The sequence below is a fragment of the Lacerta agilis genome, chromosome 12, assembly GCF_009819535.1.
Source record: "Lacerta agilis isolate rLacAgi1 chromosome 12, rLacAgi1.pri, whole genome shotgun sequence".
NCBI classification, from domain to species: domain Eukaryota; kingdom Metazoa; phylum Chordata; class Lepidosauria; order Squamata; family Lacertidae; genus Lacerta; species Lacerta agilis.
The window spans coordinates 56,295,167-56,406,610 of record NC_046323.1 but is presented as its reverse complement, the minus strand read 5'-3'; the positions used below and the strand labels follow the sequence as shown (position 1 = coordinate 56,406,610).

General features: G+C 51.8%; 6 protein-coding genes across 8 annotated transcripts; 4 read left to right on the top strand and 2 right to left on the bottom strand.

Moving 5' to 3' along the window:
• Nucleotides 1–3,363: 3,363 nt before the first annotated feature.
• Nucleotides 3,364–17,451, bottom strand: LOC117055934 (protein HEG homolog 1-like). Of its 2 annotated transcripts, none has more exons than XM_033165893.1 (12): nt 17,269–17,451; nt 16,307–16,426; nt 15,539–15,664; nt 12,888–12,974; nt 12,469–12,527; nt 10,960–11,126; nt 9,819–9,947; nt 9,406–9,448; nt 7,730–7,767; nt 7,380–7,458; nt 5,629–5,788; nt 3,364–3,610 (listed from the first exon to the last, which is right to left on the bottom strand). In XM_033165893.1, exons 1-12 carry the CDS (start codon nt 17,431–17,433, stop codon nt 3,455–3,457), a joined length of 1,329 nt encoding a protein of 442 aa, XP_033021784.1. In that variant the 5' UTR covers nt 17,434–17,451; the 3' UTR covers nt 3,364–3,454. The 2 variants fall into 2 exon arrangements, with proteins under 2 accessions (XP_033021784.1, XP_033021785.1); XM_033165894.1 differs by having other exon boundaries at nt 12,888–12,979; nt 17,269–17,417.
• Nucleotides 17,452–18,486: 1,035 nt separating this feature from the next.
• LOC117055487 lies at nt 18,487–36,404 on the top strand. The gene is made up of 17 exons (XM_033165022.1): nt 18,487–18,577; nt 21,337–21,443; nt 21,711–21,865; nt 21,936–22,129; nt 22,256–22,387; nt 22,767–23,295; nt 24,650–24,751; nt 25,299–25,377; nt 25,516–25,727; nt 27,280–27,522; nt 28,020–28,118; nt 30,186–30,379; nt 30,919–31,093; nt 32,181–32,340; nt 34,727–34,880; nt 35,079–35,190; nt 35,907–36,404. Exons 1-17 carry the CDS (start codon nt 18,566–18,568, stop codon nt 36,083–36,085), a joined length of 2,838 nt encoding a protein of 945 aa, XP_033020913.1. The 5' UTR covers nt 18,487–18,565; the 3' UTR covers nt 36,086–36,404.
• A 2,688-nt stretch (nt 36,405–39,092) lies between these two features.
• On the top strand, nt 39,093–60,583 carry ASIC3 (acid sensing ion channel subunit 3). Of its 2 annotated transcripts, XM_033165458.1 has the most exons (11): nt 39,093–39,710; nt 50,419–50,569; nt 54,611–54,738; nt 55,027–55,177; nt 55,727–55,783; nt 55,891–56,044; nt 56,834–56,925; nt 57,021–57,100; nt 58,377–58,448; nt 58,929–58,984; nt 60,462–60,583. In XM_033165458.1, the coding sequence occupies exons 1-11, from the start codon at nt 39,156–39,158 to the stop codon at nt 60,538–60,540; spliced, it is 1,575 nt and encodes a 524-aa protein (XP_033021349.1). In that variant the 5' UTR covers nt 39,093–39,155; the 3' UTR covers nt 60,541–60,583. The 2 variants fall into 2 exon arrangements, with proteins under 2 accessions (XP_033021349.1, XP_033021350.1); XM_033165459.1 differs by lacking the exon at nt 58,929–58,984.
• A 1,622-nt stretch (nt 60,584–62,205) lies between these two features.
• CDK5 (cyclin dependent kinase 5) lies at nt 62,206–70,825 on the bottom strand. Its single transcript, XM_033165843.1, has 12 exons — nt 70,692–70,825; nt 70,135–70,223; nt 69,081–69,148; nt 67,637–67,697; nt 67,221–67,277; nt 66,981–67,076; nt 66,273–66,347; nt 65,092–65,188; nt 64,929–64,998; nt 63,135–63,195; nt 62,946–63,026; nt 62,206–62,572 (listed from the first exon to the last, which is right to left on the bottom strand). The coding sequence occupies exons 1-12, from the start codon at nt 70,726–70,728 to the stop codon at nt 62,486–62,488; spliced, it is 879 nt and encodes a 292-aa protein (XP_033021734.1). The 5' UTR covers nt 70,729–70,825; the 3' UTR covers nt 62,206–62,485.
• Nucleotides 70,826–75,554: 4,729 nt separating this feature from the next.
• On the top strand, nt 75,555–78,844 carry LOC117055486 (zinc finger protein 24-like). The gene is made up of 5 exons (XM_033165020.1): nt 75,555–75,583; nt 75,774–75,855; nt 77,473–77,954; nt 78,133–78,190; nt 78,474–78,844. The coding sequence occupies exons 2-5, from the start codon at nt 75,780–75,782 to the stop codon at nt 78,842–78,844; spliced, it is 987 nt and encodes a 328-aa protein (XP_033020911.1). The 5' UTR covers nt 75,555–75,583; nt 75,774–75,779.
• Nucleotides 78,845–79,271: 427 nt separating this feature from the next.
• On the top strand, nt 79,272–83,108 carry LOC117055911 (zinc finger protein OZF-like). The gene is made up of 2 exons (XM_033165852.1): nt 79,272–79,397; nt 81,210–83,108. Exons 1-2 carry the CDS (start codon nt 79,364–79,366, stop codon nt 82,715–82,717), a joined length of 1,542 nt encoding a protein of 513 aa, XP_033021743.1. The 5' UTR covers nt 79,272–79,363; the 3' UTR covers nt 82,718–83,108.
• The last annotated feature ends 28,336 nt before the right edge of the window (nt 83,109–111,444 follow it).

Genomic DNA, 111,444 nt, shown 5'->3' with positions numbered 1-111,444 from the left:
CTTGGAAGACAGTTGGTCTTTCCATCACTCCTTTCTGTCGGCTTCTTGGATCCTGGTCTCCGCTTCCTTGAGGAAGGACTTCTGGCAAGACATGGGCCGCACCTCACAGCAGTTGGCAAGAATCTCGAGAACCTGATCAGGAGAGCTTTAAACTAGAACTTGAGCTTACAGAGAGGGAACTTAGATTGAAACCAGTGGAAGAAGTAAGGAGCCCAATTACAGATTGGTTACACTGTACCATCAAATATATGATACTGTACGTTTAAATTAGATTTTAAAAATGAGTTTCTGGATCAAAGCTCACAGTCTGAAAGAGAATTATTATGGAATAAGGATAAAGAAGAAGAAGAGTTTGGATTTGATATCCCACTTTATCACTACCCGAAGGAGTCTCAAAGCGGTTCACATTCTCCTTTCCCTTCCTCCCCCACAACAAATACTCTGTGAGGTGAGTGGGGCTGAGAGATTTCAAAGAAGTGTGACTAGCCCAAGGTCACCCAGCAGCTGCATGTGGGGGAGCGGAGACGCGAACGCGGTTCACCAGATTACCAGTCTACCACTCTTAACCACTACACCACAAATGTATAACTTATTATTACAATGGGAAAAGAAAGATGAGTTAGTCCAAGTTTCAATAACCCACTGGGCAATGGATATAGGACATAACATAGACCTAAACCTTTGGGGGGAACTCTGGAAAAATGATTTGAAATTTACCGCATGTTATACTTTGAAAGAGAATTATATGCAAATGATGCCTAGATGGTATTTAACTCTGAGTAGGTTGGTTAAGATGTACAAAGTAGAATCAGATCTGTGTCAGAAATGCAGAGAAATGGAAGGAACATTTCTTCACATGTGGTGGACATGTAAAATGGTTAAAGACTATTGGGAAATCTACAATGAGTTAAAAAAATATTTAAAACATTCCCCCTCAAAAAAACCCTGAGGCCTTTTTGGTAGGAATAGTACACTCTGAAGTTCCCAGTTGTCAGAAAAAAATATTTATGTACGCAACCATGGCGGCTCAAATTTTGCAAGCCCAAAGATGGAAAATGAGTGAGAACCCCAGTAAGGAAGATTGATAGAATTTGTGGAAGCAGCGTTTTAATTTATAGAATAAGAGAGCAAGAAGAATCTTTATTCAAAGAGGAGTGGATTCTTTTTTGCTGAATATTTAGAAAACAACTGTGTACAACTGAAAACGCTAGTAGCATTTAGATAAATTCAGCAGTATGGTAAATATTTCATGGATGTAAAATGGAGAAACAATTAGGTTGAGTATAGCAAAATATGCAGGGATGATAAGTAAAATGAACCATGAATGTCAGGAGTACGTGCAGGAGCCGGGCCCACCGACGCCGGCTCCCTCGGCCAGTAAAGCGAGATGAGCACGCAACCCCAGAGTCATCCGCGAACTGGACCTAATGGTCAGGTGTCTCTTTACCTTTACATATAGAAAATTAGTATCTCAGCAATACAGGAAACCTCAGCTGTTTACAGTTTTATACTCTGCAGACCTGGAGTCAGCGGGAGTCTTTTCACAAGATGCATTGACCACGTTGGGCTAAGGGCTGGGCGGTCTTGGGGGAAGGTGGTCTGAGGGATATGTGAGCATCTTCTGGGAGTTGCAATTAATGGATGTGTGTCCAAACCACTGAACCTGCAGGAGGAGGGAAGGGGAGAGTCCTGCCAGCCCCTTGGTCCTCTGATCTTAAGTTGCTATGATGAGGCTGGATGCACATCTCGTGTGTTGGGGTGTGTTGCGGGATAGCATCAATACAACACACCTGCCACTTATACTGTCTCCACATTACAACATCCTTATCTCCTCTTCCCAGCGTCCAAAGAATGCCGTTTAATCATTCTGTGAACGTCCCTGGTGATAAATTAATAAAGCTAATGCAGAGATTAATGGATATGAACTTGGATTATCAGAGCAGATTGGAGCAAGATAGGTCTGAAGGAGAAAAAGTTCATCTGATTTGACTTAGCTGAAATCTCTGGATTGACAAAATACAATTTTCACCGGCTCCTGAAGTTGGGAGGGGCCCCCAGAGGTCATCTGGTCCAACTCCTTAAAATACAGGAGACCCACAGCCACTAAAGCACACAACACAAACACACACCAGGAATTGAAGGAAGGCTCTTCAAGGAGAAGCTTTCCTAGATAGGCAGGATAAATGAGATGAATACAAAGACTCTACACAACGTTACATATTTCTTTCTAGCCAATCATGTATAAACTGATTTAATGCATGATTGCAAAGTAATAAACTTTATCTCTGAACCTTTTAAAAAAAGCAATGTTCTAATCCTGCATTGAACAAAGGAGGACTGGATGTTCCAAACGCAATTGCCACACTTCCAGGTTAATTGCCTGCAAAATCTAGTGACAATAACCCCTGGAACATGAAGCAAATGGAGGCAGGTTCCCCTCCCAGCAGAATGGATTTGGCCAGAAAAACAAGGCTGCCATTTCACATACCCTAATGCAGTCCAAAAATCTTTCCGTATCTCCAGGTCAAAAGCCATTTACAAGAGAGGGAAAGGGGTTGTAAAGTTTTTGTATACTGGCAAAGCAAACGTTTATTTAAGTGTACCCATTTTACAGAAAAGGGTTGTTTAAAACACGGGTGGTTCTGTAAGAATAAACAGCAAAGAGGATTTCTGTTAAAAAAATTCCAGCAGTTCTTCAGATCCCTGTTTTCCCAGGGCCAAAAAACAGCTGTGGAAGTCTCCCCCCCCCTGCATTTTTTTGGGGGGGTCCTATAAGGCCAATTGCTCCTGGGCAACCTGGCGACCGAGTTATAAGGAGCAGGAAGTTGCGTATTTCTTGATACAGCTATTTGGGGCTTTTTGGAAAGGGAAGATCGGCCTCAAACCCTGCAATTGGAAGTGGAAGAGCAATCTCTGTGTCTGGCCTTTTCCTCCTGCCATTTGCTCCCCCCCCAACCCCACACCCCAAAATCCACTTTTCCTCTTTTATGGTTTGCCCCACAGAGATGAGGAAAGCAGGTTTGGGGTGAACCGGAGAGGACAAGCAGGAAGGGCAAAGCAGCCTCTGCCCCAAGGCCATTTCTTAACCTCAGCTTCCAAGGCTGTTTCATGGGTTGTTGTTGTTTCTTAAACCACCCCACCCCAGAACAAACTGTCCAGGGCAAGGAGAACGCAGCTGCCCCATAACTCAAAGCCCTGACGTTCATCCAGACTGAAGCCTCGAACCCTCAGCTCAGGCCCCTCGGCCACTTTGTGGGTCCTGTGGCAGCCAAACCCTCGTGGGCAATAAATCCTTGGCAGCCGAAAGCCTGAATGCAGCCTGGGCACCTGATGCGGGCGCCCCCTTGTCCGGGGAGACCTTGCCAGGGATTTTCCTTGAGCTGTGGAGACACCATGGAAGGGAAGATCCAGGAGCAGGTTGCTGGGGGACAGAGAGGGGACCCCACCTCCTTCTTCAGAAATAGCTCCTCCTCTCCTTCTCCTCGGTGGCGTCGCTGACAAAGATGAGGTTGTGGCAGCCGCCCAGCGGCTGTGGGGGGGAGGGTGGGGAGCTGGAGGACCCCAGGAATGTCTTCAGCCGGGGGGCATTTGCAGGGCGCTGCCCCACGTCCTGCAAGGCACAAGAGGAATGGGGCTCAGGGGGCGGGACAGGCAGCGCCCCACATCTCCTGTCAAGGGTCCCACCTGCACAGCCACAGAGACAGGCTGGACTAAACTAAGGATTTGGGGGGTGGAGGGGGGACACCCCTTTGGACCCTCCAGGGGAACTTGACTTCCTTCAACTCTAACCTGTAACATGGCCCACAGGCAGAGAGACAATGGAGTGTGCCTCTGGGGGTGAAGGGAAACAGCGGCACGAACAGCCCCAGAGTGAACTCTCTGGAGCGCAAGCCTGGGCAGGGTGCCTGGGGGTCCTGGGCTGCCCAGATTGCAAGGCCCCCCCCCCTTGGCCTGGCTGACGGGGTCCAAAAGAAAGCAGACGAAGGCGCTGGGCACCAGCTTGGCTGCAGGAGTTGCCGAGGCGCCACCCAACCGCCTTTGGGACTTTGCTCCGGCTTTGTGGAGGGTTCACCGCTGAGCCTTTTATTTTCCTGAAAGTGTCCCACAAGGCAGCGGAGGTTTCGGGGTCAGAGCTTCCTTCCCCTAGATGGGCTCCCTTCCCACCTGCCCCTCACTTGCAGAAACCCCCTTCTTGAGCTTAGGGCCCTCTCTTGGCCTCTAGTCTCCCTCCGCCAGAGCCTGTCTTCACACGCAGGCCAAGTCTGAGACCCATCCCCTGGTTCAGCCATTCTGGGATTCTCACCTGCTGGCAGCTTCCGGGAGCCACAGGTAACAACAGAGTGCAGGAGGGAGGTGGGCAAACTGGTCCAGAAGGAGCAGCGTGTGTCCCCCCCCCCATCAGAGGCATGGCCCTCTCCTAAACACCCCATTCGCCCCAGGGATCCAGGGATGATGGTGGTGGAAATTGGGGTCCAGTCATCAGAAGACCAGAGGGTCCCCATCCTTAGCCTGGACCATCCCATGAGTTCAAACAAATAAATAAATAAATAAATAAATAAATAAATAAATAAATTATTTTATTTATCCACCATGGGAGCAGGGCCAGGGCAGGAGAGTGCTAGAGTCCTGTCTAGTAGAGTTGCATGGAATCAGTTCCAATCTGTTACCTCCGAGGATGTGGACAGGCTGCTTGGATGAGTGAAACCAGCCACCTGTCTCCTTGATCCTTGCCCATTCTGGCTAATAAAAGCAAGCCGGGAAGGGCTGGGCAATAGGCTCTGTGGGGTGGTGAATGCTTCCCTCTGTGAGGGAAGTAGGTTAATGACTGATGTTTTAATGTACTTTTAATCTCCTGTTGGAAGCCGTCCAGAGTGGCTGGGAAAACCCAGCCAGATGGGTGGGGTATAATTTATTATATTATATTATATTATATTATATTATATTATATTATATTATATTATATTATATTATATTATAATTTATACCCCATCCATCTGGCTGGGTTTCCCCAGTCAATCTGGGTGATTCCCAACAGACCATTAAAAACAGAATAAATATCAAACATTAAAAACCTCCTGATACAGGGCTGCCTTCAGATGTCTTTGGAAAGTCAGATAGTTGTTTATTTCCTTGACATCTGATGGGAGGGCGTTCCACAGGGCGGGCGCCACCACCGAGAAGGCCCTCTGCCTGGTTCCCTGTAACCTCGCTTCTCACAGGGAGGGAACCTCCAGAAGGCCCTCGGAGCTGGACCTCAGTGTGTGGGCTGAACGATGGGGGTGGAGATGCTCCTTCAGGTCTACTGGGCCTTTGAGGCTGTTTAGGGCTTTCAGGGTCAACACCAACACTTTGAATTGTGCTCCCTTCAAAATGAAGGGAGGGGGTCTTGGACTGGCTGCTGGCTGCCCCCATCCCTGCTTGACCAGCTTCTTCACTGCTCAACCCCCCCCCCTTAGCAGTGGGCATCTCCCCTCTCGGGCACAGAGGTGGGCATGCGGGGAGGGGAGTGTTGCTGCCTTGCCCCCTTCTTTGGCCTTCTTGTAGAAACCAAGGCAAGGATGACTGCAAGGCGCCCCTTGGCTGAGTTACACAGAGACAGACCCCCCCGGCCCCCCAGCCAATGCTCACCGGGCCCCAGAGGGACAGTCGGTCCCCTCTCCTCATCTCGGCCTCCTCCAGGGTCCACGGAGGCCTCACGCGGGGCAGGCTCAAGGTGGAGGAGGCGTGCAGGGGAAGCTGGGGGGCGTCGGGGGTCTCCTTGAGGTCCTCCTTGGGGGGCCGGGCTCTTCTGTGGGGAGGGGAGAAAGAGAGGGGGAGGAGAAGGAAGGAGAGGTCAAAGGAAGAGGGAGAGAGGAAAAGGAAGAGTAAATGTATTATAATTTGGCATTGTTATAATGAGGCTATTATCAGACTATAATTGAAAACTAATAAATAATATTATCAAGAAAGGCTCCTGGCCAGCTCAGTCTCCCCCAGTTGCTCACTAGGCAAGAGGTGGGTCTTTCCTCCCCACCCCCCAAAAAAGGCACGTTGCACCCTGATGCTACCAGTGAGAGCTGGACCATCAAGAAGGCTGATCGCCAAAGAATTGATGCTTTTGAATTCTGGTGCTGGAGGAGACACTTGAGAGTCCCATGGACTGCAAGAAGATCAAACCTATCCATTCTGAAGGAAATCAGCCCTGAGTGCTCACTAGAAGGACAGATCCTGAAGTTGAGGCTCTAGTACTTTGGCCACCTCATGAGAAGGGAAGACTCCCTGGAAAAGACCCTGATGTTGGGAAAGATGGAGGGCACAAGGAGAAGGGGACGACAGAGGATGAGATGGTTGGACAGTGTTCTCGAAGCTACTAACATGAGAGAGGCAGTGAAAGACAGGAGGGCCTGGTGTGCTCTGGTCCATGGGGTCACGAAGAGTCGGACACGACTGAACAACTGAACAACGACAACAAGGGGCCAGCAATGTGCCCTGAGGGCCCCCCCCCAAGGCAAGGAGGAGAGTTGTGTTCTTCTGCATGAGGGGAAAGAGCATCCAATGAAGGAATCAGAGACGAGGAGAGTTAAGAACATAAGACAATGGGGTGGTAAAAGCTTGCTGGGAAATGATATATAATGAGTTGGGGAAAATGTTTAAGATGATTTTTGTCCAAAAACCAGAGGCTTTTTTTTTGTTAGGCATTATAGGTGCAGAACTACCAACAGAAAATAATAGACCGTTTATGTGTTCAGCAACGGCAGCAAGGATGCTTCTAGCCCAGAGATGGAAAGAAGGAGAAGGACTGACCAGAGAAGATGGAATCTGGAGAGATGGTGAGACTGACGGGAAAGATCAGAAACCAGGAAGACCAAGTATTCTTAAAAGACTGGAATAACTTTCTAACATTTTTGAGAGATCACTGTAAACAGCTGAAATCACTGGCAGGAATGCATTCACACTTGTAACGGAACGTGGATTTTGGATACTATGATTATATAACAGACAGATTACAGTAAAAGATGCAGGAATAAAATTTAGAATTGGAACCCATGGAGGGAAGGAAGGAGGTCTCAAGGTTCAAAAGGACCCTTTTCTTTTTTAATGTACAAAAATGTTATGTTTATGGTGTATAATCTTTGTGTAAAACTAATAATTTTTTTTCTTAAAAAAAAGAGCACAAGACAAGCCTGGCTTCAGGATCAGGCCCCTCAAGTCCACCCTCCTCTTCTCACAAGGGCCAACCAGATGTCCATTAAGGGAAACCTTCAAGCAGGATTCGCACTCAGAACCAACCGCCTCCCCTCCTGTGGCTTCCAGGGAGAGCAAGAGGCATCCTGGCCTGTATCCAGAGAGCGGGATTCTTCCTGGGGAGGCCGGGAGGGAGACGCACACCCCCCTCTTACCTGGAAAGAGACCCAGCGATGAGCAGCAGCAGCAGGAGACCAGCAAGGCCAGAGACGACCACCAAGGCCAGCAGGAAGGCTGGGGGGGGGGAGGCAGAGAGGAGTCAGCCCCAGGGGGAACCAAGCGGGCCCAATTACCCCCCCCCCAAGGGCAGGCACTCCCCACAGAGGAGCCACTGGTTGGCCATGGGGGGGGGAACAGGATGCTGGCCAAGGTGGGTCCCTCTGGCCTGATCCGGCTGCTGCAGCCCCCCCCATGCCCCTTTGCCCAGGTGGGATTAAGGAGCTGTGGGGGAAATGGGCACCAACTTGCCCCATGAGAGCAGTGGGGCAGGGAGGGAGGCACTTACGCTCCTGGCAGCCAGCACCACCGAACCCAAACGGACACCTGGGAGAGAAAACAGGATGGAAGGTTAAAGCAGGTAGGATCATAGAATGGTGGAGTTGGAAGGGACCCCCGAGGGTCCTCTAGTCCAGCCCCCTGCAATGCAGAAATCTCATCTAAAGAAGTTTATAAAATTAGGAATGGCATGGAGAAGGCAGAGAGAGGAGTCAGTCTCTCTCATATCACAGGAACTCGGGGTTCAAATGGATAAAATAAAAGTCCTTCATGCAATGCAGAGTTAAACTGTGGAACTCCCTGCCATGGGAGGCAGTGTTAGCCCCCAACCTGGATGGCTTGAAAAGAGGATGAGGCACATTCATGGAGGACGAGAAGCAGAGGTTGGATGGCCGCCTCTCATGCGTGATCTAGTTGAGATTCCTGCATTGCAGGGGGTTGGACTAGATGGCCCTTGGGGGTCCCTTCCACCGGGACAATGCTGTGATTCTGTGAGAGGGCGATGGATGGCTACGAGCTTGTGGGTTTCCCTTGGGGGCATCTGGGCGGCCCCCGTGAGAAGAGGAGGCTGGAGCAGGTGGGGCCCCTTTGGCCTGATCTCATGGCCTCAAGGTCCCCTTCAGCTGCTGGCTCAGGGGAAGGAGGAGGCTGGAGAAGACCCTGCACTTTCTGCCCAGACCCTGGAGCCCACCTGGTCCTGGTCAGGGATGGAGGAGGAGGAGAAGAAGAAGGAGGAGGAGGGAGGAGGTCAGAAATGGAAGCAGCTGCAAAAGGCACTTCCTGGTAGCCACCCCACCCCAAGAGCCAAGAGGAACAGAAAGCAGGGAGGTGGAGTTTGCCCCCCAGGGCAGGTCCAGCCAGGAGCCGCCTCAGCAGAGCAGATAGAGAGGGGCCATAAAATGTTGCATAACCCCAAAGAGAGCCAGAAACCTCCAAGGTCGTCTCAAAGGGAGCCTTTCGCAGCCTGCAGGGACTATTCTGCGCCGGAATCCCCGAGGAATTCTGCACATGGCCAGAGACCCCTTCTGCACATGGCACTTCTGCACATGGCCAGAGCACCCCCAGACCACCTTCGCAATGCACCCCTGTTCCCGCCGAGGGAAGCATCTGGAAGGGGCCCAGACATTGTCCTGGGGCAGGAGGGTGGGTGTGTTTGTGTCCTGCCAGGGGCGTTTTGGGGCAGCCTTTGCAGTCCTGCAGGCAGGCAGAGGCAACACCCCCACTCCTGGGGGGGCTTCCTTTGCCCCATGGCCAAGAGGGACAAGGGCTGCCTCTCATGCCTCCTGCAAAATGGGAGGTCTGCCCAAGTAGCTTGTTTTTCCTTCTTTTAATAATTTCAATGTGTGTGGGGGGGGGGCATTTTCCGCACCGGGTACCACCTGACCTTGCTACGCCACTGCTCGCTGTTGGGTTGTTTTTTATGGGGGAGGGAGGTAACAGCCACAAGAAGCAAGGGGGGGGTCTGGGGAGGGGGCCGCTGCGCTCAGGCCCTGCTGGGGGGCTCCCTGGAGGCAATCGGTTTGCCATTGCAAGGAAGAAGCAGGATGCCGGACTCAAGGGGCTGTCTTCGTGCCCGGTCCAGCAGCTGCTGCAGGGGTCTCTTTTAGAGGGAGATGGAAGGAGGTCCGTTTCCCCCCCCCCCCGCAAATTGCCACAGGGGCACCCCCCACTCCCAGGGAAACTCACCTGGTGCAGGTGCCGTTCTGCAGCCAAAATCCACTGCCGCATTCTTTGGGGCGCAGGAGGGAGAGGAGAGAGAACAAGCATGAATCACAGGAGGGAAGAGTTGGGAGGGACCCCCAGGGGTCATCCATCCCAACCCCCTGCAACGCACAGATCTTAGCTGCAGAATCCCAGACAAGGGTGTTCTCCGACCTGACCGCCAAGCGGAATTGACGTGCCCCCCAAGTGATGCTCTGCCCCACAACTCCCCCTCCCACCCCACCTCTGACCAGAGGTCTCCTCTGCCTCCCTCAAGCCATGCATCACCCAGGGATTTGGGGTGGGGTGGGGTGCTGCCGCTCCCATCAGACTGGGAGCCTGGAAACCCCTTGGAGGGCCGGCCCAGCCTTCCTCCCCCCCCCCCAGTGGAGCCACACCTGTGCAGGTGCGATCGGCTGGGTGCGCCTGGAAGTGGCCGGGCCGGCAGCTGCATCGGACGAGGCCGTCTTGGAAGGAGCAGCTGGTGGAGAGGGCCTCGCAGACGTCAAAGAGGCAGAGACTCAGGTCTGTGGAGAGAGAGCGAGGCAGGACAGCCGGGTCTGAGCAGAGGCTGCAGGATCCGGCCCAAAGGGGCCCAGCGAGACCAGCCTCCTGGGGGAGATCCGCAAGCACAAGAGCGACTCTCCTCTCCAACTGTGGAGGCAGAGCAGAGCCATCCTGGCTAGGAGCCACCGATAGCCCTCTCCTCCCAGTTGGTGGCCATCCCTGTCTCATGAGGCAGGGAGTTCCACAGTTCAACTCTGCTGCCCCAGACTTTCAGCACTACGAGCGAGAAAAGCTTCTCCCTCTTGGGTTTCTCCGTGTTACAAATTATTTCTCTGAATTTTACGAATTATAACTCAGATCATGGCGTGTCTCTTACTAGCCTTTCCGCCAAACTGAAAGTCCCCAAAGTCAGGCCCTTCTGCAAACCTTTTCCAACTCCGCAATGTCCTTTTCTAAAGGAGGGCAGCCCAGTCGCAGAGATGACCCCCCCCCCTTCCCAGCAGTCTGCAGCAGCTAGACTGGGGACTGGGAGCGGCCGCCGAGACCATATTACACCGGTCCTGAAAGACCTACATTGGCTCCCAGTACGTTTCTGAGCACAATTCAAAGTGTTGGTGCTGACCTTTAGAGCCCTAAATGGCCTTAGCCCAGTAGACCTGAAGGAGCGTCTCCACCCCCATCGTTCTGCCAGGACACTGAGGTCCAGCGCCAAGGGCCTTCTGGAGGTTCCCTCCCTGCAAGGGCCTTCTTGGTGGTGGCCCCCGCCCTGTGGAACGCCCTCCCATCAGATGTCAAGGAAATAAGCAACTATCTGACTTTTAGAAGACATCTGAAGGCAGCCCTGCTTAGGGAAGTTTTTGATGTTTGAAGTTTTATTCTGTTTTTAGTGTTCTGTTGGAAGCCACCCAGAGTGGCTGGGGAATAAATAATAATAATTATTAGGATCCACAATTGGGGGGGTGCAGACCCCTTGGCCTGCCAGACCCGGGCCTTTTCCCTGGGACCCTCCCCCCCCGGCTCCCTTCCACTCACTCTGGTAGGGGCCTGTCTGGCGCAGGAGAGTGCATGCAGGGTCCCCCACGTGGCTGCTCTCGTGGCACTGCGCCCAGAACGTGGCCACGGCCTCTGCCACCTGCCGGCTGGTGACTGGCGCCCGAGCGGAGAAATGGTGGAATAGGGTCACTTCTGAGCTGGGCCACCTGAGGAGCAATAGGTGAGGTGGGGTCAGGGGGGGGGGGGCGTCCGCCTGCCCCAGCTCCAACCTCCCCATTCCCTTCCTTCCCCCTCCATCACCTGCCTTCACTGGGGGGAACAGCCGCCCTCCAAACCAGCCTGCCTTACAGGGCTGTCGCCAGGAAGCTGGGGGGGGGCAACAATCTGGGACTGCCAGCTCCCCTGGTCTTATTTCTTTCTTTACTTGTTTCTTAAAATTGATCCACTGCTTGATTGGAGAAAAAAAACCCAAACTCAAAACGGGAAAATTGCAGCCACACTTTAAAAACATACAAAAATTAGAATACTAAAACAAATTAAAGCCACCTCAACGTTCTAGGCATCCGAGTGGGCCTGTCAAAACAAGGATGTTTATAGCAGGCGCTGGAAAGACTACGGGGAAGGCGACTGCTTGATGTCAAGTGGCAGGGAGTTCCCCAGGGCAGGCGCTGACACACAACATGATTGCGTTCTTGCAAATGTGGAAAATGGGCATGATGTGGCACCCGGAGCAGATCCAATCGGTCAAGGGGGCGCATGTGGGGTAAGTGGGGTGAGAGAGACTCCGTTTACCATGGGGGGGGGGAGTTGGTTCACCTGCACTGCCCCACCTCCAGCCCCAGGAGCCTTCCGGAGGGTCTCTCTGCCACTTGCATCCTGGCTATTGGGTATCTTAATGCGCTGAAAAAAGTAGAATATCATGGGCCGTGGGGCGGGGAGGGTGGGAACCAACTTGGCAGCACTTAGTTTATCTTCTGGTCGCTATTCCATTAATGTTGTTAATACTGTTTTATAGAGTATAAATGTTATATTGATTTGTTCATCATATGATACTGATAGGGCTGTGTGATGTTTAGCTTATTTTTTAGTCGTCGCTTTGTTAGCAGCGATTTATAGACTGCAAGTGTTTCTCTTGCCGATTTGTTGATTATCCTATATGATTCCTGCTGGATCGGTGATGCTCCCCCATGGCATTGCTAATTATTGTTTGTAAGCTGCTTTGGGATTCATCTGAAAGGAAAATGGCACAGAAATATAATTTAAAAAAAGTAAACTGGTTATTTGACAGTGCAGGTTTTGGAGGTTTTTAGGCAGAGGTTGGATGGCCCTCTGTTAGGGATGCTTTCGTTGTGAATTCCTGCATTGCAGGGGGTTGGACTAGAGGACCTCTTGGGGTCCCAACTCCATCATTCTATGATACCAGTCTCCCCTTGATCCCCCACACAGTGGCAAGCAGGCATATGGATGGGCACCTCATTTTAGCTGGGGGGGAGGAACCCAACCCCAAGCACCTTGACCCCCCCCCCAAATGCAACCCCCCTCACTTACTTCAGGTCTCGGGCAGAAGAGCCCAGGTAGCCATCGAGGTGCCCCAGGATGTGCTGGAACTGGGGAGAAAAAGCACAATGGGTGGGTGGGGGTGTACATTGGGGGGTTCTCACCATGCCCCCCCCCCAGTCCCAGACCACTGCTCTCAGCAAGGGGGCTACTGCCATGGACTGGCTCCCCCCTCTTCCTTCCTCTGCGCTAAAGAGGAAAGCCCCCCCCCCACCGAATGGCTTAAAAAACAATGAATCCTATGAAACAGATGAATAATCCAGGACTTGGTGGGGAGGGCTGAGGGCAGAGGGAGAATCCCCAAAAGCCGCTGGCCACGGAGGCCGGAGTGGGGGACGGGACAAGGAGCTGGCTGCTGCAAAGGGGGGCCCATAAAGCCTTCAGCCAATTGGGGAGGGGGTGTCCCTTACCGAGCTCTGGATCTGGAGGGTGACCCACGGCAGCTGAGACCAGTCGGGGCTTCCCGGATCCCACAGCGAGAGCCGGCCGGGGAAGGCCTTGACTTGGCAAGAGAGAGAGGGGGGGGGGCAGAAGTGGGATCAGAACCAGGCAGGGCCGGGGGGGGGGAGAGAAGCCAGAGCACATTGTTAAACTGCGGAACTCCCTGCCACAGGAGGCAGCACCGCCCCCAACCTAGATGGCTTCAGCAGAAGGGCAGACCAAGTCGTGGAGGCGGCTCTCGGTGGCTCCGCTCTGCCCTCCCCGGTCGGATCCCGGTTGCTGGAAACCCCAGGAGGAGAGGGGGCTGCTCTCGCCCTCGGATCCCGCTGGCGGGTTTCCCATCATGGGCATCTGGTTAGCTACTGGGAGAACAGGATGTTGGCCGAGATGGGCCAGATCCTGCAGGCTCTCCTTATGCTGCCTTTTCTTTTCTTTTTAAAATTATTTTTATTACAATTTTCCAACAAAATTTACCATAATCAATACTAAAAACAAACAAACACAAATTGCATTTTACATTTCTATTCCCCCCCCCCCGGCTTCCCCCCAACTTCCCTTTCTGGTTTATCACTTATTCATTTCTTCTGCATGTAATTTTCTATACCTTGTATATTGAAATGGAAATCCTACCTTATTGACATATTCTTAACATTTTACCCTCATATTTATATTTTCTGTTTATATTTGTTAATTGTAAGTGTCTTAATCAAATCCTGCAAGTGAGTTCATTTCAGTACATTGTTTCTGTATATGCAGCACATATACTAAAATTGGAATAAACAAAATCGAAAATTCTTTCTAGTAGCACCTTAGAGACCAACTGAGTTTGTTCCTGGTATGAGCTTTCGTGTGCATGCACACTTCTTCAGATAAATGACTAAGCAACAACCATGTTATGATTTATACACCTGCAATGCAGAAATCTCTAATAATAATGATAATAATGCAAAATAGAAAATTCTTTCCAGTAGCACCTTAGAGACCAACTGAGTTTGTTCCTGGTATGAGCTTTCGTGTGCATGCACACTTCTTCAGATAAATGACTAAGCAACAACCATGTTATGATTTATACACCTGCAATGCAGAAATCTCTAATAATAATGATAATAATGCAAAATAGAAAATTCTTTCCAGTAGCACCTTAGAGACCAACTGAGTTTGTTCCTGGTATGAGCTTTCGTGTGCATGCACACTTCTTGTATGACACGAAAGCTCATACCAAGAACAAACTCAGTTGGTCTCTAAGGTGCTACTGGAAAGAATTTTCGATTTTGTTTTGACTATGGCAGACCAACACGGCTACCCACCTGTAACTAAAATTGGAATGATACAGAGAAAATGGTTGTTGTTGTTGTTTAGTTGTTTAGTCGTGTCCGACTCTTCATGACCCCATGGACCAGAGCACGCCAGGCCCTCCTGTCTTCCACTGCCTCTTTCATGTTGATAGCTTCAAGAACACTGTCCAACCTCTGTCGCCCCCTTCTCCTTGTGCCCTCCATCCAGGAGGGGGAGCCCATTGGAGGCAGAGGAAACAGGAGGGGGGAGCTTCTGCAGCCCCACAAGAGAGAGGAAAAGCAGTTTCTCCAAACTTCACTTTCCCCCATCCGGAAAAGGAGAGGACCACCATCGCCCTCTAGAGGACAGGTGAGGCCATCGCTCTCCCCTCCATCTCAGGCCACAGGCCTGTCATTCAGTTGTCCTCCCTGATGCTCCCGATTTTTCATAGAATCCTAGAACGGAGAAGTTGGAAGGGACCCCAATGGTCATCTAGTCCAACCCCCTGCAAGGCAGGAATCTCAGCTAAAGCATCCCTGACTGACAGGCATCCAACTTCTGCTTAAAAACTTCCAACGAAAGAGACTCTGTTCCAGAGGTCCCTACAGGACACTATTTCTTTGCCTTTTACATTTAAACCCACCCGCCCTCCCAAAGGAAACCAGGGCGGGAAGCAGCAAGTGATAAAAGAGTAAAATATCTTATGGTTTTTTTTGGGGGGGGGGGCCTAGATGATCCTTGGGAGCCTTTGACAAAACAAAATCGAAAATTCTTTCTAGTAGCACCTTAGAGACCAACTGAGTTTGTTCCTGGTATGAGCTTTCGTGTGCATGCACACTTCTTCAGATACGACTCTACAATTTTTCTTCAGATACGACTCTTCAGATACGACTCTTTCCAACTCTACAATTCTGTGAGTGTAAACAGCAAGGCCCACATTCAGCCTTCAGCTTTAGCTGTGATTCCTGCCTCATCTAGGGGGTTGGACTAGATGACTCTTGGAGGTCCCTCCCAACTCTAATTCCGGTTCTATGATCCCAAAGACCCCCTTGGCTTTCTGTGACTTTAATTCACCCCTGGACTTGAGCAGCAGGAAGGGGCTCGCTCCTTGGGCCGGTCACAATCTCTCAGCCTAGCCTACCTCGCAGGGTTGTTGTGGGGATCATGAAGCAGTCACCTTGAGCTCTTTGGAGAAGAAAAAGGTGGGATATAAAGGCAATCAATCAATCAATCAATCAAGGAGGGCCCTTGCTCTGCTATTCCTCGGTAAGGGTGCTCAGAAAGGCCAACCCACTCACCCCCATACACACAATTCGAACCCCGAACCCAAGCTCTGCCCCCTTACCTGGCACACAGCCCAGGGTGGGGCTGAGGTGGTAGCCCAGCCCACAGCGGCAGAAGTTGCGCCCGGCCTGCTCCTCGCAGCTGCTCCAAGGGGGGCAATCCTCCTCTCCCCTGCAGGTGGGGGGCTCTGCGGGGAACACAGAGAGTCAGAAGACAGGAAGACCCCACCATGGGAAAGGGAATTTCAAACGCTGGAGAGCCTTTGCTCTTCCAGGCGTTGCTGAACTACAACTCCCGCTGCTGCCACCGTCCTTTGCCATTGGCTGTGCTTGCTGGGGCTGATGGGAGTTGTAGTTCGGGAACAGGGGAAGGGCCAAAGGTTCCCCTCACCTGCGTTAGGTTTCATCCAAACAAAGGGGGGCATCTTTGCTGGAGGAGGCAGAGAGAGGATGTGAGAGCCACCTTCAAATTTTTGCTTTCTGCTGCTCTAGAAGGGAGGACTCGAACCCATGGCTTCAAATGGCAAGAAATGAGATTCCGACTAAACCTTAGGAATAACTAAGAGCTGTTTGACAGCGGAGCAGATTGTTGGCTCTCCTTCCTTGGAAGTTTTAAAGTGGAGATTGGATGGCCCTTGGGGGTCTCTTCCGACATTCTAGCATTCTGTGTTTTGGACTGAATCTCCCAGCATGGAGGCAGGAGGCAGGGGCTGATGGGAGTTGTAGTGTGAAACGACGGCACGGCACCCAGGCTGGGGGGGGGGGTTCCCTCTAACTGCACCCCAAGTCTCACTTTCCGGGGGGGGGGGCAAAGAACTGCTCAACTTTACCCTGCTCTCCTGGGGCACCAGCCCCACTGCTGGCCGTTGACCCGGGGAGTGGTGTGGTCCATGTCGGAGGGCTGGGGCTGGGGGGGTCCGATCCTGCTGACCAGTTGGCTGTACTGGGCTCTGAAAGAGATGGAAGTTCGTTGGCAACGGCTCTGCGACACCCAGGCGTGCGGGGGCTCCCTGGCACCCTTGGCAAGGAGGTGTATCCATGCCCCTACCAGGCTTTGGCAAGCTGGCAGCACTAAGTCCATCCATTCTGCCAATTTCCTTTAAGTAATTGGCTTTAGCTGGACTCTGAATAATTGCGACCATTTCAAATTTCATGGCGTTATTGTGCATCACGGGGGGTTGGACTAGATGACCCTTGGGTCTCCTTCCAGGGCTACAGTCGTGTGATTATCCCCCTTCGCGGGTTATGCAATCTGCTATTTGGAATAGTGCTTTTTATAGGGCAGTGGGCACAGGGGATGAGTGGGTGGAGCTGAGGGGGCGGCCGCCCAAAAAAGCTTAGGAACAGCTGACGTAGATCCCGATTGCATAACTCGCACTCGGTTCCTCAGAGGTAATGCTCAAAAGCTGGAACCTATCCAGAGAGAAAGAAAAAGAGAAGGGGGGGGGGGGAGAGAGAGAGACCACCTCCCTGGAGGGACTTTCAGGCTGTGGAGGATTTCAAATCCCAAACCAGGAATCCTAAAACCTGGAATCCTACAGGAATTAATGCAGATTAAAGTGCACTGTTTGCCTTTCCATCCCAGAGGCACAAGTGAGCTCTTCCCTTCTCCCCAGTGGATCAGGTCCAGACCAGAGTGGCAGGATAGGGGCCCCCCAGGGGTTGCAGCTTCTGCCCCCTAGCAGGCAGGCAGGCAGGCAAGGCAGGCTGCCCTCCTGAACGAGCCCCCGAAGCCACCCCCGGGAGAGGCTGCAGGATGAGGCCCAGGCTCCCTTCCTCCGGGGCCACTTACCTGCCCGCGGCCCCCAGGCGGCCCCCAGTCCGACTCCCACCTGCAAGGCGGCCACGACCCAGCAGAGGCCCCCCCACATCCTCCTGGCCCGGGATCCGTGGGGCGAAGAAGGGCCACTTGGGGGGCGGGAGGAGGAGGTCGCTGACCCCCACACCTGGCACTCATTAACGCGGCCAGGGCGCCTCCTCCAATCCCCGGAGGGGGAGGAGATTTAAGGGGGGGGGTTGAGTCTCGTGGGCGGCTGCTTGGAGGAGGGTCGCCCGCCCAAGGGATTTCGCGGACCCTTTGCATGGAATTGCAGAGGTGGAAGGGAGGGACCCCGGGTCATCTAGTCCAACCCCAGGCCAGGCAGGAATAGGCAGCTGCCCCAGGGCCGTTTTTAGGTTTGATGAGGCCCTCAGCTCCTTAAGGTAATGCAGTGCCCTTGATATGTCCAGCTGTCCTTTGTCAGCAACAAATTATGGTCGCTGGTTTTTGTATTGAATAGATGCTCGATGGTCATTTATGGACCTAATATGTATCTGAAGCCATTTGCACACAACCAATAGGAGCCTACACAACACAAAACACTCTTGCTGTAGGTCGGTTTTATTTGTTTTTTATCTTATGTTTTGGAAATGTACATCCAGGTTTTGTACCCCTTTAAATTTTGGGGGGGCCCAAGAGAGTGGGGCTCTAAGCTATAGCCTGTTTAGCTTATATGTAAATCCGGCACTTGCTGCCCCGTATGGAGATTGAACGGGGGCTCTCACTCCCGGAGCTTCCTCGAATTGCAGAGGTGGAAGGGACCCTCCCCTGGTCATCTAGTCCAGCCCGCCTGCAAGGCAGGAAGGAGCCACAGATGAAGGCGGGCTCTGGGTGCGGATTCTGACGTGCACCGGGGAGAGAGCGAGAGAGAGAATGAGAGAGAAGGGCGGAGCGCGGGTTGCGGGAGGGAGGCGCTGCCCCCTCCCCGACTACCACTAGGCATGCTGGCTCTTTCTCTCCGCCCCCTTGGCAGGCAGGCCCTCCCTCCCCTCTGGCACCTGCCCCCTCCCCCTCCGCAGGGGAGCCGGAAGTGTCGGGCGCCCGTCCGGAGAACCCCTCGCTGCTGCTCCCTCGAGCCCCTGGGGCGGGGCCGGGAAGGAGAGGGAGGAGCCTCGCGCCCTTTGACCTCCCGCGGCTCGGCCAATCGTGAGGCCTCGCATCGCCGCCGCCGCCGCCGTAGCAGCAGCAGCAGCAGCAGCAGCAGCAGCAGTCGCTTCCGCCTCGGCGCTCGGGAAGGGGAGGGGCGCCTCCTTCTGGACCCCCCGGAGAGATGGACCCCCCGGTGAGAGGGGGAGGGGAGGGGGAGGGGAGGGGGAGCCCCCAAGGGTCGGAGACCCCCCATGCTCCGTCCCGGAGTGGCGTCTCTCTTCGGGGCCCGAGAGACCGGGGGAAGGGGGGGGGAGAGAAGGACCCCCCAGGAGACTCGGCGGGGGGCGGGGGGCGGCATTGCTGGGGAGGTCAAGCCACCCCCTGCCCGGCCAGGGTCCCCTGCCTGTGGCTGGACCTGCCGAGCAGTAACAGGGTAGGTGGGTGGGGTAGAAATTATGCATTTGTTTGTTTGTTTGTTTATTTATTTATTTATTTATTTAATGTTCCACCCCTGGCAGAACGGTCCAGATTGCGCGCCCCCCCCCCCAGCCAAGGCAACTGAGCTCTTCTTTCCGCTTCTCCTCCAACCCCCACCCCATGCAACTCACCCTCTAATTAAAGCCTCTTCTTATGAGGCAATATTTTTATTTATAGACCTATTTATGGACATATTTCTAAGCCGATTTTGCACGCGCCCCACTGGCCTGCACCCCTGGCAGGGGCCCACCCCACCCCCCCAGCTGCGGCCCTGTGGCTGTGCCGGATTTAGTATAAGCTAAACAAGCTATAGCTTAGGGCTCACCCAAAATTTTTTCACTATTAATAAACATCTCCATTGTATTTCAGTTCAAGAATTACTTCAATAAAATGCATATTTTGTTATGTGCAAATGGCTTTAGATACCTGTTAGGTCCATAAGTTACCATATAGCATCTATTCAACACAAAAAGCGACCATTTGTTGTTGGCAAAGGACAGCTGGACATAGAAAGGGCCCCATTACCTTCAGGAGCTGAGGGCCGCATCAAACCTAAATCCGGCCCTGCCCTGTGGACATATGCCAGGCCGCCTCTGCCCAAAGGAATCCAGATCTGCCCCCCCCCGGGGCTCCCTCTTGCCCCAGGGCTCCTGCCCTGGCAGACACTGGCTGGCCAGGTGCCCCACTGGGAGAGCAGGGGGCAGGATCTCATTCCCAGCGAGGGGCCTCAGGAAGCCCCCCATGGGAGGGTCCTGCGCAGCGGACCCCCCCCCTTGCCCTCCCCCACGGATGTCTGTGTCAGTTTGTATTTCTTGGTGCAGAAAGGGTTGATCTGATGTGTAGAGATCTTTTCCTATTCTACTTCCCATACTTTAACGTGCATAAGACTAGAGTTGTTGGGTTTTTTTTTACTTTAAAATAAGTTTAAAAGTCTCAGGGCATCTTACACACGGATAGTACATATGCCCATTTTCTAAATTTGGGGTTCCCACAGAAAAAATAGTAATTCAAGAGGGTGCTGGAAGCTTCTCTGTTTGAAAGAAGCAGGCAGAAGGTGCCTGATGTTTGGATTAATACTTCTGGGAAGCTGAGCACAGCTGCCTGAAACTGCTTCTCTTATCTCTTCTTCCTCAAGGTCCTGCTGACGATTATTATTGTCTGGCCAGGAGGAGTCTGGGCTCTCACTCTCCCTTTCTCTTTCTTTGTTCTGATGTTCTGTACAGAGTATGCTTAGTGTTAAGGTTTAGTCTATTGTCAGTTTGTAAGTTCTTGTAAGTTAGTTTAAGTGAAGTCTGCTGCAACTGGATTCCTGAATGTTTTGGTTTTGTGACCATTATGCTCATTTGCCTTCAGTAGCAGTAAAGCTCTGCTGGAGTTGCCTCTGGTCTATTTTGGGGGACTCTGCTACATGTTTAATTTTTTTCCTCCCCAGGAGAAGCTGGGGCAACAGGGTCTCCTCCTCTTTTAAAGGCCCCCCCATGGCCACCATCCCTGCTTCCTGCAGGTGGGAGTTCCACCATTTAACTTGCATGAAGAAGCCCTTTCTTTTCTCTGTCCTGAATCTTCCAACTCTCAACTTTGTGGGATGCCCACAACTTCTAGTAATAAGAGAGAGGGGAGAAAAAAAACATGGTTCTGTGTCCATCTTCTCTGTGCCGTGCGTCATTTTACCAATTTTATCTCCCTTAGCGGGTTGTGCAAACCGCTACTCTGAATATTGCTTTTTTACATGGTGGGGGCACTGGGGAGGGATTTATGGGACTCCACTGAATTAAGGCTTTCAGGGGTCCCATGACATTCGGGTCTTCCTATATTATTATCATATTGTTTTATAATGTATATAAAACAGAGATAACAAAGTTGCACATAACTTAAAATAACAATATCACAAGTACAGAGTGACTGTATCAGATCAGCAAATAGAGTTCCAGGTTTGCCAGGCTGGAAAATGATGGTTCCCTTGTATATGTCCTGAAAGAGTCCCAAATCATATAAAAAGTGTCTGAAGGTTCTAGGCCTTGTCGAAATCTCAAATTACAAGTGTGTTTTTTCATGATAAAAAGCTCTATTCCAGAATCCATAGTGATTGGAACCAAGCATCCAGTGTAAGACTTTGGGCTGTTTGAGTTGAGTTACTCTGTAATCTCAATTTTGTACAGCAATAGTTTTCTAAGCAACATTTATCATTTCTGTTGAAATTAAATCCCAAAAGTCTTGTAACAACTGACAATTCCCACCATAAATAAAGAGGATGACACAAAAACATGGAAGAGAGGGATATCAAAGCCCCAGCCGTGGGGCCTGTGCTCTGCTGCCACAGCTGGAGGCAAAACCCTCTCTGAATCCCAGTTTCTGGAAACCGCAGGAGGGGAGAGAGTTGCTCTTGTGCCTGGATCCTGCTGAGAGAAGAGGAGGCTGAGCTAGAGGAAATGTCTTCTTTTCCCCATGTTCCTCTGACCTCTCTCTGCCCCACAGACCTTGGGGGACCTGCTCCTGACCCTTTATGAGATGGGCTTCACCGAGCGGCAGGTGCGCGATGCCCTCCACGCCGGCTGCCTCAGCGCCCCGGAGGCTGCCAATTGGTGAGTGGCTAGATGACTCGGGGGGGGGGTCCCCTCCAGCCCCCTCCCCAAACCCAGCCAGTGCCTCACTGCAACAACCCTGCCCCCTTCAGCAAGCGCTGTGCTGGGGACCTGCCCTGGGGGGAGACAGTTCTGCCGGCTGCGCTCCCAGCGGTGCTCCTCCTTCTACCCGGCAGAGGCCTGAATCAGCCCTGAAATCTGTGGCAGCGCAGATGCTGGTGCTTCTCCTGCTTGACGGCCTCGTCGTCTCCTCCTCTCTTTCCCCAGGTTGCTGCAGGAGAGGGCGGAAGAGCCGCCGCAGCAGAGCGAACCTCCCAGAGCGCCGAAGGACCGCAGGGCGATGGACGCCTTCAACCCCCCCAGGAGGGTCCAGGAGGCCTCGTCGGGGCCACCGGCTGCCAGCCTGGGCTGCCCAACACCGGGTAAAGAAGGGGCTCCCTGTCTACCGCCTCTTTCCCCCCCAGGGAGGCAGCCGGGGGGGGGGACTGTGAGGCCGCCTGCTGCTCCTGGTGCACCGCCCCGTTTGGGGTGGGCTTCCCAGCATGCTCTTTGCTCTCCCCCCAGGCGCCAGGGTGGAGGTGGCCACAAAGGACCCCCCCGGGAGAGCGGGCAGCCAGGCTTTTGCTGAGCAGCAGCGGGAGCAGCTGGCGGAGGAGCTGAGGGCCGAGAGGAGGACCAAGCGGCGGGTGAGCCAGCCTCTCCGGGGGGGGGGGGGCGGGCGGGGGGGCGCCCCCAGGTGGAGGGTCCTCCTTGCGCTGTTTCTGGGGAGGAACCTGCCCTGCCTTCCCTCCTGACGGCTCCCTTCCTCCCAGGAGCACGAGTTGGCCCTGCAGAGAATCGCAGACGACCGGCGGCGCATCCAGGGCAAGGCCCAGCTGGGGCAGGAGGCTCCCCCCTCGGAGAAGAGAGCGCAGCCCCCCAGCGACGGGCAGTGCCTGCTTAGGGTGAGAGGAGGAGCAGCAGCCGCAGGCTCCCTCGGGGCCAGGAAGGGAAGCCCCGAAATCCAGTGCCAATCTCTGGCTGCACCGGGGGGGGGGGATTGCAAGTCTTTGGTGGGGGGCTTGATTCAGGGAGGGAGGGTGTTTGCCTGCTGCTTGCCGGCCACTCTTCCTGCATTGCAAGGGGTTGGGCTAGATGAGCCTTGGGGGTCCCTTCCAACTCTACACTTCTGCAATTCTTGGCTGGAGGGGGGGGAGGTCATTTTGGCCTGAGGAGTGTAAGAGCTGGGCCAGATCCCAAGCTCTCAGGGTGGCCAGCTGGATGCTCATTTGGGGCCGCCCACAATCAACACCCAGCGTACCCCTGCCCCTCTTCTCCCCACAGATCCGCCTCCCCTCGGGGGACTCCGTGTGCCAGAGCTTCCCGTCCGCCTCCCCCCTGGAGGCCGTCCGCCTCCGCCTCCTGGAGCTTCACCCGCAGCTGCCGCCCTCCTTCTCCCTCCTGCAGGGATTCCCCAAGCGCCACTTTGGGCCGGCCGACCTGCCCCGCTCCCTGGGGGACCTGGGCCTGGCCCCCAGCGCCACCCTCTGCGTGGGGGGGCCCCCGGCACCCGAGGCCCCAGCCTCTGAGGGGGTTGCGGGGCCTGAGTCCCCACCGCAGACCCCGCATGACGAGGAGGAGGAGGAGGAGGAGGAGGAGGAGGAAGAAGAGGACGACGAGGACGAAGAGCAGGAGGAGGAGGAGGAGGGGATGGCAGGGCCTGGCCTCCCGATCCCAGAGGGGAGAGGCCTCTTTGCTCAGGGTGCCAACCTGCCTTCGGTCCTCCGCTCTCCGGCGCAGAGGGTGACTCCGGGGGACTTTGCGGGGTTGCACGGCCACGGGGAGCTGGCCTTCCCTCAGCCCCACCGCTGGGGTGAGTATTCAGGAATGGGCCTTTTGCTGTCGGACAGACACTCTTGCCTCCAAGCTGCTCTGCGTTGTGTCCGCCCACTGAGCTGCGCTCCCCTGGGTGTCGGCCAGGGAGCCCCTGACCCCCAGCCCTCCCTCCCTGGGGACACCGTGGGGGGGCTGCACCTGCCAAGCAGGGCCTCGCGTCACTCAGCCCCAGCCCTTGTCCCCCTAGGAATGAACATGGTTCTAGCCCTCTGGACTCTGAATCCAGGTCAGGGGATGTAGATGCCTTTGGCCAAGTCAGAAGATGAGTCCGTCAGGCTCAATACTGACCGCAGCAGGGGGGGGGGGTCCTCTCCCAGCAGGGGGTTGAACTTGGCATCTTCTGCATGCCAGGCAGGTCTCTGCCCCCCATGTATATTTGGGGTTCCTCCTTGGAGCTCCCTCCACCCTAGCTCCAGTTCCCTGGTGTGCCTGCCTTCGCTGCAGCCGCCTTGGGCTCCTATCAGGGTGGATTGCATTGGATTTAAATCACAGTTTAAATCACTAGTCAGCATTAGACTTGATTTCAATCTTTTTTTTTACAGAAAGACTCATTCTTGCTGGTATAATCTTAATATTTACAACCAGATGAAGGTTTCATTTTTGAAATAATAAATTTTCAGAGTAGTTTTTACAGTTATATAAAAAAATTACTGAATTGGTTATACTATTAGAAATACATACCGGTAGACTGATAATCTTGAAATTTTTGTGAGGTTTAATATGATAACTGCTTATTTTTGGACAACTTTTCTGCTGTACTTTATTGGAAGGAGAAAAATAATCATTTCCTTAATAACAATAACTTAAATAGAAAACTATCTTTAGAAATATTGTTCCTCCAGAAGCATTTTATTTTAAAAATCTGATTTAAATTTTTTAAAATCTGATTTTTTTAAAAAAAAAAATAATTTTAAATTTTTATCCACCCTGGCTCCTATTAATTCCCTGCAGACACACCTCTTGGGGTGGGCAGACTATAAATCTCCGCAAGGAACCCCTGCCCAGGCCAGATCAGAGCTGCCTTTGACTCCTTGCCAGGATGTGTGCCCCCCCCCCCGGACTGTGCCAGGTGGTGTAGTGGATAGAGTGTTGGGCAAGGACCTGGGTTCGAATCCCCACTCAGCCATGATGTTGGCTGGGTGACCTTGGGGGCCACTCCCTGCCTGTCAGCTTAGCCTGCCTTGCAGGGGTGTCGTTGTGGGGTTTAAGTGAAGAGGAGAACGGCCGTATGCGCCCCCTGAAGGCCCTTGGAGAAAAGGAAGGGGGAGTGGAGAGGCCACCAGAAGCCGAAACGAAAGGCTGTCTCTCTCTCTCTCTCTGTCCCCCCGCAGGGAGGGGCCACAGGATGGATGTGGAGGAGCCCATGGAGCAGGAGTCTTCGGCGTCCCTGAGGGAAGGAGAGGCTTCCGGGGGCCGGGGGCCGCCTCTGCCAGGTCAGCACAAGGGGCAGGAAGGGGGGAGGCCAGTGCCAGGAAGGAGGAGGGTCCAAGATCTGGCCTGCCTGGGTCACTCTAGAAATGGGAGGGACCCCTGAGGGTCATCCATCCCAACCCCCCTCAAGGCAGGAATCTGCTTAGAAACCTCCGAGGAAGTAGAGGCGGCAGTGCGCCCTCCCCTCTGCCCCCAATTACGGCCGAGCAGAGCCCTGCCCAGCATTTCATAAATGAACTTCATTAAAATGGGGGGAGTGTGAATGGGGGGGGGCTCCTAGACGCTTCCTTGAGTATCAGCACTGCAAACGAAAACCTGGCTGGTGGGGGCGAGGAAGCCGAGAGCCCCGGACGAGGGGGTGCCCTGATTTGTGGGGAAAGTGGGTCTACTCTTGAGGAGGGAGATCCCTCGCTGAAGGTCGGGAGGCACTTCCCGGCCTGGAGAGCAGAAAGAAGGGCAGGGCGAAAGCCAGAAGGGTGGGGTGGGGTGGGGTGGGGGCGAGGAAAGAACCTTGATCCTAAGTTGGGGGGGTCTTCTTTCCGTTTGAAGGTTCCGTGTCTTTTGGGGAGCGCGCTCAGGGCCTCTCGGGGTCTCGGCACCAGTGGCCGGCAGAGGGCAACCTGCTGAGGTAGGGGCCTCGACCAACCTGGGCTATTTGGGGGCGCTTGTTTTGCAGGGTCGGCTGGGAACGTGGAAGGGGGGCGGGGAGCAAAGTGAATGGGGGGCGCCTGGGTGTCTTCATCGTCTGCCTCTTTCTGCCCCCCAGGACGGCCGACGACGGGAGCCGAGCCGAAGCGCCCTCCCTCCCTCTGGCTGTGGCCCAGGCGGCTGAGTTGCGCCTGCAGCGGGTGAATGCGCAGGGCCCAGAAGGCGAGGAGAAGGCCTCTCCCGCCGCCACGTCCCCCCCAGGCCGCCCGGCCCCCGCAGTGCCGCCGCTCTTCCAGCTGTCCCTGCGAGGGGCCACGGCCCTCCTCACAGGTAGACACACACCCACCCACACACCCCGGCTCTGCGCATGTCAGCCGCTGGTTTCTCACCCCAACTTCCTCCTTCCTGCTGCTTCTTCTCCTTCTTCTTCCTTTGATTCATATACTGCCCTTAACCCAAAGGTCCCAGGGCCATGCGCAACATTCAGAGCATGATTGACGCAACCTAATGCAGAGCTAAGCCCCTGCAAGACGGGGGTCTCTGGCCACAGAGGATTTAATGGCCAGAAGTCTGGGGGAAGAGGAACGGGCCTGGAGGGGTCTCATGAAGCCTCTCTGGGGAGAGCAGGGCACATGCGTTTCTCTTCAAAGGCAAGGGACCAGGAGGAAAAGTCCCGGGAAACCTCAGCTGCTTGAAGCATCTTCACTGGCTGCCCATCTCCTCCCCCCCAAAGTCCTCGTAAGGGTTTACAAAGCCCTAAAGAACTTGGGTCTAGGGCACCTCAGGGACCCCCTGAACCCTTAGAATATGGCAGCTGCGTCACAGAGATTGGTCGGTCCTTCTCCGGGGCTTTAGTGTCCTGTGGAACTCTCTGCCACTGGAGATCCAGTGGGTGCCTTCCGTGCCAACTTTCAAACACCTGCTGGAAACGTTTCAGTTAAGAAGACGTTCTTCCACAGTAGTTAATGGAGGCTTGCTTTTAACTCCCTTGCTTTCAACATTTTATTATGCTCTTAGTCTGTGATGTTGTTGTTGTTGTTCTGTAGTTCTAAACCACTCTGACATACATCCAGGACTCAGCAGGATACAAATATTTTTATAAATAAGTTAACCAGCTCAAAGCGCTGCAACCGGACTGCCGACTGAGGCTGGTCAAAGAGAGCTTCAGCCGCTGTGCTGGCTACCAGTCTGTTTCCGGACACAATTCAGAGGGCCGCAAAAGCCCTCTCTGGCTTCGGTCTAGGCCATGGGGTCGGGGGCCGGATGCGGCCCAATCACCTTCTCGGTCCGGGTATCAGCGTGTTTTTACATGAGTAGAATGTGTGGTTTTATTTAAAATGCATCTCTGGGTGATTTGTTCATTTCCACCCCCTTCAAAATATAGTCCAGCCCCCCACAAGGTCTGAGGGACAGTGGACTGGCCCCCTGCTGAAAGTTTCCTGTCTGGAAGACGATCTTCCCCAGAAGAACCCCCCTGGCTCTCTGGGTCCCCCCACCTCCCAGGTCCCTTGGTGGGGGGGGGGAGGCAGGAGAGGGCCTTTCCGGTGGGCGCTGCTCCCAGGCAACTTTGGAACTCCCTGCCTGGAGAGGCCAGACAGGCTCCCTCCTCGCTGTCCTGCTTTTCCTGACTTTTTCCAAAAGGAAAATGGCTTTCCAATGGTGCTGTGCTCTTTTTACTCTCTGCCGTTTAATAGATTTCCTGTTTTTGCTTGGTTAGAATTCAATTAGTTTCTGACAATGATCTTACACATTTTTGGCTTCACCTGCACTTTCCCCCGGTGTGGTTTTCCTTTGGGTGAGCTGCCTGGGCTCCCCGCTCGGGGGGGGGGAGGCGGGATCCGAACTCAGGACTCCAACGTTGGCTGCCGCTTTGTCCCCGCAGCGCCCAGCAAGCAGTACTGCAGCAGCCTGGCCTCGCTGACGCCGGTGCTGGCCGAGCACCTCCTGGGGCACCTGGTGCGTCAGGGCCTCCTGAGCCCCCGCAGCCTCAAGCTCTTCTTCGGCTGCCCCCTCCAGAAGCTGCGCCTCGACTGCTACCCCTACGCCACCAACCAGCTCCTGCGCCAACTGCGGGCCTTTCCCAGCCTCCGCCACCTCAGCCTCCTCTCCTGCTCTGTCATCACCGGTGAGCGGGGCGGGAACAGGACAGGCGGGAGGGGCCCCCGGGGGTCATCCAGCCCAGCCCCCCGCAATGCAGGAATCCCAGCTAGAGAAGCATAGAATTGTGGAGCTGGAAGGGCCGCCCAGAGGTCATCCAGTCCAGCCCCCCCGCAACACAGGAATCCCAGCTAAAGAAGCATAGAATTGTGGAGCTGGAAGGGGTCCCCAGGGGTCATCCAGCCCAGCCCCCCGCAATGCAGGGTCTCAGCTAAAGAAGCATGGAATTGTGGAGCTGGAAGGGTCCCCCAGAGGTCATCCAGTCCAACCCCTGCTGATGTTGAATCAGGGCTGAAGCCTTGCTGACCGGGGGGGGGGGGCAGAGAGGGTCTGCCAGAGGCAGTGGGTGGGGCAGGAGGCTGCTCCACGGGACCTGAGAGCTGAGCTGTGGGAGGGGGGTGGGTTCTGCGCTCTCAGCCCCCTGAGCTGACCCTCTCCCCCCCCATTTCTCTCCCCCCCCCCCAGACCAGGGCGTCTCTGTGGTCCAGCACCTGCCCCGCCTGCAGCACCTCAACCTCTCGGCCTGCGTGAAGCTCACCGACAACTGCCTGCAGTTTCTGAAGGGTACGTCACGGACGCCCCCCCCCTCCAATGCTCTTTTGGCTTCTTCCTCTCCACCTGCAGGATCAGGCCCATGGCCCACCTAGTCTAACCTCCTCCCCCACCCTACAGCCCCCAGCAGTGGGGATTCAGAAGCATCGCGGCCTCTGACTGCGGAGGCAGAGACGAGCCCCACTGGCTGGGAGGCACACAGAGCCCTGGGCCTCTCCATGAATTTATATATTTCTAAAAAATAATATTATTTATTAGTTTTCAATTACAGTCCAATAATAGCCTCATTATAACAATGCCAAATTACAGTGCAATTACTAATACCCATCATTCAGATACCAAGTTTTACATTTTAGGTGCCCCCCCCCCCCCGTGTGCCAGAATTGATGGTTTGATGATTTACTTTATTTCTGCGTTCCAAAATTGTTGTAATTTCAATTAGACTCCGGTCTAGATAACAACTGCAATATCAACAACTTCCCTTCGTATTGACACATTAAATGATTTATAAAATTGCAAGTAAGGCACTCAAACTATATTCTTATTCCTCCTAGTCTTTCCCTGATATTTCTTCCTGTCCTTGTAAAATGTTATGTCTATATTTTCCCAGCTGTTGCTGTTCTCCTTCATGCTTTGGGCGGAGCTCATATCCCATTGTAGAGTCAGAAATTCTCCATCGCTCCGTCCGGGGCTTCATTGTTCTGCAACTTGAACAGCAACTGCAAAAATCACTCTGTCCAATAAATGGCCTTGTAGAGGCTGCTTTCCCTCTCCGACTGGGAAGGAGAGTGACTGTCGAACTGCAGATGACGCAGCAATGGACCTTATCAGTTCCTTGGCAAGTTTGCAGACTCCTTTCATCCTTCCGTCCGACTGAAGATAAATGAGCAGTTCTAAATTCCAACTCCATAGATAATAAAGGACGGGGAAGAGGCAGCTCCAAGTTTCCATCATAAACCTTTTGCAAAATAGAGCTTCCCTCCCTCTTTCCTTTTCTTTTTTACACACACAGTTCCATGTGTTGTTATATTCCATACCTTCAATTCCGTTTCATCCCTCCTCACCTGTACATGTATAATTTGAGCTAGCATTCATCTCCATGAATTTATCTCGGCCTCTTCAAATGCCACCCAAGTTCTTGGCTACCCCAGCCTCTTGTGGGAGGGAGTTCCACAGTTTAACTCTGCCCTGCGAGAAGGAGCTTTTAGCTCTCCCCGTGAAAGGAGGGGCCATTTATTTTGCATTTGCATTTATTTATTAAATTTGTACGCTGCCCTAGACCCATAGATCTCAGGGCAGTTCGCAGCATAAAATTACAATTATTAACTTGCTGATCATAGAATAAGTTTTGGGCTTTAATTGTAACGTTTAGCTTATTTTTCAGTTGTCGCTTTTCAGGCAGTGTTTTATAAAATGAAATTCTTTCACTGATGAATATATGATTTAAGCTGCATTTGTGACACTCTATTACACTTTGTTGTGCCGTTATTATTACTGATTCTTTGCAAGCGGCTGTGGGAATAATTTGAATGAGAAACGACAGAGAAATCTATGTTGTGAACCACCCTGAGATCTGTGGAGTATAGGACGGTATACAAATTTAATACAATAAATAAATAGGGTTCCCCCCCAAAAAAAAATATTTTATTAAGAATATTACAGTGTGTTAAATAAGGGGGGAGGGGAGAATACCGAAAAACATTTTAAAAGGCAAAAGAAAGTAACAATGTGACAAAATATAATTAAGGTGACAGAACTATAATCTGGTATCCTTATAAATATAATTATAAATAAATTATATATGTAAATGGTTGAAGTTATTGCATACGTTGATTCATGGGTCACTTTGTTTTTCATAAATACGTTCCAAATCTCATTAAATTTGACCATACGGTAATCTTTGAAAGCGATCCGTTCCTGGATTGCAAGAGTTGCCACGTAACTCTGGTCCGTGTTGCTGGGTTTTCTGTGCCCGGCAAAAAGATTGGCATGGATGCAAGGAAGGACAAGGATCTGGTCCCCTTTGATCAATGGAGAAATGAATGGAAAGGTGATGGATCTGGCCCGCTCTCCCCCCAGGGCTCCCCCAGCTGTCTCACCTGGCGCTGGACCAGACGCGAGTGACGGACCGGGGCCTGGGCGAGTTCCTGCTCTCGGCGCCACCCTCCCTCGCCCACCTGAGCCTCAACCAGACCGGCGTCACGGATGCCACCCTCAGCCTTCTGCCCCAGTGCGCCCCCCAGCTCTGCACCCTCAGCATCAAGCAGACGGGCGTAAGTGGCCTCCCACAGCCTGGAAAAGGGCCTTCTCGGGGGGGGGGGGGCACAGCCAGCTGGCACCCAGGGGGTGGTGGGGGTCCTCTGTTGTTTGATGGGGGGGCTTTCCCAACCACGCCAGTGTGGTGTAGACTAGAGCGTTGGGCCCAGGAGACCTGGATTCGAATCCTCCCTTCCATGACGTTCGCAGGGAGAACTTGGAAGCCGGTGGCTGCCTCTCAGCCTAGCCCACCTCGCAGGGCTGTTGGGAGGGGTTAAAGGAGAACCACACACGCCGCCACTAGCTATTTTAAATGTTTTTTGGGGGGGGTATGGGTTGTTGTTTTATTTTTATTCGGCATTTTGTGGTTTTATGTCTTGATTTTATTTTGCGAACCGCCCTGAGACTCCCTGGTTTAGGGCAGTATATAAATTCAGTAAATAATAATAATAATAATAATAATAATAATAATAATAATAATAATAATAATAATAATAATAATAATAACAACAACAACAACAACAACACAACTGGCCGCGCTGTGTTGCCTCCGCAGGTGGTGGACGTTTCAGCCCTGCGGCGCTTGGAGTCTCTGCAGACGCTCCACCTGGACGGCACCCCGGTGAGCGAGGCCTCCCTGCGGGTGCTGTCCTCGCACCCGGCACTCTGCACCCTGACGCTCTCAGGGGTCCAGTCGGTCGACGGCAACACGGCCCTGGAGCTGGTCTCAGGTACGGGGCGGGGGCTGTGCCCATCGGGCATTTGGGAAAGGGCCCCTTCGTCTCTTCGCCAGCGGGTGCCGTCCCACCCGGGGAAGCGCGCCCGAGACAGTTTGCCGGCGGAGGCCGGAGAGACGATTCTGGCACCAGGAGGGGGAGGGCGGCAGGGGGCGGTGTTGCTGTGGGCACACGGAAGACGCCCCCTTGCCAACAGTTCCCCCCACAACGGCTTCCTCAGTGGGCAGCGAGGGCACATTAGAATCACCGGCTTCTAGAATTGGAAGGGTCCCCCAAAGGTCATCTAGACCAACCCGGAATGAAATGCAGGACAGGAAGTGGGAGCGCTGAGCAGGACGTGTGCCTTAGTATTGGCACTGGCTTATAATTGGAATTATTACTGTTAACGTTCTGCTCACCCTGAGGTTCCAGGCTGCAACAATTTAAAATGCAGTCAGACCTCCGTTGTCGAACGCAATCCGTTCCCAAAGCCCGTTCGGCTTCCAAAAGGTTCGACAACCGAGGCGCGGCTTCCGACTGGTTGCAAGAGCTTCCTGCACTCAAGCAGAAGCCGCGTCTGACGTTCGGCTTCTGAAAAACGCTCAAAAACCGCAGCGTTTGCTTCCAGGTTTTCGGCGTTCGGGAGCCGAAAGGTTCGGAAACAGAGCCGAGGTTTGACTGTGCAAGACTGAAAAAGAACGTTAAGCCACCTTAGCAGTCATAAATGTGGGTTGGGACCTGGAAATCTGCCTCTCTGAGCCCAGCCCCAGTCTGTGGGCTGTGACCCCAAGCTCCCCTGCAGCCCACCTTTCAGGCACTCGCCTGGGGCGAGCAGCTGTGTCCTCCAGGCGAGCAGCTGTGCCGAAAAGGACCCTGTGCTATAGATGCTGCGAACAGTGTCAGGAGCGGCCCCTGGCACCCGCTCAGGTTTTGGCTTCCCTGGCCACCTTGCCCAGGAGTCTGTGTTGGAGTGGTGGCCCCCACGTCCCCGAGGCTCCCTATTTGGGGGTGAGCTGTGCTGGGGTTCCCCAAAGGGCTTCCTCTGCCCGACTGGCTTGGAGGCACTTCCACGTGGCAACCCACCCCCTGGGGGCTCTTGCAGGTCTGCCCGCCCTCGCTCAGCTGGCCTTGCCCAGCCGCCACACGGTCACTGACGCCGGCCTGCCCTCCCTCTGCCGCCTGGCGGGGCTCCTGGAGCTGGACCTGACGGACTACAGCCACATCACCGACAAGGGGCTGCAGCACCTGTCCCGGCTGAGCAGGTGAGGAATGGGCGCACGGACTCTGCTCTCCAGCCCCCAAACCCCCATGCATAGCGGGGGGGGGGGGGTCACCTGCCACGAGGCAGCAGCAGCAGCAGCAGCGGTCCAAGCTGTTGGGTTGGGGATAGATGCTGGGAGAAATCTACCAATTTCTTTGGGAGTTCAGCAGAGTGCATCCCTTTGCAGCTTAAAAAGGGATGCTTTGATAGGCTAGTGTTAGCCATTAATAATAATGAGATTATCATCATTATTATATTTGAAATTTCTTCAATGATGAATATATGATTTAAGCTGCATTTGTGACGCTCTATTGCGCTCTGTTGTGCTGTAATTATTACTGATTCTTTGCAAGCCGCTGTAGGAGTAATTTGAATGAGAAACGGCAGAGAAATCTACAATGTGAACTGCCCTGAGATTTGTGAGGTATAGGATGGTATACTTATTAATTTAAATTAAATTTTAAATTAAATTAATAGGTTTTTTAAAAAAATATGTATAATTTTATTAAGAATATTACATTGAGTTAAATAAGAGAAAAAAAGAAAAAGAATACCTAAAAACATTTTAATAGGGAAAGGAAAGTAACAACATGACAATAAAATATAATTAAGTTGACGGAACTATAATTCAGTATCATTATAAGTAAAATTATTTTTAAAAAATATAGTATGTATGTAAACGGTTGAACTTATTGTTTCCCTCAAGTACCGGTATATGTTGATTCATGGGTCACTATGGTTTTGATAAATACATTACAGTGGTGCCCCACTAGACGAATGCCTCACTAGACGAAAAACCCGCTAGACGAAGGCATTCGTCTAGCGGAAGGCTGCCCCGCTAGATGAAAAAGTCTATGGGGCTGCCTCGCAAGACGAAAAATTTTCGTCTTTTTTTTTCCGTTTTGCGGAGCGCGGCTGCCATTGTCGCTCTGCAAGACAAACTCGCTAGACGAAAATTTTCGCAGAACGAATTCTTTTCGTCTAGCGGGGCACCACTGTATTATCTTTGACCCCTGCCCATCTGGGTTGCCCCAGCCACTCTGGGCGGCTCCCAATATATATAAAAACATAATTAAACCTTTAAAAGCTGCCTTCAGATTGTATAAACAAAATAAGAAAATTCCTTCCAGTAGCACCTTAGAGACCAACTAAGTTTGTTATTGGCGTGAGCTTTCATGTGCATGCACACTTCTTCAGATACTAATAAGTTCAACCGTTTACATACATATTATAATTTTTTCCTTCCTATTGGAAGGGTTTTTTTATTTTGTTTCGGCTACGGAAGACCAACATGGCTACCTACCTGTATTCAGATTGTATATTCAAGTTTAGTTATCCAGGATGCTTCAAGGGAAACTGGATTCTAGTGGTATTTCCTCATCCCCCCCCCCTAAAAATACAATCACACACAAAAAAGTCTTGTAAAAGGTAATAATAAAATGTACTTGGCATGCTTGTTGAAGAGCAGCAGCTACAGCACCTTTGTTCTGGTGGGCTTAAAATGGTAATTCAGCTACAAAAAGACCTCCTTAAGTCTGGCTTAAGATGGGACCTGAGCATTTTAATGTATTTTTAATTTCTTGTTGGAAGCTGCCCAGAGTGGCTGGGGAAACCCACCCAGATGGGAGGGGTATAAGTCGTCGTTATTATTATTATTATTATTATTATTATTATTATTATTCTTATAGCTCACTTAGCAGACGTTCTCACGTTTCTGGCTTGCCGGAGGGGACTTTGCTTGCTCCAAACAGCTGCAGCCTCTGAGGAGCCCCAGTAGCAGAGTCCCCATGCCCCTATTATTATTATTATTATTGATTATCATCATCATGTTGGCACACTCTTCCGAGAACAGGACTTTAGTTCCTTGCCTCTTGGGGGGGGGGGGTTGGGGCGTGACTTGGCACTTTTGCAAATGCGCGAGCGCCGAAACCCAGAATTAACCCGTTCTGGTACTTCCGGGTTCGGCGCGAGCGCAACCCACGAAAACATAACCCGCAGCGTTCACGAGGTATGATTGTAATAATAATTTATTATTTATACCCCGCTTCCAACAAAATATTAAAATACAATAGTCCTTCAGATATTAAAAGCTTCCCTAACCAGGGCTGCCTTCCGATGTCTTCTAAAAGTCAGATAGTTGTTAATTGCTGATGGGAGGGCGTTCCATCCACAGGGTGGGTGCCACCACCGAGAAGGGCCACTGCCTGGTTCCCTGTAGCTTCGCTTCTCGCAGGGAGCGAACTGCCAGAAGGCCCTCAGCGCTGGACCTCAGTGTCCGGGCTGCGGGGTCCAGAGGCCGTCTTTGGCCACTAGACTGCGGGGTCCCATGGCCCAATCTGAGGTTCTTCTGCGGTCCTTGCATGTGTCTCCCCCCCCCCCCCCCGCAGGCTGCGCCGCCTGTCTCTCTGCAACACGCTGGCCACGGACCTTGGCCTGCCGCATATCCAGGGCCTGCCGCATCTGGAGGAGCTGTGCTTGGATCGCCTGAACGTCTCCAGCACAGGGGTGGCGCGGTGCATCATCACTCTGCCCCACCTGCAGGTATGGCCGGGAAGGGAACAGCGCCAAGGGGGGGGGGGCTCAGCCAGTTCTGCCCTTGGGGGAGTGGCAGGTGCTGGCAAAGGACTCCTTCCTCCTCCAAGCTCCTCTCTTCGGGCGGCTGCAGAGCCAGAGAGAGAGGGGGGCAGGCATGGGGGCCCCAGGGGACCTGCCCCCCTTTATCATCTCCCCCCCCCCCAGGTGCTGAGTCTTGCCAGCACGCCCGTCGGAGACACCGTGGCCCGCCTGGGCATCTCCCGCTGCAAGCAGCTGCTCAAGGTGAACCTGAGCCGCACCCGCCTGACGGACCGAGGTGAGTCCTGGCCCCCCGATGCTTTTCTGGCCCCCAGCCCCACCTGGCCAGAAGCAGCACCCAGAGCAGCAGTTTGCACGGCCCGCTGAGAGAGATGAAATACGGCAATGTTCGAAACCGCAACGGTTGAGTGCACATTCACTCAAAATGAGATTAAAGCCGTTTAGTTCCGTTAATTAATTTGGCAAAGGAGATGGACTTGATCCGGAGATACTGGCTCTCCAGAGCCTTGCCGCCCTTGGCATCTCCAGAGCTCTCCCGCCCACCGGGGTTGGCACTGCCCACTTTGGGGGGTGCCGCTCTGGAACAGCTTGGTGGGGGGCTGGCCTGGGGTGCCAGCTGCCCGCACAGAGAGTATGGTGGGAAGCAGAGGACACCCCCCCCCATTCTTTGTGTGGGGGTGCAGAAAGTAGAATCAGAATGATAAGAGATGGAAAGGACCCCCAAGGGTCATCCAGCCCAACCCCTGACAGCTCTGCTGAAAAACCTCCAACGAAGCAGAGCCCACATTGCGGGGGTGGGCTAGATGACTCTTGGGATCCCTTCCAACTTCACCATTCTGTGATTCCAAGGGAGCCCTTCCCTCCGCCAAATGGCTCTTTCTGCCGGAAAGCCCTCCCTGAGGGGCACAGGCCAGGGCACGGTGGGGAGTTTGCTGGGGGAAGAGCCTGTCCCGCCCAGCTCCTGCCCAGCTGCCTCTTGCCCCCTCCCTGCAGGGCTCCGCTTCCTGCGCCAGGTGCCCCTGCTGCAGCTCAACCTGGACGGCTCCGGCGTGACCTCCGAGGGGGTGGCCGCCCTCCTGGCCGCCTGCCCCGCCCTCGGCAGCGTCCGTGCCAGCCACCTGCGCACCTTGCCCTCGGAGGACGTCTCGGACGAAGGAGAAGGACCCAGCTAGGCCAGCAAGGCCTCCTCTCCCCAGCCCCTCCCTCGACGCATGGCGCACTTTCTTCTCCCCCCACTTCTCTTCCTGCGTCTCTGAGGGTTTGGCGCGGTCGGGCTCCTTGCAGGACTGGACTTTCCACGAGGGGTCGGGTGCCTCGGAGTCCCCCACGTCCTCAACGCCCTCGTCATCACCGCACCAGGTCCGTTGGGAAGCCTGCCTCTGCGGACGAAGCTTGTCCTTCACTCGTCTTCCATTCTCCAGCCTGACTTCTTGTTTCCCTCACCTGTAGCTGCACGATGGGTGTTTCTTTCCTTTTTTAAAAGAAGAAGAAGAAATCCATTTTGAAAGCCCAGGCTCTTAATTCCCTGGGGGACGCAGAGGAGGAGGAGGGAAGGGGGAGCAGAGGCCCTGGTCCCTGGGGTGGAGGAGGCAGGGGACCACCCCTTTGTGAAATGCCTGATGCAAACGGGTGCAGTGTCTCCCAGTCCTTCCCCACCCCCAGCAGAGGAGTCCTGGGGGGGGGGGCGGGGGGGCAAATGGTACACGGAACTCCTGAAAAAACTTCTCTGCATCTTGTGCCTTAACAATTTCCAATAAAAAACATTGACGGGTCCTCCTGATTGTGTTGCCTGTGAATGGTTTGCTGGCTTGGATCAGGGTGGGGAGCCTCCAGAGACCCTCCAAATGCTCCCCATCACCCCATTGGCCGTGCTGGGAGCCCCAAACCCCTTGGGATGGTGCCCAGTTGACAGTGCCAGGGTTGCCCCTCTTCCACTGTGGGGCTTTTGGAGTAGGGCCAGACTGCCTTCCTCCTCCTCCTCTTCTCCACACCTCAGGCTATTCTGAAATCTTTCTGATCCCACATTCCCTGTCCCCTAAAATATGGATGCCAGTTTACATAGTTAACCAGTGGAATTCCCTGCCACAGGATGGCACCATGGCTACCAGTTTAGATGGCGTTAAAAGATTGGGCAAATCTTCGGGGGAGCAGGCTGCAAGTACTATGGCTGCCTCCAGGATGAGAGGTGCCGTCCCTCTGAAGGCCATTTACCCTCCAGTGGGGCAAGGGGGGCATTAATTGCCCTTCCAAGGAGGCATTGGGCCAGCCATGAGGAGCAGGAGGGGGCTGAGCCAGCAAGGTGGCTCTTAGGTTCTGCAAAGGTTGCGGAAGTGAGAAAGCGAAATTCGCACTCAGTCCACACTCCTGGAGGGAGGGCAGAGTGATTTCCTCCACCCCTCCCTTTGCGTGGCCTGTCCAGGCTTCCCAAGGTGCCCCGTCCTGCTGTTGCTGGTGCCTCTTCTCCCCCTTGTGGAGGCAGGCAGGCTGGCACCCGCTTCTTCCTGGGCCACCTGTTGCGGGGGGGGGGAGGGATCTGAGGTGAGAGGCCCATGTAACGGAAGTTGCCCCCAGTTCCAGTCACCACACAGAGGCAGCCTAATGTCCAAAATAGTAGCCTGCTTCAGCATTGCCACTCTGGACAGTCATATATGCATACAGCTCGTAGGCTTTCTAGATACAGTGGGTGGCGTTCGACAGGGACTCCACCCCCCAGAAACACCCACTTCTCCCTGGGTGGCGAAACTGGGTATTCATTTCATGTTGTTGTTGTTCAGTCGTTCAGTCGTGTCCGACTCTTTGTGACCCCATGGACCAGAGCACGCCAGGCACGCCTATCCTTCACTGCCTCCCGCAGTTTGGCCAAACTCATGTTGGTTGCTTCAAGAACACTGTCCAACCATCTCATCCTCTGTCGTCCCCTTCTCCTTGTGCCCTCCATCTTTCCCAACATCAGGGTCTTTTCCAGGGAGTCTTCTCTTCTCATGAGGTGGCCAAAGTTCATAGGATCGTAGAATCGTGGAGTTGGAAGGATCCCCCAAGAGTCAACTAGTCCAACCCCCACCACACATTTGTATAGGATGATGGATTTCAATAGGTGCAAATGTCCTGCTGCACTGAAGCTGGGGCTGAGGGGTGGGGCTGCCCCTTGGAATAGGAGCAATTCCCCCCCCAAGTGACTAGCCTGCACCCCCTCCTGGGCCCTGTCAGGCTCTTGGCACATCCCCCTTAGAGCATGGGGCTCTCCTTAGTGACTCTGCGAGGCCCCCACGCAGGACTGAAGCCCCCCCTGCCTGTGTGTCCTGGCCAGGAGCAGATGCAGCCAGCCCCAGAGAAAGGGAAGGGTGTTCTGCTCAGCTAAGGGGGCCCAGTGGAGGAGGAGAGGGGAGACCTATCCACAGCCTTTGCCAGAGTCTGGCTCCCTTGTCCCTGGCTCACTTGGAGAGCTCTGGTGTTGCGATTCCTGCATTGCAGGGGGTTCGCCTAGATGACCCTTGGGGGTCCCTTCCAACTCTACGGCTCTCTTTTCTTCTGAGCCACCGCTCCAGCCCAAGTGGCCCAGAGCCGCCTTGGGTCCTCCTGCTCCCTGCCAGACCCGTCGTCTCAGAGGGGAAGGAGGGCGCTCTGGAGTCCCTGGCTGCTGGGGCTCGGGGGGCGGGCCTGGCTGGCGGGTTGTGCGGCAGGGCTGGCCGGGGAGGGGGCTGGCCGAGGACCCTTCCCTCGCGGACGCCTGGATACAAGGAGGCGGTGGCCTGCGCGGCGTGGTCCGGAGTAGGGCGCGCGCGGATCCGGTTCCGCAGCAGCAGCAGGAGAGCCGCAGACTGCGAAAGAGGCAGAGGCGGCGGCGGCAGCCAGTGAGCCGATGAGCAGCAGGCGGCGGAGCTGGAGGCGCGCAGCTGAGCCTGCCGCATCCACCGCAGAGCCCCCCGCGCTGCGCCTCTGCCCGCCCGCCTCGTGCGCCCTTGAGGGGCTTTCTCCGGCAGGAGGGCGAGGCTGCGCTCGGAGGGAGGACCCCCGGCCCGTCGACGCCACCGCGGTGACTGGGGAGGGGCCGCCCCCGCCTTGCAGCCCGGCAATGGGCGCTGCGCCGGAGAGAGCCCCCCGGCAGCGCCACGCAGGGCGCACAGGCCACGGGCGCCGGGCCAGCGGGGAGCGCGCCGCGTGGTAGCGGGGTGTGCGCGCCTGAGGAGCAGCAGCAGCAGCAGGTGGGGCTGCGCGGCCGAGGGGGCCCCTCCGGGAGATGCCATGATGAGGGAGGTGCCCGGGGGCAGCATGGCCCGCGGGGAGCGCCTGCCCGACCTGCAGGCCTTCGCGAGCGCCTCGTCCCTGCACGGGCTGAGCCACATCGTCGCGCACGGCTCGCGCTCCTTTCGCCGCCTGCTGTGGGCGCTCGCCTTCGTGGGCTCCTTGGCGCTGCTGGCGCTGGTGTGCGCCGAGCGCGTCGCCTACTTCCTCAGCTACCCGCATGTCACCAAACTGGACGAGGTGGCCGCGCCCAACCTCACCTTCCCCGCCGTCACCCTGTGCAACCTCAACGAGTTCCGCTTCTCCAAGATCACGCGCAACGACCTCTACCACGTGGGCGACCTGCTGGCCCTGCTCGACGCGCGGCACGAGGTGGCCCAGCTGGGCGACCCCGAGATCCTAGCGGCCCTGCGGGACAGGGCCAACTTCAGGGGCTTCAAGGCGCGCCCCTTCGACATGGCCGACTTCTACAACCGCACCGGACACGACCTGGCCGAGATGCTCTGGCAGTGCACCTTCCGAGGCGCCAACTGCAGCGCCAGCAACTTCACCGTGGTGAGGGGCAGACCCAGGTCGGAGGGACGGGGTCCGGGGAGGGCAGGGCACCGGGGCGCCGCCAACTTTGGCCCGCAGGGAGAGGAGAGGGCGAGCGCGCCAGGCCCGCCGGCACAGAGGGGACGCCGCTGCTCCCGCGCTTTCGTCCCGCTTGCGCGTTTCCCACGGGGTGGGGGGGGTGGAGTCACACCTGCTGGAAGAGAGAGAGACACCAGTCTCCTTTTGTGGGTGGAGGACGCTCTCTTTTTCCCAGGGTTTGAAGTCAGGAAGGGGGAGACTTGGTAATATTTGATAATACAGGACCCTCAGCATGCCCAAAATTTGGGATGCCCAAATGGATGTTCTCAATTATAGATCTTCTCAATTTTGGGCTCAGCAACCTGTGGGGGGGGGGGACTGAATTCGGCATGTGGTCAGGGCAGCAGTCAGCCCAGATTGGCTTCTCTCTGTGGAGGAGGGTGGGGTGCCATCCTGCCCTTCACCTCAGGCAGCTAAATTTGGTTCAGCCCTGGGCGCAGGGGCTTGTCCAGCAAAGAGCAGCGAATGCATGCCCAGGGAGGATTTGAACCCAGGAGTCCTGGCTTCCAGCACAACTCAGGATTTGGAGAGCCAAATCGCCACCTCAGCCGGCATTCCCCAAACCCTGCGCTCCTCCCTCCTCTTCCTCTTCCATGCTGGGCGCTTGCTCCAGGGCCCTCATTGCCTGTGCCTTTGGTTGCCCTGTGCCATCAGAGGTTTCGCTCTTCTGGACCCAGGTGGGATCCCAAGTGGGGTGTCGGAGGAGGGCAGGGGGAGAGGGGCCATCTCTGCTAGGGTGTGGCCCCATCCCAGGAAGATGCCTGCATTTAGCAAGGCAGCATGAACAGCCCCATTCATTGGGGGGTGAGGTATAGGATTTGGTTAGCCTGAGACAGAGAGCTGGCTTGAGAGCTTCTAGCAAACCAGCCCTGGGCACAAACAGCATTGGGGGTGGCATCTACCTGCCCCTGTACCATCCTGAGCACAAATGCAATGAAAACGATGTCTGGGGGGGGGGCTCAGAGTTGACTTAGCTGGACCAAAGCTATTTGGAGACAGTGAGGGCAGCAAATGAGGGCTGGGCTTCTATTTCCCCTCTTGAGACAGGAGCTTTGGGGTCCCCAGCTGAAAAGGGAGCACAACAGCCCTGCAGTGGGGGCCACGGCCACAACCCTCTGCTCCTGGCACAATGAGGCACCTGAGAGCAGCAGCAAGAGGAGGCAGGTCTGCTTGTTGGGGAGCTGGGGGGGGTGGAGCAGGAGAGCAGAGAGGCCCGTCTTGCTTAGAGTGCTGCAGGGAGCAGCTGTCCAGGAGAGGAAGGGAGTCTTCTGGTGGGGAGAGACAGACAGCCAGCCATTCCCCGGGGCTGGGGGGCTCAGTTGCCCATCTCCTCATTCCCTGCAGTGGAGCGGGATCAGCCCCCACCCCATGCCATGAGCAAAAGCCCCACCTCATGAACCAGCAGGCCCCCCTCCCCAGATTCTGAATGTGCAAAACGGGGTGCCAGCTTGAATAAAATATTGGGGGAGCCCAGGTAAGCTCTGCCCCACATAATTGATTCCAAGGCATGGCACATATACACCCCATTTGAATGGCAATGCCCATCAGTGTTGTGGGCCCCCGGCCTCCCCAGGAGTTGGCTCATATGGGGGTTACTCTATAAGGGGCAGAAACATCTGCACCCAGGGGGGGATTGTGGGGGCTGCTTTGTCTCAATGGATACCTGATGGGGTTTCCTCACTGGGGAGCTGCGGAGTGTGATCCTCTGCCTCCCCCCCCATTCCACCCACAAGGAGGTGAGGGATGCTAGGCTGGTTGATCAAAAGAGGTGGGTGGGGGCAGAACTCAGGGGTGGGGCACATAGAGGCCCAGGAAGCTAAGGGATCGGGTGGGAGGACACCGCAAGGAGGTCACGGCAGTGGGGAGTCGGCTGAGCTATGGGGAGAGCAGGAGTGAGGAGGATGGACAGGGCCTTGCTAAGGCCACAGTGGGTGCAGTGGGGGGCAGGGGTGCCAGTTTGAATAAAATAGGGGGGCAGGTAAGCCCCACCCCGTATAATTGGTCACAAGACATAGTGCAGGCACCCCATTTGAATGACAAGGCTCATTAACTTTTGGGGGGCTGGCCCCTTCAATATTTTAGGGGGGCGGAAGGGACCTTGGCCCCTAGGGTTTGGCTCCTATGGTGTGTCGGCCTGTCTGGGACTGGGGAGGCTCCAGTATAGGGGCAGGAGAGGCAGATTCCTCAGTGGGGCCACCTCAGGGCTGCAGGTTTTTGGGCAACAGGTTTATTAATTGCCATTGGCCACAACAGCTGGAAATGGACCCTCCATGGCGAGAGGCAGTCTACCTCTGATGACTGTATGTGGAAGGCCAAAGAGCAGGGGGAGAGAGCTGCTTTTGTGTGTGTTTTGGGTGCTGGCGGGGCTCAGGGGGCCCTGAGTTTGCCTTGAAAGAAGTTTCTCCTTCCGTTGGGATTGCACAGATCAAAAGACGCCCACAAGGTGCTGCCCTGGGCAGTCGGCTCAGTGGAGGAGGCCCCAGAGTCTCCTGCCCCACAGCCAGGGGGCCCTCTGCAGTTTGCCCATGGCTCCCCCCTGCTGCGCTCACTTGGCGGTTCCTCCAAAGCACCTGTTGCCTTGACAACATCCACTCCTTCCTGGGACAATCCGTTGCCATGGCGACTTCACCCATCTTCAAGGCAACTGAGCTTGTTGCCAGGGCAGCAGCTGCTCCCCCCCCCCCCGGGTCGCCTGCGGGGAAGGGTCCTGCACGCTCCAGCTGGATAGACATTGTGGGGGGAGCATCTCACGAGAGGTGCAGCCTGCCAAGGAAGGTGCCCGGAGTGTGGTTTTACACACACACACACACACACACGTGCACACATGGCAGTTTCTTTACTTAGCCAAAAAAAGAAGGAAGGAAACACCTGCCCTTCTGGATCTCTCCTTCTGATAAATCAGGGGCCATTCCTGTTCTCATCTGGCCCCCTCACCCATTTCTGCTCTTCCTTCCTTTTTTCTGTGCAGAAGAGGCCATCGATTTATTGATTTCTGCAGGGGTGTTTTGGGACGCCCTGAGCTGCTTCCTATCCCTTCCCCAATGTTCGCTCTCACACAAACACCCATTGCTTTTTTTAAAAAAACAACACCACACTGGCTGCAATTAGCTCTGTGTTTCTGCCCTATTGATCCTTCCAGACTCGGGGGGGGGGGGGATAAATCTGCCACCCAGCAAATGAGCTCCCTGCACAATTAAGTCATTTCATCCCAAGAGCCTCGCTTTGCCCTCCTCCGCTCTGCCCGCCTGCCTGCCTGGATTCATTGCAGACAGATTGAGACTCTGTTACCTTGAATAAATCCGGCAAGTTTTGCCACTTCAGAGTAGGAAAGTTGCTGAGTAGCCCTCCCAGGGAGGCAGCTGGGGAACAGCCTCTTTCTGGGCTGTCTTCTAAAAAGAAGTCCTTCTCCACAAGCACCTGACTCGGCTATGGCACTCACTGCCACTTGCTTCATGGTCGAGTGGCCATTTAAACCCTGGTTTCTTCCAGGTCTTGTCTGGTACTCTTAACCGTTATTGGCTGTTTTCGCATGTTTTTAAGCAAAAGCTGGCCTCGTTCCCACCTCCTAGAACTCTGTTACAGATAAAAGAGAGCCTTTCTTCATGAGTTAAACTGTGGAACTCCTTCCCGCAGGAGGCAGATATGGCCACCAACCTGAATGGCTTTTAAAGGGAGTTAGGCAAATTCATGGAGGAGGAAAAGGCCACCAGTGGCTATGAACCATGATGGCTGTGCTCTAACTGCTGAGCGGCTGGACCAGATTGACCCTTGACTTGATCCGCCAGGCTCTCCTTGGGTCCCTGGGAGGCCTCTCCTTGCCTCCTCCCCAAAGCTGAATCATCCAGGGTGCAGCTGGAGCAAGGGCACCAGGACTTGAGTCCCCAGAGCCTGAGCTTTCTTTTTTTAAAAATGAAATGAATAAAACATCCGTCTGCAGCCCACCTGGAAGCAAAGTTAGGCATCAAACTGCAGGGCACCCCCCTGACTGGAGAGCAGATTTTCTAGGAAGCCAGGACATGATGGCTTCCTCTTCTTCTGCAAAGCAGGTCCAGGAGTTAGAAGGGACCCTCTCCCTCACACCGTCTGTGCAGCCCCCCTGTCCCCTTCTGTTTGGGGTTGGTGTGGGTGCAGCACACAGAGGCAATCCTGCTTTCTGCATTTGTGGGCTTTGCGGAGGGTGTTTGGGGGCAGAACACGGCAGCAGATAATAATAATAATATTTATTTATTTATTTATTTATTTATACATACATACATACATACCACGTCCATCTGCCTGGGCTTCCCCAGCCACTCTGTGCAGCTTCCAACAAAATATTAAAATGCAATAGTCTATTAAACATTAAAAGCTTCCCTAAACAGGGCTGCCTTCAGGTGTCTTCTAAAAGTCAGATAGTTGTTTATTTCCTTGACATCTGACGGGAGGGTGTTCCACAGGGCAGGCGCCACCACCGAGAAGGCCCTCTGCCTGGTTCCCTGCAGCTTTGCTTCTTGCAGCGAGGGAACCGCCAGAAGGCCCTCGGTGCTGGACCTCAGTGTCCGGGGAGAATGATGGGGGTGGAGACGCTCCTTCAGGTATACTGGACCGAGACCTATTGGTGGCAGGCGACATGTTTTGCTGTCCAGAAGGGCTCTTGAACTGGGGCGTGGGGGGGGGGAGAAAAAGACAGGAGAGATGGGGCTTCCTCCCTGGCTTTGCCTTGCCCCCTCACCTGTGCGCTGGGGGCGGCTTGCATTTTTACTGGGGACAGAGGGGAAGGAGAAGCGGGGGGGGGGGCTCCTGCCTGGTTGCTGGTGCTGGTGGGGAGCAGATTTCCAGCTTTGCCCCAGAGGGGAGGGGGGAAGAGGTGGGGTGGCGATGCCTCTCTTTCCTGCCTTGTCCTTTGGAAGAGGAGGAGAAGGAGGCAGGGGGGCCCCATCTTGTGTGCAGATTCTGACTCTGCAATCCAGCCATGGATTTGCAGAGCTTTTACTCCCCCCCCCATAAACCCTCCCTTGTCTTTCTCACCAACCGCCCACTAGCCATATTTCTGAAATGCCATTTTCACAGTGATTGACAGTGCACTCCTGTTGTGCCTACTCAGAAGTAAGTCCCATTGAATTCATCAAGGCTTACTTCCAGAGCCCCAGGTATATGGGGTTGTGGTAAGCACTGCAGCCTAAATATTTTAGAATCTGAGTCATTTGCACCTTGAAAATCCCCCCCCCCTTCAGCCTTTGTTTAGCTCTCAGACTTCCTCTTGTGTGCATCATTTTTACTGTCAACAACATGTGTGCTTTTGTGTATGTGTGTGTGTTTGTGTGTGTGTGAGTGTGAGAGAGAGAATGTGGCAGAATGCCCAGTGAAATTTATTGCTGAATGTAGGTTTAAAATTTTCTTTGACTGAGTTGCCTTTGGAAAGTGGGAGCAATTTTCCTTTTTTTAAACTGGACTTTGGGGTTCTAAAACATGGAATAACAGACCAGATTAAGATTGGTTGCAGTCCCGACCAACAGGTTTCACTTTGAACCCATACTTATTTGCATGAGGGGGGTGGGAAGTATTGCAAAAATAATATATATGTCATGACCCATTATGGAACAAAGATGCACCAACCTGGTTAAAGGAACCCCAATTTGATGACTATGATAAAAGGACCAAGTTCCCTTTTGCAGCCATTTCACACCTCCTATATCTTCCCAACAGCCCTGCGAAGGAGGTTAGGCTGCAAGTTGGTGACTGGGCCAAGGCAGGAAGTGAGTGAAAGACAACAAGTTAAGTGCACATGCTCAGTTCTTCATTCTGCCATGTGCTGAGCGTTGCATGGGCTCAGGGGTGGTTGCTTTGGGGAGCTTATGCCCTTAGTCTTTCAGGTGCCACAAAGGTCAGACTCTGGCGCAACATCGGGAGGAACCTTCTGATGGTCTGAGCTATAATGGAACCGCTGGGAGCAGGGGAGCGAGAACCCGTCACGTGGTGTCCGTGAAGTCATCTTGTCAAATCATAGAGTTGGAAGGGACCCAAAGTCAACAAAAGCATCCCTGACAGAGGCCACCCAACCTCTGCTTAAAAACCGCCAAGGAAGGAGAGTTCATCGCCTTTTGTTTCACTGTCAAACAGCTCTGACTGTCAGAAAGGTTTTTTGAATGGTTAGTCGGAATCTCCTTTCTTGCAACTTGAATCCATGGGTTCGAGTCCTACCCCCCAGAGCAGGAGGAAACCAGCTTGCTCCCTCTTCCATGTGACAGCCCTGTAGATATTTGAAGATGGCTCTCCTATCTCCTCACAGCCTCATCTTTTCCGGGCTAAACATCCCCAGCTCCTTCAACTGCTCCTCATAGGGCTTGACTTCCAAACCCTTGATCCGCTTGGTCTCCCTCCTCGGCTCACCTTCCAGCTTGTCAACATCCTCCTTCAATTGTAGTGCCCAGATGGGACACAGTATTGTCAGGTGTGATCTGATCAAGGCAGACAAGAGTGGGTCTATTATTTCCCTTGATCCAGACACTAGACTTCTGTTTATTGAAACTCTTTATTCCGAGGCAAAGCAGCACAGGCCTCGTGATCCCAGGAACTCTTCCCGGTAGATCTTCCCCAATGAGGCACTCAGGAGGACTGAGGCCTTCCTTCCCTTCAGAGTCTCCTCCCCATCCCCAGTCCTTTCCAAGCAACCTGAGACTCGGATGCCCGGTCTGTCTCTGTTCCACCCTCTTCATCCCGCTCCTGGTCCTGGGAGACCTTGAGCTTGTTGCCCGGGGGGGGGGGGAGAGCCATGCCTCTTCTAGACCCTGCTCACTAGACCCTGTTACATAGGCACCATTTCTGGGAGTGTTGAGGCACCCACAATTTTTTTACTGTGGGTGCTCGGAGGGGTGGCTACATGGGGCCTTCCCACCGTGGTGGGGAGCTCTGTCGGGCCCTCCAGCTGTGGTGGCACATGACTTCACATGTCCGCATGATGTCACACACATACTCCGGGCACCCACAATGTTGGGTGCAGCCCAGAGCGCCTGCCCTGTTCCCCCTTCAGCTTCTGACTCCTCCTCCTCCTCCCCCCCCCCCGTCTTCTCCCCAATCTCCACTTCCTGGGCTATGAGCCTTCTTCCCTTGGGGGTTCCTGTCAGGAACCAATGTACTCTCCTCCCTTGGAGGTCTTTACGCAGAGGTTGGGTGGCCACCTGTCGGAGATCCTCAGGGGTCCCTTCCAGCTCTACCGTTCTAGGGTTCCACGTGGGGCCTGAGTGCAGCACCCCTACCACCCAGGCTCCCTGGCCCCCGCCCTGCCCTCTCAGTGCCCGGATGCTCTTGGCCCTCCCTCCCTCCCTGCCTGCCTGCCTGCCCCCCTGGCCCCGGGCCAAGCAGCCTCCTCCTCCTCCCTCACTTGCCAGGGCTCAGCTGCCGCCTCCTCCTCTGCTGCCCAGACCTTCCCTCCGGGTCCTGAAACACAATCCCGCAGCTCCCGACCGCCGAGGGCCATGCAGGAGCCCAGAGAGGACGAGGCGGCCCCCAGAGCCTCGGACTTTGCCGCCTTTGCCGGCAGCTGCACCCTCCACGGCGTGGCCCACGTCTTCCTGCCGGGACCCTTCACCCCCCGCCGGGCGGCCTGGGCGGGCGCCGTCCTGATGGCGCTGGGCATCTTCCTGTACCAGGTGGGCGAGCGGGTGCAGTACTACCAGGAGTACCACCACGTCACCCTGCTGGACGAGGAGGAGGGCCGCCTGCTGCTCTTCCCGGCCGTCACCCTCTGCAACTTCAACCGCGTGCGCCGCTCCCGGCTGACCCGCAACGACCTGCACTGGGTGGGCCAGGAGCTGCTGGGCGTGGAGGCCCCCGCCTTCCCCGAGTACCTGAGGGCCCTGGGCAGGTCTGACGAGGGGGGGCTCGGCTTCTACCCCACCCCCCGCTTCGACATGAAGGAGTTTGTGGAGCGCACGGCGCACAGCCTGGAGGAGATGCTGCTGGAGTGCCGCTTCGGGACCCGGGAGTGCGGGCCGCACAACTTCACCGCCGTGAGTTCCCTCTCCTGGGCCTGCCCCTCCCCAACCCCCCCCACCCCAATTTTGGCACCCACAGGACCCCCCCCCCAGCTTCATGCCTCCTAATGACAGCCGCATTGGGGTTCAGCTGGATGCCCTTGGGGTGTCCCTCATGCGATTCTGCGTCTGTCAGAGATTCTTTACCTGCGATGGCTGCCTTGCACAGGGTTGGGCTAGATGACCCTTGGGGGTTCCTTCCAGTTTTACCGCTCTATGAGTCTATGTCAGAGACCGGGAGAAAAACGAAAGCAGGCCTCAAAAGACGGGACTTGGATGGCAGCCGCTCTTTGGGGTCCATTTCTGTGGGGTGTCAGCTGATGTGCATGGCAGAGGGCAAGGGGGGGTCACCTGGGGAGGGGACTAATGAAGCCACGTAGCTGGAGACCCCCCACCTCTGGGTGAAAAGATGAGCATCGCCCCCTTTTCTCTCAGGAAAGAGATCTCAGTCTCTAATGCACACCAGAGGTTTGTGTCTAGGGCTGGGCATTGGGGGTGGGGGGCTCGCCCAGAGGCAGAGGGCCAGGCCTTGCCTAGGGAGACCCCTGAGATGCCCCCTCCCACTTCTCACCCCCCCTCTGGTCATCTTTCCTTCCTCCTGGCATACTCCTCTCCAGCTGCTGCCTCTGTTTCGGCCAAGAGAGAATCTCTTCCTCCTCCTGCTTCTCTTCTGCCCCCCCCCCCAGCCCTGCCTCGTCCCCAAGGCCACTTCTGTTACTCTGTGCTGAGCTGCATCAGGCCTGCCACTTCGACCAACGTCTCCTGCGAGAGGCTGGAGCAGCGTCAGCGGAACCCGAGACGGGCGATGGCATGGAGGACGGGGGGGGCAGTGCGGTTTGGGTCAGCGGGGGCCAGAGGGGAGGCTCTCTTGCCGCAGAAACGGCCCTGCGCAAGATTCGGGAAGGCCCTGCTCCACGACCTTGGCAGGGGGCTGGGGGTTGAAGGGACACTCTGAGGTCGTCCAGCCCCCCCCCGGGTCATCGATTCCCCCCCCCCACTTCCTCTTGACTTCCATGCACAGCCCAGCCTCCTGTTCTCACTGTGGCCAACCAGATGCCGCAAAGGGAAACCAGCAAGCAGGATTCGAACTCAAGAGCAGCTCTCCCCTCCTGGGGTTTCCAGCAACTGGGATTCAGAAGCATCGCTGTCTGGGAAGAGTCATTCTGGCTTGGAGCCTTCAAATGAACATGAATTTGCACAATCCTCTTTTAAAGCTGTCCAAGTTGGTGGCCAGAGAAGCGTAGAATTGTGAAGTTGGAAGGGACCCCGTGGGTCATCTAGTCCACCCCCTGCAAGGCAGGAATCTCGGCTGAAGCATCCATGGCGACAGATGGCCATCCCTCCAAGGAAGAAGAGTCCACAACCTCCCAAGGGAGGCCGTTCCCCTGTCCAACAGCTCTTCCTGATGTTGAGTCGGAATCTCCTTCCTTGTAACTTGAAGCCATGGGTTCGAGTCCTACCTTCCAGAGCAGGAGAAAGCAAGTTTGTTCCCTCTTCCATGTGACAGCCGTATTTGAAGATGGCTCTCCTGTTGCCTCTCAGCCTCCTTCAACCGTTCCTCATAAGGCTTGGCTTGCAGACCCTTGATCGTCTTGGTTGCCCTCGTCTGTCCACATCTTTCCCAAGTTGTGGAGCCCGGAATTGGACACGGTATTGTCAGGTGTGGTCTGAACAAGGCAGGAGAGAGCCAGACTATGACTTCCTTCCCCTTCCCGGCCTCCTGGGGGAGGGAATTCCACAGATTAACTCTGCATTGCACAAATAAATCCTGTATTTTATCTGTCCTGAATCTCCTAATATTCAGCTTCATGGAATGTCCACGAGTTTCAGAGAGGGGGAGAAAAACTTTTCCCTGCCCACTTCCCCCACCCCTGGGCTAGGCAGCCAGCGATGCCCCCGCTGGTGTTGTGTGTGTGTGTGGGGGGAGCAGTCTGCCTGGCCAACGGTCAGGGGTGACCAGAGTTGTTGGGGGGCCATGCTCCCTCTCAGACTCCTTGATACCTTTCATACCAGAAAGGCACAGGGCAACCAGAAGGGGGTAGGGGGTCTTGGTGGGTGCCTCCTGTTCAAGATAGAGGAGCTGGAGGGGTCTCTGAGGCCCTTTGGGCCCCATAGGAATGCTCCTCTCTGTGGGTTTGGTTCCTGCTCAGCTGAAGCCAGGCTCAGTGGGGAAGGTCCCGGGTTCAGTTCCCAGGATACCCCTGAGACTGAAACCCTGGAGAGCCGCTGCTGCCAGTCCGTGCAGTAGACCACGCTGAGCTGGCTGGACCAATAATCCAAGGCAGTTTCTATGCTGTTCAGCGCATCCCTTTATCTAGAACCTTGAGGACTATAAACTTGGCTTTAAAAAAAAGGAATGCAGCTCAGTCACACAGCACCCGCTCTGCATGCAGACGGTCCTGGGTTCAAGATTCAATCAGGGATGGGAGCATCACCTGCCAGGGACTCTGTTGAGTCAATGCTGCCAGTCAGTGTAGGCAATACTGAGGTGGATGGAGCCACGGTCTGGCTTTGGTGCAAGGCAGCTTCCTCTGTTCCGCCTTCCTCCTCCGCCCACCCCGGTGTCTCCCAGAGGGTGCCTCAGTCATGCCACCCCTTCCTTCTCCCCCCTCCTGCAGATCTTCACCCGGTTGGGAAAGTGCTACACTTTCAACTCAGGGGCCCCCGGCCACGAACTCCTCACGACGGTCAAAGGCGGAACGGGAAATGGTCTGGAACTGATGCTGAACATCCAGCAGGATGAGTACCTGCCTGTCTGGGGAGAGACGGGTGAGTGGGGGGTCGGAGGAGGGGGGCTTGGGGTGGGCACGGGGGGGGTCTTTCTTGGGGATGGGCCCTGTTTGACCCCAGGAGACAATGGAGGTGGATTGAAGATTAAATCTGTCAATTAAAATTTAAATCTCCTGTCCCGCACGTGTGTTAGAAATATGAGAGTAAACAGGCTGTGAAGCCCTTTTAGCAGAGTAAAACTGCTTAGGTGCTTTGCAGCTTACTGGAAGCTAGGAATTAGTCAAATTAGTCAAATATAGCTTTTTGTCCATTTATTTGAGGTCTGCTAACCTTCCCCCTCTTTGTCCCCATTGCTAAGAGCAAAACACATTTTTGTAAGATAAGCAAATGCATCAAAACAGTATGCAGGTAAAAATATGTCTTAAGTTACAAAATACAAAAATTGTTTTCAAAAGGGAGTCTGAGCTCTGAGCAAAGCCAAGGCATGTATTCAGTTCAGTTCAGTTGCTGGCATCAGAAGGAAGAGAGACACTGAGGCAAGGAGGAAGGAGGAAAAATTAAAATCTTCTGTCCTGTTTCCTGCCACGGGGTGTAGGGGATATAGATCTGTCTTCTCTGGCAATACGGGAACTCTAAGATCAGGGGTTAGCAACCTTTCTCAGCTGTGGGCCGGGCCACCGTCCCTCAAACCATGTGGTGGGACAGACTATATTTATTTGAGGGGGGATGAACGAATTCCTATGCCTCACAAATAATCCAGAGATGCATGTTAAATAAAAGGACACATTCTCATGTAAAAACACGCTGATTCCCGGACCGTCCGCAGGCCGGATTGAGAAGGCGATTGGGCCGCATCCGGCCCCTGGGCCTTAGGTTGCCTACCCCTGTCTAAGAGTCTTAACCCTTTCTTATGCTCCAGTTACAGGTAGGTAGCCGTGTTGGTCTGCCATAGTCCAAAAAATAAAAAAAATCCTTCCAGTAGCACCTTAGAGACCAACTCAGTTTGTTCTTGGTATGAGCCTTTGTGTGCATGCACACTTCTTCTTATGATTATATAGCTAACTGAATTGTCATTTTGAGTGCAGATCTCCCCACAGGAGAAATTCCTGGGGACCTCAGAGCCACTCAGAGTTACTCAGGATCTGCTCCTTCCTGGCCAGGGGGGCTCATCCTGCAGCAGCAGCAGTATCCCAGGCCCGGCTGAATTCTCCTCTGCCCCCTCTGTGGGGTTTGGGGGTGTTGGGCTCTCTCAGCCTTCTGAAGCTTCCAGGCTGCCCAGAAGGGGACCCCCTTTCCTTCTTCCTCTTTCTGCTCCTAAACTCCCATATTGCCTTTATTATTGTTACTGTATAAGAAAAAATTGGAGGTAGGCATTTACAGCTGCCCAACTCCTCACCAAGGGACCCCTTGAGGTCTGCTATCGGTCAGGGGTACAAATGGAGGCGACACCAAGGAAGCAAGGCAAGCTACTGACCTTTATTGGTCTCTTGCAAAAGGGTCCCCCCCCCTTCCAAGGAGGTGTGGAGCCTTGAACATTGTGCTCGGCAGCTTTTAAAACTTCAGAAACTGTAAGAGAAAGACCACCCAAGATCATTGAATCGTAGAGTTGGTCCAACCTCCTGTAATGCAGGAATCTTTCACCCAATGTGGGGCTCTTGAACCCATGACCAGAGTCCTCACCCAAAAGAAGCAAACGTAAATGGTGGTTATGCTCAGTGTTCCTGTTTCTCCATCATATTTACAAGTCTGTCACTCGGGTGGTGCTGTGGGTTAAACCACTGAGCCTAGGGCTTGCTGTTCAGAAGGTCGGCGGTTCGAATCCCTGGGGTCGGTTGAGCTCCCGTTTCTCGGTCCCTGCTCCTGCCCACCTAGCAGTTCTAAAGCACGTGAAAGTGCAAGTAGATAAATAGGTACTGCTCCGGCGGGAAGGTAAAGGGCGTTTCCATGCGCAGCTCTGGTTCGCCAGAAGCGGCTTAGTCATGCCGGCCACATGACCTGGAAGCTGGACGCCGGCTCCCTCGGCCAGTAAAGCGAGATGAGCGCCGCAACCCCAGAGTCCTCTGCGACTGGACCTAATGGTCAGGGGTCCCTATACCTTTACCTTTACAATCCAGATGCCTGGCAATACCTGAGAACAACCCTTCCTGGCCAGACTGAGACATCCTTTTGAAATGGTGAATGCCTCACCTCCAGAATCCATTGTCACAGAGCTCCCCATTCATAGGCAGAAGATGCCCTCTGGGCGGGTCTGCCGGGCCATTCAACAGATACTTGTCAAACATCAGGAATCTCCTGCTAGACTTGAGAGGGTCTCCCAGAGGAGAACCACAGCCTGTTTCGTTCAAAATATTTGTTTGATTCGCATTTTAGAATCATATCCGAATGAAGTATTGTTCATTGATAAATCGGCCCTTCCATTGAGAGAAAGGCGCTGATTCAAAGTAATACTTTCTCAGGCTATTTGCTGTGCCCATATCTCCAGACTGAGAGGAGAAATGAGAGCCGCCTTCAGATATCTCCAGGGCTGTGACATGGAAGGTGGAGGAAGTTTGTTTTCTCCTGCTCCAGAGCGAAGGACTCGAACCCTTGGCTTCAAGTTACAAGAATGAAAGGAGTTTCCAACTAAACACACAGGAAAACCTTCTGAGAGGCAGAGCTGCTGGACAGTGGACTGGTCTCCTGAAGGAGGTGGTGAACTCTCCTTCCTTGGAGGTTTTTAAGCAGAGGTTGGGTGGCCAGCTGTCCTGGATGCTTGAACTGAGATTCCAGCATTGCAGGGGGCTGGACTAGATGGCCCTTGGGGTCCCAGCTCTGCAATTCTATTCTTCTTTGACCCCCTGCTTAGGGCAGAGTTCAGTGGGGCTGGAGCAGATTCGGGTGGCCGGTTGTCTTAGAGAAAGCAGAGCAGGGGTAGCACAGAGCCCAGGAGGAAGGCAAGAACAGAAGGAGATCCTGCTGGATCAGGACCTGAGCCCAAGAGCCCTTTCTTCTCCTGTGGCTTCCAGCAAATGGAATTCAAAAGCACTCCTTCCTTCGACCGCGGAGGCAGATTGTAGCCATGATGGCTAGTGGCCCCCAGTTGGCTTCTCCTCCTCCTCCTCCTCCTCCTCCTCCATGACTTTCCCTAAAACTCTTTTAATCCATGTTGTTGGTCACCAGTGCCTCCTGTGGAAGGGAGTTCCGCACGTTAACTATTAAATTTGCTTCCCCACAATGGAGTTGCTGGGAGAGGAGAGCTGGTGCCTCTTGAGGCGCCCAAGGAGGAGATTTATAAATTTTAAGATGATACTGAACAAGGACAACAGAGGGGAATGTAAAGATGAATGGTGGGGGGGCATGGGAGAGAGCAGAAAAATGGTGAGAAGGGGAATAGGGTGAAAATGATAAAAATTGAATTAGGATGGATTTATGGTACCCTGAAGATAGTGTGTTAAGATTTTAGGATTTTGATGTTAAGTTTTAAGATTTTGATGTTACGATTTTGGGAATTTTGAATTAGTGAAGAGATATGTAACCGATTAATAGCAGCAGCTCAAGTGAAAAGAAGTATAAGATTGATTTAAGAATTATTTCATGATACTATAAGATGTTAAGTTTTTATGATATTACAAAAGGTTGGATAATGAATTGTAATGTTAAAAATGGATGTTACCAAAGTATATTAGTATTGAAGGCAGAGGAGGGAAAGCGGGGGAGGTCCCTTTAGAAGATCAGAAACTAGATTTTGTTAAGTAGTAAGAGATAGATTGGTGTTCCAGTTTAGGTATGTATTGGTTTTGGTTTTGTTTTAATTGTTTTCTTTGTCGATTGTGTTTATGTAATGTGTTTTTTATTGTGTTAATGTTGGTGTTTATGTTATGTTATGTTTTTCTCTTGTTTTATTGGAAAATAATAAAAATCTTATAAAAAAAAAATAAATTTGCTTCCCCACACCTGCAGATCTCAGGCTGGTTCACAAGACGATGTGCTTCCCTCCATCTCATTTGCCCGCCTGCTTCCTTCCACACCCAGCAGCATCAGTCCCCGTGCTCAGGATCCGGCCCTTTCCTTCTCCCCAATGCGCTTGTGTTTGTGTTGCAGACGAGACCTCCTACGAAGCTGGGGTGAAGGTGCAGATCCACAGTCAGAATGAGCCCCCTTCCGTCGACCAGCTGGGCTTTGGCGTGGCCCCCGGCTTCCAGACCTTCGTCTCCTGCCAGCAGCAAAGGGTATGTGCCCCTCTTGCTGGCCGGGCTTTCTGGGCAGCGCCATCCCCCTGCCCACTCCCAGGGCTGGCTCTCTCAGCCTTTCCAGCTGTCTTCTATGGGATTTCTCCTGGAATGCACCCAGCGCTGCCCGGCAGTACATCTGTGGGGCAGAGATGGGGGCTTGGTCTTGGGGTGACGACAGACACCAGAACCCCAGAGGTCCTGAGATTCTGGGGGGGTCGGCCAACCCCTGGGCTGCCTGGGTGGGGAGACATGGGCTGACCCCCCTCTTCCCCGCTTCTTCCGCAGATCTTCTACCTCCCCCCGCCGTGGGGCGACTGCAAATCGAACCCCGTGGAGTCGGCCTTCTTTGCCAACTACAGCATGGCTGCCTGCCGCATTGACTGCGAGACGCGCTACCTGGCCGAGAACTGCAATTGCCGCATGGTGCACATGCCAGGTCGGGGGCAGGGGGATGGGCTCAGAGCAGGGGACGGGGGGGGGGACAGGCGTCAAATCTGGGCTGCTGGAGACGTGGGAGGCTGTGGCCCCCGAGCAGGCTCCTGGGGTCCGCACACTCACGTTGACCTGTCATTGCATGCCTTTGCTACACAACGCCATTCTGGCATCTCCAAGAATTGTAGAGCTGGAAGGGACCCCCAGAGGGCATCTAGGGCAACCCCGTGCAATTGGGGAATCACAGCTAAGGAATCCCAGACAGATGGCCACCTGACCTCCATTTCGAAACCTCCAATGAATTGTAAACTGGTAGAATTGGAAGGGACCCCAGACATCATCATGCAATGGGACACACACCCCATTGGCCCTGGCAACGCCCGCTGCACTTTGGGGGGGGTGGCAGGGGTTCAAGGAGACCCTCCCAAAGGCCCTTGGCATTGATTGGCCCAGGTGCCGACCCTACAGGGCACCTCGAATGACTAGCACCCTCACAGGGTGCTCTGCTGCCCGCCTTGCCTCCGTTGCCTCAACCTCTGTTCCTCGTGCCCAGGTAACGCCAATCTCTGCACCCCGGAGCAGTACAAGGAGTGTGCCGACCCGGCCCTGGGTAAGCATGGACCCCCCTCCGGACCCCTGGATTGGGGGGGGGGGGCTGGAGAGAGACTCCTGTCCCTCTCCGGCCAGGCCTGACCTGCCCCATCTTCCCCCCCCCAGACTTCCTGGTGGAGAAGGACAATGAGTTCTGCTCCTGCCAGACCCCCTGCGAGACGGTGCGCTACGGCAAGGAGCTCTCCGTGGTCAAGATCCCCAGCAAGGCCTCGGCCAAGTACCTGGCCAAGAAGTACAACCGCAGCGAGCAGTACATCGCGTGAGTAGAGGGCCCCCCATTGGGCACGCAGGGCCCCCTCTACGGCTGGCCCCTCTCCAGGAAGATGCCCCCAGTTGCATCCTCATCAGACCCCTTCTTTCTCTCTCTTGGTGCTTTGTTGAAAGATTTTCATTTATAAATGTGGTATTCATTATTATTACTAATTGAATTTATATACCGTCCTATACCTGCGGGTCTCAGGGCGGTTCACGTAAAAAGATCACAGTATATAAAATAAAAATGGAAGCAATAACCAGATAATATCCCCCCCCCAAGAGCCACATTTTAAAAGGGTATGAGATGTTGATCTGGTCAAGCAAAGGCCTGGTTAAAAGGAACATAAGTGATATTATCGTACTCTATATGTGGTTGCTAATAACCCCCTTTGTTCCGCATCAACTTGTTCCAAATATCAATATATTTGCCCAAAATCTATGCCTATAGAGGCTTTGTCCTTATGACACCTCTGGCAAAGAGCTGCTTTAGCTGGTCCTTTTTTATATAAATGTAGAATCAGAACCATCAAAACCTTTGGCATCGAGGCTGAAACACTCTCCCACCATCTGGGCAATATTGACATTTCCAGTTCCACGCAACCCGCCCCCTAATGAATGGCAGCCAAATGGGGACCCCATGTGCAGGGGCAGTCTACCCCGAAGGTGTCCCCTCCCAGCCCTGCCTGAGCGCTTCCCAAGGGCTTTTTGGGGGGGGGCTCCATGGAGGCTGGCCAAGCCCAGGCCTCCCCCTTGCCTGCGTCTCCTGACCCCCCCCCCCCAATCTGGTGCTCAGGGAGAATCTTCTGGTGCTGGACATCTTCTTCGAAGCGCTGAACTACGAGACCATCGAGCAGAAGAAGGCCTACGAAGTGGCTGGGCTGCTGGGTGAGCGAGGGGCCTCAGGGAGGGAGGGGGGAGGGGGGAGTTAGGGGTGGGTGGGGGTCAGAGTGACCTTCCTTTCTTTCTTTGCCTCCCCCCAGGGGACATTGGGGGCCAGATGGGGCTCTTCATTGGCGCCAGCCTCCTCACCATCCTGGAAATCTTTGACTACCTGTACGAGGTGAGCGGGGTCTGGAAGGGACATTGCCGGGGGGGGGGGAGGCACTCTGCGGCTGCTCAGGAGGATTCGGGTTAAATCGTGCAGAGTTTGGGACTTTTTCTGTTGGAGAAAAGGCAATACGGGATAGAAGTTTATAAAATAAAACAAAAAATCCTTCCAGTAGCACCTTACGAGACCAACCACCGTATTTTTCGCTCCATAAGACGCACCTGACCATGAGACCACAATAGTTTTCAGAGGGAGGAAAAGAAGGGAAAAAAATTATGAGGGAGGATTGGGGGGGTCACCTTTTTGGAGGGGGTGTCCCTTCAAGTAGTGTCTTCAAGTAACGCTGGCGGCGGAGGAGGATGCCACGGTCCGCCCCTTCTCCCCAGCTGGCTTTAATGCAGGGGGGAGAGCCGCCCTGGCGCTGTGCACGGCTCTAGCGGCTCCCCCCCCCGCTTGCTTTAAAGCCAGCCGGGGAGAAGGGAACGCCCTGGGTCCAGCGGCAGAGGCATCCCTCCGCTCACGACTGCGGCCGAGGGATCCTGCTGCCGCCCAGCGCCTTCACTCCTTAAGACACACAGACATTTCCCCTTTCTTTTTAGGAGGGAAAAAGTGTGTCTTACGGAGCAAAAAATACGGTTAAGTTTGTTATTGGTATAAGCTTTCGTGTGCATGGACACTTTTCCAGATACCTTCAGAGACTTACCTAGTGTGCATGCACATGAAAGCTCATACCAACAACAAACTCAGCTGGTCTCTAAGGTGCTACTGGAAGGAATTTTCTTATTTTATTTGGACTACGGCAGACCAACACGGCTACCTGCCTGTAACTAGAAGTTTATAAAGTCATGCATTATGGACAGAGGTTTTTCTCTCATGCTAGAATGCATGGACACCCAGTGAAGGTTTGGGAAGGATAAAAGGAAGTTAAACTGTGGAACTCCCTGGCGCAGGAGTCCATGGAGGATTAGATAAGGGCATGGAGGGGGAGAAGGCGGCTGTGGATGGCCCCCCCCTGGCCAGGAGGGCTCTGCGCTGTCTCCAGAGTCGGAGGCAGGAGATGCTTCCCAATCCCAGTTGCTGGAAACCCCAGGAGGGGAGAGGTTGGCTTGTGTTCGAATCTTGCTCGCTGGTTTCCCATAATGGGCGCCTGGTTGGCCGTTGTGAGGACGGGAGGCTGGACCAGATGAGCCGTTGGCCGGATCCAGGAGGCTCTTAGGTCCTCAGCACCCCTCCAGCCAGCCAGGGGCCCCCACTCTCTGCCTCCCCCCCCCCCTCTGCTGCCTGGCAGGTGTTGCGGGACAAACTTCTCAGCTATTACCAGGCGAGGAAGCAGGCGGATCGCAGCAACAGCGACAACCTGGTAAAGTGGCAAAGCCCCCCCCCCACTTCCCCCCCCCCCGAGTCCCCTGGGCTCAGGCCCTTGTGAACCAAGATTGCCTAAAGGACCCCCCCCAACACATACATCTCTCCCTTGGAGAGCCCAAAGGGGGGCGGGTGGTAGCTGGGGAGGGGGCGGCCTGAGGAATAAAATCATATTCCCCCCCCCAATCTGGGCGTTTCCCAAATGGGGAGGGGCTTGTTGGTATGGTGCATGGCCCCCCACCCAACTGTGGAGGGATGGAAAAGCTCTCTGCGCATGCTCAGGGATGCCTTCCCTCTCCACCGGCTTCATCTTCTCCCGCTGGTCCAGCTGCCCCCCCCACCCCCATTGGGACCATTTGCCTTGAGTGTTGCTTCATTGTTCTTTCTGCCCCCCTCCCTGCCCCTTTCTTTGTGCCTCCCCACCCTGTCTCCGTCATCTCCCTCCCCCCCTCTCCATTTGGCATCTCACCTGCGCCAGGAGCACGCGGACCTCCCCCGCAGCCCAGGCACCCAGCTGCCTCCTCGCCCTCTCAGGTAGAGGATCCCTTTCAGGGTCCCGCTGCTGAATCACACCCCCCCCACCCACCCCCCGTTTTCCTGGCAGCCAGGAGAGGCTGCGGCCAGAATCTGGCTGCCCAGGTCCATAAAGTGGATTTGATTTCTGCATTGCAGTGGGTTGGACTGGATGACCCCTGGAGTGCCCTCCAGTCGGAGCGTATTTTAAGGAAATGCATCTAAGAGAAAAGCAGGGAGGGGGCAGCTTCACCAGGGAGGGTCCACCTTGCCTCCTGCACACACTCACACTGCAATGCTGGAGAGCTGCTGCTGCCAGCCAGAGCAGGCAGTATTGAGCTGGTCTGATCTGGCAAAGGGCACCTAGGTTTGCAGACAGAGAAACAATTTCCTCCCTCTCTCATTGTCGATAACTCATTGCCGTCCCTTGAAGCTGAACGGTTTAGGACAGGCTAAAGGACAGGATTTCTTCATGCAGTGCAGTTAAACTCTGGAACTCCCTGCCACAGGAGGCAGGGATGGCCACCCCCACCCCCCAGATGGCTTTAAAAGAGGATTGGGCAGATTCCCGAGAAGGCTGCCAGGGGGTGCTTCTGAATACCAGATGCAGGATACCATGGGCAGAATGGATCTTCAGCTCTAATCCTGCTTTTGCGTTTCCCCTGATGGGCATCTGTGAGGAGAGGATGCTGGGCCAGAGGAGCCACGGGCCTGATCCACCTTCAGGGCTCTCCTCCCTCCCAGGCAGGGCCTCCCTCTTCCCTCCAACAGTGGGGCTGCATGAACTGCAGACTCCCCCAAGGGGCCACTGAGTCATGCCCCCCCTTTCCCTGAGTTTATTAGTCATTGTAGAACTTCCACATACTGGAGCAAAATACCTGTGATAGGGGGGCAGCTCCCTCCCCCTGCCCCAGTGCACAGATTGGGCCATTCAGTGCCAAAGGGGTTTTTGGCAAGGGGTTCTTGGGTGGCAGAAGCTGCTTAGAGCAGGCGCAGGGCATGGGTTTTTTTTGGGGGGGGGGTCTCCCTTTTCTGGACCCACACCCAAGCCTTGACCCCTTTCTCGGTCTACAGGCAAGCAGGGGGCATGCAAAGCTGCCTCTGTGGGGGGTGATCTCCCCCTGCCCTGGGAGCCAGGAAGGAAAAATTGCAGCCTTGGCCCCCCTCCCTGTCTGTCCACCTCCCTCAGCCGCCATCCCTTCTGGGCCTGGCCAGGAAATGGTTACCTGGGGGTGCTCCATCATCCCAGCCCCCTTTCCCCTGTCTTGGGGGTGGTGGTTCTAGCCTCCATCTCCATCTCACCTGCGTGGACGTTCTTCATGGGGGAGGGGGCTTCCATTGCATCGCTCCACACCACCCCAAAGCCTCAGGGGGGCTCCGGAAGCAGCTCGGCTCCCTGCCTCGGGGAGGGCTGGGCCAACTGGGGGGACGGGGACGACAGTAGCCTTGCCCCCCAGCTGCTGCTCACTGACCCCCCCATCTCTCTGCCTCCCCCCAGAGCACCTGCCACACGCTGTGCAGTCACTCGGACAGTGTTGGATACACCCCGAACATGCTACCTCGTCACCCGACTCTAGGCAACTTTGAGGAATTCGCCTGCTGAAGGAAGGGGACCCCCCCCCCCAAAAGAAACCTGCGCCTCCTTCTCTCTCCTCTGCTCCCGGCGAAATGGACCAGGCGTCACCTCCTGCAGGACCCAGTGGGGAGTGGGGCAGCCTGGCATTTTCTGTGGGGGGGCACCCCCGACAACGCACACGCCTTTTCCTCCTCCTTCCTTTCTGCAGAGGAGACCAAGAGGACGGCAGCCAGAGGGAACCTGCTCTCCCCCCCCCAAGTCTCCCAAACCCAAATAGAAGGGCTTGACCCAGGCGGGTGGGGTGGGTGGGTGGCTCTTCCGACCTGGGGGTGGGGTGGGGTGAAACGATGCGAAGTAGCATTAAAAGAATCCCGGATTGGACGCTCTGCAGGATGTGGTTATTTGTAGGGGGCCATGCAGAAAAGACCCTGCGGTCTCCCCCCCCCCCAGCCAGGTGGGCGCTGGAGGAGGGAATCTCTAGGTCAGGGATGGCTCACCTGCATGAACACCTGTCTGTCCGTCGGCTCCTGTATCTGTGTCTGAGTGTCGTCTGTGCTTGCTGCCCCCCCATCCTACGCTGCTGAGACCCTCCCCGACCCCCCCGTGTACCTCTGTCGTGACCCCCAACCCCACCCCACCCTTTTTGCCCTGTGTACCATTAAAGAGCCTCTTGGCTATGCCAACTTGCTGCGTCAAACCGGGGGGCGGGGGGGGGGGGAGCCGCTCTGTGTCTTGTGTTGCGCTCTGGGGGTGTGGTGTGTGTGTGAACAGGGGAAATTGGGCATGGGGGGGAGTTGGGGGTCAGTCTGTCAGCTGCAGGGGGTTAGCTGAGAGAAAAGGCAAAGTGAATCGAATTGCAGTCGGAAGGGACCCCCAAGGGACATCTAGTCCAACCCCCTGCAAGGAAGGAATCTCAGCTGAAGAATCCTGGACAGACGGACACCTGACCTCTGCTGAAAAACCTCCAAGGAAGGTGAATCCACGTGACACAAGAGAAGTGAAGGGTGGAATTATTATTATTATTGTTATTATTATTATTATTATTATTATTATAGTGGCTAGTAGTCGTCCATAACCACCACCTCCTCCATGAATTTGTTCCATCGGCTTTTGAAGCCAAGTTGGTGGAGGAGACGGCAATCAAAGGCTTGTGTTCGAATCCTGCTTGCTGGTTTCCCAGAAGAGGCACTTGATCTTTCTGAGAGCAGGAGGCTGAACCAGGTGGGCCCCCTTTGGCCTGATCCCATACTCGGGACTACTCTGCTGTTTGTGTGGAACCTGCAGGACCAGGGGCAGTCTATCTGGACCCCTAGGTTCTGAGGCTTAGTTGGCCAAGGCAAGAAGAGGATGCTGGACCTGAGGAGCCGCTGGCCTGATGCAGCACAGCCTTTCTTATGTTCCCCTCTCCCCATTAACGCTGCCCTGAGCCCCTCCAGGCAGAGCTTCCTTCTCCCTCCTGACACCCAAGGGTGACACTGGACATGGTAGGGGGCAAAGCAGAGTCTCCCCCCCCCCAACCCAGGGGGAACATGCAGCCAGCCCCCTGTTCTGGCTGCCCCTCCACTGGGGCCCTGTGAAGGAGGGGAGGGAGCCCCCCTGGCCAGCCACGGGCACAGAGAATGGGGCTGGGGGGGGGTCATGGGACAGACGAGAGAAAGAGAGAGAAAGAGAAGAAGAGCTTTATAGGAGTCATAAAAGAGTCACATGGGTGAGACTGGTGTCTTGAGTCCTCCAGGGCTACTCAGGGCCCCCACTAGTTGGTGCTGGGGGGGGGGAAGAGGAAGAGGGGGGAAACCAGGCCAGCCCCCCTCCCCGCCCCAATATCCCAAATGGTCCCGTGAGGATTGCAGCACCAGCAGTTCCAGCAGGGCGACTGCTGGGGGGCGGGGAGGCTGCATGCACCCCCCACCCTTTGGCCACACCAGGCACACACAAACGCCGGCCCCTTATGGGGGGCAGAAATCCGTGAAGTAGGGGTGCTGGAGGGCATCCTCTGCCGAGATGCGGTGCACCGGGTTGCACTTCAGCAGGTTCTGCGAAGGCAAAAAAGGGAGAGCTCACAGTCATGGGACCCCCAAGAGTCATCCAGTCCAGCCCCCTGCAATGCAGGAATCTCGGCTGAAGAATCCCCAACGGACGGCCACCCAACCTCTGTGGGAAGCCCTAGATTGAAGGAGAGGCCGCCACCCTTTGAGGAATCATAGAATCGGAAAGGGACCCCCAAAGGTCATCCAATCCAGCCCCCTCAAAGCAGGAGCTCAAGGATCCCTGATGGAGGGCCCTCTGTAGAAAAACCTCCAGGTGAACAGAGATGCCGGTGGGATAGCTGGGGGGGGGGAGACCCCTTTCCAGCCCCCTACCGGGAGCTCCCCTCATGGGTGGGGAGGGTGGGGGAGAAGCACCCACCTGGAGCAGGTCCCGTCCGGTCGTGTTCAGCTTGGGCACCACGTTGACAAGGGAAGTCGTCGCAGGGTACATGGGGTACGGCTGGGGGGTGGGGAGAGAGAGAGCGGGTGAGGTGTGCAAGGGGGGTGGTCCCCCCACCCAGGAGGGAGATGGAGCAGGGGCTCTGAGGAAGGGGAAGGGTCTTCTCACCTTGTAGTCTGGGAGTTTGGTCATCCCCGGCCACTGCTCCTCGGTCGGAGTCCCCAGCAGCGTGGAGGGAGAGTTAAGGACCCCCGTCCTGACTGAAGGAGGCGGTTCCCTTCCCAACTGGAAGACCCCTCTGCGTCTCCCCCCCCCCACCCGAAATGGAGCAGTCAGCCAACTCAGCCATGTGCCCCTCCCAACACCCCCATAGAATCCCAGAATCATAGAGCTGGAAGGGCTCCAGCGGTCATCTAGTCCAACCCGCTGCGATGCAGGAACCTCAGCACAAAGTCCTGCGTGTCCAGAACTCTGCACTTGCTCAATGGAAAGGAAGAGGGGCGGGGCTTCTGCTTGACACCCGTCCAAGATGGGAGGAGGCTGCAGGGGGTTGGACTAGATGACCCTCAGAGATGCTTCCAACTCCACGATTCTGCAAAACCCTCCCCTGCTCACTCCGCAGCCAAGAAACAGGCGCCCAGGGCAAGAGTTTTGGATCCACACCTTCAACCCCCCCCCCACCCCAACAGAGCCACAGGTAGCTGGCTGGCCAATCACAGCTTTGCTGGGCTTTCCCGTTTCTTTTCTTTTCCCTCGTAGCCGAGTAAGATTGTCTTCCATGAACACGGTTTTAACAATGAGTCCGTAGGTGACGGTGGAGGCCAATTCTGGATCCACATGTCCTTCCACAGTGGGGACATTGGTTTCCGGGCGGGAGTTGATCCCGGTGAGGGTTTGCCAAGTGTGCCTTCCTCTTAGCACGTTTCTCCTTTGCGTCCTGAGTTCGAGTGTCTTCAAAGCCCATGACACCTTTGGTAAAGGCTGTTCTCCAGTTGGAGCGCTCGCAGGCCAGTGTTCCCTAGTTGTCGGTGTTTATACTACATTATTTAAAATTTGTCTTCAGGGAGTCTAAACGTCTTTTGTTGACCACCAGCATCACGCTTTCCATTTTTAAGTTCCTAACAGTTGCTTTGGAAGATGAAAATCAGGCATCCACACAACACGACCAGTCCAACAAAGTTGATGTTGGAGAATCATTGCTTCAACGCTGGTGATCTTTGCTTCTTCCAGGACACTGGCATTAGTTTGCCTGTCTTCCCAAGTGAATGTGTAAAAATGTTCAGAGACACGCCTGATGCAATCTTTCAAGCAGTTGGAGATGGCGTTTATACCTGGTCCATGTTTCACAAGTAAGGTTGGTAGTACAACAGCTTTGTAAACAAGCATTTGGGTTTCTCTGCCAATGTCCCGGTCTTCGAACACTCTGCACTTCAGTCGGGAGAAAGCTGCACTCAGAGCTCAGGTGATGCTGGATTTCGGCATCCATGTCAGCCCTTGTGGAAAGGTATCTGCCCAGGTAGGAGAAGTGATTGATATTTTCCAGCGTTACACCACTGAGTTGGATTTGTGGCGCTGCAGAGGGGGTATTTTGTACTTCTTGGTGTAGCGCTTTGGTTTTTTGGATGTTGAGTGATAGGCCAAGCTTTTCGTAAGCTTCTGTGAAGATATTTAGGATGGTTTGGAGGTCATGCTCTGAGTGTGCACACACTACGTTGTCCTCTGCATACTGAAGCTCCAGGACGGAAGTTACGGTCACCTTCCTCTTTGCTTTCAGCCTGCTCAGATTGAAGAGCTTTCCATCTGTTCCATATACTGTATGATTTCTACTCCGGTGGGGAATTTCTCTAATCATAGAATCACAGAGTTGGAAGGGATCCCCAGGGGTCATCTAGTCCAACCCCCTGCAATTCAGTCCCGACTGGCCTCCCCCCACCCCCTTGCAATGCCAAGCGCCAAGGATATCGGAAGATCCGCTTCAGCTGGTCATCCACGTCATTTCCTGGGAAGAGGGGGCGCCCAGCGTTGGCCAGCTCTGGAGAGAGAGAGAGAGGAAGAGGTCAGTGGCACCCCAGAGCCCCTGCCAACCCCCCATTGCCCACCTCCAGTGCCAAAGCACCCCCCTTACCTGCAAAGATGCAGCCAGCAGACCACATGTCTATGGAGGTGGAGTAGAGTTTGGCCCCGAAGAGGACGTCCGGGGGGCGGTACCAGAGCGTCACCACCTGTGGGGCAGCAGGGAGAATCATAGAGTTGAAAGGGACCCCCAAGGGGCATCTAGTCCAACCCCCTGCAATTTAGGAATCAGGGTTGGAAGGAAAATCAGAGAAGACTGGGGACTGGGAGCGGCCGCCGACACCACATAACACCGGTCTTGAAAGACCTACATTGGCTCCCAGTACTTTTCCGGGCACAATTGAAAGTGTTGGTGCTGACCTTGAAAGCCCTAAACAGCCTCAAAGGCCCAGTATACCTGAAGGAGTGTCTCCACCCGAATCGCTCAGCCCGGACACTGAGGTCCAGCTCCGAGGGCCTTCTGGAGGTTCCCTCCCTGTGAGAAGCGAGGTTACAGGGAACCAGGCAGAGGGCCTTCTCGGTGGTGGCGCCCGCCCTATGGAACACCCTCCCATCAGATGTCAAGGAAATAAACAGCTACCAGACTTTTAGAAGACATCTGAAGGCAGCCCTGTTTAGGGAAACTTAATATCTAAGGTCTATTGCATTTTAATATTTTGTAGGAATCCGTCCAGAGTGGCTGGGGAAACCCAGCCAGATGGGTGGGGTATGAATAATAAATTTATTATTATTATTATTATTATTATTATTATTATTATTATTATTCTGCAGGTTGATTGGTTTCTGCAGGCTGGGCTGGGGAAGAAAGACCAGAGCCATACCTTCCAACATTTCTCTGATGAAAATAGGGACGTCCCATTCCATAATGATAATTTTACTATTTATACCCCACACTCTGATCGTCTTCCAACATATATAAAAACATAGTAAAATACTAAACATTAAATAAATTTCCCTATACAGGATTGCGTTCAGATGGCTTGGGGGTCAGATAACTCAACCCCCTCCAACATTTCTCCAATGAAAACATGGGCGTCCTAAGGAATAGTGGGACATTCTGGGATCAAATCAGAAACTGGGACAGCTTCTCTAAATCAGGAATGTCCCTGGAAAAGAGGGACTCTTGGAGGGTTTCCGGAGTGAGTGGCCCAGAGGAGGGGCGAGGGAAGGGGGCAGGTCACGCAGTTCCCTGTGCCAACGGACGGGCACTGCCCACCCAGCCCTGCTCCTCACCTCGGCCGAGTAGCAGCGCACGGGGATCCCAAAAGCCCTCGCCAGCCCAAAGTCTGCCAGCTTCAGCTCCCCGTTCTGTGGGCAAAGGCAGGTGGTCAGCGGAGGAGGAAGAGCCAGCCCAGGGGCAACATTGTCCCCCATGCATGCCACAGGGAAGGAAGGGGAAATCCCAAGGGCATCCACACCGATGGGGCCTGAATGCACCAAATGTTCCCTAGACCTGGAGACTCCCTGGGGACTCCCTTGCAGCTTGACCCCCCCCCCATGCTGTGACACCCCCCTAAATCAAGTGGGATCGTGGGCAGATCTTGCCCCTTCACTGCTCATCCCAAACCTCCTATTTTTAATGAACACATTGGAAAGCACCAGCCCTGGGACTTTTTACCTCCCTCCCTTGGGAGAAGTGCCTGTTTGCCCCCCCCTCGTGTTTTTCAGAGTGGGAAGGCACCCCAGGGGTCATCTAACCCAACCCCCTGCCATGCAGGGAACACAGCTCAGGTGACAACCCATAATAAGCAGACCAAGGGAGCCTTTGGCAAGGGACTCACTCAGAAACCTTTGGGAAGTCCAAGGGCAAAGCCCCTCCCAGGTCTCCCCCCCCCATCTTTGGAAAGGTGAAATAGGCAGGCCTTCCCTGTGCAGGAGCCACGCTGGGTCTTGCCCCCCTAAACTCCCCCCGCCTGCCTGATGTGGCCCCCCAACACTCACCCGGTTGATCAGGAGGTTCTGGGGCTTGAGGTCCCTGTGCAGGACATTCCGGCTGTGGCAGAACCCCAAACCTTTGAGCAGCTGGTACATGAAGGACTGCGGAGAGAGGAGGGGAGGCTGGCATGAGGACCCCAAGCCTGGCCATGGGAGGATGGGCAGAGCACCAGCTGCCCCCCCACACAATGACGTCTGTCCCCACCCCTCCACCCAGCCCCTCGCCAGGGCCACCCTTGTCCTCACCTTAACAATCTCGGGGTCCAGGTCCCCATTGCAGCTGTCAAAGTACTTCTTCAGATCCTGGGGGGAGCGGAAAGCAGGAGGGGGAGGCAGGGGGTCAGCAGCAGGACCAGGAGACCCCCAAACAGGCTGGTCTCCCAGGAAGAGGCACCCCCAAATTTTCAGGATGCAGAGGGGACCCCCAGATGCCCAGGCCCCGCTCCCCTTGCTCCCTCTCTCTCCCCACACAGGAGAACCGAGGGAGAGCCCCGCAGAATCCTGTCCTCTGCTCCGGCTTTCCTGGGGGGGGGGGCATCTGGCCGGCCCCTGTGGAACAGGAGGCTGGGCTAGAGGGGTCTCCCTTGGGACTGAGCCAGCACTGCAGGGCTCATCCTGCACCATCTGAGCACAGCCACCCGCTGGCTGCCTCCCTCCCTTACCTGGTCACAGAACTCAAAGACCAGAGTGAGCTTCTTGTCACTGTGGAGGACGTCGTGCAACCTGCGGGGAGGGGGGGGAGGGAGAGAAAAAAACAGGGGCTCCAGAGAATGGGGCAAGCTTGGCCCACTCACTTCCTCTCAGCCTAACCTACCTCACAGGATTGTTGTGGGGGTTAAACGAGGAGGGGGAGAACCACAGACACCACCTTCAGCTCCTTGGATGAAGAGGGTGGGGAATAAATGCAGGGTGGGGGACACCTGGCTTACCACCTGTGAAAAGGATCTAGGGGTCTTGGTGGACCACAAGCTTAACATGAGTCCATAGTGTGATGCAGCAGCAAAACAAACCCCACCCTAATGCTATTCTGGGCTGCATCCACAGAAGTCTAGTGTCCAGATCAAGGGAAGTCATAGTCCGGCTCTCTTCTGCCTTGGTCAGACAAACCCCTGGAATCCTGTGTCCAGTTCTGGGAGCCACAATTTAAGAAGGATGTTGACAAGCTGGAAGGTGTGAGGAGGAGGGCAAGCAGGACGATCAAGGGTCTGGAAACTAAGCCTTATGAGGAGCAGTTGAAGGAGCTAAGGATGTTTAGCCTGGAAAAGAGGAGACTGAGAGGAGATCTGAGAGCCATCTTCAAAGATCTCAAGGGCTGTCACATGGAAGATGGAACAAACTTGTTTTCTCCTGCTCTGGAGGGTAGGACTTGAACCCATGGCTTCAAGTTGCAGGAAAGGAGATTCTGACTAGACATGGGAAAACTTTCTGAACAGAGCCGTCTGACAGGGGAACGGTCTCCCTCGGGCGGGGGGGACGGGACTCTCCTTCCTTGGAGGTTTCTAAGCGGAGGTTGGAGGGCCACCTGTCCTCATGGATGCTTCAGCCGAGATCCCTGCCTTGCAGGGGGTGAGCTAGATGACGCCTGGAGTCCCTTCCAACTCTACAATTCAGTGCTTCCCTTTGTGACTGGCGTAAATGACACAGGCAGGATTCCATGTGGGATCTATGTGGGAAATGACAGCTCAACCCCTCTAAGAAAGGCAGCCGGGGTCTCAGGCCCCAGAGTTGAGTCAGCCCTGGAAGCTGAGGCCCCTTTGCTCTCAGACCCAAAATGAGGGAGCACACCCCCCCACCCCGCCACAGAGCACCCCGTGGTGTGGATTCTTTCAGAGCCAGTGTGGTGCAGTGGTTAGAGCATTTTACTGGGACACCAGCGGTCAAGTGTCCTCGCTCGGCCACTGGGTCACTTGGGGGGGGGGCAGCCCTTGTCTCTCCGACTAACCTACCTCGCAGGGTTGTTTTGGGGATTAAATGAGCAGGAGATCCATTTGCACCACCTTGAGCTTCTCGGAGAGGAAAAGGAGGCCTTTAAGTGCAAGGAAGAAGCTCTGAAACGCCCCCCCCGCCCTTCTCCACCCCACAATGTGTCCCAGAGCTGAGCCTCACCTGACGATGTTCTTGTGCTTCAACTCCTTCAAGAGGCAGATCTCCCGCAGGGCAGAGCTGGGGACCCCCTGAAAGAGGAGGAGGGAGGGAGGGAGGGAGGGGAAAGCGTCACGGGGGGGGGCACTGCTGGCCTCAACCCCCACCCCACCCCCGGATTCATTCACAATGGGCAGGCAAGGGGGGGAGGAGAGAAAGGATCCCCTGCTAAGGAACATCTCACTTCCCTTTCCTATGGCTCTCAACCAAGGGAGCTTGGGAACTAACAAGGGAACTGGGAACAATTCACAGAAACCTGGGAGGGCGAGGGAGGCTGCTCTGCCAAGTGCAATGCAGGGAGCATGTGTGTGTGTGTGAGGGGGGGGGTCCCCTGTCAAACAGCAGCAGGCTCCGCCCCCAGCCCCACCCCCAACATCCTTTCTGCTGAGCATTTAGGATGCTGTTGGGGTGCTCAAACGTGACCCCCCCCCCAAGCCCAGTGCTGTTTGCTCCTGCAAATATTCCGGGGTTCTGCTTCCTTTCCAGTCAAGGAACTTCCTGCAACTTCCTGCTGGGATCCTGCCACTTTCCTTGCTGCAAATGCTCCGTTTTATTCTCCCTTGCCTCCCCCCCGCCCCCCGCTTTCATTGGGCCAAGGGGCAAAGCATCACCGAACCACCAGCAAAGCAGAAGAATGTGCGGACAGCCCAGGACAAACCCACCGCCGAGGCACTATTATTGCAGAATGGAGCTTGCCGGAAAACACCATCCTGGAGATGTATGCAAAAGGAGTGTGGGGCCGCTGGCCTGAAGGTGCTTTGCCCCCGCTCAGCACCACACTCTCCTGTCTTAGGGGGAAGAGCAGCTGCTTGGAGTGCAGAAGGACCGAGGCGCCATCCCCACCGGCAGCATCTGCAAGAAGGGCGGAGAGCATCCCCTGCCCAAAGAGGCTGCGGGACTACAACTCCCACAATCCCTCGCCCTTGACCAGGCGGGCCGGGGATGATGGGAGCTGTAGTCCCGGCTTGCCAAGGGCGGCGCAGGCGAGTCGGAGCCGGGGGTCCCGGGGGTCCCGCACCTCGTCGTCGTCATCCAGCCGCACCCTCTTCAGCGCCACGATCTCGTGCGTCTCCCGGTTCTTGGCCTTGAACACCGTCCCGTAGGTGCCTTTTGGGGGGGGGGTGGAGGGGAAACACAAAAGGGGCTCGCTGATTCCTTGGGCAGCCTCAGGCCAAGCGCTTTGCAGGGGCTCCCCGACCCCAGGCCTGCAGAGGAGCCCCCCGGGACCAGGACGGGGGCGCAGCTGCCGCGCATTTCTGCCGCTGAACCCCCTCCCTCCGCGGCCAGCCTGCACCAGACCCCCCCAATTTCCTCCTGGTCCCCCCCCGGGGGGGATTGCATGCATGCCGAAGCCGCCACCCCCATGCACAAAGCAGCCCTCTCCTCGCCCAACCCGGCACCAGCAGCACAAACAGGGAGAGAGAAGCAGCCCCCCCCCGCCCGCCCCCACCCAAACCTCCCTACGAGAAGCCCCCAGCATCGCCATCTCCTGCTCCCGGTTGCACGCCCCCCCCCCTTCCCGTTGCATGCATGCATCCTCCCTCCCGGTTGCACGCCTCCCCCCCCCCCGCTCACCCTCTCCGATCTTCTCCAGCTTCTCGTATTTCTGCATGGCTCTCTGTCTGGGACCCCGGCGGGGCTGGAGGCAGCCGCCCTCCTTCCTCTCCGGGCCGGGCTGGGACTACAGCTCCCAGAATCCCCCCCGCGCTCGCTCGCGCGCGCCTCCCCGCTCGTGCCCGCAGACTGCAGTTCCCGGATGGCGCCGCTCCGTGCGCAAGAGCGCGTGCAGACAGGCGCGCCCGGGGCTGGAGGGGGCGCGTCTCTGTTCCCGGCCTGTCGGCAGCCAAGCAAACACCCCCGCGAGAAGAATCACAGAAGTACAGGCTTGGAAGGGACCCCCGAGGGTCATCTAGTCCAACCCGCTCCTTGGCCAGCAGGAGGAGGCAAGCGCAAGAGCGGCGACTGTGGCTGAGGAGCGGGTGCGCGAGCGAGTGCCTCTAGGCGTGTGCAAAGTGCCTTCGTGTGGCTGCTGGTCTGCTTTTCCCTGCGCAAACCTGGACAGCCTTGCCCAACCTGGCGCCCTCCACCTGCTTCAGATTCCCAGCTCCAGGCAGCCCGGCTGGCTGGTGGTCAGGGATGCCGATGGAGGCTGTAGTCCAGCTACCAGGAGGGCACCTGGCTCCCCACCCGCTGGGCCAGCGGTGATCAAGGGGTGGGTGAAAAGGCTCTGCACTCTGCACGTGCTCCGGAGCGGCCCTTCGCTGTGCCTTGGCATTGTAATTTTTTTCTGGGTTTAAGCGTTTGGCCTTTCCGCCGGGATTCCAGGTAGGGGGAAGCTGCCAGCTCAGCCGGGGCAGGTGTTTCCTGGGACAGGTGAGTGGATGATGAGGGTCCTTCTTGTCCCTCTCCAAACATCCTCAGCCGCCTGCCCTTGGCACACACCCCCCCCCATCCTGTTCGCGCCCAACTGAACTGCGCTCGCACGCAGCTTAACCACCTCTGCTTGTCACCCAGGGCAGGTTGGCACGAGGAGCTGCTGCTGGGATGTAATCTGAGGTTCTTTCATGGATTCTTACTGTCGTTGGCATAATTTGATGCCAAAGGATGCTGGCCTGGTTGAAGGTCCTTATCTTGACCCAGCCAGGAGGGTCCCCCAAAATGAATCCCCTCCTCTGGGAGGGCGCACGGCTTGGCAAGGGTTAAGAGGAACGGAGGTGCCTTCCTAGAGGGGACAGGAAGTCGTGGCTGGAGGGGCAGGTCCTCCAAAGCCCCTCCCTCCCTGCCAAGTGCCTTTTTGCAAGGGGGCGGCGGGGTGGGGTTGTCTCGTCTGCAAAGGAGGCGCCTCCTGGGATCCGGTGAGTCTTCTCTCTGCTCCCACTTTGGGTGCATTGGGGAGAAGGGAGGGGGGTCCCAGGGGAAGATGCATGGCGGGGGGGGGGCGTGCATCTCATGCATGGGGTGACCCCCAAGTCAGGGAGCGGGAGATCTGCCAGCCTCGTCTTCCTGGGAATCGAGAAGACCCATTCAGAAATAAGGCATCTGTCACATTTATGAACGGCATTTGAAGATGGAGAGAAACAGCTAGACATAAAATATAAGCAAGAATAAAAACAACCTATGCAGTCAATCGAGAAAGGCTGTTGGAAGATGGAGGGCGGAGAACAGAAAGAGCTTCCTCCTTTAGGGCAGAGTTAAACCTTTGGAGTGAGAGATTTCACTTTCTTGGGTTTTCTTGGAAAGCAGTGAGAGATTTCACTTTCTTGGGCTCCATGATCACTGCAGATGGTGACAGCAGTCACGAAATTAGAAGACGCCTGCTTCTTGGGAGAAAAGCAATGACAAACCTAGGCAGCATCTTAAAAAGCAAAGACATCACCTTGCCAACAAAGGTCCGTATAGTTAAACCTATGGTTTTCCGAGTAGTAATGTACGGAAGTGAAAGCTGGACCATAAAGAAGGCTGATCGCCGAAGAATTGATGCTTTTGAATTGTGGTGCTGGAGGAGACTCTGGAGAGTCCCATGGACTGCAAGAAGATCAAACCTATCCATCCTTAAAGAAATCGGCCCTGAGTGCTCACTAGAAGGACAGATCCTGAAGTTGAGGCTCCAGTACTTTGGCCACCTCATGAGAAGAGAAGAATCCCTGGGAAAGACCCTGATGTTGGGAAAGATGGAGGGCACAAGGAGAAGGGGACGACAGAGGATGAGATGGTTGGACAGTGTTCTTGAAGCTACTAACATGAGTTTGGCCAAACTGCGAGAGGCAGTGAAGGATAGGCGTGCCTGGCATGCTCTGGTCCATGGGGTCACGAAGAGTCGGACACGACTGAACGACTGAACAACAATAAACCTTTGGAACTCCCTCCCACAGGAGGCAGGGAGATGGAGGAGGAAAGGGTGACTTGGGGGTCTGCTAGGCACAAGGGCCAGGCTATGCCCTACTCCTGAATCCCAGGAAGGAAGCGCAGGGGGAGAGAGGGGCTCTTGCACTCAAGTCCTGGGAGAGGGGGCTTCCCAGAAGAGGCCCCTGTAAGAACAGGAGGGGGCATTCACTAGGGGACCCCTTTGGCCTGATCTGCAGGGCTCATGTTCTGATGCTGAGTTCCTCCAGATGCAAGCAAACCTTCCCTTCTCCTTCAGTTAGAAGGAAGGCTTTCCCCACCACCCAGTCATCAGACAAGGGTCTTATCCAGACTCCTGTTTCCCCATCCAAGGAATCCAAGGCAGCAGGAGAGGCCCTGCTGGGAAGGGAGGGAACCTTGGGAGGGATGGGGGTGAAAGAGGCAGGGCCCCCCATTGTTTCTGGGAGACCCTCTCCCCACCAGCTACAATTCCCTGAGTTCCCTGGCAAGGAGAATGGGTTGCCTGGCCACTCCAAGGGGGTGTCTCCTAGCAACGCTCAGCACCCTTTGCAAACTGCAGCTCCCGGGATTCTATGGACTCTTTAAAGGGGTCTCATCCTGCTTTACAGATGCAGCGCAGAGGGGGTCCTGGGAGTGTGTGTTGTCTTTTTGGAATAACGTTTAATTGAGTTTTATGACAAGGTTCATGGGAATGATGAAGGATAGCAAGAAATTGACCCAGTCTTCTCTTATCATTGGTGTATCACAAAAATAGCACACCAAGTTTATGGGAATATCTACAACATATAGTTCATTATTAGAGGTCAGACAGTGTCTGAGTTCCTGGTTCATGAATATGTTTAAGCAAAAGCAGAAAAAGGGCAAACAGGACAGATAACATTGAGCATCACACAGCCAAACGCCTGAGGCCTTATTTATTTTCTTCCATGCTTGAGGCTTTATGTTATTATTGTTGTTGTTGTTTGTTGGTATTTTTACTACTATTACCACTGTTCCAGAGCAGAGTGCAACCATTTTTAATTATTTTTTAAAGGTCAAAACAAATAACAATCAGAGGAATAGGCTGGGTCCTGAAAACACACGTCTCTCTCTCCGTTGTCAGAGGCCTTGGGAAAGAGGGGAAGGTGCCTCTGTGGGGAGGGAATCCCCCAAGGGGGGATCTGCCCCCCAGGCTGCCCTCTCTTGGGCCACCCCCACCCAATACTCTGAGGGGGGGGGGGTGAAGCTACCAAGAGGGCCCCCTCTGCCAAATTTCACAGCCAAGGGGGTCTGAAGGGAAGGAGGCGGTTCATCGCGTATTTGGGGGCCTGAGTGAGTTCCTCCTGTGAGCACTTTGAATTGGACCTGGAAATGAACGGACCACCAATGCAGCTGTTTTAAAACAGGAATTAAATGTGTTCTCAGGGGTTGTAATAGGAGGGATTCAATGGGGGGGGGGAGACCCATGGATGCTCCTTGGAGAAAAAAGGGGGAAAGAAATGCCCTTCATAAAGAAAGGGAACCCAGCCGAGGGGACTGTGACTGGCCAAGGAGCCGGAGCTGGAAATGGGCACTTGCAGTCCCAGTCGAAATGTGAGCCCCTTCTTCACTCGCTTTTTAGTGCTGCCCTTTGGCCTGGCCCACGTGGCCCTCAGGGGCTTGTTATCTGGCCCTCAGAGTAGGGATGCCACCCCAGTAGCGTGTCTTGAATGTGCTGGAGATTCCCAGGGCTAGAAAATGAGACAGAAGCAGGAAAGGAATGAGCCCCCAAGTGGGGGGGTGGGAGGGAGGGCAACCCTTAAGGACCCCCGGGTTAAGACCCCCACTCTAGCCTAGTATCCAGATTACATCCTGTGCAAATGCCTCGCTTGTCAATCACAGTTCCATTGACAGAAAACACTGAAAGGCAGGAGCAACCAGGCGGATTCATCTGACAGAAATTCCCTGTGTTTGCTGCTCATTTTGCATGGCAACTTTCCTTCCAAGAGAGCTAGATGCTTGCTTTGCCTCCCTTTTTAAAAAAGAAAGCTCAGAGCCCTGGTTCCTAGCAAGATTCATCCACGCTGGCTCAAAGAACCTCTTTCATCTCCTGACCCTGTTTCAATTTCATGTGTATTTGCTTTGCAGGATTTGCAAACACCTCTACTTAGGACAGAGAGAACTTGGCAGTAGGACCAAGAGCTTTCTTCCAATCTCTTGGAGGCTTCCTGAGAGCCAGGATGGATGAGCAAGACTCAGCTGGCCCTGAAGCAGGAAGAGGCCATGCCATCAACCCCGAGAGCAGTGGGGGAATCTGGGAAAACTCTCTACAGAAGATCCTGGGCGAGGAGGAGGACACCTTCAGCTCAGGAGCGCAGAGACAAAAGTTGAGGCAGTTCTGCTACCAGGAGGACAAAGGACCTCGAGAGGTTTGCAGCCGCCTCTACTGCCTTGACTGTCATTGGCTGAAGCCAGAAAGGCACACGAAAGATCAGATGCTGGACCTGGTGGTCTTGGAGCAGTTCCTGGCTGTCCTTCCACCGGAGATGCAGAGCTGGGTGAGGGAATGTGGAGCAGAGACCAGTTCCCAGGCAGTGTCTCTGGCCGAAGGTTTCCTCCTGAGTCAGGCAGAGGAGAGGAAGCAGGTGAGAGAGACTCTCCTCTGGATTCTCCCAAGGCACTCTGAACAAGAGGGTGAATGTCCCAAAATCCTCTACTAATTTTTTGGAAAGCATCCAAGGAATGATATCTGATAACTCTAAAGGTTTTGACTCTGCCATTACTTTCCTAATCTTTCTCCCCATTCTCTGTTTTCAATCCTTGTTGCTCTTTCAGGGAAAGATGATCTTTGCAGAAATGGGCCCTGATTCCTCTGAGGCAGAGAGGACTCCGTTGGACACCAGAGAGAGGCCCCTGGGTAAGGTGGAAAGAGCTTTTTTCCCCTTAGTTTGGTCACATTCTGTGGATTTGGAAACTAATCCCTGGATTCCTCTTTTGTGGGAAGACCCTTGGGGCCAAGAGCCCAGAGGAATCCCGTGGGATGTAATTCTGCACAACTAAAATGTGACCGGCTGGTGCATCTGCTCCTGTTCCGACATGCAACCTTGCAGGTGTCCAGAGGAAAGCCCTGCTGAGAACCCCTGGAGGCCTCACCATCCAAGGGGAGGCCCTGGTGGGAAGGAAGCAAAGCTGTACTGGGGGGGGAGGCAGCCCCCGCCCAGTGCTAAGCTACTGGGAGACCCTCTCCCACCAGCCCCCTCTGCCCAGAGTTCCCTGACAAGGAGGACAGATTGCTCTCCCACTCTTGGGGGGATTTCTCCTGGGAATTGTTTGCATCCTTAAAAGGTAAAGAGACTCCTGACCGTTGGGTCCAGTCGCGCCCGGCTTTGGGGTTGCGGCGCTCATCTCGCTTTACTGGCCAAGGGAGCTGGCGTACAGCTTCCGGGTCATGTAGCCAGCATGACTAAGCCGCTTCTGGCGAACCAGAGCAGCGCACGGAAACGCCGTTTACCTTCCCGCCGGAGCAGTCCCTATTTATCTACTTGCACTTTCACGTGCTTTCAAACTGCTAGGTTGGCAGGAGCAGGGACCGAGCAATGGGAGCTCACCCCGTCGCGGGGATTCGAACCGCCGACCTTCTGATCAGCAAGCCCTAGGCTCTGTGGTTTAACCCACAGCGCCACCCGCGTCCTTTTTGCGTCCCTAAGAAGCTACAATCCCTGGATTCTTTGGAGGAATTCCGTGGCTCTTTAAAGCGAATGGATCCTGCTTTGCAGATGCAGTTCAGGTGTGGCCTGGGGGGGCGTGTCTGTCTTGTCATTTTATTTTATTTTCTTTTTGGGGGGGAAACCCACACTTCTTATTTTGTTTTATAAACAAGGGTCATAAGACAAATAAATAGACTGAGTCTTCTCATGTCATTTGTAGATCACTGGATGAGCATAATAATTTGGTTATTATGCTAAAGCCAATTTGGTTGCCAATAAAGGGAGGTGACTCCTACTGTACTTGCTTTGGGGCGTTGTCCTTTGGCCCCGCCCACATGGCCCTCAGGGGTTGGCCAGATATTAAATATATAGCCCTCGGAATAAAGAAAAGGGGACCTCGCCCCAGTAGGGTATATTGAGAATGTTGGGGATTCCAAGTGCTGGGAAATGAAACGGAAGCAGGAAAGAATTGGGCCCTGGAGTAGGGGTGGGAGGGAGAGCAGAATCGGTGCAAATGACTAAGTCGTCAATCACTGTTCTGACTTGATTGAAAACACTGAAAGGCAGGAGCGTCTAGGCTGTGTCATCTCACAGAAATCCCTTCAGTTGCCTCTACATTTTGCATTATAAATTCCCTTCTACGTTTCCTCTTCTTCTTCTTCTTCTTCTTCTTCTTCTTCTTCTTCTTCTTCTTCTTCTTCCTCTTCTCCTTCTTCTTCTTCTTCGCTGTGGTGCAGTCCAGCCCTGCTTCCTCAACTCCTCCATGCTTCTTTTCTTCTTCTGATCATGTATCGATTTTATAACAGAACAATGTATTTCCTTTGTAGGATTTGGTAGCACATCTTTGGACAGACAGAACTTGACAGAAGACAAAAGGGATTCCTTCCGATCTCTCGGAGGCTTCATGGATGAGCAAGGTTCAACTAGCCCAGAAGCAGGAAGAGGCCATGCCACCCAAAATGGGGGGTTATGGAAAACCTCAGTGCAGAAGATCCTGGGTGAGGAGGACACCCACAGCTCAGATTTGCAAAGCCAGCAGTTCAGGCAGTTCTGCTACCAGGAGGCCGAAGGACCCCAAGAAGTTTGCAAAAGACTCTACCGCCTTTACCATCAGTGGCTGAAGCCAGAACGTCATACGAAAGCTGAGATGCTGGACCTGGTGATCTTGGAGCAGTTCCTGGCTGTCCTTCCACCGGAGATGGAGAGCTGGGTGAGGGAATGTGGAGCGGAGACCAGTTCCCAGGCGGTGGCCCTGGCCGAAGGATTCCTCCTGAGTCAGGCAGAGGAGAGGAAGCAGGCAGAGCAGCAGGTGAGAGAGTCTGTCCTCAGGATACTCCCAAGGGGCTCTGAACAGGAGGGAGATTATCCAAAATATCTCTACTTTTTTTTTTTTAAGCTTCCGAAGAATTATCTCTGATGACCCAAAAGGTTTTGCCTCTGCTATTCCTTTTCTAATCCTTCTCCCCGTTCTCTTGTTGCTCTTTCAGGGAAAGGATTCATCTGAGGTAGAGAGGACTCCATTTGACAACAGAGAGAGGCCACTGGGTAAGGAGAAATGAGGGCCCCCCTCCCCCCGTTGGGTCACATTCTGTGGATTTTGAAACTAACCTGTGGTTTCTTTTAATCTTTTTGTGGAAGACTCTTGGGACCAAGAGCCCAAAGGAGGCGAGAGCTAGTTTTGCCCAACTAAAATATGAAGTGGGTGCAAACGTCCAAATGCGCTCGGCAGGGGAGACTTTTTCTAAGGCCCATCGGAAGTGAGAGAGACACAGATTCACCTCTGAGAAGCAGGCGCTCAGGGCTCCCCACTTTGCTTGATCTCTCGCAGGTGACAGAAGGATGCCAGCAAGACCTCCAAGTCCGTCTCTTCATGGTAGCAGAGAGGAAGCAGCGGCTCTGGAAACAGACCAGGTAGCGGGAAGCAGCCTTGTGGGGAAAGAGGCCGAGGGGTGGGGCTGCCGGGGTGCCTCTGAGGGGGAACGAATCTCTCCTCCTCCTCCTCTTGGCTTCTGTCAAAAATGCCCTCAACGAAGGGTGAAAACGCCATTTGAGAAGGTTCATGTGCTGAGAATAAGGAACAGAATTCGGAATCCAGATTCCCCTAACAGACCTTCCCTGTGTCTCCGTGATTCCTTGGAAGTTGGCTTTAGGGAATCAGGAGGCTCCCCCCTTCCAAAAACAGGGGGTCCTTCGGCCTAGCAATGCTTCTGCAGACAGAATGATTTGAAGAAGGCAATGTGGAGCTCCACCCATTTACACAAAGGCTAATACTACCCACCATTAAAATACACAACAAAAGAATTCCATGAAGTTAGCAAGGGCTGTTGGGCGGTGGGCTGGTCTCCCTCGGGAGGGGGTGGGCTCTCCTTCCTGGGAGGCTTTTCAGCAGAGGTTGGACGGCCATCTGTCAGTGATGCTTGAGCTGAGATTCCTGCATTGCAGGGGGTTGGACTGGATGACCCTCGGGGTCGCTTCTGATTTTATGATTCTAAGACACTAAGCACAATTGAAATGTGAGGCAGTCCCATGAAAACAACAAAGCAGTGGTCAGGCAGAAAACAGCCACATGTAGTAGATAATTGGTGTGCTGTCTTAAGAGGAAGATCCTTTTCCTTTTCCTCGAAGGGTCCAGTGTGCTTTGAAGACGTAGCTGTCCATTTCACAGACGAGGAGTGGGCGTTGCTGGATCCTGACCAGAGAGCTCTGCATGAGGAAGTCATGGAGGAACATCATGGGATCCTGGGCTCTCTGGGTAAGGCTCCCTGCTGGATCACAATATCTGCTTTGAAATGCCATGCGTATCTCTAGGAGATGAACTCCCCAGATTTTGATGAAACTCAGCTGTTCCCCCTGTTCGAATCTGGGATACTGACACCCCCACAGCAAACCTTGAATGGAGGGGTGTCCACTCTTTGGTCTGTGCATATTCTTCCTCCAGTTTTGCCTTGTTAAACCGTGACCAGGCTGGTCTTTGCTGCCCAGGCCTTTTTAAGGATAGGCTTCAGGGTGGTGAGGGAACTTGAAGCAGCTTCTGTTTGGTTTTCTGGGTTTGTTTCTTCTTCTGCCAGTTTTTTTGGTTGGCCAAAGACATGACTGACATTGGAGATGGCTTGGATTCCATGATTGGGCCAAACAGAATCCATCCCAGATAAGAGCCAGGCTTTTCAAATCTCATAGATATGCCTGTTAATGCCAGTCAGCAAAGGCCGTCATCTCACTCTGCATCTAACTCCTTTGTTCTTCCTCTATCACAATTCATGTTAATAAGCATCGTTCAGTGATATGGGGCTCCATGTTTTCCTCTTTTTAATTTTAATTTTTATAAATTTTATTTTTCAGTTTTTCAAAAATTTGCAGACATACAGATTACAAAAACACAAATCACATACATTTCCAATACACATATATTTGACTTTCCTCCTCCTCTTTTGTGGTTCCTTTTTAATTTTCATATTGCATTTTCCACATTACTCCATTTTTTAGTTACTCTTTGTTTTCTCTTAATATATTTAACTGCTTGTATTGCGTTAACCCTGCTAGTGAGCTTATTTGCATAGATGAGTTGTGACATACACAAACAATTTGTTTTGGTGTTTTGGAATCTCAGTACCTACTACCCCTAGAAGAAAAGCAGCTGAGTTTTTATTAAAAGTTATCTTAAACATTTTTTTTCAATTTGTTATATATAATTTCCTAGAAAGCTTTTTCTCTCTTACAAGACCACCACATATGGTAAAAGTACATTTCCAGCATGTGTTTTTTTATTTATACATTTTTGCCAATCTACTAGGAGTTAAATACCATCTATACATCAATTTTGTATAGTTTTCTTACAGTGTATAACAAGCTGTAAACTTGAGATCTACATTCCACAACTTCTCCCATGCAGCCATTTCAGTATTATAGTCTTCATTTCTTGCCCAGTGAATTATGACTGACTTCACCTGCTCGCCTTTCATCTCCCATTCTAATAATAATTTATACATTTTGGAAATCACTTTGTCATTATTCCCTAGAAACTCTTTCAAATTGCGAGGTTTGATTAAAAAAACCACTCTTTTTATCCACCTTGAAAACTTCATTAAGCTGAAAATATTGTAACCAATCTATTACTTGTTGATCTACTTCTTCAAACCTCTTCAAACCTTCTTCAAACCAGTCCTTTTCTGTTAATAAATCCCTACATGTCACCCAGTCCCCCTTCATACTCCTTTTTTCACTTTGAGTGGGGAAAGACACCAGGGTGTTTTTCTTCCTAACAAATTTTTACATTTCTCCCATAACCTTGTGTAAATTTCTCGATCTCGGCCCACCCCCGCCTTCTTTCAGAGCTGAGAAACAGGAGAGAGAGCTTGCACCCAACGCTGCTGGACTCTTTGGAACCCAAATAAATCCTTTGGGTGTTTATGGGATGCACAGTGCCCCAGTGTGTTTCCCAACACTTGTGATGAGTGAGTGGCTTAGGAGAAAGCGAATTCGCCATCTGTCACCATTACGCGGTAAATTGAAAGTTGAGGGCTCCATGTCTTCCTGAGGTTCTAATCTGTTTCTCTCTTCATTGCAGGTGGTGATGAATTAGAAATTAAGAACAAGGAGCACGATGACCAAGTCCACACAGTGGAGAAGCCATATCAATATTCAGAGTGTGAAGTCAGCTTCAGTCAGAGCTCCGATTCCACTTCCCATCAAAATCTCATTGAGAATAAACCCTACCAGTGCTTTGAATGTGGAAAGAGCTTCAGTCACAGCCACCATCTCACTTCCCATCAAAGAATTCATACCGGGGAGAAACCATTTCAGTGCTTGGAATGTGGAAAGAGCTTTGGTCAGTGTGCCCACCTCGATGCCCATCTAAGAGTTCATACAGGGGAGAAATCGTATCATTGCTCGGCATGTGGAAAGAACTTCAGTCAGAGTTCCCATCTCAATGCCCATCAAAGAGTTCATACAGGGGAGAAACCGTATCAGTGCCTGGAATGCGGAAAGAGCTTTAGTCACAGCACCCATCTCACTGCCCATCAAATAATTCATACAGGGGAGAAACCATATCATTGCTTGGTATGTGGAAAGAGCTTCAGTCAAAGCGGCCATCTCACTGCCCATCAAAGAATTCATACTGGGGAGAAACCATATCCGTGCGTGGAATGTGGAAAGAGCTTTGGTCAGAAGGCCCATCTTATTTCCCATCAAAGAATTCATACAGGGGGGAAACCGTATCAGTGCGTGGAATGTGGAAAGAGCTTTGGTCAGAGGTCCAATCTCGCTGCCCATCAGATAATCCATACAGGGGAGAAACCATACAGGTGCTTGGAATGTGGAAAGAGCTTCAATCGCAGCGCCACTCTCTCTGACCATCAAAGAACTCACAGCAAGGAAGAATTGTATAAATGCTTGGAATGTGGAAGGAGCTTCACCTGGAAGCAAAGTCTCATTACGCATCAAAGAATTCATACAGGGGAGAAACCGTATCAGTGCTTGGAATGTGGGAAGAGCTTCAGCCACAGCACCGGTCTCTCTTTCCATCAAAGAATTCATACAGGGGAGAAACCCTATCAGTGCTCAGTTTGTGAAAAGAGCTTCAGTCAGAGCAGCCATCTCACTTCCCATCAAAGGATTCATACAGGAGGGAAACCCTATCAGTGCTCAGTTTGTGGAAAGAGCTTCAGTCAGAGCAGCCAACTCACTTCCCATCAAAGGATTCATACAGGGGAGAAGCCCTATCAGTGTTTGGAATGTGGAAGGAGCTTCAATCGCAGTCACCATCTTGCTTGCCATCAAACCATCCATACCGGAGAGAAACCGTATCAATGCCTTGAATGCGGAAAGAGCTTTAATACAAGCACAGCCTTCAATAGTCACCAGCGTATTCATGGTGGGGAGAAACCATTTCAGTGCCAAGAGTGTGGGAAGAGATTCACCTGGAAGCAAAGTCTCATGGCCCATCAAAAAATTCATACGGGGGAGAAACCGTATCAGTGCATGGAATGTGGAAAGAGCTTCCGTCGGAAGTCTCATCTCACTGCTCATCAGATAACTCACAGCAGGGAGAAAACCAATGATGGCTGTGTATGAAATTAATTCTAAGAAAATTTAATTAGCATGCAGTTGAGGATTGCAGCAGGGTTCTTGTCCTTCGGCAGTCCAGCAAAGACGTCAACCTTGTCTCTCAGCACCGTGGCGTCCACAGTCAGTGCCAGTATTTCTTCATACTGTGTACGCGAGGTGCGAGTCATTGGCAAAGGTGTTGAATAGCTTTTTCATGACACGTCTGGGAGGAGGGTCAATAGCAATTTGGCAACAGTGATGAGACTGCTATTAATGCTTAGTTTCCCTTGGAAGAGGTTGACAAGCAATTCACATACTTCCACTTCAAAAGCCTCCAAGTTGCAGATTGGTGGTGCTCCTTGTTTTCTCTTGCTGCACAGGGTTGGACCCAAAGTAATGGCTTCCAGATATAAGAAAGGAGATTCTAACACCAGGAAGAACTTTCTTGTAACTTGAAGCTTTTGTCACAGGTGGGTAGCCGTGTTGGTCTGCCATAGTCGAAACAAAATAGAAAATTCTTTCCAGTAGCACCTTAGAGACCAACTGAGTTTGTTCTTGGTATGAGCTTTCGTGTGCATGCATACTTCTTCAGATACCTGAAGAATATCTGAAGAACTTCAGATACCTGAAGATATCTGAAGAAGTGTGCATGCACACGAAAGCTCATACCAAGAACAAACTCAGTTGGTCTCTAAGGTGCTACTGGAAAGAATTTTCTATTTTGAAGCCTTTGGTTTGAGTCGTACCCTCCAGAGCAGGAGAAAACAAGCTCGTTCCCTCTTCCATGAGACAGCCCTGTAGATATTTGAAGATGGCTATCATATCTATTCTCAGTCTCCTCTATTCCAGGCTAAACCTACCCAACTCCTTCAACCGCTCCTCATAAGGCTTGTTTTCCAGAGCCTTGATCCTCTTGGTCGCCCTCTTCTGGACATGTTCCAGCTTGTCAACATTCTTCTTAAATTGTGGTGCCCAGAATTGGACACAATATTCCAGGTGTGGTCTGACCAAGGCAGAATAGAGTGGGGCTTCCCTTGATCTGGACAGTAGACCTCTATTGATGCAGTCTAGAATAGTGTTAACCTTTTGTGCTGCTGCATCACACTGTTGACTCACGTTAAGGTTTTGGTCCACCAAGACCCCTAGACCCTGTACTGCTTCTATGCCTGATGTCTCCCATCTTATATTTGTGCATCTGGTTCTTCCTGCTGAAGTACAGAACCTCACATTGGCCCCTCTTGAAATTCATTTTGTTAGCTTGGTCCCAATTTTCCAACCTATTAAGGTCATTTTGAATCCCAATACTGTCTTCTATGGCATCAGCTATCACTCGCAAATTTCATAAGCATCCCCTCAATTCCTTCATCCAAGTTATTTAAAAAGACATTGAACAACAGCAGGCCTAGGACAGAAGCCTGTGTTACCCCACTTGTCACTCTTTTCCAGGATGATGAACCATTAGTGAGGAGGAGAAGAGAAGAAGAGTTTGGATTTGATATCCCGCTTTATCACTACCCGAAGGAGTCTCAAAGCGACTCACATTCTCCTTTCCCTTCCTCCCCCACAACAAACACTCTGTGAGGTGAGTGGGGCTGAGAGACTTCAAAGAAGTGTGACTAGCCCAAGGTCACCCAGCAGCTGCATGTGGAGGAGTGGAGGCACGAACCCGGTTCCCCAGATTACGAGTCTACCACTCTTAACCACTACACCACACTGGCTCTGTGGGTTCGGTCAGTCAACCAACTACAAATCCACCTAACAGTTACCTCATTCAACCCACATTTTACCAGTTCCCTTGCAAGAATATCATGGGGGACTTTGTCGAAAACCTTACTGAAATCAAGATACACTATGTCCATAGCATTCCCCTGATCCACCAAACTTGTAACACTTTATAGAAAAGAAAAGATTCACCTGGCATGACTTATTTTTTGAGAAAGCCATGCTGGGTCTTAATAATTACACCATCCTTTTCTAAGTGTTCAAAGACTGAATGTTTAATTATATTTTCCAGGGCCTTTCTTGGCATCAATGTTAAGCTCACCAGTCTGAGCTTTTGCCTGCCTGACCTTCACCCTTGAACCGCTGGCTACTCATCTATACTCCTCCTTTGTGATTTCCCCTTTATTCCATTTCTTATGCATGCCCTGCTTAAATATCAGCTCATCTGCAAGATCCGTATGCAGCCACACCAGTTTCCTTAGATGCCGCCCACTTTTCTTTCTTGTTGGAATTGTATGCATTTGGGCCTTCAGTATTTCTCCTTTTAGAAACTCCCATCCATCTTGGACACCCTTCCCTGAATATTTCTGACAATGCGATCTCACCCAGTATCCTTAAGCTTTTTGAAGTTGGCCTCCTTAAAGTCCAGAGTGCATGGACTACTGCAATGCGCTCTACATGGGGCTACCTTTGAAGGTGACCCGGAAATTACAACTAATCCAGAATGCGGCAGCTAGACTGGTGACTGGGAGTGGCCACCGAGACCACAGAACAAGGGTCCTGAAAGACCTACATTGGCTCCCGGTACGTTTCTGGGAACAATTCAGAATGTTGGTGCTGACCTTGAAAACCCTAAACGACCTCACCCCAGTATATCTGAAGGAGCGTCTCCACCCCCATCATCCAGCCTGGATACTGAAGTCCAGCTCCGTGGGCCTTCTGGAGGTTCCCTCCCTGAGAGAAGTGAAGTGACAGGGAACCAGGCAGAGGGCCTTCTTGGTAGTGGCACCCGCCTTGTGGAACACCCGCCCATCAGATGTCAAGGAGATAAAGAACTACAGAACTTTTAGAAGACATCTGAAGGCAGCCCTGTATCAGGAGGTTTTTAATGTTTGATGTTTTATTGCTTTTTATTAATATTCTGTTGGTGGCTGCCCAGAGTGGCTGGGGAAACCCAGACAGATGGACGGGGTATAAAAAATGATGACGGTGATGCTTGACTACACTCAGCTTTTCCTATAGTGAAACCCAGGAGATGATCACTTCCTCCCAAGTTTCCCAGTACTTCGACTTCATCAATCAGTTCCTCGCTATTGGTGAGGAACAGGTCCAAGAAAGATTGCCCCCTTGTTGCTTCTTCCACCTTCTCGGAAATGAAATGGTCAGCAAGGCACTAGAGGAATTTGTCAGGCCTTCCATTCATGGCCGAGTTTGAGTACCAACAGATATTGGGGTTGTTGGAGTCTCACATGACTGCTGTATCTTTTTCAAATGTGTGGTAATCTTCTATTGGAAGGCATCGTCCAAGTCTTCCGTCTGGCTTGCAGATCTATAGGAGACCCTCACAGTAAGGTGGTTTCTCTCTCCTACTATTTTTACCCATTGTCACAAGGCTGACAGGGAAATGCTGGGTCTCCACAGGTCAGGAAAAGGCTGGAGGCTAGGAATGCAATTGACTTTGATTCACAAAAAGTAACATAGTGGGGGTCTCCCTGGCTTGACTCCTTCAGCTTGAGATGTTGCTGGAAACTGACCTCTGGACGTTCCTTCCTGCTCAGGACGCAAGGGAGAAGAGTGCTAAGAGGAAGGCACACCTGGCAAACCCACACCATGATCAACTCCCGCCCAGGAACCAATGTCCCCACTGTGGAAGGACGTGTGGGTCCAGAATTGGCCTCCACAGTCACTTACGGACTCACTGCTAAGACCGTGTTCATGGAAGACAATGTTACTTGGGATTGCCAATGAAGAAGAAAGATCAGACTCACCATAGCCAGATGGGAAACCCAACTCCTTGGTGGAATGTGACCCAGGCTGAACAGATAAACTGCCAACCAAGTTTGAATGTCAAAGGGACATGTAAATTAGTGCTGCCATATGTCCGAAATTTCTTGGACATAGCCAGAATTTGGAAACAGCGTCCAGGCAGAAATTGCTAAAATGTCCAGGAAAATTCGGACATATGGCAACCCATGTCAGTAGTGTAGATTATGGCAGATTTCCTTAGAAATAGCTCAAAACTTCCATTTTTTGAGATTTTGCGAAACAAACTCAACAGCTTTTGTGTCCGGATTTTTACTTTTTAAGATATGGCAACCCTAATGTAAATACTTTATTTTGTCTGTGTGAGATACATGTCGTAACAATGTATTATTGAGAAGGGCATGTCTGGATCTCAGATTTCTGCATGACTTCACTCCTCTTCTGTGACATATCCATGATGTTTTGATGAAACTGTGTGAAATGTACTATGGGAAATTGGGGAAACTTTAAAAAACTCATGTAATCTTCGTTTTGGGCTTCTTCTTTGCTTGCCTTCAAGGTTGAGACCTTTGTTGCAACAAATAAAGGTTCAGTCCTCTGGCTGCAGATCTGCTTCATCAGCTGGGTTGAAATCTCTTGTTCCCTGACCGATCCAGGAATCTGGCAAAGTTGGGAAATGCTTTAAGGAGCAGACCCCAAGATTTGTCCTCTTCAGAGGGCAATTTCCCAGCAGAGCCCAAAGAGCAGGAAGCCAAACCAGAGTCGCCATGTCCTGTTCCCACCCCTTTTGGAAAAGGAACGGGAATAGCGAACCTGTTGTGATATTATAACATGCCGAGCTGCGAACGCTGTAGCAGCAAGGTCACAAGACTTAAGGGTCATGTTTCACCCTGTGGGAGAACCACCGGTCCCACTAATCTTCTCACACATGTGATGTCATTGTAATTTATTGTTGTACTCCTTCATAACAGAACCATGGGGTCTAGATGCCGTGTGGTGATGAGAAGGGTGAGGGGGAAGAAAGGGCCAGAGAGACCGCACCCCACACAAAGAGCTCCTTTGCCGGGACCCATTGGCAGGGGTCTGGATCCATGCAATCCAGCTTGCTGCTTTCCCCATCTGCCAGGAGCCTGGAAGAGCTTTCGTGGTTTTTCTTTCAAGGGCCCTGCAGCAGATTCAGGGGGGGGGGCTGTCTCTTCCTCAGGCAATTGCAGCACCCAGCAAGCCTAAAAAAGAAAGAAAACACCGTCATTCACTTCCTCTTCCAAGAGCTCCCTCTATTTCTCACCTGGGTTGGACTGGAAGGACCCCAGTTCCCCAGAGTCCCCCCACTGGGCTGCAATGGAACCCCAAGACCTGGAGGGATTACATACCCTCCAACATTTCTCCGATGAAAATAGGGGTGTCCCATTTCCTAATGATAACTTTACTGTTTATACCCCACCCATTTCACTGGGTTGCTGCAGCCACTCTGGGTGGCTTCCGACATCTATAAAAACAATAAACCATAAAACATTTTTACAATTCCCTATAAAGGATTCTGATGCTTAGGCAATCTCCAGCAATATCTCTTGAGCTTTGAGGAGAAGAAATCACTATGATTATGATCATTATAAGTGCAAGACGGTTCACCTCAATCACTTTCTAGCGTTTTGTCTGGCTCAAGCGGCGGGTGCAGAGCTGGAGAAAAACATGTTTGCCGTATGTTTCTCCAAAGTTTGGCATAGGTCAGTGTTTGTGTTTGGGAGGGGGGAGTTTGAACATTGCTCACAAGGACCTAAGGAGAGCCCTGCAGCTGGATCCGACCAACTACAACAACACTCTGCATCTCACAGTTGCAAATGTGACAAGCAGGACAGGAGCTTCCCCATAGCTGCTCACAATTTCTCACGGGACGGGGGGGGGGGTTGTTAAAGCTTTAAAAGGCTACTAGCCAGGATGGCTGTGCTCTGCCTCCCCAGGGGAGAAGTCCGTTGCGCTCAGGTCCAGCCAGGACTTTCAGTTGAGGCATCTGGTTGGCCACTGTGCGCACAGGATGATGGGCCATTGGCCTAATCCAGCAAGCCGGCTCTCCTTAGTGTTACAGTGTTTTGATTACACAATTGTGCCGTGTTTTGCTACCATGAACGCCTTTTAGAAGATAGAAATGTTAATAAGAATATAGAATTGCCCTAAGAAAAATTAGGCAGGTAGGATCATGGTCTCCACTTCCTTGAGGTAGGACTTCTAGCGAGAGATGGGCTGCACCTCACAGCAGTTGGCAGTTAGTGTGTTTGCTAAGAGTCTTGCGGACCTGCTCAGGAAAGGCTCCAACTAGAACTTGGGGGGGGGGGTGGAGACAACATTCCAGACGACAGAAGAGCACCTGGCCCTGGGGATAATAGTTGCACTGGTGCACAGGAAACTGAGGAGGTGCTCCAGAAACCTGCTAAAGGGCAGGAAATGTCAGGCACTCAAGGTTCCAACCCCCCCACGGTAGGTTGCCAGGAACAAATAAGACAGGGGAAGTTCTTTCCAATGCTTTTATTCAATAATTCACACACACAGGCTTAGAAACACAGCCGCTTGGAGTAATGGCGTTTTTCCAAATGAGTCTCCACCCCCTCCCCATTCTCCCACTATCCATCATCACTATGGTTGCTGAGATGTATCCTCTGTCTCTGTGCTCTGTGCTCTCCTACTTTCAATGCCTGCCAGGTTCGGGGGGGGGGGTCTGGAATGCTTTCTAAAGACACTGTGTCTGTTAGCTGCCCCCTCTTATTCTTCCTCCTCTCCCATTATTTCCCAACTTTTCCCCTCATCTTCCTCTGAGCTGTGATCTCCCTCAAATCCTTGTTGTAATCCTGAACTGTCTTCTTCTCTGGAAGGTTCAGTCTGAGGAGTTGGTCTCCACCCCCCCCACCCCCCTGCCAAGTCCCTGACACACATTAAAAAAAGTTGAGTGTCCTGTGGACCTTGAGCCATCTCTGCAACTTTGTTTCAGCTGTTCTAGACCAGGAGACAGGAGAAAGAACCTGAGAGGCTGGAACTGAAGCAAGCAGGACTTTCTGTAACCACAAAGCTCACCCCATGTAGAGCTCACACAGTTCTGTACTCTGGATTCTCTGGAACATGTAGTTCTAGAACATCCAGTATTGAGACATCCGGTTCTGGAACATCCAGTTCTGGAAGATTCAGATCTGGGCCCATAACCTTGCTGGTGTGTGAGCATCTACTCTTGGGTTTTCATTTCTTTCTGCAGCAGAGTTCTTTTTACATAATTTTCTTTCTGCCTCTTTTACTTCTTTACAGTAGTAGCAGCAGCATTCCAGCTATCTCTTAGTGAAATTCTCGTTACAGGAATAGACACCATTTGGTTCTGTTCTCAGAGTCTTTTCTATTTACACTGGTCACTAATAATAAATAAAAACAAATAATGCAACATACTGTAATCTTTTCTTCTTTCAGCCATCCAGCTAGAGACCTAATGCTGACCCAATCACTTGCTCATTTACACTGACCCAGACCCACATGCCCTAATAAGGACAACAGTTGTTGGGGAATTTTTCCATTGCCCAGCAACTTGTTTAAGACTGTTTTCATGTTTCTTCTAGAATATTGCAACATTGGCCTCACTCTTCCCACCCTCCTGGTTTTCAGTCCAGGGAGCTTGTAGTCATAGCAGTTATTATAGGTTCATTTCATCATCATGGTTTATGCAAAATGAAGAGATTTATATCGATGGAGCATTATTCCAAAAACAACTATGTGTCTTTCCTTTCTGTAGTGCTGGGTAGAATCAACATGGAATACTACACAAATCCGATGCCATCTTAAGTTCTTGTTGTCAGGTGTTCCTTTGTATTCAGATCAGGCCTGAGCAGAATAATGTAGCACTTGGGAAGGAAGATGCAGCCCAGGAGCCCAGCACTGGAGGCCAGCATAGAGAAGATCTGCACGGCCACCATGGACTTGCCCTTGGTGCTCAGGTAGGTGGGCACAAAAGACACCCAAACACTGCAGAAGACCAGCATGCTGAAGGTGATCAGCTTGGCTTCGTTGAAGGACCCAGGCAGCTTCCTGGCTAGGAACGCCACCGTGAAGCAGATGGCGGCCAGGAAGCCCAGGTAGCCGAGGGCAACATAAAACATGGCCACAGACCCTTCGTTGCACTGCAAGATTATCTCTTCCGCCTGGGAGTGCATGTCGGGCTCTGGGAATGGGGGAGAAGAGCCCAGCCAGATGCTGCAGATGAGAACTTGGACACCAGAACAGGAGATGACAATGGAGGTGGCCAGACTTTTCCCTAGCCATCTCCTCACCCTGTTCCCTGGTCTTGTGGCCAGGAAGGCCAGCACCACGGTGATGGTCTTGGCCAAGACAGAAGAAACAGCAACGGAGAAGATGATGCTGAAGGCCGTTTGTCGGAGAAGGCAGGTCGCTAGTCTTGGTTGCCCCATGAAGAGGAAGGAGGACAAAGAGGAAAGCAGGAGGGAGACGAGCAAGATGTAGGAGAGGTCCTGGTTGTTGGCTTTGACTATTGGGGTTTCTTTGTATTTAATGAAGATTCCTAACACAATGCCTGCTGTAGAAGATAAGAAGAGGACAATGGAAGCTAAGATGATCCCCAGACGGTCTTCATTAATGCCAGGAAGGTAATAATCTTGGAGACACATCGATCTTTGTCCTTGTTTGGATGCGGATCTTCTGGGCATTTGGTGCAACGTTTCTGCATCTGAGGAAGAGAAAGAGTGGCGTCAGCATCCCTTACATACATGACCACCTCTGCTCTGAAATATGAATGTCTAAAGAGCTAAAGAGTGGCAAAAAATGCTTTGGTCCTTTTTTGAAAAGGGCCACCCTTACATCTTAGATTTCCTGAAGGAGACAGAGGTCGTGCACAAGGGTTTTCTCATTTTGATCACCACAGCAACAAAGTGATTGAGCATCTACTGAGAAGCAAACGCCTCTCCACACCAGTAAACTTCCTATGTTTCTGCATAATCCTGAAGACACGCCACTTGACCTTGACCTTGTTAAGGCAGACAGTTTTCTGTTGCTTCCATGCAATGCTCCCGGTAGTGAGATCAAAATGGTCCCTCTCATGTCATCCTTTCACCCACCTTCTTGGTTGGAGATGGTTCCTTCCGCACATGGATCACAAGCATAGCAGCAAACAGGCTGTCCTTCTGGAACCACCTTTGCATATCCAGGTTGACATATTTTGCTACATCTGGAATGAGGCACAGCCTATCCATAAAGATAAGAGGGTGCATGGAGAATCAATTAACATGATACATGGAGAGGGAAAGAAGGTGCATGAGGAGAGAAAGTGTTAAGGGTATTTGTGTGTCTGTATTTCACCCACATGGTTTGTTGGAATGACCAACAGGATCTCTTGTCCCCCTGACCCCATCCACCTTCTGCACAGAAGCACCTCTTTGGTTTTTTGTTCATTCAAGTTTTATATCACACATTTATATACAATTGAAAATGTTGGTGCTGATCTTTAAAACCCTAAACGAACTTGGCCCTGTACCCTTGAAGGAGTGTCTCCATCCCCTTTATCCAGCCCTAACCCTGATGTCCAGCTCCGAGGGCCTTTTGGTGGTTCCCTCCCTATGAGAAATGAGGTTACAGGGAACCAGGCAGAGGACCTTCTCAGTAGTGGCGCCCTCCCTGTGGAACAACCTCCCACCAGATGTCAAGGAAATAAGTAACTAGCTGACATTTAGAAGGCGGCCATGTACAGACAAGTATTAAATATTTAAGGTTTTATTGTGCGTTTTTGGGAGGAATTGGCTGCTCCTTTTGTACCAATTGGCTGTTTAGATCTCTAATGTGGTTTTGCGAACTTTATGATTCGGGTAATCTCCCACATGCCAAACCACAGGGTGCACATGCCTGGGTGTAAGATTTGGGGAGTTAGAGAAAGCCAGCCTCCTTTGATGCTGGGGGGGGGGGAGGACAGGGGAGAGAGAGAAAGAGAGAGAGAAGGGAAGAGAGCTGGGTGCTGCTGTCTTTCCTCCTCAGGTGAACAGAGAGTGACCTGGCTGGGAAACATAGCATGCCTTTTCTCAGGAGGCCAGGGCGCTAGCGCATTCTTGAGCCTCAAGATTCCAAGAAGAAATACCGACAAAGGAAGAATGGACAGTGAAATTATTGGAGTATGCGGAACTGGATAAAATGACGGGAAGAATCCGAGAACAGCGGGACCAGAAATTCATCAAAGACTGGTCTAAATTTACAGACTATCGGAAGGATAATTGTATTCAATTGAATACGTTGATAGGACTGCAAGAAGCTTTGTACATTAATGAAGAAATACCATAAATATGAAAGTTTAGTGATTAAGATGAATTCGATGATTTAGAGCAACGATTGATTTAAGAAGTATAGATATAAGTGATAGAAGATATTAGAATATCATGTGGAGGGTTGGAGGGAAGTCATGGCCTTAAAAAGCCAAAATGTTATAAGATGAAAAGACAATGTGATGAATTTTATCAATGTATTTTTTATAAAATCAATAAAAAATGATATGGAAAAGATTAGTCTCCCCTCTCAGCTGCTGTGGCAAAAAGGAATGGTGCTGGCAGCTGAAACTGGTGGAAAGGACACCTTTGGTCCCCCTTATAAAGGTCATTTTGCAGGAGTGGCTCCGGGAATAGCAGGAGCAGGACCTCCTCGCCTTCTTCCTCGGTAACTTCCCCTACCTTGTGAAACTTCTTGGGCCACTCAATGGCTTCTGGGTTGATGGAGAACTTGATGCCAGTAGATGCCTCTCTCCTCACACTACCAATCTTCACCAGAGCACGAGACTCATTGGGAAACATCACCCAGTTCAGAATATCAAAGTCAGGAGGCAGCTCCCAATTCTCATCCAAACATACTGTACCCCTGGAAGTATTTAAACACTGGATTTCTTTTAAGAAAGGGTGGAGCTGGAATGACAGGGGAAACAGCAGCATTTTATTGCTCCTCACTTGGAGCAAGGGGCTTTGCAAATAAGATTAATACAAAAGAAAATAAAATCATTTTTTTAATGCCTAAGGAAATACCTGCCATGGCTGAAGCCTTCCCTGCTCCCATTCGGCTCCTTCTCCCACCATCAGCTTCCGCCGTGGTCTAGATGAAAATGCAGCATTCAAGGCCTGGGCTGCAGCTTGGACATTGATGTAAGTGCCATAGTTGTCTCCAGAGAGAGCGTTCTCAATCTCCTCTTGGGGCAAAGCCCCCCGTTCCTCCTCCTCTCTGCATCTTAACCGGCCTTTCGGGGATAACACATGCTTGGAATATGAACAAGGAAATGCTTCACTCCAAAAATAGAAAAAATGACGGAACAGTGAATCATCATGACAGCATTTTGTGCACTTTATTCTGGTCTTAATTGCGAAAGAGAGAGAACCATGAATATTCTGGAAGTACCTAGGAGAGAAATTCAAGCTAGCACTGATGTCCTGGAAAGCTGTTGTGATCCAGACTATTCCCCCTATTTCCTTACCATAATACATACATGTTTCCATTATTAATAAAATTCCTGCTGTATCAGTTACATAGCAAACAAATACCCCAACTTGTCTCCCATTGATAATAGCTTCATTTGGGTCCATCTGTTGAAGTACATCCTCTTCTGCGAATATTTTTGAGAAGGCAACGCAGATCCCTCTTCTGATCATCAGAGGTGTCATAATGCTCACAAACCTTTCTCCACTGTCATTGTCTGGAGCAAAGAGCCCGATCCACGTCCATCCGAAATGGAGGAGCAACTCCACGATTCCCTGATGCTGACTTTCCTCTTTGGGGAGCATCTGGTAGACGAAAGGGAACTGTGTTTATCTTCAAGAGCCTGGGCTGTGAAGCCATAAACTGAGCTGGTGAAGGAAGGAAAGAGTGGTTGTTTGTTTGGTTTCAGGATGTGGAAAATATATTTCGAAATCTGAAATGATTAATATCTAACAAAAGTTGTGCTGGTGGGGCCAATGGGCATTTTATTCCAAACATCTGGTGGTGTCAGGAACTGTTCAGATGAGAAGAAGAAGAGGAGGAGACACTCAAGAGTCTTCCAGGGAGGGGCAGAGGAAGACAGCATGGAGCCAGGTTTGTGGTGGTGGGGGGAAAGGACACAGCCCAGAAGGAGGAAGGAGCTGGGGAATGTTGGAAGGTGAGGAACAAGGGCAAGCTAGAGATGCAGCAGCCCTGAACAGGGACAGGATCAGATGCAGTAGAGACAAGATCAGAGCCTGTTGATACTATGTCCCTTGGGAGCCTGCTAGATCTTCCCCCTTCCCCTAAAACCAGGCGTTTCACCCACATCACAGAGCAGAAAACGACACAGAGGCATAAGGGGTCAGTATGCAGAAAGGAATCTGGTGCAAGGAGGAGGAGGCACACTGGGCAACAGCTCCAGCCTTCAGAGAACAGACTTTGTGGTTCTCTGGTGTTTCTGTTTGATACTAATAAGTGAAAGGACGGAGATGTTCCCTGCCAGCCTGGTTTCTCTCGCCAGTTCTTTGCCTGTCAGCTCCCTCCGTGTCAGGTGGGGACCAAGTAGGAAAAGGCTCGGTACATTCAAAAAGAGTATGGATTTCCATTCCATTTATTAGATTTCTGTGCTGCTTTTCATTCACAAAAATCACAAAGCGGCTCATGGACAACAAAAACGTAATAGAACATCACAAATGCAACATAAATCATATTGAATAATTCACAAACCATCAGTTAAGCATTTACGTTCTATAAAACACTCACAAAAAATACTCATAAGCTAAACAGTACGATTTCAGCAAAGTGATATTATAAGATTAACAAAATACTAGTGTAGTCATAATCTATGGGACAGTATTAACACCTTTAACAAACCAGCAACTAAAACTGAACCAAGCACTCTTGAATTCATGCACCCAGTCTTCCCACCGCATGACTCATGATCTTTCTCTCGATTCAGTTCACTAAAAGACACATGCAGATAATGTCCATGGGGCAAGGCAGGTGGGGAAAGCTTTGGCCTGATGACAAGAACATAGCTCTGGATTTTCCCATTTTTTACAGCGCCCCTCCTTAACTACCCCAGGAGAAAGTAGAGTTTCAGTCTCTGTCCCTCCATGCCCTCTGTCCCATTCATACATGTGGGATTTTGTAGATGCCTGACATGGTGGAGATCTCCTTGGAGATGCTAGAATCACTCTTTCCAAGAACAGCCAGAAGGGGATTCTCTTCTCCGCAGTGATAGTTGGGAATGTTTCTTCCGCTGCCTGCAAGCAGCTCTACCATGGCATCGGAAGTTACCCTGGCATCAAAATAGTTCTCATAGAGGTTGTAGCCAAGGGTGGTGTTGGGTAAGAGCCTGAGATCCCGGTTGATCTCCTGGATGGTGAACAGGAAGGACAAGATGTGCCAGTAGAACCCAAGTGGGTCGCTGCAATAAATGGACCAATTTAAAAGACTCAAACCCTATTTGCAGGTGAATGAAAACAAAATATTATCCCCAAAGATTAGTCTCTATTAAATTATCTTATTGCATTTATATCCAACCCTTTTCTGTCCTTTATACAATACAGATTTGGAGATTTGTTCTCTAATCCAGGAGTGTAGATCTACCCAGTCTCTCTCCAGAGAATAAAACTGAGTAAGAAAATGAATCTCCCTCCCCCCAAATTTGTGAATTACTGGGAGGTTACTGCAAATGTTTTGCCTTTGCTTTTGCTTCAGTGGTTGTTTCCTTCAAAGGGGGGCTGTGCACATCCCCCCAGCTGTTATTCAGAAGGAAAAATGTACGTTGAATGGGGGGGTGTTTTGTCCAGGGTGACCAAGTGGGTTAGTTAGGATCAATTTTAGTTCAGGTACGGAAACACTAAAGACCTCAAAACATCCTTACATAGAAATGAGGATGAGAGAATGAGAGAGAGATTTAAAAAAATATTTTAAAAATGTCCAGCTATGGTTTTCCCAGTAGTAATGTACGGAAGTGAGAGCTGGACCATAAGGAAGGCTGATCGCCGTAGAATTGATGCTTTTGAATGTGGTGCTGGAGGAGACTCTTGAGAGTCCCATGGACTGCAAGAAGATCAAACCTATCCATTCTCAAAGAAATCAGCCCTGAGTGCTCACTAGAAGGATAGATCCTGAAGTTGAGGCTCCAGTACTTTGGCCACCTCATGAGAAGAGAAGACTCCCTAGAAAAGACCCTGATGTTGGGAAAGATGGGGGGCACAAGGAGGAAGGGGACGACAGAGGATGAGATGGTTGGACAGTGTTCTCGAAGCTACTAACATGAGTTTGGCCAAACTGCGAGAGGCAGTGAAGGATAGGCGTGCCTGGCGTGCTCTGGTCCATGGGGTCACGAAGAGTCGGACACGACTGAACGACTGAACAACAACAGAACCTTAGAGACTAACTTTGTTCTTGGTATGAGCTTTTGTGCATGCACACTTCTTCAGATACATGCAACCGAAAGCTCATAACAAGAACAAACTTAGTTGTTCTCTAAGGTGCTACTGTACAATTAAAAATATATATATTTATATTTCCACTGTGTCAGACCAACATGGCTACCTACCTGAATCTAGAATGAGGGAGAGAGAGAGAAATGAAGAAGAAGAAGAAGAAGAAGAAGAGAAGAAGAAGAGAAGAAGAAGAAGAAGAATTCTTGATTTAGAGATCTTACTCCCTAGCATGGGATTCTCCTGGCTTTTACTACAATAGTCCATCAAACATTAAAAGCTTCCCTAAACAGGGCTGCCTTCAGATGTCTTCTAAAAGTCCTGTAGTTTTTTCTCTCTTTGACATCTGGCGGGAGGGTGTTCCACAGGGCAGGTGGCACCAACGAAGAAGAGAAGAAGAAGAGAAAGAAGAAGAAGAAGAAGAAGAAGAAGAAGAAAGAAGAAGAAGAAGAAGAAAGAAGAAGAGGAGGAGGAGGAGGAGGAGGAGGAGGAGGAGGAGGAGGAGGAGGAGGAGTTCTTGTTTAGAGATCTGACTCCATAGCATGGAGTCTCCTGGCTTTTACTGTTTATTTCTTCATTTTGTAGAAAGCATATCTTCCCCTCTCTTCAGCTGACAACGTCAACTGGAGGATCTTAACAGTTCCTTCTCAAAACTCTGCATTCCTTAAAGACAATTCTTCATAAGCAGTTTATAAGTGTACAAATAGAATAGTGATAAATCAAAACTTGGAAGCTTGGAAACTGCCTGAGTCTCATGCCATCTTCACTCCTTCCTGCAGTTGGGAAAGTTCAGGGATCCCTTTGATCCTGACCAGATTCTCCTGCATCTTGTGTCACCAACCTGCAAGATGCAAAGCAATAGGAGAGGCTTTGGGGGAAATGTTTTACTGGACGCCACCTCCCACCAGCCCCGGTGGGGCGGCTATTGGGTTGTAATGTTTATTTTTCTTAGGTGTTTTGTTGGTTTTTATCTTGATTTTATTCTGTGAACTGCCCTGAGACCCCCAGGTATAAGGATATATATATAATAACAACAACTACAACTACAACAACAACAACCATCAAGGTCAAAGGAGAGCAAGGCAAGAGGGGAGTTGTAATCCAGCGATCTCTGGAGGACTCCAGACTCCCCAGCTGTGAGATAGGGGCTCTATCCTTCAGAGAGGGACTAGGGTTGCTTAAGGACATTCCTGTGTAAAGAATTACTTACATCACAAGGCTAGTGAAGGGTGTCTGGGAAAAGACATATGGATCACGTTCCCAAAGATATTGTGAAGATATGATCCCACCAATGAGAAAGTCTCCAGGCCGGTAGTAGTTGCGAGCATCAGTTTTCTCTGATCAGATTCAAGGGGCATTTTGCCTTCTGGTTCACACAAACTCCTTGGGAGCAAACTCCTTGGGAGCAAATTAGCAGCAGGAGCAGCAGGGATCTCATCCTGGCTCTGCCTCCTTCACATCTGCTTTGTGTTGCTCCTCTTCCTTCCCGACCCAGCCAAGCAGGAGATTCACAGGACTCTTGCAAGACCAAAGCTGCCGTGTCTTTCCTGGGGTGGGTGGGGCTCAGCTCTGGCTTCCCTCTGCCCCTCAGCCCTTCACCTGCTCAGTCTGTCTCCAACACAGGAAATATTATCTGCAACAACTTTTTCTTTTCCAGTCCTGGTACAATGAATGATGTCATGCTGTTGGTGCTTCAGGCGCAACCTCCAGAAATATCTCTTGAGCTTTGAGGAGAAGAAATCACTATGATTTTGATAATTATAAGTGGAAGAAATCTCACCTCCTAGATAACTTTTTGGCGTCTTGAATGGCTCAAGTGGCATCTGCAGAGCCGGAGGAAAACATGTTTGCAATGTTGTTCTAACATTTGGCATAAATCAAGGGGGGGGGGGCAAGTTTGGCCTCAGGAGAGAGCCCTGCACCTGGATCCGACCAAAGGCCCAACTCGTCCAACACCCTGTAGCCCACAGTGGGAAACTAGAGAAGCAGGACCGGAGGGTCCCAAGGGAGCTGCTCACACTTTCTCAAAGGATTGGGGTGCTTAAAGTTTTAAAAGGCTACAAGCCCCCCAGGTCCTGCTCTGCCTCCACAGGGGAGAGGGCTGTTGTGCTCAGGTCCAGCCAGGGCTTGCGATGGAGACAGTGGGTTGTCCACTGTGAGAACAGGAAGAGGAATGACGATGAGCCATTGGACTAAATGAGCTACCAGACTCCTCAGATTCCCAGGGCTGATATTTCATAGTTGCATTGTTGATACGTGAGTGACATCATAATCACTGTGCTGCCCCCCCCCCCTTCAGACCATTTCATGGAGCATTTGGCCAATCCTCACTGTGATCAACTCCCTCCCGGAAACCAATGTCCCCGCTGAGGAACGATGTGTGGATCCAGAATTGGCCTCCACAGTCACTTACGGACTCACCATTAAGACCGTGTTCATGGAAGACAATCTTGGCTATGAGTGATCACCGAAGAAGAAGAAAGATCAGACTCACATTGCCAGATGGGAAGCCCATCTCCAAAGTACTATGTGACTCAGGCTGAACAAATAAACTGCCAACCAACATGTAAATTAGGGCTGCCATATGCCCAGAATTTCCTGGACATAGTCTCCATAGAGACTGCATAGTCTCTTACAGACTCACTGTTAAGACTGTGTTTATGGAAGACACTCTTAATCGGCTAAGAGGGATCACCAGAGAAGAAGAGAGAAGTAGAAGGATGACCATGTTTGCATCGATATGTCCTCTCAAAGTACTAAATCCTGAAACAAAAGCCCCCCCCATGCCAGTTCCTTCCCAACAGAGGCTCGCTTCCAGGGGATATTGAGAGTTTTAAGGGCCAACCTGTCCTAACCTCTGCAGTAAAGCCCCCCTCCCATACCTGCTCAAGGCAGTCCCCAGGCACCCCGTGGAATGCCTTCCCAGCAGAGGGCAAGAAAATGTAACCTTTAGAAGACACCAGAAGGCAGCCTTGCATAGGGAAGCTTTTCAATGTTTAATGTTTTATTACATGTTTATATATGCTGGAAGTCACCCAGGGTGGATGGAGCAACCCAGTCAGTTGGGTGGGGTACAAAGGGTACCTAGGTCTTGAGGCCCTCAAAATAAAATTGAAGCAAATTGGTGAAGCAGCAAAGAGTTTATTGATTACACACGTTCTTGCAAGAAGTGGGTGTCCAAAAGCAGGCACACCCAGAATTAGCAAAGCACAAGCTTATACCCCCTTTACCCAAGCTCAGGGTCCCGCCCCTGTTTCCCCATTGGCTGGGTACGGCAGGGTTTACAGCCTATCACAACCGCCTGATTGAAATACTAAAATGCCTGCCTTTGTTAACATTGCCCATTACCCTTAATTCCGACGACTTCTCATATTTGTCTTTCCCCTTTCATGGTCTATGCTTTCAGCCTTTTACACATTGCCTCAGGCGATAAAGCCACATCCTGAGCACTAGTGGGTGTAGCTCAGTTTAATAATAATAATAATAATAATATATAATAATAATTTATTTTTACGTGCCCCCAGCCATTCTACATCTACATCTGCTGAAGCATACAGATAAGCTGCAAGCTGGCCTGTTTTTCAGTTGTTCTAACCATAACCCGTTCTAAACATAATTTTAATCCAAAAACAACTATGTGTGTTTCCTTTCTGCAGTGCTGGGTAGAATCAACATGAAATACTACACGAATCTGATGCCATCTTAAGTTCTTGTTCCCAGATGCTCCTTTGTATTCAGATCAGGCCTGAGCAGAATAATGTAGCACTTGGGAAGGAAGATGCAGCCCAGGAGCCCAGCACTGGAGGCCAACATCGAGAAGATCTGCACGGCCACCATGGACTTGCCCTTGGTGCTCAGGTAGGTGGGCACAAAAGACACCCAAACACTGCAGAAGACCAGCATGCTGAAGGTGATCAGCTTGGCTTCGTTGAAGGACCCAGGCAGCTTCCTGGCTAGGAACGCCACCGTGAAGCAGATGGCAGCCAGGAAGCCCAGGTAGCCGAGGGCAACATAAAACATGGCCACAGAGCCTTCGTTGCATTGCAAGATGATCTCTTCCGCCTGGGAGTGCATGTCGGGCTCTGGGAAGGGGGGAGAAGAGCCCAGCCAGATGGTGCAGATGAGAACTTGGACACCAGAACAGGAGATGACAATGGAGGTGGCCAGACTCTTCCCTAGCCATCTCCTCACCCTGTTGCCTGGTCTTGTGGCCAGGAAGGCCAGCACCACGGTGATGGTCTTGGCCAAGACAGAAGAAACAGCAACGGAGAAGATGATGCTGAAGGTCGTTTGTCGGAGAAGGCAGGTCTCTTTCCTTGGGCGCCCGATGAAGAGGAAGGAGGACAAAGAGGAAAGCAGGAGGGAGACGAGCAAGATGTAGGAGAGGTCCCGGTTGTTGGCTTTGACTATTGGGGTTTCTTTGTATTTAATGAAGATTCCTAACACAATGCCTGCTGTAGAAGATAAGAAGAGGACAATGGAAGCCAAGATGATCCCCAGACGGTCTTCATAAGCCAGGAAGGTGATAATCTTGGAGACACATCGATCTTTGTCCTTGTTTGGATGCTGATCTTCTGGGCATTTGGTGCAACGTTCTGCATCTGAGGAAGAGGAAAAGAGTGGCCTCAGCATCCCTTACATGCATGACCACCTCTGCTCTGGAAATATGAATGTCTAAAGAGCTAAAGAGTGGCAAGAAATGCTTTGTTCCTTTTTTTTGCAAAGGGCACCCTTGCATCTTATATTTACTCGAAGGAGGCAGAGGTCATGCACAAGGGTTTTCTCATTTTGATCACCACAGCAACATCGTGTCAGGCAGCTGCCAGCAACTCCTTCAGCTCAGGAACGTACAAAGACAAGGGATGTACAGAGAGGGACTATAGAACCCAGCCTCCTGGAGAATGGCGTCATCCCAAGTGAATCTCCACCCCCAACTCTCCCACTTTCTCATTCATCTTTGCCCTCTGCCTTTGAGCTTTTGCTCTGAGACTTGCAAGGCTTGCTGGGTTCTGGTAGAGGGGGGTTCTGGAATGCTTTCTGAAAACATTGTCGCCCCCCTGCTGCTTCCCCTTCCTCCTCCTCTCCCATTATTTCCCAATGTTTCCCCTCATCTGCCTCTGAGCTTCCTCAAACCCCTGTTGTAATTCTGGACTGTCTTCTTCTTCTCTGGAAGGGTCAGGATGGGGAGGTCAGGATTGTCTCCACCATTCCTCCTCTGCCCAGTCCCTGACAAATGGTGATCGAGGATCAACTGAGAGGCAAAGACCTCTCCACATCAATAACTTCCTATGTTTTCTGCATAATCCTGGAGAAACACCTCTTGACCTTCACCTTGTTAAGGCAGACAGTTTTCTGTTGCTTCCATGCAATGCTCCCAGTAGTGAGATCAAAATGGTCCCTCTCTTGTCATCCTTTCCACCCACCTTCTTGGTTGGAGATGGTTCCTTCCGCACATGGATCACAAGCATAGCAGCAAACAGGCTTTCCTTCTGGAACCACCTTTGCATATCCAGGTTGACATATTTTGCTACATCTGGAATGAGGCACAGCCTAACCATAAAGATAAGAGGGTGCATGGAGAATCAATAAAAATGATATGGCAGGGGAAGAAAGTGAATTTTGACAGTTTGGAAATGACCTAATAGGATCTCTTTTCCCCCTACCCCTTCCACTTTTTGCATTGAAGCACCTCTTTGGTTGTTTGTTCATGCACGTTTTAAATCACGCATTTATATACAATTCAAAATGTTGGTGCTGATCTTTAAAAGCCTAAACGAACTTGGCCCTGTATGCTTGAAGGAGTGTCTCCACCCCCTTTATCCAGCTCTGAACCTGAGATCCAGCTCCAAGGGCATTCTGGTGGTTCCCTCCCTGCGAGAAGTGAGGTTACAGGGAACCAGGCAGTGGGCCTTCTCAGTGGTGGCACCCGCCCTGTGGAACAACATCCAATCAGATGTCAAGGAAATAAACAACCAGCTGACTTTTAGAAGGCAGCCCTGTACAGAGAAGTATTAAATGTGTGAGGTTTTATTGTGCATTTTTGGGAGGAGCTGGCTGCTTCTCTTGTACCAATGGGCTGTTTAGATAGATCTAAAATCTATCTAAAATCCAGAGATCGCTAATGTGGTTTTGCCAAACTTTAGGATTTGGGTACTCTTCCACATGACAAACCACAGGGTGCACATGCCTGTGTGTAAGATTTGGGGTTTAGAGATGCTGTTGGTGGGGGGGGGGGAGAGAGAGAGAGAGAGAGAGAGAAGGAAGGAAAGAGAGCTGGGTGCTGCTTTCTTTCCTTCCCAGGCTGGGAAACATAGTCTGCCTTTTCTCAGGATGCCAGGGCGCTAGCGCTTTCTTGAGCCTCAAGATTCCTCTCCCCTCTCAACTGCTGTGGCAAGAAGGAGTGGTTCTGGCAGGGGAAACAGGATGGTAAGGACACCCTTATAAGGCCATTTTGCAGAGTGGCTACAGGAAGAGCATGAGCAGGACCTCCTGGCCTTCTTCCTTGGTAACTTCCCCTACCTTGGGAAACTTCTCGGGCCACTCAATGGCTTCTGGGTTGATGGTGAACTTGATGCCAGTAGATGCCTCTCTCCTCACACTGCCAATCTTCACCAAAGCATGAGACTCATTGTGAAACATCACCCAATTCATAATATCAAAGTCAGGAGGCAGCTCCCAATTCTCATCCAAACATATTGTGCCCCTCGAGGTATTCAGACACTGAATTTCTTTTACGAAAGGGTGGAGCTGGAATGACAGGGAAAACTTGGAGAAAGGGGCTTTGCAAATTAAGATTAATACAAATAATATATAAGATTAATACAAAAACCAATACAATCTTTTTTTTTTTTTTTTAAAGCAAAATGCCCAACAGACACATCGGTGTACTGGAACTAGCTGAGAGAACAACATTTCCACACGTGATGTCATGAATGAGCCAGATCCCAGGGAAGGTTTGCTGCCAATTGAAGAAAGCAGGACAGCAAAGAGCCGAAATCCCCAAACTGGCCCATCTGCTGCGGCACCTTGAGGGCTCCTTTGGCTCAGCCGCTCCGCAGGACACCCAGACTTGAGAAGGACACCCTAACAGTGCCCAGGGAGGCAAACACGGAGAAGGGGCGAGTGGGGGCATTGGTCCCATTCAGATACTTGACCCTGTCCCCACGCAGGCGCTCATGTTGTTTTCAGGGGCTGGGTGGATCCTGGGACTTGTGTCCAAGTAGAAGTACCTTGGATGGGCATCGGAGGGTGCAAAACAGAGCCACAACCGCCAGGGTGCGCATTTTCCCTTGGGGAGCCTCTGATGTGGGTGGGGAGGGCATAGCGGTCTGCATATGCTCAGAGGCACGCTGCCGCTTTAGTGAGCCACTGAGTGTTCTGAATGGGCCTTTTCTGTGGCAGTTTGTGTTATTTGGATAACCAAATATGTTATGTATTTTTGATTCTCATTTTGTATCTTTGAGCTGTGAACCGCGCTGTGATCTTTCAACCAAGGGTGGGATCATGGTGGACTGAAGGTCTTTCAATGACTCCTTGCCCACAGAGATAACAGCCTGGTGTTGGATGATAGCCAGACACAAGCTTGCCTACTTTTCACTTCTGAAAAGAAGTTGAAATGAAGCAATTAACCTCTGGCTGCTTTGAAAAGCTGGATTGTTGTGTTCCTGCCCTGTGACTCAAGTGACTGCAAACGGAGAACCATCATCTTACCCAAACCATGCTGCAGTACAATTATTATGGACCACAAAGACCTCCCTTTCTTAATGATCTTTGGAATGGAAGGCCATATTACACGGGTCCTGAAAGACCTACATTGGCTCCCAGTATGTTTCCAAACACAAGTGTTGGTGCTGACCTTGAAAGCCCTCAACGGCTTCAGCCCAGTAGACCTGAAGGAGCGTCTCCACCCCCATCGTTCAGCCCGGACACTGAGGTCCAGCTCCAAGGGCCTTCTGGCGGTTCCCTCACTGCGAGGTTACAGGGAACCAGGCAGAGTGCTTTCTCCATAGTTGCACCCTCCCTGTGGAATGCCCTCCCTTCAGATGTCTAGGAAATAAACAAATATCTGACTTTTAGATGAAAGTAGCCCTGTTTAGGGAAGTTTTTAAGGATTGCTGTTTTGTCATGTTTTTGATATTCTGTTGTGAGCCTCCTAGAGTGGGTGGGGCATCATTTATTTATTTATTTATCATCATCATCATCATCATCAAGTGTTTCTGCATCTGTCAGCAAAAACCAGGACCTTGTGAGTTAACTGTTTTCCGTAATAAAGGAGAAGCATTGAGTAAAAGCAACAAAGAGCTGGATTCATTGTGTGGGTTGAGAAACTTTGGTCTCCTACTTTTATTCCACAGTTAGGACAATGGATTGCAGTTTGCAGAAGGGGAAGGAAATACCTGCCATGGCTGAAGCCTTCCCTGTTCCCATTCGGCTCCTTCTCCCACCATCAGCTTCCGCCGTGGTCTAGATGAAAATGCAGCATTCAAGGCCTGGGCTGCAGCTTGGACATTGATGTAAGTGCCATAGCCGTCTGCAGACAGGACTCTCTCAATCTCCTCTTGGGGCAAAGCCTCCTGTTCCTCCTTCTCTCTGCATCTTATCCGGCCTTTCGGGGATAACACATGCTTGGAATATGAACAGTGAAATGATTCACTCAAAAAATAGAAAAGGTGATTTGATTCATCGTAACCATGTTTGGTGCTCCTTATTCTGGTCTTAATCGCGAAAGAGAGAGAACCATGAATGTACTGGATGTACAGAGGAGGGAAAGTCAAGCTAGCACTGATGTCCTGGAAAGCTGTTGTGATCCAGACTTTGGCCCCTATTTCCACCTCATAAAACATACATGTCTGTATTATTATTAGGATTCCCACTGTATCAGTTACATAGCAAACAAACACCCGACTTGTCTCCAGTTGAAAAAAGCTTCACTTGGGTACCTCTGTTGATATAAATCCTCTTCTGTTAATATTTTGACATGGCAACGCAGATCCCTCTTCTGATCAGCAGAGGTGTCATAGTGCTCTCAAACCTTTCTCCACTGTCATTGTCTGGAGCCAAGAGCCCGATCCACGTCCATCCGAAATGGAGGAGCAACTCCACGATCCCCTGGTGCTGACTTTCCTCTTTGGGGAGCATCTGGTAGACGAAAGGGAACTGTGTTTTATCTTCAAGAGCCTGGGCTCTAAAGCCATAACTGAACTGAGGAAGTAAAGAGTAATTGTTTGTTTTGCTTTCAGGATATGGAGCAGATATTTAGTAATCTGAAATGATGCATATAAGTTGTGCTGGTGGCGCCAATCGGAGTTTTATTGCGAAACAACTGGTGGTGTCAGGAACTGTTCATTTTTTTAAAAAATAAATTTTTATTAATTTTAACAATTTTAAGCACTTTACATAGCTGTTAAATTTTTTCATCCCCCCCCCCTCTCACCGGGGGGAGCAAATTTCCACTCCCTCTCTCACAGGAAAAAACATTAAACATTTCAAATTTAACATATTTAACATACAAACATTGCTTGGTTCTGGCCCATTTCCATAGGCCAAACATTCATCCTTTCCTTAATTTCATTAACAATTGACTTCCTCAAGTCCCCCCTCCCCTATTGAATACATTGTCTATCCTCTTTACAGTTTTCCAAATTCATAATCAAATCTATTTTACACACCTATTATATATTTTTCCTTATCCTTTTACACGAAATCATAAACTATCAAACTTAACTCCTTATATTCTTTACAAAACCTCGGCTCCTAGGTACTTCTGAAACTTTCCTAAAACCTTATCAATTTCCCCCTACTCAAACTAAAATTATAAACCTAAATTTCTTCTTTTTTCTACACCCTTCCCTCCCTCCGGTCTCAAAATGTTTAGCTGATAATTCTTAACATTTTCACGTTTACGCCAGTGTCCAGATCCATCCGTCTTAACCAATATAGAGGGGGGGGGGGAAACATATCCTTTTCAACCCACTCCAACCCTCACCAATTCCCTAGCCCAAAAGTCAGTCCAATCTGTCTTCCGCTCTCTCCTCGTCTTTTGCAGTGTGCTGATCCATATTTCCTTATCATAACAAAGTGCTATCCAAACTGGTTGCTCCCCTCTTCTCCTCCTTTGAAGTGTAGAATTTTTCTTATGCTCTTTCTTCTTTGTGGATTCCATCCTCTATGTCCCCGTCTCCACAAGGCAGTCTCTTTATATTGAATCCCACACTGCTCATTCCTCTTCTATTTGACGACAAGTCTTTGGCTGGTTTTATCTCTTCCACTTTCTCCTCCTGAATTTCCACTGGAACCGGTACTATCATTTCCGTTCTTACTATATTTACATTCACTCCTAGGTTCTCCAAAGCCATATTCGAAGCTCTTACGGTCTGTTCCATCTCTTGTAAAAGTTCCAAAGTCTTTCTCTGAAAAGCAGCAGACCATTTCTCCTTTGTCATTTTCAAGGTCAAAAAACAAATTTGTAGTCAAAACAAATCCGTTATGCTGCAACACCAGCAGCCATAGTGCCTTTGTTTCTTGCTAAACCTTTCGAGACCTCCGGGAACCCCCCCCCTTCTTTTTCCAATTCAAAGTTCACTCCAAATAAGTCCAAAATTACCCCCCCACCCTTGTATTGGGGAAACAGTTTGCAGATGTTTTCTTTTTTTTCCTGTCACTTTGACAGCAGCCTTGGATAACTGCTTACACTGTTCCTTCTGCTTCAACGGTAAGAGACCGACCCCCGTGATTTTAAATACTTACTTTCCCTAATTAGATCCAATTGCCTTTTTTACTCACGATCCAAGGAATTCAGTCCAAATTCAGTCCAAATTTAAAGGAGGAATTGGGCGCTCATAGAAGCCAGCAGTCTCAGCTTCCTGCAGCAAGGGTAGCGTTCGATCCACAGTGCTCCATCTCCTCATCCGCCTCACACTCGGCAGCCTTATTAGGGCTTACCGGGGAGCAGGGGGGACATTAAAAGCACCCGCCGGATCACCATGCCCCCAGGACGCTCTAACCTTGGGTTCTCAGGGGTCCGCAGCACGTTGTGGGTTTCCCCTCCCCCTTGCTGCATCGGGGAATCTCGGAAGCGAAATTCCCCCGACTGATCGCTATGGCAAACCAACCGGAAGTCCTATTCCGAAACAGCTGGTGTTGTCAGGAACTGTTCAGATGAGAAGAAGAGGAGGAGAGCCTCGGGAGTCTTTCAGGGAGGGGGCAGAGGAAGACAGCATGGAGCCAGGTTTCTGGTGGTGGGAAACAGACACAGCCCAGAAGGAGGAAGGAGCTGGGGAATGTTGGAAGGTGAGGGAACAAGGCAAGCTAACAGATGCAGCAGCCCTGAACAGACATAGGAGTCAGATGCAGTAGAGACAAGATCAGATCCAGTTGATACTATGTCCTTTGGGAGCCTGCTAGATCTCCCTAAACCAGGCAGTTTCACCCACATCACAGAGCAGAAAACGACACAGAGGCAGTAGGTGTCACTTGGCTGCCACCGTCGGCAACAGAGGGGTCTGATATGTAGAAAGCAAGGTGGATTTCCTTTCAGTTATAATATTATATTACTGTGCTGCTTTTCATTCACAAAAGCACAAAGTGACTCATGAACGCAAAAACCTAATAGAACATCACCAATACAACATAAATCGTGAATAATAATTTACAAATCATCAGTAGAACAATTATGTTCTATAAACCACTATTAACAAAACTACTCATAAGCTAACCAGTACAATTTCAACAAAAGTGATATTTTAACATTAGAAAATACTAGAGTATTCATATGCTATGGGACAAATATTAAACCTCTTAACAAACCATCAACCAGAAATGAACCAAGCACATCTTGGATTCATGCACACAGTCTCCCCACTCATGACTCACTATCTTTCTCTTAGTTATTGCATGGGGAAAGCTTTGGCCTGATGGCCCAGCACATAGCTCTGGATTTTACAACTAACTCCCCCCAGGAGAAAGTAGAATTTCATTATGTGTCCCTCTTCCCCATTCATACCTGTGGGATTTTGTAGATGCCTGACATGGTGGAAATCTCCTTTGAGATGTCAGAATCACTCCTTCAAGAACAGCCAGAAGGGGATTCTCTTTTCCACAGGGATAATTGGGAATGTTTCTCTTCCGCTGGCCTGCAAGCAGCTCTAGCATGGCATCGGAAGTCATCCTGGCATCAAAAATAGTTCTCACAGAGGTTGTAGCCAAGGGTGATGTTGGGTAAGAGTCTGAGATCCCGGTTGATCTCCTGGATGGTGAACAGGAAGGACATGGTATGCCAATAGTACCTTGGTTGTCTCACTGCAATAAATGGATCAATTAAAAAGATTGAAACCACTACTCAAAGTTGAATGAAAACAAGCACGATATGATAAACAAAGATTAGTCTCTATTTAATCATTTATTGCATTTATCTCACCAACCCTTTTCTATCCATTATACATTGAAGATTAGAAGAAATATAAGATAGATGGGAATTTCCAGAAGGGTTCTGCTTCTATTATAAAGATAAAAGATTCAAATTGACAGATGCCCAGAAAGTTAAGAAGTTTACCAGAAGGTATGAGAAAGAATTAGGAAAGGTGGACGCAAGCCTCGCTGGACCTGCTGGACCTGAACTGGATGTGATAGAGGAAGAAGAAGAAGAGAAAAGAACAAAGACGAAGAAGAAGAAGAAGAAGAAGAGGAGGAGGAGGAGGAGGAAGAAGAAGATATGATAATAACAAAGCTAACCAAGCTTAAGTACCTTTTTTGATTGGCAAGAACAAGTAAAATGGCGCTGAAATTTGATAACTTGGAACATTAATGGACTTAATGATAAAATAAAAGAAATTAAATTGGACATGTGTATAAAGAGGCAGAATTTGGATGTAATCTGTTTACAAGAAACTCATGTAGCAAAGAAACATAGACATGTTTTGATTAATAAAAGGTTGGGTAGAGAATTTATATCTTCAGATGTTAATAAAAAGAGAGGAATAGTTTTGTACATAAAGGAGAAATTTGATCCGAATTGATCTCAAAGAATGAGGAGGGAAGAGTTCTTGTAGTTCAAATATCACTGCAGGAGGAAAAAATTGATGGTGGTTGGAATCTACGCACCAAATGAGAATAGGGCCGAATTTTATAGAAACTGGAGGACAGATTGTTGGAATTTATGAACCAGAAATTATTAGTAATGGGAGATTTCAATGGGGTGGTATAGCCACATTGGACAGATCTACAAAAGGAAAGCAAAAAAAGAAGGTAAATTGCCAAAGGACATTATTTTTTTATTTGATTGACAACCTTGGTCTAGTGGAACATTTGGAGACTGAAACACCCAACTATAAAGAGTTCACTTTCTTTTCAGAACTGAATCAAAGTTTTGGGAAGAATAGATTATATGTGGGTTTTGAAAGACTAGTACCAAGAGTATCAAAAATGAGATCACACCATGAACATTATCAGACCATAATCCAATACTAATGGAATTGAGAGGGAAAGAACAGATCCCCTCCAGATGGAGGATGACTATGATAGCTTATTTGATGACCGAAGGTAGTGGAAAAAGCAAAATAGGCCAATACAGACTATTTTAAACTGGAATTTAGTTAAAATTACTCGGACATGGTATGGGATGCAAGTAAGTGCGGTAATGAGGCTTTTTGATACAAAAAAAGAGAAAGAGATAGAAAGAAAGAAGAAATCCTAAGTCGTCTGATGAGTGCGAGAAGAAGCTAGCATTAAAACCTAAATAGGAGCAAACAAAACAAATATTAAAATGTTTCAATCTCAGTTATCCATGTTAGTGAGTCAGGAAGTGGAATGGAAGATAAAACTAATGAGACAAAAGAATTTGAATCAGCTTATAACACTGGGAAGCTATTAGCTTGGCAGTGAAGAAGCGACAAAATCAAATATAATTAATAAAATCAATATAGGAGATAATTTGACAGAAGAGCCAAAAGAAATAAGAAAAGCCTTTCAAAAAAATTATTATGATTTGTATAGAAAAGAAAAAGAAGATATTGGAAAAATGGAGAGATATTTGGAAACCCATAAATTGAAACAAGCTCCACCAGAAAAAAAGGAACAATTGAATACACAAATAACAATGCAGGAAATCCAAATGGCAATAAAGCATATGAAATTGGGTAAAGCTCCAGTACCAGGTGGCCTTACAACAAAAATATTATAAGGCTCTCAGTGGACAGACGGATACCGGTACTGTGGGAGGTGATGAACATATATTGAAAGGAGGAAGGATCCTGAATACATGGAAAGAGGCATATATAATGCTAATTCCCAAGCAAGATACAGATTGTTTGAATGTCAAGAATTTTAGACCAATATCATTGTTAAATAATGATTATAAGCTCTTTGCAGACATTATGGCAAATAGACTAAAAGAAATATTAAATGAGTTATTCATAAAGATCAAGCAGGTTTTCTTCCTGATCGACAATTAAAAGAAAATGTAAGACACATTGTTGATATAATAGCATATTAGGAGACTAGGAATGATAAACCAGCTGCGTTAATATTCATAGATGCGGAAAAAGCTTTTGATAATATTTCTTGGCAATTTATGAAGAAAAGCTTGGAAATGATGGGAGTGGGGAATCTTTCCTGAAGGGAATAGAAGCAATA

What these genes read in the sequence shown, in the direction of transcription:
- ASIC3 (XM_033165458.1), top strand. Translation starts at nt 39,156, where the DNA reads ATGATGAGGGAGGTGCCCGGGGGCAGCATGGCCCGCGGGGAGCGCCTG. An exon ending in GCCTGTCTGGGGAGAGACGG is followed by an intron (nt 50,570 to 54,610) that starts GTGAGTGGGGGG and finishes TTTGTGTTGCAG; the next exon opens with ACGAGACCTCCTACGAAGCT. An exon ending in CTGCCTCCTCGCCCTCTCAG is followed by an intron (nt 58,985 to 60,461) that starts GTAGAGGATCCC and finishes GCCTCCCCCCAG; the next exon opens with AGCACCTGCCACACGCTGTG.
- LOC117055934 (XM_033165893.1), bottom strand. Translation starts at nt 17,433, where the DNA reads ATGAGTGCCAGGTGTGGGGGTCAGCGACCTCCTCCTCCCGCCCCCCAA. An exon ending in TGGTGCCCCAGGAGAGCAGG is followed by an intron (nt 15,665 to 16,306) that starts GTAAAGTTGAGC and finishes TGTTCCCCGCAG; the next exon opens with AGCCCCCCACCTGCAGGGGA. An exon ending in TGGTGCTGGCTGCCAGGAGC is followed by an intron (nt 7,459 to 7,729) that starts GTAAGTGCCTCC and finishes CCCCCCCCCCAG; the next exon opens with CCTTCCTGCTGGCCTTGGTG.
- LOC117055487 (XM_033165022.1), top strand. An exon ending in ACGGGCAGTGCCTGCTTAGG is followed by an intron (nt 22,388 to 22,766) that starts GTGAGAGGAGGA and finishes TTCTCCCCACAG; the next exon opens with ATCCGCCTCCCCTCGGGGGA. An exon ending in CTGCCTGCAGTTTCTGAAGG is followed by an intron (nt 28,119 to 30,185) that starts GTACGTCACGGA and finishes CTCTCCCCCCAG; the next exon opens with GGCTCCCCCAGCTGTCTCAC.
- CDK5 (XM_033165843.1), bottom strand. Translation starts at nt 70,728, where the DNA reads ATGCAGAAATACGAGAAGCTGGAGAAGATCGGAGAGG. An exon ending in TGCTGGCTGCATCTTTGCAG is followed by an intron (nt 64,999 to 65,091) that starts GTAAGGGGGGTG and finishes CTCTCTCTCCAG; the next exon opens with AGCTGGCCAACGCTGGGCGC. An exon ending in CCAAACTCCCAGACTACAAG is followed by an intron (nt 63,027 to 63,134) that starts GTGAGAAGACCC and finishes CCCACCCCCCAG; the next exon opens with CCGTACCCCATGTACCCTGC.
- LOC117055486 (XM_033165020.1), top strand. Translation starts at nt 75,780, where the DNA reads ATGATCTTTGCAGAAATGGGCCCTGATTCCTCTGAGGCAGAGAGGACT. An exon ending in GGAAGCAGGCAGAGCAGCAG is followed by an intron (nt 77,955 to 78,132) that starts GTGAGAGAGTCT and finishes TTGCTCTTTCAG; the next exon opens with GGAAAGGATTCATCTGAGGT. An exon ending in CAACAGAGAGAGGCCACTGG is followed by an intron (nt 78,191 to 78,473) that starts GTAAGGAGAAAT and finishes GATCTCTCGCAG; the next exon opens with GTGACAGAAGGATGCCAGCA.
- LOC117055911 (XM_033165852.1), top strand. Translation starts at nt 79,364, where the DNA reads ATGGAGGAACATCATGGGATCCTGGGCTCTCTGG. An exon ending in TGGGATCCTGGGCTCTCTGG is followed by an intron (nt 79,398 to 81,209) that starts GTAAGGCTCCCT and finishes TCTTCATTGCAG; the next exon opens with GTGGTGATGAATTAGAAATT.